The sequence below is a fragment of the Streptopelia decaocto genome, assembly GCF_964273445.1.
Source record: "Streptopelia decaocto genome assembly, chromosome: 3".
NCBI lineage: Eukaryota > Metazoa > Chordata > Aves > Columbiformes > Columbidae > Streptopelia > Streptopelia decaocto.
In genome coordinates this window covers 114,362,455-114,506,633 of record NC_138656.1, presented here as the reverse complement: position 1 = coordinate 114,506,633, position 144,179 = coordinate 114,362,455, and the positions used below count along the sequence as shown (strand labels likewise).

At 41.4% G+C, this 144,179-nt stretch overlaps 2 protein-coding genes across 3 annotated transcripts; both read left to right on the top strand.

The window, feature by feature from the left end:
* The first annotated feature begins 37,071 nt into the window (after positions 1–37,071).
* CD2AP (CD2 associated protein) lies at positions 37,072–123,301 on the top strand. 2 transcript variants are annotated; one of them, XM_082049799.1, is made up of 18 exons: positions 37,073–37,300; positions 60,036–60,196; positions 80,495–80,648; positions 84,470–84,570; positions 88,914–89,034; positions 91,486–91,670; positions 93,634–93,742; positions 97,843–97,934; positions 100,182–100,286; positions 103,032–103,068; positions 103,438–103,500; positions 108,305–108,464; positions 110,187–110,329; positions 117,520–117,635; positions 119,362–119,448; positions 120,076–120,260; positions 121,098–121,161; positions 122,298–123,301. In XM_082049799.1, exons 1-18 carry the CDS (start codon positions 37,297–37,299, stop codon positions 122,337–122,339), a joined length of 1,929 nt encoding a protein of 642 aa, XP_081905925.1. In that variant the 5' UTR covers positions 37,073–37,296; the 3' UTR covers positions 122,340–123,301. The 2 variants fall into 2 exon arrangements, 1 of the variants encoding a protein (XP_081905925.1); XR_014183794.1 differs by lacking the exon at positions 122,298–123,301 and having other exon boundaries at positions 37,072–37,300; positions 119,362–119,447; positions 120,074–120,260.
* ADGRF4 (adhesion G protein-coupled receptor F4) lies at positions 122,742–138,681 on the top strand (the record flags this gene model as incomplete). Its single annotated transcript, XM_082048979.1, has 9 exons — positions 122,742–122,753; positions 127,307–127,437; positions 128,892–129,016; positions 131,726–131,886; positions 132,467–132,757; positions 133,216–134,580; positions 135,461–135,502; positions 135,601–135,660; positions 137,693–138,681. 9 exons carry the CDS (start codon positions 122,742–122,744, stop codon positions 137,696–137,698), a joined length of 2,193 nt encoding a protein of 730 aa, XP_081905105.1. The 3' UTR covers positions 137,699–138,681.
* Positions 138,682–144,179: the final 5,498 nt, after the last annotated feature.

The following is a 144,179-nucleotide window of genomic DNA, read 5'->3' as shown; positions in this document are numbered from 1 at the left end:
AGGTGTTTAGATGAGGTTCTTAGGGACACAGTTTAATGCTAAAGTTAGGTTAGGTTAGGTTAGGTTAGGTTATGATTGAACTTGATGATCCTGACTGTCTCTTCCAACTGAAATGATTCTATGATTCTATGATCTCACACCACAGGAAACCTGATAACAACCTTGTCCAGAGCACTTTTCCATGGAGCTCCTCCTGTCCCTCCCAGGCAGCTCAGCTCTTGGCCAGCTGGGACACAGAGGCTCTCTCTGCAATTCCAGCGGATTTCTCAAAGGCTTGGATGGGAAAGGACCTTATAACCCTTCTCTTCCCAGCTCTCTTGCAAAAACCATCTTTGATCTCTTGTGTATTACCACTACAGCTCCCTTGCGACGTGGTTCTGTGAGAGGGAAGGAAGTGTCCTTTGGTCCCAGTGCCCAGGTGAAGGTATGGTTCTCATGCACACATGCTAAAAGTACACTGTGCCTCGTGCTCCCAGGGAAATGAGGACACTTCCCACTCTCTCCCTGAGGAGCACAGCTGAGCTGTTTGCAGTGAAAGTACTGCCAAGCCTCCCAGATGAACGACATGTCACTTCCCACGTCTCCGGAGTAGCAGCTCTGACATCAAGTTAACAAGCACTGCCAGCATGCCAGGAGCATTCACCCTTTTGGATGTTTTTCCAAGCCAAATCCTGGGTCTGAGCCTCTTTGAGCTGGTGACCCACCATTACTGTAGAGCAGTGAGGTAGAGCAAACTGTGTGAGACCCACGACAGTTATAGTAGAGACCAGGAGACATTTGGAGCAAGTTCTTGGACTCATGTTTCACATCTGGGCGCCTACAGCAGTGGAGTCTGCAGAGACTGATGCTGTGGGATCCAGATTGGCTTGAGCATGAGGTGCAGCAGGACAAAAAGGTTGTGCTGTAATCAGAATTTCTGCTCTAAAGCAGCTTTTCCAGTAACAGCACCAGGTGCAGCCTTACACAGCCGCAGCTTTCCCAGCCAGCACGCTCCTTATCAGAGGGCAGAGCAAGGAAGGGAAAGGGAATTTGATATTTTTTATATAATAAAAATAATAAAAACTATTTGATATTTTTCATATAATAGAGAGAGATCCAGAGGATGGACATTGGCCATGGGGCTTCAAAGACATGTGTTCAGTTTTCTTCTTTACGATAAACATCTTGTGTGACCCTTGGCAAATCATAAACTTACATTCTGTTGGAACATCTAGTTTGATTTCTTGTATGACACCGAATTATAACATGTAACCAGCTCCTCCTGTTGAGTTTGACAGCTTGTGTTTGACTAACACACAGATTTCCCATCTGTTCTTCAGCCTCAGTCCTTTTTGCTGCAACGTCGCACTGAGAGCTGGTACAGATGATCCCCTTAAATCCGTCAAATCCTTTTCTAGATACCCTGAGTCCCCATACTATAGGCACTGCTTGTGTCCCATGTTCCCCAGTATATCCCACTGTACTGAGCAATATTCATTCTCTGCTGTTGGAAGGGAAGAAGACCACATTCCAACTGCTCTGTCACTGCAGTTACTGGTCATCCCACCAATCTTTCTGCAATCCCCAGCTTTTACCAGTAACGATATTCATTTTGCTCTCAAACTAGTGGCAAAGTTGAATAGTGCTGGAATTAGCAGCTCTCCCTCTAGAGCCCTTCTGGGGACCTTCTGAAGTGGTGACCATCATCCATTCACCTGGGTGTCTGTCCACTGCTACAATACAGTGAGCATTTCTCTGGTGCCATGGGGAGGTCTCAACAAGAGCCTGGCTTCTATTTTACAAAAGAAGGGAAGGAAGCTGTGGGGAGCAAAGCCATAGAAGTATATGGAAGGTCTTGTGCTTTGGCTTAGTGTAAGACCTGGCTGTCCTCTACTCCAACTCTGCTTCTTGCACTTCTGGAAAACGTGCACAGTGTTTCCTAAAACTGTCATGGTGGCCCCTCCATGTCTCAGCAACCGGAGACATGACAGAGGTAAGAGGGGTGACAGTGCCAGAACAGACCACGAGGCCAAATTTCCTTGATATTTCACTGGGATTTGCAAAGTTATTTTCATGCTGCATTGGAAGGAAATCTCAAACAACATCAACAGAACCAAAATCCTGCAAAGCTTTGTTTTGAAAACACAGAAATTTTTGAGGATGAATGTGGCTTCCAAGATACCTGGCAGCATTTGGATTCCTGGTGATTTCAGGGCTGCTCAGGGGAGGGGGAGCTGCCAGGACAGACCATGGCAGATGCCTCCATTCCATACAGTAGGTACATGGAGAATTGTTAATGACCGCTGTGTTTTGTTGTTTTATTATAGAAAGCCTCCGAATTTGACATCAGGTTTTGAAGAAGGTCAATGATGAAGGTCATTGAGAAGGGAAGGAGGACTAGCAGGAAAGGAAATAACCAATTTCATACCCTTCAGGGGGACTTAGCCAGGCCCACCTCAAGTTATCCTGTAGCTGGCAGAGCACATAGGTGCGGACAAGGCTGGGAATGAGACTTAAAAGCATGAACAAACATTTCTTTCTTATGTGGCCTTTCTATTTCATTCCTGCACTCACGGGCAGCCGGCTTGCATGGCCATGCAGCCAGAAATCCACCCCCCACATTGCTCCCCTCGTTCCTGAGGGTCCCTCCAAGACGTGTCTTGTTTCAACCACCCAACACATGTGAGCACAGATGCCGAATCCAGCTCCATGCCACACACAGACACCCCAACTCCACCCCTCCACCCGTGGGCCCTCATTGGGCATGAGCTCAGGGTATCCTGATGCTAATTTGAGGCTGGGGGCTACCACCACCAATAAATACCACTGGGTAAATAGGGACAGGGGAAATATGGACAGGTGGTTTACTGCTAGAGAAGCAGTTTCATAGACTCATAGAATAGTCCGGGTTGAAACAGACCTTAACAGCTCATCTGGTCCAACCCCTGCCATGAGCAGGGACATCTTCACCCAGATCAGGTTGCTCAGAGCCCCGTCCAGCCTGGCCTGGGATGTCTCCAGGGATGGGGCATCCACCACCTCTCTGGGCAACCTGGGCCAGGGTCTCACCACCCGCATTGTAAAAAATTTCTTCCTCATGTCCAGCCTGAATCTCTCATATTTTTGTTTAAAACCATTGCTGCTTGTCCTATCGCAACAGGCCGTGCTAAAAAGTCTGTCCCCATCTTTCTTATAGGGCCCTTTCAAAGGCCTTTTTCTTCTGCATATCAGAACTTAAAATCACAGCCATGTGTAGCTACACCAGGACTGCTCAGAGATGAAGGAGCTGCCGTACTCCCTGCTGCCATGAACCAGCAGGCTGGTGTGAAGATGATGCTCAGGGAGGGACATGTTTTAAGGGAAGTGGAAGCTCAGCTGAGCTTTTGATTACAGAGGATTTCAGCCCTTGAGCGATAACACAGTCAGGGTCCTGAGACAAATCACCATGTTTTTAGATACAGGCTGTTATCCTTTTGGGCTGCTTTGAAACACCTCTTGGGGGCTAATAAAGGTCATAATTCTAAAATGCTGGAATCCATTGCACAGCAGAGTAAAGCAGGCAGTAATACATTAAAGCCTAGTCATCAAACACACCTTCCATTCAAAGATGCCTGAGAAGCTTTGTCTTTTACAAGTCAGCCCAGCCTAGGATACTTCTGAGATGCCTTTGTATGCCACCCTCAGGCCTCAATACTGAGAACAAGACTCTTTGTTGTTGCCAAGAGCCGTGAAAGCATCCTTAGGCAATAAATCCTCCCAGGATTTTAGTCTCATCTCAGGCTAGCCCTTTACATGGCATCAAGCATCTTCTTATGCAACCGCCACCCTGTGCCATCCTGCCCAAGCTGGATGAGTAATGATAAAACCCAGTAAGGAGGCCAGTTCACGCTTGCTTTTATTTTAGATTAACAAAACTAAGCCTGGGGAGAAGGACTCCAGCACAGGTTTTGTCCAGTTTGGAGCCTGCAAAGGCAAGGGCAGAGCAGCAGCTTGCAGCTCCGCTCAGGGAGAAGGAGACAGGGACCAGAGAAAGAGGAAAGGAGTGACTGGAGGACATGTGGGGGAACCGCTGAGATGGACAGGATAGAAGAACTGCTGTTCTTCTCTAAGGCTTCTGTCCATGCAAGCACCGCCCCAGCCCGATGCTGTCCCGGTTTGAAATACAGGGTTGCTGAGCCCTGCCTTATTCCTCCCAAGTAGCAAGCAATAGGACAAGAGGAAATGGCCTCAAGTTGTGCCGCGGAAGTTTTAGATTGGATATTAGGAAAACTTTCTTCACAGAAAGGGTTGTCAGGCATTGGAACAGGCTGCCCAGGGAAGTGGTGGAGTCACCATCTCTGGAGGTGTTTAAAAGGTGCATAGACAAGGTTCTTAGGGACATGGTTTAGTACCAGAATTAGGTTAGGGTTGGACTTTATGACCTTGAGAGTCTCTTCCAACCAAAATGATTCTATGATTGATTCCTCTTACACAGCCATATCGAATTGTGCAAGGATGTCTCCTTCCCTGTGCTTATGGATGAAGAAGTGAGGCATGTAAAGGTGGAGGACTGCAGGATGCTGACAGCCCCAGGCAGCTCCTGCAGCAGCAGGTTGCATGTGGCTTGGGCAGCCCTTTCATAGCTACAGGGCTCCTCAAGAAGTTAAAGATGTTGGGGCCTTTTGAAAATTGTGTGGTAAAACCTAGAGATCTGAGCAGCCATGAAGTTCCCTGGTGGTTGCTGATATAGGTGACTTGCTGAAATGACGGACTGCAGTGAGGGATTGGACATCCCGGGATGTCTCCTGCAATCTGCTCTTTTGTGACACACAAGCTGTGCCCAATCCAGTGGTGGTGCCTGATGCTGCTCTTGTGCCACCCCACTGTGACCATGTCTCCTGCAAAAGCAGAGCAGGTGGGACAGAAGGGAAGGCACCTGGTGCTTTTCCTGCTCTAGGTTACAGCTTCACATTTCCATCAACCTGGTCCGTGAAGGTGGGTTGGCACTAAGACGCCTGTACTGCAGTCCAGCCAAGCCAAGGTTTCAGGCCACACATGAGGAACGAATTTTCTGCAATGGGGCGGTGACACACTGGCCCAGGTTGCCCAGAGAGGTGCTGGATGCCCCATCCCTGGAGACATCCCAGGGCTCTGAGCAACCTGATCTGGGTGAAGATGTCCCTGCTCATGGCAGGAGCTGGGCTGAATGAGCTTTGAAGGTCCCTTCCAACCCAAACTATTATATGATTCTAAAAGGTGTGGATGTGGGTTCTGCATGGCCAGATCTGTTTCAGAAGCTGTAGCCTCCAGTGAGGACACAGGACTGAGATAAAAAGCAGGGCAAAGACTCTGTAGATTGATGCAGCTATTTTTTTAAATGTGTGTGAGCTGAAGCTCTTTCCATTTCCTTTCCAAATTATGCTATGCCATGCCTGTGAGATCCCCCCTTTGAGAAGGTGACCCTGACAAATGCTGGGCTGTGTTGGGCAGGTGGGAACAAGCAGATCGTGGTTCATTGTGTGTGTTGGGCAGGCTGTGCCAACTCCCCTGAAGGAATGGCTTTCAGCCGGGAAAGCACTGTCTGTCCAAATGAGCACACTCTTGCCTTGATTCACCTGGAATTTGTCAAGGGAGCCAAAACTCAGCTTTGCTGCAAGAGAACATTTTGATTTCCATTTCAAAACATGACTTTCATTTTTTCTCTTATAAAACTCTTGACTTTTCTCTGACCTTGAGATTGCCTGGTGTGATAAGGCCACATCCATATTATTAAGTTTTTACCCTTTCAAGAAGTGTGTGCACCCAATTTGTGGCTGGGGATGGTCCCCGTGTTGGTTTAAGTCCTGAAACCACCTCAGGAGTTGCTTGGGCAGAGCTGGGGCCAAACATGTGCCTGGACTGTCCCACCAAGATGAGCCTGCAGACAGCTGAGCACCGGTGTCCAGACACTGCACTCGTACAGAGGTGGACTTTGTGTCCCTCTTTGGTACCAGGCACAAGCAAAATATTGATGACAGTCATGTAGTTTAAGGTGAGGTCCCAGCTGTGAAAATGCCCCTCAGAGATAGAAGAACATGTGCCCCTTGGGGAGGGAAGGGCTCTGAAGGAGCTCGGTGTGGGACATGTGGTCCTTTCAGCCCAGATCTGATGACATGACCATGTTCCCCATTCAGAGGTAACCTCCTTTGGGTCAGTTCTACATGTTTCAAGCCCCTGAGAAAAAAAACAAACCCTCAGTGCCTCTTCAGTACATGACAGTGTAAAGTGGTGCCATCAACTGCCTGAGCAGGTTCAGAGACCTTTTTTAATCATACCCTGTGTGGTAAGGGAGGGGACACAAAACACTATTACAGATACAATACAAGAATTTTAGAGAACAAGCCCATCTTTTTAGATATCAGGTAAAGCTGCAGCCCTTTTTGCCCAGCCTGGATGTTACTGCCTATGTAATGATCTGTTTACATGATTTAAACTCCCCAGGCTCCTCAGGCTTGCCACCCATGACAAATCTTCTTGGTATCTCCATAGCAATCTGCTGCAAAGGGCTCTAGCTGGAAAGGATGCACTTTTCCCCTGGCTGTTTCAAGCGTGTGCTGTTCAAATTTCCATAAGAGTGCATTTTAAATTGGCTTGCATCCCCAACCTGAACATATTACCTATAAAATGCAATTTGCGACTGTGCACAGTCACAGGAGAGAAATGCCAGTAAAATCGAGTTGCCACATAGGAAAAAGTCAAGCAGATTGGACCTCTAGAGGCTTCCAGCACCAGGAGTGGAAAAGAGATGATAAAACACTCTGTTCTGAGTTGTATTTCCTGCAGTATATTAGATGGCAGCTGCTGACTTAACCTGTTCAGTGCCTGACAGTACAGCACAGCCAACAGCTGCATCTCCACAGCAGGCAGAGATGTGACGCCACATGTGTCGATGAATGTGAGGTGGTTTGGATGCTGCAGACAGGAGGGCAGGGCTGCAACTCTGGGGCTGCAGGAGATGCTGTCCTAATGTCCTCACCCAGATAATGTCATTGGCGTGCAGCTACAGACATGAGAGCACAGCTGAAATGGGGTGTGATCAGGCAACTGTGTGCTCATTGTGAGCTAGATCATAGAATTATGGAAAGGTTTGGGTTGGAAGGGACCCTCAAAGCTCATCCAGTGCAACCCCTGCCATGAGCAGGGACATCTTCACCCAGATCAGGTGGCTCAGAGCCCCGTCCAGCCTGGCCTGGGATGTATCCATGGATGGGGCATCTACCACCTCTCTTGGCCACCTGGGCCAGGGTTTCACTACCCTCACTGTAAAAAACTTCTTCATATCTGGCCAGAATCTCCCTTTCTTTACTGTAAAACCATTTCCCTTTGTCCTATTTTAACAGACCCTGGTAAAAGTCTGTCCCCATCTTTCTTATCGACCCCTTTTAAGTATGGAAAAGCCACAATAAGTTCTCCCTGGAGCCTTCTCTTCTCCAGGCTGAACACCCCAGCTCTCTCAGCCTGTCCTCCCAGCAGAGCTGTTCCAGCCTCGGGTAATTTCTGTGGCTCCTCTGGCCCCTCTCCAACAGGTCCATGTGTGTCCTGTGCTGAGGGCTCCAGAGCTGGACACAGAACTGCAGGTGGGGTCTCCAGAGAGGACAGGATGGGCTGGATGTCCATCAGAAAAGAACAAAGATGTCAGAAAGAACTAGAGTTAGACAAAACCCGGTGTTTTGCCCCCAGGTTTTGGGGCACCTCAAATTTCCCCAGGCAGAAAGGAAGAACTGCAGAAGAGCACACAGCCAGGCTCTCATCCATCTTCAGCCCCAGCTGTCTCCACAGCACAATGGTTAACCGGGCAACACTAAGGCTTGCAGAGCCATCTACTGACAGAGGGATGCAGGACATGGAATTATTTATTTTCTGCTAATGTGTATTTTTTTTTTCAACATTGTCCATGCAGTTGAGAGGTTTCTGGAAGTACACCTCGTGGGCACTATAGCCAGTCTGATATGTGCTTTTCCCAATAAGAAATGTCCTTTGTCCCTGCCCCTTTGTCTTAGGATTTGGACTAGGTGACCTTTTAAGGTCCCTTCCAACCCAGCTATTCTATGATTCTAAGAAATGTTGAACTGTTGCTTCATCATCAGATATGGATCATAGAATCATAGAACCATAGAATGTCAGGGAATGGAAGGGACCTCAAAAGCTCATCCAGTCCAATCCCCCCACCGGAGCAGGAACACCCAGATGAGGTTACACAGGAAGGTGTCCAGGCGGGTTTGAATGTCTCCAGAGTAGGAGACTCCACAACCCCCCTGGGCAGCCTGTTCCAGTGTCTGTCACCCTCACTGAGAAGAAGTTTCTTCTCAAGTTTAAGTGGAACCTCTTATGTTCCAGCTTAAACCCATTACCCCTTGTCCTACCATTGTTTGTCTCTGGTGCGTGACAAAGAAGGGAGAACGAAAGTTATTGTGACGTATCCTTGGAAATTAGGAGACAGACTTTTCCCTGCCCAGAAAGGAGCTCTACTTGAAAGTCACGATAATGTAAAATAATACATAATGTGGACGCAAGTCTGTAAATTGTTCAAGGACACAACAGGCTGGGAGAGTTGGGGTTGTTCAGCCTGGAGAAGAGAAGGCTCCAAGGAGACCTTATTGCGGCCTTTCAGTACTTAAAAGGGTCCGATAAGAAAGACGGGGACAAGGGGTGATGGTTTTAAACTAAAAGAGGAGAGATTCAGATAAGACCTGAGGAAGAAGTTTTTTACACTGAGGGTAATGAAACACTGTCCCAGGTTTCCCAGAGAGGTGGTGGATGCCCCATCCCTGGAGACATCCCAGGCCAAGCTGGATGGGGCTCTGAGCAACCTGATCTGGTGAAGATGTCCCTGCTCATGGCAGGAGTTGGACTGGATGAGCTTTGAAGGTCCCTCCCAACCCAAGCTATTCTATGATTCTATGATTCTAAGCATCAGAAGTGAGAGGGACGAGGTGAACAGAGATGTGCTGAGGCCACAGGGCTGTGAACCCTGAGTTACCAGGAAGGCAGGGGTGCCTCTGCTCCAATGCATGCAGATGCCCCTTCTCAGGGCAGTTTTTTATCTGTTTTAAATGTATATAAGCCCCAGTGCTTTTGTTTTACATCAGAGTTCGTAGGGATAGCGGGCTGGACCTCTGCTGCTCTGTCTGCTCTCTGATTGCTGTAGAAACAAACCTCTTCTGCCTGACCCGAGTCTAAAAAGACAGACTGTTTATTCCATGACAATACCAACTTATTTTGTTTGTGTGTGGACAGCAGGCTTTAGAATGGGTATGATTCCCATTTTCAAAGTGCTCCAGAGAATTTGGGGTAAAAACGTACCCTTTCTTTAAAGCTATAAAGCGATGCTCTGATTCTTAGGTTTGCAGAGTTTCACAGAAAGCTGACCTTAGAGCAGTCTAGAAATATAAATTTCTACCACACTAAAATGCATGAACTAATGGTGAACTTTAGTGTTATAAATACAACTCCTTTGATTTTTCACAGATCTTATTCCAGGCAGCTTCTCCATCTAAAATTCTTTCTGAATGAGTGCCATGTCCAAGAAACCAAGGACAAATATGGGGGATTTTTTGCCAATTGCTCCCTTCCTCAGGGGAGTCATAGAACCACAGAATCAACTAGGTTGGAAAAGACCTCAGAGATCATCAAGTCCAACACTTGGTCCACCTCCAGTCCATTTACTAGATCATGGCACTAAGTGCCATGTCCAATCTCAGTTCAAAAACCTCCAGGGACGGTGAGTCCAGCACCTCCCTGGGCAGCCATTCCAATGCCTGACCACTCTCTCTGCAAAGAATTTCTTTCTAATATCCAGCCTCAATTTCCCCTGGCAGAGTTGAAGCCCATGCCCCCTTGTCCTATTGCTGACTGCCTGGGAGAAGAGACCAATCCCCACCTGGCTAGAACTGCCCTTCAGGTAGTTCTAGAGAGTGCTGAGCTCACCTCTAAGCCTCTTCTTCTCCAGACTAAACAACCCCAGCTCCCTCAGCCTCTCCCCATAGGTCTTGTGTTCAAGTCCCTTCACCAGTCTTGTTGCTCTTCTCTGGACCCACTCCAGCACTTCAATGTCTTTCCTGAACTGAGGGGCCCAGAACTGAACACAATACTCCAGGTGTGGCCTCACCAATGCAGAGCACAGGGGAAGGATCACTGCCCTTGTCCTGCTGACCACACTATTTTTGATACAGGACAGGATACCATTGGCCTTCTTGGCCACCTGGGCACACTGTTGGCTCATGTTGAGCTTCCTGTCAATTAGTCCCCCCAGGTCCCCTTCTGCCTGACTGCTCTCCAGCCACTCTGTGCCCAGCCTGCAGCGCTTGTGCCCAGCCTGTAGTCCTTGTGACATCTTAAGTTCAAACTGGTTCTCAATGTGTTTTTTGAAATAATGTTACACCATCTTGGATGGTGACCAGACTGAGCTTTGTGGGCCAACCCTCCTACTCGGTGTGATGGATGTGCAAAAATGGGTAAGCGTCTTGGTAATAAGGGTTGTGATCACATGGAAAGAAATTTTGGCATAAGGGTAACTCAATGCATCCAGTTTTGCTTAGAGAGTTTTCCCAATATTTACACAGAGGAAAGGATGCACAGAGAGAAACATGTCTCTCTAGAGAGCCATGCTGGCAAGTGAATTATTCATGCATTTCCTTAATACAGGATCTTTCATATATGAGAGTAACTTCAATATTCCTACTAGAAATTTCCCATGGAAAAAAACATCAGGTTCTGTAAAAATGCTATGGTTAATTCAGGGTTGTGCACATCAGCATTAGCTATTTTGCGTTAGACAGTAGCTAAAAAGGCTTCATTTCATGAGTGATGTTCTTTGTGTACTTTAGTCTTTGGTACCACTTTATTAAATCATTCTGAAAAGGAAAAATATTTTGATCATTAAAATGTAAAATAAACAAACAAACACACCCCAGCCTTACTGTTTCTCATGCTTTTTTGAGATTCAGTCTTCCAATTTTCTTGACTGACTTATACCAGAACATATATATTAGAAAGAATACTTCAAAATGACATGAACTTGTAAAATTGAATTTCTAGAAGTCCCCGTGTACGTGCAAGCATTTACACCAAAAATGTGTATGATGCAAACTTCTCCATTAGCTGTCAGCACCACTGGCATATGTAGATGGTGTGAATGCCAGAAGTTTATTTTTCATATCATTTAATCACTAAACCAGAGATTTGACTAGTCTGTTATCCCTTGTGGTAGGACTATTGAATATATGGCTGTAGAACAATCTAGGCAGACTTCTTCCAAAATATGACACAGACATTTTGTTAAAAATTTCATATGAATAATGAAACTCATGAAATTTCACTTTGGCATTTAGTGGGGAAAAAACAAGGCCAAGGTTTGACGGAATGTATTTTTTTTTAAATTACTTTCTTTCCTTTTGCAATTATGCAATAAACTCGTGATTTCAACCATGCTGTTGAAATTAATCACAATACACACCTGCCAGCATCTCCTGCCAAAACACGGGGGGCTCAAGTAAGCATGGCTTAAAACTGATTTAATCTGAACACTAACTAGTTTTTTCCCTGTGCACACACAGGGTCAATTCATCCTTTATTAGTTCTGCCCTCTGCAGCACATCGTTTTTTCATTAATTGTATAATTCTCCATGAATTTTGCTCCAATACAGAGAGCGGCTTTCCAGGAATGTAGACTCTAGTATGGCTGTTCACCCCTCTAAATGTTAACTTTCTGTATCTGCTACAATTAGATAAGCTTTGTTCTTCTCTAGCATTCTTCCCATATAGGCTATTCCTTTTGTTTGTTGACAAGTCACTTTACTGTGAAAGAAACATGTTCATTTATGGACTTTGCCTGAAGTAATGAAGAACGTTTAAGAATACTGACATAATTATTTCAGAGTAAGCTTGTATCCAAGCAAACCCCAAGATTTGCTGAAATGTATACCCTGTGCTTCATGAATATATTATACAGACATGGGGCATTAGGAAAAGAAAGCACATCTACCTTGTATAATTTAGGAAATGCCTACTTTACAGAAATGGTGACTGAGTAGTTAAGAATTTAAAGACTATCCAGGTTAGAGGTGTTTCCAAGGGACTCAGCATTAGTCAGCTGAAGCTCAACAACCCTGTGAACTCAACTGTTGCACATCCTGTATGAGAACCATGCAGGAATACAGCTGAGAATCATAGAATTATTTTGGTTGGAAGAGACCCTCAAGATCATCAAGTCCAACCATAACCTAACTCTGGCACTAAACCATGTCCCTAAGAACCTCATCTCTGCATCTTTTAAGCCCTTCCAGGGATGGTGACTCCACCACTTCCCTGGGCAGCCTGCTCCAATGCCTGACAACCCTTTCTGTGAAGAAATTTTTCCTAATATCCAAACTAAACCTCCCCTGGTGCAACGTGGGGCCATTTCCTCTCATCCTGTCACTTGTTACTTGGTAGAAGACACCAAGCCCCTCCATGCTACAACCTCCTTTCAGGCAGTTGTAGACAGTGATAAGGTCTCCCCTCAGCCTCCTTTTCTCCAGGATAAACACCCCCAGTTCCCTCAACTGCTCCTCATCAGATGTATGTTCCAGACCCTTCACCAGCTTTGTTGCCCTTCTCTGAACTCTCCCCAGTTCCTACCAGCTTCTAGCAGAAAGGAAGAACAGTTCCATATAACACCCTTGGTCTCTGTGTGCTTAAATACCTGGACATGTAAGACCAATTGCTAGTGTGACTGAACAGTCCTTTTCCCTCCATGAATACAACTGTTAACACCATCAACTAACCATAAGACAGAAAAATAGCCACATCACTGAGCATCCCACCTCTCAATTCTGAGACCGGACTGCACCTGGCTGGAGACACTGGCTTTATCATCCTGATCCCCACTGAGCAGCTGTAGTTAGAAAATAAAGCTCAGCTACTCTCACGTGCCATGCTGGGCAAAGATGAGCTAGAGAACAAAGCAGGGAATGAAGCTCAAGATTTTCTTGCTCCTTCTGCACCAGTTCTCTGTCCCAGGAGGTTTTCAGTGTCAGCCAAGGATGGCTTGGTCAGGATGAGGTAGCAGCTATTCTTCTATGTGGTGAATGTGAGGATGGGCTGTGTGGTGGCAATGGATGGGGACTCATGAGGTAAATAAGCTTGATTAATAGCACTCGAGGCTTGGAAAGTGCTAAAATGTGAACGTTCTGGGTTGTATCTTGATTCCAAAAGGCACGGGGATTTTATTTGCATCAAATTATGGAAATCTGGTAGTTAAAGAGTGGACACCTCGAAAATGTTTCATGCCGGAGCTGCCAAGCAGGTGGGAAATGATTCCTGGGTAGCTGTGAATCCTGTGATGAGGGAGGAGGAACCACTTGTCTTGGCTCAGCCCACGCGGAGGTGCTACAGACTTGGGATCAGACCAGCTCACCCAGAGCCCGTATATTCATATGCACAGACCCAGCACCACAACTTATTTCTAGTTGTTTTTCACAGAAGTTTTTTTCCTCTTTATTTTTTTAAAATGAAACATTAGAACACTTACACTTTATCTTTTCCCATATTCATCTTGTAATGATGCATCCAAAAAGAAAAGGAAGTATCAGCTGGTGCTCTTTAGCTCAAACAATAAACTTTTTGTAAAACTTCACAAGCAGTTCGTATCTGATTAAAGTTGGGCAAAACATCATTTTCCCTAACTTCAGACCTGCCTTTCTATTATGCTTCTCATAAAGGAAAATGTTTGTTGTGAACAATAAAAGGAAAGCCCCACTTTCCTGTGAATAGCTGTAACATCAACCCTCAGCCTTTAATATAATGGGTTCCTATTCTCTCCCTGGACTAAAGGGCAGCCTAAAGTGAAACATTCCCAAGAAGAGATGGGGAAAAAAATACCCTAGAAACAATAAAAAAATTCCCAAACAGCCAAACACTCAGCCTCTGTCTTGTGCCAAAGCTCTCTGCTTTGCTTTCTACCTGACTGTCTGCCAAGAAACGGTAAGATTATCCAAAATCAAGACACAGGATCTTTTCCCCTGGGCCAGAGCTTTCACAGGGAAAGAAGAGACCAAGCAGATGGAAAAAAGGAATAACCTCTTTTGTAAAAAAGCAAAGGAGACAGATGTGTAATATAGATGAGAAAATGTCAAAGAGATGGATGAGACGTTGAGTGAAAGGGAAGGTGCAGCCATTTTTACCATCATGTAACGATTAATTAAATCATGTTCTCAATGGGGGCGCTGACAGCGACTCCCTCTGCGGTTCTTCAACTCACTGTATCACTTTGTCTCAGTTTATTGTCTGTGAGACAGGAAGAAAGAAATATACCTGCTTTGCTGAACTGCGAGAAAGCAGTTAATGATTGAAGATTATTTTGAAGATGGGAAGTGTGCAGCACAAAAATTGGTCCTGAGTAAATACCAGGTGGCTCAGACTTTGCCCTTGGTTCACGTTAGGAGCCAAGCATCTCGGTTTTTTACACTTTTGCTCATTAGTAAAAACATTTTCGAGCAGGCTCACTTTGTGTTCTGAATCGTGCTTAGAGAAATGTTACAAAAACTGCTGTCAAAACTCTGAGTTCTATTTAAACAAAAACGTTTTAAACCATATGAATGCAAAATAACAGAGAAAAACAGTATTAAGGAAATAATTTAGAACCGTCAAAATGCTGTTTCCTGGTTAGTGTGGGAAACGGGTCAAAATGCAGAAAATATTTGGGTTTGGGTTTATTCAGCCTTAACCAGGACAGCTGTTTAGGTTTCAGGTTTTCAGATAGAGTAAAAATATGCTTTAAATGGTTAAAATCACAGAATCATAGAATGTCAGGGATTGGAAGGGACCTCGAAAGCTCATCCAGTCCAATCCCCCTACCGGAGCAGGAACACCCAGATGAGGTTACACAGGAAGGTGTCCAGGAGGGTTTTGAATGTCTCCAGAGTAGGAGACTCCACAACCTCCCTGGGCAGCCTGTTCCAGTGTCTGTCACCCTCACTGAGAAGAAGTTTCTTCTCAAATTTAAGTGGAACCTCTTGTGTTCCAGTTTGAACCCATTACCCCTTGTCCTACCATTGACTGTCACCAAGAAGAGCCTGGCTCCATCCTCCTGACACTCACCCTTTACATATCTGTAAACATTAATAAGGTCACCCCTCAGTCTCCTCCAAGCTAAAGAGCCCCAGCTCCCTCAGCCTTTCCTCATAAGGGAGATGCTCCACTCCGTTCAGCATCTTTGTTGACCTGCACTGGACTCTCTCCTGCAGTTCCCTGTCCTTCTGGAACTGAGGGGCCCAGAACTGGACACAATATTCCAGATGTGGTCTCACCAGGGCAGAGTACAGGGGCAGGAGAACCTCTCTGACCTACTGACCACCCCCCTTCTAATACACCCCAGGTACCATCGGCCTTCCTGGCCACAAGGGCACAGTGCTGGCTCATGGTCATCCTGCTGCCCACCAGGACCCCCAGGTCCCTTTCCCCTATGCTGCTCTCTAATAGGTCATTCCCCAACTTACACTGGAACCTGTCTCATATGTTTATTAATAATCCTGGAGCAAAGTACTATTTTCAACATTGGCGATTAACCTTGAGTCTGACATTTTCTTTCAACAACTAAGATGCCCCCACATCCCAGGAGATGCAATATTCCTTCTCCTTTTACTGCTCTTACTTGGCATCATCCTGCTGACTTTGTGCACTTTGAAAATAGTCAGTGATTTTACTGTGCGAGAGAGAAAAGCTCAAGTCTTATTTTACTTGAGGCTCAGGACAACATATTTACCTCCCTGGATGTAAGGAGGAGTTTCCTCAGGAGTTCAAAGGGAACAGGACTAGTTGCCCCCTAGAACAAGAATATAGAAGTGATATAATTGCAAAAATCTGTGGTATTTTGCTTAAATGGTATTTGCTTACTGTTATCTAACAGACAAAAGCTAAGCTGCTGCACTGTGTGACTGAAGTCCCGTATCAAATGGGTTTTGGCACAATGGAGATAGTGGTTGAATTCCTATGACTAGTATAATCATAGGGACAAAAATGAAGAGCAAAATGAGATAAAACCAGGAAACGGAATGAAGAATAGCATTAGGACATTCCCTAAAGATATGGCATATGAAAGGGTTAGTCCAGCACGTGATAGAGGGAGAAATAATAATGGGTGAGAGGTGTAATACCTTTTTTCCTTCAGCAGTCACTTAAGAAAAAGGAATTTTATTTAAAATGTTTCAGTAGCTGGTGTAAGCAGGATGAGATGTGATCATCCTTGAGAAGGTGGTGAGGACAGATGGGGTTCCAGGCCACCAGAGAAGACCAAATATGGTGAATATTTTTGAACAAGAAGAAAGGGAGGTAAGTAGGAATTGGCACTAATCACTCTGACTGCATTTCCTGAAAAAGTATCAAAATTAGTGCTTGTTAAGTGCAGAAAACATCCAATTAATAACAGCCAAGGCAGATTCGTAAAGAATCAATTTGTTCAACCAGTCTGTGTATGGCATGTAGGATGCTGAAATAATCTTTCACGTCTAGATGGCACTGCTCAGGCTGCAGATGGAATAAGTGTGCTTGGCATGGGAAAAACAGTTCAGTAAAGACGTAGACAATTAATCCATTTCTAGAAACAACAATTTTAGAAAAGAGAATGGATGGAGAAGATTGTAACAACCTTTATGTACACAAAAAGTCTTCTGAAAAGAGGAAAAGAACTGTTCTTCCCATGTATTGTGAAGGGACATAAAATAATCAGATTAAATTACAGAAATTACACTTGCACTAACGTTTTGAAGTCCCAAGTGACTGAACAGTTCCAGCTGGTATCCAGTATAATAAATTCTGCCCTTTTTCTCACTGCAAGCTAGTCAAAGACCTGTTCTACAATAACTGATATGTTTACACTAAATGCTCTCTTTTGTTGGAAGTCGATCTGGCAAAAATCATCATGTTATACCTCAAACAATGAGTCACTGAGCTTCCTCTTTAGGAGGACAAATGAGATCAGGGACACAATAAACTACAAATAAATCCTGCAGATCATGAGTTCTGATTGCTGGAATTCCTTGCAGACAATCATTTTAAAACTTCCTTCCTCTGTACAGAGGCTTCTTGTCCAGGTTGCAGTATAAATTGGGGAATGACCTATTAGAGAGCAGCATAGGGGAAAGGGACCTGGGGATCCTGGTGGACAGCAGGATGACCATGAGCCAGCACTGGGCCCTTGTGGTCAGGAAGGCCAATGGTACCTGGGGTGTATTAGAAGGAGGGTGGTTAGTAGGTCAGAGAGGTTCTCCTGCCCCTCTACTCTGCCCTGGTGAGACCACATCTGGAATATTGTGTCCGGTTCTGGGCCCCTCAGTTCCAGAAGGACAGGGAACTGCAGGAGAGAGTCCAGAGCAGGGCAACGAAGATGCTGAAGAGAGTGGAGCATCTCCCGTGTGAGGAAAGGCTGAGGGAGCTGGGGCTCTTTAGCTTGGAGGAGGCTGAGGGGTGACCTTATTAATGTTTACAAATATGTAAAGGGTGAGTGTCAGGAGGATGGAGCCAGGCTCTTCTTGGTGACAGTCAATGGTAGGACAAGGGGTAATGGGTTCAAACTGGAACACAAGAGGTTCCACTTAAATTTGAGAAGAAACTTCTTCTCAGTGAGGGTAACAGACACTGGAACAGGCTGCCCAGGGGGGTTGTGGAGTCTCCTACTCTGGAGACATTCAAAACCCACCTGGACACCTTCCTGTGTAACCTCATCTGGGTGTTCCTGCTCCAGCAGGGGGATTGGACTGGATGAGCTTTTGAGGTCCCTTCCAATCCCTGACATTCTGTGATTCTGTGATAATAAACAGTGGTACAGAACCAGAGTAACCATACTGTATTATTGCTCCTGGTGGAAGAATATCTTCCTACAAGTTCTCCATCATCTGTGGGAGAGATCTTTTCTTTGCACCTGTGCACAAGAAGGTAGATGGCAGAAATAAGCATAAAGTAGTAGTCTGGTAATTTAAAGAACTTGGCTTGCTTTCCACACTACATTCCTAAGGCAGATCTGGAAAGGCTGCTGGTGGTAACTGATGCTTTAGAAGCAGAACTCACAATGCTCAGATTGTCTGTGTGCGAAATCTAGGCAGTTTCCAGATCCACGCCAGGATGGTAACCCACATCAGCACTACCTGAAAGACTCTCTTCGCTCTTTACCAAATGGTGGCTTTATGGATTGACATAAAAAAACAGTAGGCAGTTCTCAATGACTCCCCAGTCTCAAATAAAAACCCTTCAGTCAGAAAAAGCCTTTTGTTTGCATGCCATGTATGTTTATGGGCATGTAACAGAGGTGGTGGAGGAGTCTCTCTTGAGATGATCTAGTTAATTACCCAGTTTTCCCAAAAATAAGACCTACCCCAAAAATAAGCCCTAGCATGATTTTTCAGCATTTTTGAGGATGCTGAAAATATAAACCCTACTCAAAAAATAAGCTGTAGTTACAGTTCATTAAAAAGCCAATTTAAATGACTGTCCAGGCAGCTATACATATGAAAAAAAGGCATCTTTTGGAGCAAAAATTAAGGCATACAAAAATCAGGCATTGTCTTTGGCTGCGTTTGGGTAACGCAACACCAGAGTGTATGTTATACAGCCGGAGAGAATCAACCCTGCCAAGGGTTGCCTAATTTCTAAAATCTAAGTAGCTCTTGGCCAAAAATTAGGTCCACAGAGGTTTAATCCAGACAAGTGTTTACTGTAAAACATATGTGTAATCCTGGGATTCACACGTACCAGATTCCCACTGAAGACACTAAAAGCTCAGAAGAAGGCTGCGTACTTCAGATGTCCTCAGCGCTGGTGAGGCTCTTCATTCTTTAAACATCATCATTTTAACTGAGGTCCTGGTAGTGAATTTGAGATTGTGCTTCTGAGCAGAAATGTGCCATTTTGATGCGGCATGTGTGCAGTGTAGATATGGGGCAATTTACTGCTGTGGCCTATTGCCATATCACAATATTATTATCCTCTGCGAGGGAAACAATGTAGATTTATGACATGTTTGAGTTCTTTGTTTTGGTTATTTTTTCCTGCCGGGTTATTTATAGTGCAAAATTGTTCCAAATGATGTCGAGAACAGGGGAAGCTGAAGTAAAACCACGATCGGAAATGCTGCTGTGTATGAGGGATGTGTCTGTAGTCAACAAGAGCCAGTGGTATGTTATATTGCATAAACCTTAAGAAATCTCTAGAAAGCAACGTGCTACCTCTGTTATCTTCAGACAGCCCCCAGTCCAACCCCCCGCACCGTGAAAAAGCAGCTCCGCTCTTTGTCAGTTTTAGCAGCTGCAGGATCAGATGCTTTGATGTGAAATAGCCACTCTCAAGAAAAAACATGTCTCTGTTTAAGGACATGAGCTTGTAGAAACAGTCCCTCTTCCACTGCTTTTGAAGAATACACAATATTCAAACCCTTAAATCACTTGCAGACTTGTGTCCTCTCTTCAAGACATTTTATATCTCCCTGGGTTATTTGCTTTTGGAGACCGAACAATAGTGTTTCTCAGAAATTAATTAACAAATTCACAACCTCTTGTGGGTGGCTTGGGAAACAGCAGCACGGATGAATGCTCTGCTGATATGGTTTTAATGTTGAGCTGTCAGAGGTACAGATACCTGACAGTTCTTGGAGCCTAATTATGGAGCACAACTTTTTCTGTTGCTGTCTGCCTGCTCCAAAGAGACAGCTGTTTCCTTCCCTTTAATGAAACAGTGCTGTAATAATAGCTTGCAAATATTTTATCTCTGGAAGCAATTATTAGTTTGTTTTAAAAGCTGAGCTAACACTGGGGACATGTTTATTCTCCAAGAAGACACCCTGTATTTCAGCTATCAAATTTCTCGTTACTATTTTAAACCAGTGTTGTGCAGTTGTGAATGCAAGTTGCTTCATCTTCTAGAGAAAACACCCTAATTTGTTAATGAATTAACAAAAGGGGAGTTAAGGGAGAGGTTTCAAGGAAAAACAAACACACAGTGTTGGGAAATCACCTCGATTCCAAATTGAATTAGAAGTGTGTAATGTTGCCAGAAATTCCCCAAGCCCTAATAAGCTGTGTAATGCTCACAGCCCCCCTGCTCCTCTCCCACCGGTCTCCATCCTGCCCTGCTCCTGCTCCCCACAGCCAGGAGCTTTTGTCTCCTGTGGGACAATGATGGCAGGACCAGGGCTGGGGCTGGGACACAGTGGCCTCCACTGGCACTTCCTAATCCTTGCCATAGTGCTGTAAATCTTAATCAAAACAGAGCTGTACAGACTAGGGCCGATCTCACTTAGTCTGCTTCTGTGAGTGGCCTCAGCAGGATTTTGTCCTCGTTGCCCCAGGCTCTTATGGCAGTGATTGCTCTTTTGGTGGAGGTCACCATTGTACATGGCTGCTGGCAGGAGTCTGAGTCACAGGCAGAGTCAAATTCAGGGGAAGTTGTTCTTTTCTGAATATGAGAGAGCTGAGAAACATGCAAGCTGGACAAGGTAAGTTACTTCCATTTTTTTTTCCAGGCTGCAGTTATTTTTCCTTCCTTTCCTGCAGCAACATGGAGTCAAATTCCTTCTCTAGCACTTATGAAACGTATGTATTGTGTCACACATCTTGTGTTCATGGCTATCTGCACAAGAAGTTATATCACACCTTTGAGAAGTGGCAGGATGCTGTCTTATATCCACAATGGGTGATATTGTTTGAATTTTGTGAAGCTGTATCTCCTTCCCCCTCAAAAATATTCTGCTATTACTTTACACGGTGACACTGTTAAATCTGTGCATCAGCCCGTGTGGGGTTTCTCTCTCTTTCACTAACCCTCTGCAGGTGATCCAGTCCCTGAGGGGGATGCAGGACCAGAGGAGGCTTCAGGCCAGCAGACATATTAGAGCCACCTCCACTCTGCCACCAACACTGTACATTCGGAGTCAGGCTGGATGTGGCTCTGAGCAACCTGATCTAGTTGAAGATGTCCCTGCTCATGGCAGGGGGTTGGACTGGATGAGCTTTGAAGGTCCCTTCCAACCCAAACTATTGTATGATTCTTTATCAACCCAGTACAGCTCTCTCCCTCCTTCTTTCCTTTGCTCCTTCCCCTGCTTGGACCCCCACTGGTCCCTTCTTGCGCCGTTGTCTGATTTGGCATTTTGGTAAAGAGAGGAAAAAGGACAGCAGGTGGGAAATGGGAGTGCAGCTCCCTTCCAGCCCCTGGGCCTGCCTGGAGCAGAAAGCCACCACAAAATATACAGCCCTGGTTCTGTTTTCTTCCTCTGCTCTTGGGATCCCACCGCACAATGAAAGTACAAAACCGCTTCGTTTCTCCAAAAAGCTGTGTAACAATATAAAGCCAGTTTTCGCACAATCAAAGTCAATGAGAGGTCTTCCCTCTAAATTCAAAGGCAGCAGGATCAAGTCTGTGTGAATAAAATGGGAGCTGCAACATCAAAGGCAGGCAAAGAAAGAGCCCAGCATGAGTTCATGGGATTGTTTGCTATGTAACATGCTCTCCACATTTTTTTATACCTTTTGCTTGGACCTCATTTTCCTTTGAACTCCAAACAACGTGAACATTTAGGCCAAAACCCATTCCCACTAAAATGAGTGGATGTTTTCTTACTAACTACAACACAGATTAGATCTATTCTTCAGTCGCATGTTTTCCTCTTGAACACTACAATCAACAATTTTGTGCTTGGTTGGATATAAAATCAACCCAGGCGGATTAGCTTTATTTTAGAATTTTGCGTATTCTAAACTACCTAATTTTGTTGGGAATACACCAAGGACTTCTCATCCATAAAGGTGAACATAGCCCAGATCTAGATGGGAAAACTGCACAGGTACTTTACTGTGAAAACATTGGGTGAGGTGGAAGCAGGTACCATTTTAATAGGTACTGAAGAGAGGTTACAGTGAGAGGCACTTCTGCCCTGGGACAGAGTGTCTGAGAGAGTTGGGGGTGTTCAGCCTGGAGAAGCGAAGTCTCCAGGGAGACCTTATTGCAGCCTTTCCATACTTAAAAGGGGCCTATAGAAAAGATGGGGACAGACTTTTTAGCAGGGCCTGTTATGATAGGACAAGGGGTGATGGTTTTAAACTAGAAGAAGGGAGATTCAGGCCAAACATGAAGAAGAAATTGTTGCCTCTGAGGGTGGTGAGACCCTGGCCCAGGTTGGCCAGAGAGGTGGTGGATGCCCCATCCCTGGAGACATCCCAGGCCAGGCTGGACGGGGCTCTGAGCAACATGATCTGGGTGAAGATGTCCCTGCTCATGGCAGGGGTGGGACTGGATGAGCTTTGAAGGTCCCTTCTAACCCAAACCTTTCTATGGTTCTATGTTTCTATGAAATCAACAGCACAACATGCTGGGAAATCTGATTAAACATCTTCACAAAAAATTTACTCAAGAAAACATTTTGAAGATCTGGAAAAAACAACAAAAGCATCCTTGGCAACATGAATCACTTATAGTCGCTATTCCAGTTACTTTCTGCCTGTTACTCTCTGCCTCAGTCCTCTCCTGTCAACAGTGTTTTCTTTGAGCACATGTATAGCATATGGTAACAGTCAGAACTCTTCTATCTTGTAAAATAAAAGTCTCAAAAGCAATGGGAACCTGGTGAATAGGTCCTCGTGACACTGGAAGGGAGACAGACGCATTATGTAATTTACAGGAAGTGCTTTTGGCAGCTTTGTGACTACGATTTCTATAAATATCTGTTGTAGAAAAACACAGGGACACAGAGGAAGCTTTGTCAGAATAACAACGATACACCCTGTCGTAGGGAAATAGTGTTACTAGACTTCTCAAAAACTACACTGAGGCTGTTGGTTTTATTTTGAAGGAGGAGCCTACAGCCCCCAGATCTTACTGGGCTAAATTCCTCTGCTTTTCCAAAATCTGTCTGTGGCTGGATCCCTTGTTTCGTTAAATCCTGTCAGTTCTCTACCTGGACTGAACTAGCACTGTTTTCTTGTACTTCTTGGAATAAAGTTTGGTCCTGGGCAGAATTGTGGCCCCATGTAATTTCCTACAATTTGGACATGAAGGTTTTTGGGGACAGGTGTTGCTTTCACAGTGCGTATTGCAACTGCAGCCTTTGTCCAACAGCCAAGTAAATCATAGAAGTTCTATCAGCCTTTCTGCAATACTTCTGGAAGGCCCTGGTTGGCAGACATGAGGCCTGGCTTTAATTATCTCTGAAGGTCTGTTGTGAAGGTTGGTTTGAGCCCCAGCCCAGACACCTGGGAAAATTTCCTTTCCCATCACAATAATGAATCACAGTGTTTAAAATGATAGTAGTTTATTAAAGGTGGGGAAGAAAAGATAAGCAGAATAGCTTGTAATGAGTCAAACAATAAACAAAGTAAAACAGTTTTAAGTCTTCATCTGTAACTTCATTGCAAGCAAACTGCAGGCTGGTTTCTGTCTCCAGTACTAACACCCCTCCGGCTGCCTGTGAGCCCCATCTCTCCTCCCAGGATAAAAATGCTGATGCCTGAAATCAGAACTGCTCTGCAGCAAACCTGAGCTGCTTCTCCCTTTGGATCCTCTAGAAAGCTGTCTGTCCCTTTTTGACCATTATTCTTCCTCTTCTTCAGTGACTTCTACCACAAGACCAAATTTCCCCAAAGGATCCTTTTAACTATCGTTGTTTTATTTTTTTTTAATCAGATACTTTCATACCCTAAAGCTACAATCTTTGTGAAAGATCAGACAGACCAGTCACTCCAGGCCCCTTTTGGCTTGGCTGATTAGCTCAGTTTTTTTTGTGTTACAGTGACTGTGAAATTTCCTCCAATTTCACATGCCTATTTTGTGTGTTTGTTTTGTTTTTCTTTGCTTGTTGTTTGTTGGTTAATCAGATATGCTGTAAATATGAAAAATGTACATAAAATGCAGCATCTTTCAGATGCCTATCTCAAACATGCCTGTTAATCCATTTCCCTAGATCCCTTCCCTGCTGCCAGACTCCAGCTGTCGGTTCCCTCCTTCCAGGTTCCATCCTTTCGGAGCCTTCTGGATGGGGTTACCCTTCTCCTTTAGACCTCAACCATCAGGCTTGAGACTCAGAGCCTTAGGTCAGGTCTATCTGCTACAAAGCCTGTAGCTGAGGTAAGTTTCCTCTTGAACACTTGTGCTTATTTCCTGGAAAAGACATTTATTTGCCTGGCCTGTGTTTGCTGTATTAGTTACAGCTCCTTATCAGCCTTCTCCTCCCTCTGACCTCAGGCTCTGGGCTTTTCATCTTGTCTCAGGTTTACCTCTGTGCCCGGAGCTCCTTTGCCTTCCCAGGCCACGGAGATCCTATTCTTCTGCTCTAGTGTTCCCCTTCTGCTGCCTTGTTCAAACTGGGCTCTGATGTCCTGACTATCTGAAATCAGCTATGGAAGTTAGTATATGAAAAGGAGGAGATTTATAAAACAACCAGCCATAAATAGAAGCAACTAAGATATATTTGTGACTGTTATAACCTCTTTGGGAAATGAGTGAGTTTTTAAGGCAACAGGTATATAGTTAGTGCTCCAAAAACAAGTACTATTTCAAGCCTACCTACAAAGAAGATTATCAGCATCCACTACAAACACACAAGATACACAGAACAAAGCTGTGGATTAAATACCATGTCCTTTGCAAATGGTTTTACATAATTTAATAAAATGGATACACAGTTTAAACAAAGATGGCATATGTGGAGGTGAGGAGGAGGAGAAAAAGTGTTATGGGCCAAAGAACAATAAACTCCATTTAAAAAAAAAAAAACAAAAAAAAACCAAAAAGCAAATGCACATGAAAGGAGACAAATTAGAGGAACAGGAGATGGGGGGCTGCATAGGACAGTGCTGCTGTGCTTACAAAAATAAGTAAATTAAAGGGAGAAGGATCTTCTGTTCTAAACCAAGAAGTTACCATATAAAAATAACATCATGGCTTTTGTTTTTTTCTGTCTAACTCCCTGGAAACACAGCCTGGGAGCACAGCAGAATGAGATTACCCCATCACATACATCATCTTTTCCAATGGAAGTTACAATGCTGTTATCACATAGAGCTATGGCACTTTTCCTACTACAGCCTTCTTCAAAGACCTTGTAGAGCAAAACTCCAGAGCTTCCTTCAGTTAGACACACCCTGCGTCTGTTTGCTGTCTCGTGTAAAGGTGAAATTCAACCCTGTGCATATTTTATGTGCCTTGTAATCATACCCACTCTTTCACCGCAGAAGAGGCATTCTGTTGTCCTCCTATGACACTTCTTTGATTGCAGCTGGAAGATGTGTCACTGGGACCTCCCTTTGTTTCCTCACTATGAACTAGATGCTAGTGACAGATGCTGGATTGGTGGCCCCACAGAAACAGATACTCCAGGCCCCCAGCTTGCACAAGTGGTGATAGTTCAACCATCTGGCTTCTGTATGGCACCTATCACTTTGCTGTGAGACCACACAGGTCAATCAGCAGCTGTGAAATAGCACTGTTCAAACAATTCTTCTGGGCCATGGTGGTAAATCACCTGGTTAATGCCATGTGAGCACAGCCAAAGCTGAGACAAGATTTCAGTTCTTTATTTCAGTCTCTTTCTTTTCTTTTATTTTTTTTTTTTTCTTTTAGGGAAGGAGAGTGAGTTGTATTTCTTACTACTGCAGGTTTGTGCCTCTACTTGCCCTTTTAGGGTTGCCCCTCTGACAGTCTGAGGATTGTCCTTCCTGAAAATGAGAGAAACAGGGTGAAAGTGGGACCATGATAACTCGCTGGAAACAGCAGAGCTACTTATCATAAAATCATAGAATAGTTTGGGTTGGAAGGGACCTTCAAAGCTCATCCAGTCCAACCCCTGCCATGAGCAGGGACATCTTCACCCAGATCAGGTTGCTCAGAGCCCCGTCCAGCCTGGCCTGGGATGTCTCCAGGGATGGGGCATCCACCACCCCTCTGGCCAACCTATTCATCTCCACTTGTTGTCACCTTCATACTGACTACTGTCACCAGTACTCAGGTTTGGTGATGCTAAGCTTGCTCTGGCATCTGTGTGCTGTACTGCAACCACTCCTGAATATTTGGATGTCAAAGGCAAAATGGTAGAAGTGAAGTCCATACCACACAAATACTGTATCAGCCTATAAATGTCCATAGGTGCCTATGCCCTCTGCTTCTCATGGAATGGTAAGAACATGATCCTTGTGCATAGAACTTCTCAAAAATAAACATATAGGTATATACATACAGCACATGCATGCATGCACACAAACATACATTATATATATATGTGTGTGTGTGTATACATGCACTTGGGAAATAATGTAATCCAGTCCTTTTTCCGGCTAGTAAAGCAAATCACATAATAATAATCCCTTACATAAAATGAGCAAGATTCATCCTGAGAACTGAGACTGAGAGAGCTGGGTCTGTTCAGCCTGGAGAAGAGAAGCTGAGAGGGGATCTCATCAATGTTTATAAATATCTCAAGGATGGGTGTCAAGAGGATGGACCAGACTCTGTTCACTGGTGCCCAACGACAGGATGAGGGGCAACGTGCACAGACTGAAGCAAAGGAAGTTCCATCTGAATATGAGGAGAAACTTCTTTCCTTTGAGGTGCCAGAGCTCTGGAACAGGCTGCCCAGAGAGGTTGTGGAGTCTCCTTCTCTGGAGACATTCAAACCTGCCTGGACACATTCCTGTGTGATCTGCTCTGGTGAACCTGCTTTAGCAGGTGGGTTGGACTGGATGATCTCCAGAGGTCCCTTCCAACCCCAGCCAGTCTGTGATTCTGTGATTCTGTGATGTCGCTTTTCTCCAAACTCTTGTGTGAATGTTGTTCCAGAGTATCATGGCTGTGCTCTGCAGTAATATTTCCTTTCAAATTTCTAGTCTAAGAACATCCACCACCATACTGTGTCCATTGATTCTGAGCAGTTCTGCCTGTAAACTTTAGTCAGTTCTTCTCCCTCAGATCTGCCCACGGACGTATTTACAGAGAGAGAATCCCTGCCTTCTTAATCGTTGCTTTGTGAGACTAAACCACCCCTTTTAGACTGCTCACAACAATGTAGTTCAAAATTTCTGTCCCTATTCCAAGCCGAATTTCCTCTTCTTGAATGTGGTCTTTGCATTCATTTTTCATTTGCAGGTCTTACTAGTTAAATGATGGCATCAATATTTCCCTATATAATGGAAACACCTCTCCTGATAAACTGAAGAACCATAGTTGTCATTTTTTGTGGCTTCAACGTGTTAGTGGGTACAGCAAGTTACTACTCTGATTTTTCTTTTCAACATTTAGCCTTTCATACAAGTAACTTCTCACCATTAGCTTAAATGCAGGACCAGTGCAGGACTTGCACTTTGAACTACCATCTTCCACACTGAAAGGCTTAAAGATAGAGGGAGCATTTAGTATTTTCTTACTTTCCACTTCAAGACTTCCCCTTTAAGCAGCCTTGTCTAGGTCTTGTTGCCCTTTTGGGTATATGAAGCAATATCCAGCAACACAAACTAAATCTAACTCTAGATTGTCCAAAATGCACTGTTGATTTTGTTTGCCAGGAAAACATTTTAATAGCAGAATGTAAAGGCAAAAATAATACAGAGATGCTGCAAGGGGAGTATGTATCCATCTACTGCAATGATGGTGTTCACTTTATCAAACTTCAGTCATCAAAGTCTAAGTTAGTTGTGTGGTTTCCCTCTACATCCACCAGAAAGACACTGGCACCTCTCCAGGGTTTGTATCACCCATGTCTTAGGCACTTATTTTGGGATCTGATGAACTGCTTCCTATCAGTGCCTGCTTCTTCCTTTCCACGGATTGTCAAATGAATCCGCACCAGCAGAGCAGCTGAAGTGTGCAGGTAAAAACAGGTGAAATTCTCTCTTCATTGTTCATCTTAAAATTCAAACAAATATTCCAGTCAGTGACTGAAATGGCTGGGTACCTGAATTACACCATGCTGCAGTAAAACTACAGGTGGACATTAGCACTTTTCTGAATATTATAACAAAGGTGGATTTCATACATGGGTGCTCCTGTGTCCCTTTTTACCATGAGCTCTAGAAAAGCTAAATGTTCCAGTATAACACAGGAGGCTCATCAGCAAGAATGGAAGATGCTGAGGCTTTGGCACTTTGATTTTTGACGCACTGAGAAGAAAATGGACCATGGAGCCGTCAGCTGGGGTGTCAGAGAACTGCTTAAAGGACTAAACTCCCTAAATCCGCTCATTACCAACATGTCGTGAGACAAATACACACACTGAAAGAAAAACATAGCATTTTTTATTTTTTTCTTTTTTTTTTTTTTCAGAAAGAAGTACTTTACAGAATGATTATTGCAAGAATTGCTGTAATTTTAAATTGGAAAAAGAATGAGCTTGGTAATTCTGATTTCCCACTAGAGAGCTCTGATTAATTGGTGTAGAAAATGGCTGAGATGGGAAATTACCTCTGACCAATCCTATTTTATCATCTGTCCTTATATCAAACCGATCCTGTTTTCTAGGAGCTCATTCTGAGAAGAATATGGTCATTTAACAGACTGGTGTGTTCAAAAAAACCCTATTGTTTTCACTCTTGTTTGTGACAAAAGGTCATGAAGAGACACTGGGAGTTCCTGAGTACAGCAGGAGCTCTGGAACAATTATGAACTGGAATTTCTATAAAGGAAGGAATTTGATGTGAAGGGCCAAGTCATAAGGATTAATTAGATTCAAGAAGGGATGCTGACTTTCAAGTAGTCTGGGCTAGAAGTAACACAGATGGAGAAGTGAAAAAGAATAGAAAACATTGTGTCTGCAAACTGGTCTCTCACTGGGTGTTTTTGGGAGGGTGCCAACTAAAGGATTCAACTTTTGGTAGGAAAAGTATGAATTATATATGCTCATATGTGTAGTTAATCAGCTCACATATCAGCTGCTCAATTAGTTAGATGTTGCTTCCTTAGAAAAACTCTCAGGTTTGTGAGTGTATTTTGTTATACACTTTCGGTGACACAAATACCGTTGCTGGATCACATTCCCCTTTTCTGTCACACATCCCCCTCTGCACTCATGGTGGGCAAATGCAAGTCCAAATAATGCAACAAACTATTCCATATAATCCATTTCTTTGTGTTGTTCTTCTCTGACTGCACACAAAAAGGCTACAATTCTTTGCACCTTATTCGGGAAAAGCAGAAATGATCTCAGTTCACTGTCGCACCTAAAATGGGAACCGAAAAACACATTTTACTTGTCCAGATATAAATCCAACCTTCTGTTTGTCTCTTTAACTCCATTGTCTCTGAAAGCAGAACACGAGCTGCTTTTACTCCTTCAGGTTGAGATGTTACAGTGGAAACACAGAGTCAAAATTTCCACTTGTAGCCAGGGAGCAAAACAGAAAACTCATCTTCTGCTGTTTTTGTGGGAATATGAATAATATCCAGCACTTCAGCTTCTTAGGAGGGAAAATATAAAGCAATCAGGTGCTTCTGAAGAGCTCAGTCTGTTGTTAGGCTGAGCTTGCCTCTGGAAAACCTGATGTGCTTTGTTGGCTGCAGGCATCAATGCCCCAAGGGAGGGGATATACAAGCCTGCAGGAATGTAGATAAATATCTGAGTTCTTGCTCTGCGTGTGACAACAACAACAAAATAATCAGTGAAAGTCTCCAAAGCTCTGCCAAGTGGCCCTTCTTCACAGTCACAAGTACCTTAGTAAGAAGGCAGCTAACTCTTCTAATTGAAAATAATAATAATTAGATCCAATCACAATTCTGATTTTTTTTAAACAAACAAAACTGTTCGAGTTTGGTTTGTCTGGGGGATGGGGAGGGAGAAATGTGTGTCCTGTGTTGATCTGGGCAATGTTTTCTCTGCAGTAATGCCTAATGGTTTCGTCAGTTGTAATTTACTTGACAACTTTCAGAACCAAAAAAGCAGGCAACCAACTTTTTTTTTTGTAGAATTTAAGTAGCTCGCTGGAAATAGTTATAACCCTTACAGAAGCATCTACTGATTATAGCAACACATCCTCCAGTTCAGTTAGCATAACTGAAGATGAAGGTGTCTAATTGTCAGGGGAATAGTATTTTATTATAGTATTTTCTAAACAGTGGGTATTTGGTCAACTCTGGTGACTCCACAGATGTACAGACCGCCCCTTGGGAATGCTATTTATAAACTGAGACGCAGCTGAACAGCACTCACAAAAAGGCTGCCACTTTCAAGCAAATTAATGACAATCTTCCATTGTTTGAGAATGAAGAGAGAAGAGGCATTGTGTTAAGCTTAAAGCACGAAGCGATAGACACGTATGTTTGCACTCCTCTGTCTTCATTTCTCTATCAAAGACTGTGGTATTGATGAAAATGCACTACTTTTGCATTGTCAGCTTAGAAAAATCAGTATAGGAAAATGCAAACACACAGGTAACACCACATCCCTTTCTCCAAAAGGCTCTGGAGAGTCCCCTGTAGCAGATCACTATACAGAATATTATGTCTTCATGGCCTGTAGCTTGCAGAGTGTGGCTTTGCTCTACTACCATTAAAAAAGCAAAAACACACACACAACAAAGCCACAAAAAATCCCCAAGACAATAAACCTCAAAATACTTCCCTCAGTGCTAGTTATACGTGTAGAGTTTCTGCGCTGGAACAGTCTTTTTGGTGATCAACTGGTCTGATTTGGAATTTTTAAAATTACAGTTGAATATCGTTTAACTGCAAGTCCAAACTGCTCTGATGAGTTAACAGTTCCTTGCTTTGAAAGTTTCCTGCTGGGTTTGGAAGCTGAACTCACTGAGCAAAGCCGTCAGATGAGCAGCGGAACTAGCACAAGAGCGGAGAGACAGAAACAGAAGCTGGGTGTCAGTGACACTTTCCAATGATGGCTGCAGTGACTCAGCTGCTGTTGGCACTGAGAGCACAAAGTTCAGGTATCAGTTATGGCCATTTGAACATAACAGCACTTCAAGTTGTCACCATTGTCTTACCAGTGGCATAGAAATGCATCCTAAGGTATCAGAAAGGTTTGGGTTGAAGGGACCTTCAAAGCTCATCCAGTGCCACCCCTGCCATGAGCAGGGACATCTTCACCCAGATCAGGTTGCTCAGAGCCCCGTCCAGCCTGGCCTGGGATGTCTCCAGGGATGGTTCATCCACCACCTCTCTGGGCAACCTGGGACAGGGTCTCACCACCCTCAGTGTAAAAAATTTCTTCCTCATGTTTGGCCTGAATCTCCTCTCCTTTAGTTTAAAACCATCACCCCTTGTCCTTTCATAACAGGCCCTCCTAAAAAGTCCGTCCCCATCTTTCTCACAGGCCCTTTTTAAGTCCTGAAAGGCCACAATAAGATCTCCCCAGAGCCTTCTCTTCCCTAGGCTGAACAACCTCAACTCTCTCAGCCTGTCCTCATAGGAGACATGTGCATGTATTACAATGTTAAATGTATTCATGATGGTGTAACAAATGTTTGAATAAAACTTGCTACTTTTTGAGCAAACTTTATATCTTCAGGTCACTGCAATTAGGACTACACTACTGTTACTGCTGGAGCAAGGGAAAAATTACGTTGCTAAAAATGTACATTTTATGTGAAGTTGTCTCTGCAGAGAAAAGGCTTTTTATCCCCACGGAGCACATGTGAGAACTGTTACAAAAACAAGCAGTTTTTCAGTTACTTTTATTTTGGTAAGACAAAAAAGGCCGAAAGCCACAGCTGTTGATTTATTCAGTTGCCGAAGGAAACCATTAGCCCATTGGACCCTGAAGATGAGATTTCTTTGTGCTAGATGTTAATATAAGGAAATCCCAGTCAGTGGCTGCCAAAGGGCCTTAATACAGATGCAAAATGCCAAATGTACCTAAAAGGGAGGGAGGAAGGTGGTTGCTTATTAGAGAAAAAGTAAATTTGCCAGTGAAAAGCAGTTTTCTTTTTGTTACAAGTACAGGGTGATGTACTCCAACCAAACTGTGGAGATAAAAACTCTTCTGTATTTAAATCAGAGTATCTTTGAAACTACGCGTATGGTTACACATATGGTTATACCGTTAATGACAACACGTCCACACAAAATGGACTTTATCACCATGATGCAGACAGAGCTTCTCCACAAACTGCCTGCTGTTTGCAGCTTCGTTTTAATTAGTTGTAATAGCCCAGAATAAATGAATTGTATCCTCTGAAGTGATGTCAAACAAAAAACATAATAGCTGCCATTAGGATAGCTACTCTTTCAGATTACTGTTATAATGGCCACATGGCAGAAACATGATTAATTGTTGCCTATAGTTAGCCTGAATTTTAGATATCATACAACCCCAATTATTTTATTTCAAGATTCAACTGTTACAAGTCCTTTATTTCATACCTGTGCAGTAGAAGTGACATTTCCAAGACTTAATTCAGCATTTAAAAAATATTTAGTACTGGACAAGCTACAAGGACATCTACAAGAATGTTTTAATCAACACTGGATCCTGTTTGAGGGAAATATTTTTATACAACAAAATGAGGCCACAAAACTGAAACTTATCCTGATTCCCTGTCTCAGGCTCAGCCAAGGAAAATGGACTAAAGCATAAGAGTTTTTACCATGAAGCAAAGAAATGAGACGAAAAAAAATGTACTTGCTAGTCAAGGCTAGAACTGGTTATGGAGAAGGGGATTGACTGAAGAAGTTGATAATAATGGAGGAAAGAGGTCAAGGGTGGTTAAATTGGGAACAAAAGACAGAGGAATTTGTTTCCGCTGACTGATGTTCCTCAATCTTTTCAACCAAGAACTCAGCCAATAAACACCAAACCATTTGTGTGATGTTGCCACAGCAACTTCCAGTTAAACATAAATAAAATAAAGACAAACTTTCATTGTCCATGTTATTTCATCCATTTTGGTTGCTTGCATGTTCGAGGTGTGAGAATGCAAGTGTAGATGGTTTACAAAGCCATTTTCCATTATTTTGCAGAGCAGCTCCTGAGTTCTCATAGATCATCACTGATCCACAGTCCACGGTTTGAAAAACATGGCACTAGCTCATGATTCTTTTGATAGCCTGAAAACTGGCCCCCCAAATTTCTTAATATCACAGTATTTCATTCTCCTTTAGCAATAATCTGCAAGAAAGGCTACAGCTAGTTGCTCCTTATCTGGATGGATGGAGTTGTGCAGTAGTTGCAAAGGGTCCAGCCTTTCGAAGGGCTGTTGAGATGCCACATACTAGAGTGTCTGTAAGGGGTAGGAAGAAAAGAAAGAAAAAAATGGTTTTGCTTCTTAAAATAATGCACCCCCTGAACAGTTAAAATAAATAATAGGATTAAATGTTAGTGTGAAAGCTTAATTTGTGCCCTCCTTGAAAATTTACACGTTTATTTACAAAACAACTGCTCTGTGCTGTGGGTTTGTTCCTTTGTTATTTTTTTAAGAGTCCGGACTCATTCTGTGGAATATGTAGATTCAGCCTCCACTGAGTATGCAGTGAAGGGAAAAATACTGTGCATGCTGAATGAATATTTTCCCACAGTTTGTGTTTTTTAATTGAAATATATCTGCTGCATCTTCAAACCAGCAGAGGGAGTTTTCTCATCTAAATAATCTTTTAACGTCTGAAACACAAACCTCTACCTTTTTTTTTCAGTAATGTTATGTTACCTCGTAGGAAGTGCTACTGAAAATAAAAGGTGAAATTTTACAATTAAGGCTGTTTAACTCCTTAGTGCTAGAGGCTGTATGGTTCCAGTCAATTTTTATGGGTATTATTGTGCAAGAAATTGCCATGAGAAATGCAAAAGTGTATTAAAAGCATGAAAAATTAAGTCAGCTGGAATGTTTAGGAGCATAATATTTGCTTAAAGGGGAATGTAGAATTATTGTAGTACATGTGCTACTCAAATGTGCGTGAAACCATAACTTGGTAACAGCTGACATAGGATTTTTGTTTGAAAAAAAAGACAGTTCCTTTCTCTTTTTTTTTTTTTTGCTCTAGGGAGAAGTTTTGCAAGTTCCACATTTAGGTTTCTTTTTTTGGAAGTAATGGAGTAATTTTAAGATTACCACAGTGGCAAAAAAGTTCAAGTGAAATGTTCACTGTCGTGCTACTAGGAAAAGAGTCTATGAATATGACCCATATGAATATAGGTTTTTTTGTGAGAGAAAAAAGAGCATCTCTACTGGTGACAAACAGTATCATTTTTATTTTATGTTATAAACCTACCTACCACGCTCTATACAATGATCTCTCTTGTAATATAAAATTATAGCAGTTACTCATGTTAACAGCGAGTATCCTCTTGATCTGTGGACATGTCACAACTTCCTCTCTCAAAAGCAAGTAACAAATTCAGATATTCCATTAAGCTCAACCCTAAAACATTTAAAAAGCTAATCTTTCATTTTTAAAAGTTCTGTTGAACAGATTACACCTCGGGAGAAAATAATCACAGCTATTTTGGGGAGTTGAAAACAGTCTGCAACAAATATGCACTTTTGTCAGAATATTTGTGCTCTACATTCTGCTTGAACTGAAAAAAAAGATTGAATAAAAAGCAAGATCCATTGCTCCCTGTATATCTGTCACTATAACAGCAAGGCTATATTTTCAAAGGACTGCATTAACACCAATTGTTGCATAATATCCAAGTGAAAATGGCTAATTAAATGTTTCCAGCTTTTATTACAGTAGGAAGTGAGGAAGCAACTCATTGTAGGTGGTTTAGAAGGTAATCATTGGTAAGAAAGCATTTATACCAGACATCGAGCATATAGAAAAGAAATGAAGTAGTCACATGGCTTAACGGTTGAGCCATAGTAGTTAATAGCCTAGCACAGATGTTTTTTCCTTATTTGTATTTTAATTGCCAATTCATACCAGAATGCTAAATACGTGTCCCTGTGCTGCCTTGAGTTACACATGAGTGGACTCTTGCAGTTTGCATCTTCACTATAGTGAAAAGCAAAGGTGGCTTCATGTGAGGATTAGTCACCCAGGTCTGAGCCAAATGTAGTAATGATACTTAAATAAATTGGAATGAGCTTTTGCCCCATTTCAGAATAGTTTCTTGAAAGAAGGCTACATGGAGCTCCTTGAACTCTCTGTAAAAGAGTATTTTAGCATTTAGTGTTTCCTCAGCTCTCGTACGTGCATACTTAACCTTGTGGCAGGGCTTAAAAAGGAAAAAAAATGCTACATCAGATCAAATTTATAATTCTTCTAATCCATCATCCTTTTTTTAGCACGTAGCTCTTCAGAGGAAGTGGAAAAAAACTACAGAGAAGACAGCTGAGGATAATTCATCCTCATGGAAGTTATTTTCTGAATTTTTGTTGGGAGTGGCTTCAAACTCTAAGGAGGATGTTTCTTTTCTGCCCCAAATCTCCTCTTGCTACTAACTATTGTAAATCTGGGGCAGGGAGAGGTTGTATTTTTATAAAAAAACAGATTATTGTCTTAAGCGGAGTATAATGCGACCATTTATCAGAGTTAAATGCTCTATCTACTTCAAAGAAATTCTCCCTATCACTTGCATGTTTCCACTTCTGCTGTCAGAAGTAACAGAAGCACAGTTTGCCTCAAAGTACAGCAAAGGAGATAAAATAATATACTACAATATGGTATGTGCTTGTTTACACCCTCAGGCTTCACATTTTGTCTTCAGTACTCATCTGACTTATTTTTCTGTTTATGTTCCATGACAAAGATGCTAAGCAAAAGCTGACTCCTGGAAATACTTGACATTCTTCTTAGGCTAATTTTGTCCTGAGCTTGGCTGAGATGCCTCATTTTAAACCACTCATAAAAGGATGTCTGCAGCAGGGAAGACAGAATATTTTCATTTCAGAGAGCCCTGCTGTGTTATATTCCTTGATTTTCATCAAAACCAGACCATGTTTACTCTTTACTTGTCCTTTTGGCCTCAGGGACGCTGTTTTTTCTGTAAATTGGTTTCATTCTAAGTAGTCGTTTTCACTTGTTCCTGAGTTTCCCACAAAAACCTAAACAGTGGCAGCCTGATATATCTTTGAAAACTCTCTAAGTAAAACAAAACAAACCAACAAAAAATATCTCTACCCTATAAACTCTCCAAAAGCAACGCACAAGCCCACAAACATGCACAGGACACTGAGGGGACAGGCCAGTTTTCCCTCCCTGGTCTCCCTAAACACACCCGTGTCACCTTCCTTGAGCCAGGAGGGAAAAAGCCCAGAATCCTGATTTTTGGGACAACACAGTCAGAACTGACCTCAAATCTCGACACTTGCTAAGAAGGGGCTTTCCCAAAATGATGCTGGGGTGGGAGTTTTGGGTAAGGGCTGCTAGGGAAAGAGGTGGGGAAGCCCCAGGGTGCTGGGGGCAGCCCCAAGGGTTCTGCTGTGGGGCTGGGAGGCTTCTCCTTCCCAGGCTGAGCGCAGGGTGCCCACCCGGTGTGGGAAGGGGAAGGTGGCACGGCCTGTGTGAGGAGTGGGGTTGGTCTGCTCAGGAGGGCCCGAGGAGAAACGACCAGGGGCTGGAGCACAAGTGTGATGAGGAACGGCTGAGGAACTGGGGCTGTTCAGCCTGGAGAACAGGAGGCTGAGGGGAGACCTTGTCACTGTCTACAACCACCTGAAAGGAGGTTGTAGCATGGAGAGGGTTGGTCTTTTGTCCCAAGTAACAAGCATTAGGATGAAAGGAAGCAGCCTCAAGTTACACCAAGCAAGGTTTACTTTGGGTATCAGGAAAAACTTATTCCTGGAAAGGGTTGTTGGGCATTGGAACAGGCTGCCCAGGGAGGTGGAGGTGTTTAAAAGGTGCATAGACGAGGTTATCAGGGACATGGTTTAGTGCCAGTGTGAGGTTACGGTTGGACTTGATGATCTTGAGGGTCTGTTCCAACCCGGATTGTTCTGTGATTCTATGACTGTTTGACTGCGAGGCGGACACGCCGAACACCCGCCTGGGGAAGAGCGAAACAGACCCGGTAACCGAAGCAGCCACGGGCCGCTGCTTGCCCCCGCTCCCGCACGGGCGCCCTGTGCGCGCCGGGACGCGGCCCCGCGGGGCGGGGAACACGCTGTGACGTCATCCCGCCTGGCAACGGCGCCGTGGCGTGGGGGCGGTGGCGCGCGGCTCTCGCGGGATTTGGCGACCCCCGGCGCGGGCGGGGCGGGGCGGGGGCGGTGCCGCCGGTGCCGGAGCCTGAGGCGCGGCGGCGGGTGAGCGACGGGACGGGTCCGCGGTTCCTTCCCCCCCGGGCCGCCGGCGGCTCGGAGCAGCCTCTTTCACGCCCTCGGGGTGGCACAGATGGAGCCACCGTGCCCGGCTTGAGCGCGTCGGCGGGATCCGGAGCCGCTCCGCCGAGCCCGGGCGGGCGGGCACAGCATGGGTGAGCGCGGCGGGGGGCGGTGGGACCGGCTCCTCGTCCCCTGCGCCGCCCTTTGTCTGAGGGGGAGGGCGCGGCCATGGGGTCCCGGGAAGCGTCGCCGCTTCAGGGTAGACCCTGGTTTCCCCGGGGAAGGAGCGTTGCTGGTCCCCGGTGCCTTTGCACAAGGCGGGGGCCGAAGGAGCCGCCCGGTCTGGGCGGGAACCGGCAGGTGCTGCAGGTGTTGGGGTCAGCGCTGTTCCTCGGCGGGGCTGGGAGAGGCCGGGGCCGTTCCGTCCTGCCCGGCCTGGCCCGGGGGGCAGCGGCGGGGCCCGGGGCGGAGGAGGCGGGGGCAGCGGCGGGGATACATGGCTGTCGGTGGGGTGAGCGCGGTTTGCAGCCGTCTGGTGAGCACTGATCTTGGAGGGAACCTGGCTGCAGTAGCTTAGTGAAGAGCAAAAGTTATCCTGATATAATCCAGCCCTTCTGACTTTTCCTCTGCTTCAGTTTGAGCTGTGCCTTCACCCGTTGCTCCACCGAGGTGTTGACTTAAAAAAAAGCATACAACCACTCAAATATTCCTATTTTCATAATGTGCCAGTTCAGGTTTACTCTAAAAACAATCAGTTGTGCTGGGTCTAATTTTTAATGTAAGAGCGTCTGCATAGGGAAGTGTGAAAGTGTGACTTAAACCCCACTCTTCGGAGCTTTTCTTCCTTATTCAGAGTTCCCCCACTGGGGTCCAAATGGTCCATTGACCGTTTTGTCCATCTCGGTTATCTCCACTCATATCGCACTCTGCTCCTCTGTCCCGTGTAAGATCAGCTGCTTCATGTGCTTCTGGAGGGAGGGGTGCGGGGGGCAGTGGCTTTCGAGCGTGTGTATCCTTCCAGTGCTGTGTTCAGGTGTGATTTAAGCTTTTTAAGTGGAAGCATACCTAGGTTTTGCATAGCTTTGCTTCCTCCCCCCTTGTGTATAAAAAGAAGGGGAGAAGTGATCAAATGTGCACTTGGTGAAGTGATAAATGTTCTTCCTGACTTGTGTTCCTTCTTTAATCTTAAGGAAAGTTGTCTTACATGGTCAAAGCATGCTTAAAGTCTGAAAATATAAAGTGAAATTGGTGTTCTGGGTTCTGATACAAACCAAACTCTAAAGAACTGACTTTTCGAGGTTTCTTCTGGTTATTCAGAATAGGTAAGAATTACTGTTTCTTTTGGGGCTGCATCACCGTACTAGCAAGTGACAAGGTTATTACAGTGGCCTGTGATGGTAGTTCCTGGAGCGTCAAAGTTTAGTATGCAAATTAAAAACAGTTTAAACTCAGACTGTGTAATGCTGAAATGTGAAATACTTGAGGATTTAGATATGGTAAGTCAGAGTTATTAAAATTGTTAGTACGCAGTTAGGAATACTGCACAAGACTTTTAATAAAGGACTGAGTCCAGTTTATGACTAATAATTACTGTATGACATTGTTTTATGTATGTTTTTCCTTACCTTTCCTTTTCTTAAGTGTGTCTTCTTTCTCTGGCTCTTCTGATTACAGTGGTGAGCATATTATTGTTTCTTCAGAGGCGACTGAATTGAGTGGGTGCATACACTCAGTGTCAAATATTGTTATTGCATGGGTTGCTATAACCATAACAGTTTGTGTGCGTGGGCAATTATAGAACTGCTTCTGCCAGAATGCTGACAGACCTCTACTAATGATTGCAGAATGATTCCAGAGCCTTTTAAATAGATTTTCTGTGAAGGTGTGGTCCTTTATTCAGATTTTCAAGTGTTACTCTCTTGTGATCGAAAGTGGGAAGGAATGTACAGTAAAACATCTCTAAAAATAAGAGTGGGAAAAAACCTAACTGTAGTTTGTGCTGCACTCACTATATTTAGTGATAGCCTCATGTTTACCTTGAGAAGTCATTATTTGATTGTTTTATTAATGACATCATGGTAGAGCTGGGTCTTGATAAGAGATTGTTTGTCTTGTATGTCAGCTTATGAAGGAGGTTTTATGTGTAAGAGGTGGCTTGAGGGGGCCATTGAGGCATCTGCTTGACAAATTATGTCAAGTATTTCGGAGATTTATAGAGAAGTAAGAACAGTACAGTGCAACTCTGGAGGAACCAAAAAAGGAGGTCAGAAATACTCAATGCCTTGGAACAGGTTATTTTACGCTCTTGTAATAGCTGGAAATTAATGTTGCGAAAGGATGTGTCATTCACGTGCTTGAAAGCTGGAGGGGAGGATGTTGTCAGAGGTGACAAACACTAGACTGTATAAAGTAACATCCTTAAGCTCTGTCATTATAATTCTTTGACTTCTCTATTAGATTAATCATGGGGATTCCATATATGGCTCTACAAATAGATAGATAAAAATGTGTGCAAAGGTTCTGGGGAAAAAACTTTGAGTCCGTTATCTTGTTGCTGCATTGGGTTGAGGGAAAGGTGGAGTTCCATGCGTCCATACATTGGAACATCTGTCCACTTTACTTCTATGGCTCAATAACAGATAATTTTCCTAATTATAGTCAAGAAGTCATTTGATTATACAAGTTGCACATAAACAAGAAGGTTTAGCTCTATTTGCAGTGTTCAATTAATTTTTTAATGGGATCGCAGCTAAGAATGAAATAATCCAGCAACAGCTGATAAATTGCACAGTGGTATGCTGAAATCTGCTGGGCTTCTGTCAGTGTCTTTGTAGCATTTCCCCCACACTTTTTATTTCCAAAAATGTGTGCAAGCTTTGATTTGTGGGTCCTATGAGTTAGTAGCTTTGAATTTGCTGCATATCATCTTTACAAAATTTTTAAATTTTGAAATACTCTAAGAAGCTAGACATCTTCATTGCTAACAGAATGAGTACAAATATACACAAATATATTTGTTCTATAGAACTTTTTAGTAAGTTCATCAAACATTAAACTTGTGTGAAGCCTTTTGCTTTTTCCAGCTTTGTCTTGGCAACAGAAAAAAAGCCCTAGAAGGTTTTCATAAGCAAACTGAGTACTTTTAGCATTGTCACAGGGACAGTGACAGATGGTTTCAGTAGTCACCAGTAGTATTACAACAACCAACTAAAACATCACTTCAGGATTTGTTCTCAAATTTTAAAAACAACCAACCAACTAGAAAACAACAAAGGAGTAGGCTAGATCAAGAGTCCTTCAGCTAGTATTTTTATCAAGAAATGTGTAAGATGCAATTAACTTTATTCACAGTAAACTAGTGGAGAATAAGATGACTTAATCAGAAGTACAAGTTACTGCAGCCTGTCTGGACCAGGGTGCTCCACGAGCCTCATGGTGGCAGCCCCACTGTGCTTGTGCTGGCAATGTTGAGCAAAGTGCTTTCTTATTATAATTTTATTTTTTCTAGACAAAGCTGTAAGGGAAGATGATGGCAAGTTGACCTCTGGAAAAGAGGTGCCTAAGATACTGGGAAAGCAAATTACAGTAACTGGGAAGAGCTGATGGATACTGGGTTTGGGTCAAGGTAGGGGAGAAATCCCACAAAAAGGTGCTAAAGATTCTGTCAGCTCAGCTCTTGACTTTTTGTTTTTCCAAGAATTTTCCAAGAATGTGAGAGCTGCTGCATTGAGAGTCCTGTCTGTGGGGCGAACAGGGAGGAGAAGGATATGGAAAGCAGCCTTGTTATGGCAAGTTCTTTATTTTTTTTTTTTTTTTATAAAAACATACAATCTGGCAATTAGTAGTTTATGGACTTGCTCAAAGATGTTTGCAGTTTCATAGATAGTGAAGTACAGGGGGTCAAAGAGGAACATGGCTCTTGCCCTCCCAAACTGCCTGTGGCAGTGAGAGTCCCTGTTTAGCACAAATAGCGGTATGTCAGGGACTTATGTCCTTTCAGTGTGAGGGTTTTGTTTCCTAAAGCTGCTCCTTCTTCCACCTGACTGCTTTGTATTTTTGAGAAATGGTGGATGGTTGGTGGCTTCAGATTGAGAAGTCTCTCTACATCTACTTTCCTCGTGTGCCGGCTGTTCCAGGCACTGGTCATCTTCACTGGCTCGCTATTTAATTTTGAGAGCACTTTACTTTTATTGTGGAGAGCAGTTCAGGACTGTGTATCTGTTATTCAAGACTTAACGTCACGCAGGAGTTTAATTATATTTGCTGTCTTGGTTTATTTTGTTTCCATAATAGTTCTTAGAGTTTTTCTTTCAGCTAGGTAGGATCTTCTCTTTGAAGCCTCTTCACCTTCCCTGGCCTCCCTCACTCTGCCCCTGTTGGGATTTTTTGTCCCTTAGTGTTTTTTGCTGCATAAACACAGGAAATATGTGGTTGGGAATGCTGTGCTGTCTGGGGCCACACGAGGCGGCTGCCCTATCCTGCCCTGGCTGTCATCGCTCTGCTCTTCCCATCTATTTTGCTTACTCGGAAATGCTGTCACGTGTGACTGCTGTTCTGGTATGCCCCTAACCTGACTTCATAAAAATGATTTGTTACGAGAGAGAAGCAATGGAAGCGCCTAAAGTGACTTGAGTGATTTTGAACAAAAGTGGGTGAGTCCACCAAGTGAAATTAGTCGTTAGTGGATCTGATGTGTAGTGAATTCTCACAACTGGTTCTACCTGTGCTTATAACCTGAGCACTTAGAACACATCTCTGGTTCACTGCAGGGGTTTAGCACTTTTATTTTGTTCCTTATAAAGGTTTTTTTTGTTGTTGTTGTTTGTTTGCTTTTTAAACTGGCTTACTTTATTTTTAGTAATGCAACTAAATTATGTTCAGCTTTTTCTTCCCTGACACTCTTCCTTTCTATGAACATTTCTTTTTCTACTCTGAGTTGTGGATTTGTTAATGATCTAAAAGGTGCCCTGCTCCCTGTGAGGGTGATGCCTGTGCCTTTGCTGTCCCTTCTCTTCTTGGATGTACAGTGATGAGAAATAGTTTTACTGAACTTTGTCACTGCGATGGTGTGAGCACAACCCCTCTTGTGCATTGCCCTCCGCTGTCCTGTCGCGCTGGTTGTCAGCACAGCTCAAGTACTAAAACTGCCTGTTTAGTTGCCTCTTTTCTGGAGCGATCCCTTGCTATGTTAAATAAAAATGTACTGAAGAATTAATTTTGAGAGGAGCCTTGCTTTGAGCAGGGGGTTTGCACGGGCAGCCTCCGTAGGCTTCTCTCACCCTAAATTGTTCAGTGTTTCTTAGCATAACCTTAATTGATTTGAATAATGTTGTGACGCCAGCACAGGTATTTACTTTCTGTGACTAATATCAACAAGTATTTTTGGGTGGGATTGTGTCTTATCACTCTAGCCGTATGCAGAATTGACTTTCTTTGTATGAAATTGATATGAAATGTTGCTTTTTCAGAAGTCTTGAATGAAGAAAATGAAGCATTGCAGATATTTCAAAGAGTTTGTTTGTATTTTCTGAAAGATTTAAGACCTACCACTGGTAGAGTCCTAAGTCATACTGAGGGAGAAGTCACTGTATGTGTCCGCCTGCCAAATGAGTTAAATCTTTCCACTTTGGGGGTGATGTACACTGCAGAGAATATAATATGAGGTCATTTAGAATATTAAGTTAACTTCTCTTAAAGGAATACGTATTGCCTGTAACGTGCTTATGCTATTATGTAGGATTGCTTTCAGTAGAATAAATTAGAATCTAATATTTTGAATTATTAAAAAAACGAACCATTTTTGCTTAACTTCAGCAGTTTGGACAGTGCTGACTTGTGATGTTACAGGAGAGGGTTGCTGAACTCTGGAGAATGAAGTGGGGATCTGTCTGCTCTTGTGCTATAGTGCCAGAGATCTTTGTGATTGTAAACCTTGACTTTAAATTCAACATTCTTGCTTAACAAACTAAAAATTCATTTTATCACCTTTATTGCTTTAGCCAGATAAAGTATTATTTTAAATGATTTTAAATGGCTTAAGCTCATGCTGTTGTCTTAACTGCACCTAAGTTGCCATGGACATGAGACTTTTTGACAGTGGAGGATATGTAAATGATTTTGGAGTTAAGCAATTAAGAAGTACTAGATTTTTGTGGATTGGAGTTATTAATGCTTTTTATTTTAGTTTTAAATTAAGAAGGCAGTTTTATCCAAGTTCCTGGAAACTTGCCTGACTTACCATTTAAAGAAGACTCTTAAGTCATCAATTTCTACCTCTTGGATAAAATTATGAAGTGGTCAGTCTTAGTCAAATGTTTTTGACTGTGCTTGTGTCTTGATCTTTTTAAGCTGGCGCGGAAATAAAGTCTCACTGTTCACTTACCTCTGGCTAGCGAGAACTGTCCTCCTCCCTTGCTTTTATGAGCTGAATCTTCCAAAACTTCCCTGTCTTCCTGGATAAACTTTCAACCAGGCTGGATCTCCAGAAACCGAGACTAAGTTTATGGTCGCAAAAGAGTGAATGGAAGCAAGAGAAGGGTGAGGATGCTGCTTACAGCAGCATTGGCTGAAGCACGTTTACAGCAGCTGTTAAAGTTGTGCCTGATAGAAATTATTGTCTCCCAATTTTAGCTCTTTAGTTCAATTATGGATTTATTTGGAACAGAATCACAGAATGGCTGGGGTTGGAAGGGACCTCTGGAGATGTGTTTACTGTAATTCTGCTTAGGTTTGTGGTCTGTGTGGTTGTTTTTTCTTTTTTTGTTTGTTTGTTGGGGTTCTGGGCTTTTGTTTTTGTTTTTCTGAGCTATGTTGTTTCTTCAGGTTTCAGGAAAGATACAAGAGCAGAACAATAAGCAAACTTATCGAGATGGTTCAAGTCATTTCCACTCAATGCATCTCTGAGACTAAGGGGAGAAAAGTGTTCATCTTTTCTGACTGAAGAAATGAAACTGCCATTTTCATGAAGTTTTCACTCTCTAGTAAGGGAGAATCACATCACTTAAATCTGAAATTGTAGTTTAAATTATGAAAGGATTTGTTTTAAGGCTGCTTAGCATGTAATCTCTCTTGTCCTGAAGTGAGCCTGTGGGTGCAGTTTCCCGCTGTGCTTCAGCAGAGATAACTTCAGGCTGCTGCCAAAAAGGGCCAGAGCTTTGCGATGCCTCTTGTGGTTGTGGCAAGTGGTTGTGAGTCTACAGTGTGAGCTGATAAACTGGCTCGTGTGGAAAAAACTCTTGTGCAGGGTTTGCCATCATGTCAGTAGGTTGAATGGCCTTACTCGGCACGGTCGTGACTGCAAAAAAGTGGTGGGGCTGTATTTCGGGAGCCAAGGAAGGGAGAGTGTTTCTCCTTTTCTGTCTTAGCCTGCAGTTACTTTGTGCTAGATCCAAGCTGAAATTTCATGAGCTTCTTCTGAGTGTCTATATTAATTGCTCTCCCTAAGTGTTCATAATCCAGCAAACTGATTTCACAGCTTTTTCTGTTCCTTATCTTTAAAATGCCTTTTTTTGTAAACTCCTTGTCATTCTCCCCCATCCATTTTAAGCCAGCCAAGCGCCCTTTTTAAACTGTGCCTCTAATGTGCATCCTTTTTTTCCATTTGTTTCATAACACCTTTAAAGAGAATATAGTTTCTAAACAGCTAGAACTTGTTATTGAGGGGCTTTTTGTATTTCTGTAGATTTTGGGTTTTGGTTGTCCTCATTAATGTATATGTTTTGAGAAGGAGACTGAGCACCATATTTAAAAATATACCTCTGTCCTTCTGTATCCCGATTTTCCACAGTTAGACTCGACTTTAATGTTCCCATCACTTAAATGCTTTTATGGAGATAGGCTTATTTAGTATTGTCATAAATCAATAAATGCAAGGTTAACTAGAATAAGCCTGCCTAAAACTTAAGGTAAATTGTACTGCTGTTTGCGCTCATTTTAACATCTGAATGTTTCTGTTGGGTAAGTTATTAACTACTAGAACAAATTGCCAAGGGAAGTGCTTGATCCAGCATTTCTTGATATGATCAGTTCCTTGGATGATGCCCGTATCAGTGCGTTTTTTAATCTTCCCTTTTGGCAGATTTTGTGATCATGTGTCGATGGGATGTTCTAGTCCAAGACACTGGCCAGAGTTAAATCCAGCTGGAAGGGAACCAGCGGGCTGATTTGGCAGCAGATGAACCCGGCACACCCTGGAGCAATGAAACTGGGAGCCCAGTACAAGGGAACAGGCAGCGGAACGGGAATGAGCAGAGAGGGGGATGCAGGGTCGCTCCTTCATCCTCAGGTTGTTGGAACAGGTGTTGGAAACTGTATTCTCTGTAGACAACTAAAGCAACTGCCTGGGAGTGTCGGGAGTTTCAGATGGCTGTCTGAAGAGCGGCCCATGGGCTGTTTGTATGAAACCTCAGTGTCCCAAACAACACTTCTTTTTGTGTTTGTCTGAGTGAGTGCTGTAGCCAGGTAAAGTGAGATGCTGTTCTGAAACGGGGGCAGTGGAAGTGCTGAGGGGAGTGAGTCTTTTGTAGACATGTTAATCCCATAGTATCACAGCTATGGTAGATCAGGAGCCAGCAGATCTTTCAGAAAAGCGCAAACAGCAGAATAAAATCTTTTTATTAAGCATCAACTACTATAAACTGCTCTGTTTTGCGCTTGAAAATCAAATACGGTACTTTGTTTGCCTGCCTTAGACTATGCGTGGTACCAAAAATATACCTTGTCTTTCAGTGCAGGGATGGAGAATTTGTGAATTGGAAGACGGTAGTTAATGTGAACATATTAATGTAGTTTGTTTGTGAGAAGCCCAATTATAACAGAATCTGTGTTTACTGCATCCCGGTATCTGTGTAACGATATGGTGCAGGAAAGCAGGGAAATTGGAAACCGTCTCGGATGAAACCCTTTGCAGTGTGAGGAGGGCTGGAAGGTGTTGCTTGTAGCTGTGTGTGCTACAGGGCTGTATGTGAATTCACACTGTGGTTGTTCTCAAGCAAAAGCACAATTGAGAACGCATGAAATTGCTTTCTCCGGTTTTTATGTGTTCCTCTTCTTAGTAGGTACTTATGTTGTGGGGAGAGGGTTTGCACTTTCAATCTTATTGCTGCATCCTTACTGAGAGAGAATCATTAAATATATATATGGATTGTAATGTAGATGGCTTCTAATGTGTAGGTAGTAGAAGAAAACCCGCCCTGGTAGATAACCAGTGCCAGGAAGCCTCTGGCATGATGAAATAGCAGATGAAATAAAGCTGTTTGTGAAACACAAGATGTGCTGTCAGTGGAGTTAGACACAGCCTACCAGCTCCATGCAGCAATTCTGATTTCCCATCAAGACAGAATTGCTGGACCTTGCTGTACGCTGCTGTATCGTGCTTTTGTGGTTCTGAGCACTGATTGGAGTGGTAAATCCTGACCTGTGTTTTTAAAAAGGCTGAGGTTATGTTGCTGATTTTATTTTTTCTCCTTTTGATTTACTTTTTTTTTCCTGTGTGTGGTTGAGTCACCGGGGTTGTGCCTGGTAGTTGTGAAATATGTGAGGACAGTCAAAAGGATTTCCTTTGATTGTGGAACCCAAACTACTAATTCAAGCTAATATGTTGAGAATGGCGGAGGTGAGGATTAGCTTTCTATGAACGTTTGTTTGGGTGCTTTATCTTCTGACCACAGCTACCAGTATCCCTTGCCCCAGACAGCTTTTCATAACCTCCTGTAATGCCTCTGCACCCTCCCTGAATTCTTAAAATACCGATTGTTGTGTGTTACTATCAATTAGCTGTGCAAGACACAGCACATGCTGTAGCTGCTTCCAAGCTGCATATTTGGTGATCAGCCAACCATCAGGTTAAAAGAGCAGGAGTGCTGGGGGAATCCTTGTTTCTCAGGGAGGACTGTGATTTAGGTGCTTCAGTGCTGACTCTGCAACAACAAAAAGCTCTTATTTTTGAGACGCTAATCTTCTGGCATGTTCCAACCAAATGAGAGTACAGGGAAAGAATTATTGGGGGTGAAGCAGGAGGACGGATCATTGAGTCCAACTCCTGTCCCTGCACAGGACAACCCCACAGTTCACACCATGTGTCTGAGGATGTTGTCCAGTCTCTTCTTGAACACACTCAGGTTTGGGGCTGTGACACCTCCCTGGGGAGCCTGTTCCAGTGTCCAGCACCCTCTGGGTGAAGAACCTTTTCCTAATGTCCAACCTAAACCTACCTGCCACATCTTCCTGCCATTCCCTCTAGTTCTGTCATTGGTTTCTAAAGAGAGCTCAGCCCTGCCCCTCCTCCTCCCCTTTTGAGGAAGCTGTGGCCGCCATGAGCTCTCACCTTGGTCTCCTTTTCTCCAGGCTGGACAAACCAAGTGATTTCAGCCGCCCCTCATATGGCTTCCTCTCCAAACATGCAAGCCTGATTTCTTACAATGCTCAAGATTATGTCGAGGTCCCTAAAAAAAACCCACAGTGAATGAAGGAGGGATGGTTGGTGCGCTGCAGTGGTACTGGGGGAGTGAGCCAGCAGGAACCTCCCGTGTTTTGGAAAGACAAATGCATAATCCAGCATCTAGGAGGGAAGAACCTCGCAGTCTGCCAGGTGGCATGAGCAGGATAGGAGCTCGCAGGTCATAGGGAGTGGTTGTTCCCCACTACCTGGCACTCACGAGGCTGTCTCTAAAATACCACATTTAGTTTTGCTCCTCAAATGCAAGGGGGATGCTGACAAACTGGAGAGTAGAGTGTGTTTAAGAGGCTGGTGCATATAGTGTGAAAGAAGTTGGTCTAGCCTGGAGAGGAGAAAGCTGTACCCTTCTTGGAGGCACAGTGAAAAAATGTAAATTGATGGCTGCAAGTTCGGACAAGAGTAATTCCTACTGAATATAATGGCGAAAATTGCTATGGGAATTGAGTACAGCAAAAGTGCCCAGCGTGGCTATTTCATCTCCATCCTTTAAAGACTTTCAAAACTTAGCTGGACGGTGCCGTGAGTGACCTGGTCTGACTTTGCGGTTAGATTTGCTCTGACCAGTTTGTGGTACGTGACCTCCAGATGTCCTGTCAAACTGTGTTTTTCTGTGATGGGAGGTATTGCAAGCCATGCAGGTTTAAATAATGATCTTAATAAGATATGCTTAAATCTTTCTAAATTGAAGTTACAAATGGGTGCTGAAAGGACTTGATCTCCTAACTTTCAGAACATAATTGAGGTAATGAAAGCAATTTTATCTCCTCTAAAACTATCGGGTTGAGATTGTAGGGTGCCCTTGAGCATTTGTGGTTTTGACTGGCTTTTCTAAAAATCTGTTGCAGAAGAATTTCTGTGCTTTTCTATCAACAGTTCAGTTTTTTTGTATTGACTAAAATGTCCACACTAAAATCTAAATTAACTTTATTGATGCCATAATTAGTATGGAGCATCCAGACAGCATGAAGTCAAATAGGAACATATTTTGTGGTTTTTGCAATATCCCAATCTGGGACCATTCAGCCTATTGCATCATGCCTGTTTTTAAAGATGAAGGGAACACTTTGTACATGCTTCGAATGATGCTTTTAAATTTGCATAAATTCATTTCAAAGGCAGATTCTTGCCACGTTTGCAGAAATACAAATTGTCATTCTGAATTAGATATGTGCCAAATTATAGGGCATCCATCACAGCATTATTGCTTTTTTTTAGAGCGTGAAGGGAGTTGTCTTTTGGTTTAAACCCAAAAGGCTTTCTGAGACATTATTGTTTTTGTAACTCGTGAATTCATAACCTGGAGCTATGATCACACTGTCATTTTTGGCGAGAACAGTCCTGAAAATAATCTGCAGGAGGAGCTGAAGCTTTTGTAGTAACGTGGGGTCCTTATATTGATGGAAGGAAACTTTTATGTAATTGAAATACAGTTGTGTGGTTTTTGTTATTTCTTTTTTTGGGCGGTGTTGGGGGGTGGGGATTGGAGAGCAGGGTGACTTTGTAAAAAGAATTGTAGCAAGCATAAGCAACAGAATCTTCAGCTTCAAGTGTATTTTTGTGAAATAATTTTCTAGTGGAGGTTCTAAGGGAAAAACCTGTAAATACAATGCTGACCCTGTGGTACTTTTACTGCTTATTTGCTGCTTTGGATTTGAACTAAATCTAAGTGAGGTGTGGTATTTTTGTTCTTCGGAGCTTTTTGACGTGGCTTCATTTTAGCAGCTTTTGTAATTTGGTGTTTTCTGACTCACCTTGAATGCTTTGCCGAATAGGTATTATAAAATTAACTTAAGGAAGAGGTGTAAATCTATGTATAGAACAGGGTTTGAGTAATGACTTAAACTGTGGTGTGCTTTTTTAGAGTACCATCCTTTGTGTCCTCTAAGATCCCTGGTTTGGTTTTCTCTGCATATTAAATTAGTAGCAGTTTTTCTCCTTTGCTTGTGAAGGCATTTTCTATCTTTCCTCTCATTTCCAGGCTGGTTTCTTGCAGTGACCTGTGCTCGGACTGAAGGAAATAGTAAGTAGAACAAACCATCACTTTCTGCTTAGTGTAACTTCCCAGGTGAAACATTTGGACCTTTCTGTCCTTAGAAGGTAGCATCAAATACCTGTAGGTGGTACAGATTTTACTCTAATACTTCCCATTTCATGCCTTCTGCTGTGAAGGGAGAAGTCTGACAATTCCAGCTCATAGAAACAAGGGTGTAAATGAAATCCACAATTCTAATGTTTATTAAGTTTACGACTGAGTTTAAGACAAGTATTTCTGATAATATTGGAGAAGACGTGATCAGTTGCTTCTCTTAGAGTCAGCTTCATGTACCTGTGGTGAACAATGAATCACTGAAATGCTTTTTCCCAGCTGGCTGGAAATGATGACTTATCTACAGGATGCAGTTTTAGAATTGTGGGAATGGTTTGCTTTAAGGAAGTGAGAATTGACAAACTTTTAGGTTTTTAAGGATGTTCTATTATACACAGTGGTAAGCATTTGGAAACTATGGGAGCCTGGAGTAGGAAAATGAGGCATGTGTGGTTTGCATTTTTGATGCTTCAGGGCAGTTTGCTGGGCAGGATTTCTGCTCTGTTGTTTAATTTCCTTCACAAAGTATCTTGCTAATTGTACCAGAGTGAGCTCGAGAAGCTGCTGTTTGAGATGGTTACAGTTAGAATGCAATGAGTTTCTCATTACTTGAAATAGTTTTATTGACAGTTTTGAATTGTTTGTTTTCCTGGTTATTTCAGCCATTCTTACTGAGCTGTAAAATTAGACATAATCTTTTATTAAAATTGTGTGGCAAGTCATTTCTTGGACAACACACATTGACTTGCCTAATCTAAAAATGCCGAGCAGATCCAGGGCGGCTTCCAGATGGACCAGTTCTCTGCTGACCGTACCAGGGCTCCTGGCTTTTGACTGTCTCATGGGTAGGCTGCTATTTTTGGTTTTATTTTCCTTTTTTAGGAAAGCTGTTGCTGTAGAAGGTTTGTTGCTCTAAGCAGAAATTGTTTGTGCTGGAACAGAGTGATGCAGCATAGAGCGAATTATAAAAGGAGTAAGGAAAAATAGCAGACACTGCAGGGTGTACTCAATTCTCATAGTAATTTCCCCCATTATATTCAATTTATATTATATGCTCAAAATATATAAAATATATGCTCATTATATATATATATGCTTAAAAGGAAACATACGCAGAATGGCTTGAAAATCTATCAGTTCCATTGGCTTTATATTGTTTTATTATGAACTAATGAAAGAATCCTGATGGCTCAGGGCACTTGGCTTAAAACAAGACTTTAAGTCAGGATTTGAACATACAAGGTCAGCATTATCTTAAACCATGGAATGTCTCCTCTGCTCCATCCCTTCCTTGTGGCAGCAGCTGTTTGCTTGGATGGTGTACTGCGGATCAAAGCTTCGGCAGCAGCCTGGCTGCTTTGGTGGAGAGCTGGCTATTAGGGCTGGAGCTGGCACGACTGGTGTGGCTCACCTGGGAGTAGGCACAGGTGGAAATGGCTCTGCCATGTGTCACTGGTATTTCCGAGGCTGTGTGGGAGGTGCCCGGCCTCCTTTTGAGATCCTGTGAAGGTGGAACATCTTCCTCATGATGCTCGACCCTGTCAGGAGTGCTTGTGATGCAAATGTTTTGCAGGTTCTCCACGTGGAGCAGGAATGTCGTGGCTCCACATGGCTCAGCTTGGTTAAATGTTTTTTGTTGTGTATAATGTGACTTAAACCTATTGCCTTATTGAAGGCTGTGGTGAACTGTACTGTGAAATCATAGAATCATCTTGCTTGGAAGAGACCCTCAAGATCATCCAGTCCAACTGTAACCTAACTCTGGCACTAAACCATGTCCCTAAAAACCTAATTTATGCGCCTTTTAAACCCCTTCAGGGATGGTGACTCCACCACTTCTCTAGGCAGCCTGTTCCAATGCTTCACAACCCTTTCCATGAAGAATCTTTTCCTAAAATCCAATCTGAAGCTCCCTTGGTGTGATCTGAGACTGTTTCCTCTTGTCCTGTCACTTGTTACTAGGAAGAAGAGACCAACCCCCTCCATGCTACAACCTCCTTTCAGGTAGCTGTAGACAGTGAGAAGGTCTCCCCTCAGACTCCTTTTCTGCAGGCTGAACAGCCCCAGTTCTCTCAACTGCTCCCTGTCACACTTGTGTTCCAGACCCTTCAACAGCTCTGTTGTCTTTCTCTGAACTCGCTCCAGCACCTCAAGGTCTTTCCTGTAGTAAGGGGCCCAAAACTGAACACAGTATTCAAGGTGGGGCCTCACCAGTGCCAAGTACAGTGGAAATACATGTAGGCTACATGGTCTCTGATAGTTAAATATACTCTTTCCTTGTTTAATTTCTTAATAGCTTAGAACCGCATCCCTACCATCAGAGCTGACAGGAATCTGGTGGCCTTGCATCATTAATGCATTACATTGAGATGTGGTTTCATGTCAGATTTTGGCTACCGGCAAAGCAGGATGTGGTGAAGGGCAAGACGAGTGGATCCGTAGAGGGAATCTGCTGGTGTTAGGCACCTGGCATTCATATTGCATGTTTTGGACATTTTTATATCATCCTAGCACTAGTCTCGTTCCATGGACTTAATGCCTATTAAAGATGAGCATGCATTAAGAGTGCTCCTGGGCTGCGTATCTCTGATTTCCTTTCAGTGAAAAGATATTCAGATTACTTGCTGTGAGACTGCTCTGCATTGTGAACTGAAGCACGATAAATTAGGATGGTTTGGAGCTTCTCTGAGTATCATAGAATCATAGAATGTCCTGAGTTGGAAGGTTCATCAAGTCCAACTCCTGAAAAGAACCATACTCCTGATCTGGACACAGTCACAATGATGTAGATGTTGATCTAAGTTGGATTTGATGTTGACCCTGCTCCTCTGACCCTGCTGTGAGCAGAAAGTTGGCACTAAATAGTCTTCTCTCAGGCTGTTTTCTCTTCTTGTGATTCACCAGTGGTATAAATAAGTCCTAATTTAAGTGCAAAGCAGAAGGAATGTACCCAGAAGAGAGGACAGGATCACAGCATCCCTGGGTTAAATATCGTGGAAGTAAAACTCTGCAGTTTTCCAGCTTCCCATTAGTGCTGTAGCTGTCTTGGGCACCAGGAGATGGAAAGAAGGAAATACTTAATGTTTCCATCTGTTCAAGATTCAGCCCCTGGGCTGCTTCTCATGCTGATGGCTATTGGGGTGTGACACGAAGTACCTTTTCGTACGAGAGCAGTGGTCAGAGTGGATTTCCCAATAGTGGGAAATGTGAGGTTCTTCGCTACCAAACCCACATCTCTGCTCCAGAAGAATCCTTTGATCTTTGGGGAACTGGTTATTATGGTCATTGTGGGTCATTGTGTCGACAGGAGTGTGAATCACAGGAGCAGATGCAGGGTGCAGAAGAAGGAGCCTGACTGCAGAGCAACGGAGGGTCTTGGCCAGGAGGTATTTTTATTTGTTTTCCAAACCCTGGTGCTCACCTTGTGCATTTCTCTTGCCAGGAGGTCTTTGTAGGACAAAAAACAGTTTTGGAAGCAGGGGCTAGAATTTTAAGGGCAATGAGGAGTCCACCAGGTCTCTTTATTTGAACATACAGGTTGTCATCAGTGACTCAAGTCAGGGTAGCAGAAAATTACGTGGTGTTGAAGTGGAAAAAAACATTCTTGTAACCACTACACATGTTTAAGACCTATGGAGGTATTCTCATTGTTCAGCATTTAAACATCTGAATTACTTTTTCAGTGTTAAGATCTGTTTTCAGTGGCCAAACATATACTATGGTATTACAATTAAAACAGCTGGAACCCTTACATCTCACAAACCATAGGATTTTTTCTGGGTGAAAGAAATTGGAATGAGCTTTCTCCTTCAGTCCAACACCTGATTTTGAGATAGTTGTGAAAGTGTGATAGTTAAAAGGAGATTGTCTTCTGTCTCTAGTGTGAGCTTGCTGTCTGCTATAAAACTAAATACTTTTGTAACTCTGTGTATGTGTTCATACATAATGACAAAAACATTAGCTTGGTTTTATCAGAGACTAAACATTTTTTTGCAATAGATGTACAAGTGGAAATAATGGTACTAATAAAGTTTGTTTTGGTCATCTAGCAACTGTCTGTAATGATAAATTGGAAAAGCAAAATCAGTTTCTTGCATAACTAAAGTTCTGCTGGCAAGATGCTTTTGGAGGTCACACAACTTTCACATTCCAATAAACAACTTTTAATCTGAGCTGACCTAAAACCTGCTTTATGAAGCAGGGCATGCAACTCAAGCTCCTCTTGCTGCTTAATGTTGGACTCTGTCCCTCCAGGTCTACTGCAAGTTTCAGCAAGGCTTCTTGAACAGCTTGAGAGTGATATCCAAGGATTTAAGTTATTCCTTGAATGATGTTTTTCATTTTATAAGTGATTAAATGTGTTTTTTTTGTGGGATTTGTTTAATATCTTGTTTGTGTCTTTTTTCTGGCTACTATAGAAAGGTCACTGAATTCTGACAGTATTGTAATAACCTAAACAAAGTACCAAGAATATGAAATTGTGCTCTTCGCTGGACGAGTGTCTGACACTTGGTTATTTCTGTTGAAGACCCAGACATGCTAGAATTACGCTATATTTTCCCCTTTTTTCTTTTGTTATGTATATTTTGTAGGGCTCCCAGAGAGCCTTAGTTACCTATAACAGCCAACTTCAGAAGGAGTTTGGTTAGTTGAAAATGTCACAGAATCACAGAATTGCTGTGGTTGGAAGGGACCTCTGGAGATCATCCAGTCCAACCCGCCTGCTAAAGCAGGTTCACCAGAGCAGATCACACAGGAATGTGCCCAGGTGGGTTTGAATGTCTCCAGAGAAGGAGGCTCCACAACCTCTCTGGGCAGCCTGTTCCAGGGCTCTGGCACCTCAAAGGAAAGAAGTTTCTCCTCATACTCAGATGGAACTTCCTTTGCTTCAGTCTGTGCCCGTTGCCCCTCATCCTGTCATTGGGCATCACTGAACAGAGTCTGGTCCATCCTCTTGTCACCCACCCTTGAGACATGTATAAACATTGAGATCCCTTCTCAGCTTCTCTTCTTCAGGCTGAATAGACCCAGCTCTCTCAGTCTCTCCTCATAAGAAAGATGCTCCAGATCCCTCATAATCTTCATAGCCCATCCTTTGTTTAAAACCAGTTAAGAATGGATGTTTTGTGGCCATGCTTACCGGGAGGCTTGTCTTCTGCATCAACACTTGGCTGTGGTTGGCAAAACAGTCGGTTTTGTGGGTTCTGGAGAAATGGTGAGTCTACCTGTGCCAGCGGTGACCGAATGCCTTGTGCTGGCATTGTTGCTGTGTTTTCTGACAGTGTGAGCTATTTTGTCAAAGAGGCCCTTCTGAGATAGTACACTTTTTGTCCTTGCCATGGGGAACAACATAGTCTGTGGTTGTTGATGTGGCTGACTGGTTTTGACGTGTTTGGTCTGCTTTACTGTTTCATTAGTCAGGCTGTCATCTTAACTTGAAACAAAGAGCTGAATAGACCCCTCCCATAAAACTTACTGTAACCCCCTTTCTACTGAACACAGACAGTATTTTTTTACTTAGTGCTGCTGATTTAATCAGTCCCCCGCCCCTGAAAATGGGTTGAACCCCTCAAAAAGCAATATCTGGGAAGTTCTGCTGTTATGCTGGAAAGCTGTCATGGCTGGATGACAGAAAGCTGCCACCTAAAGTGTATCTCTGGCTGGAATCAGTCACAGAACCATTGAGGCTGGAAGGCACCTCTGGAGATCATCTCGTCTGGCTCTCCTGCTCAGGCCAGGGTCAGCTGTAACCATGTCCAGTTGGTTTTTGAGTATCTTCATGGAGACTACACAGCCCCTCAGGACAAACAGCTCCAGTGTTTGATCACCTTCAAAGTGGTTGTGTGTGTGTGTGTGTGTATGTATGTGTTTAAGTGGAATTTGTTTTGTTTCCATTTCTGCCCTCTGCCTCCCCTTTTTTCACTGGAAATGCCCAGTCTTTTCCACACCCAATAAGATCTCCCTGAGACTCCTCTTCTGGCTGAACAGTCCCAGCTCTCTCAGCCTTTCCTCGTGTGAAGATACTCCAGGCCCTTAGTCATCTTCATGGCCCTTTTTTGGGCTTGCTCCAGTATGTCCACATCTGTCTTGTATTGGGGAGCCCAGAATGGACCAGCACTCCAGATGGGTCTCACCAAAGCTGAGCAGAGCAGGAGGATCACCTCCCTCCACGTGCTGGCAATACGTTTCCTAACGTAGCCCAGGATGCTGATGGCTGCCTTTGCTTCAAGGGTGTGTAGCTGGTTCATGTCAACTTGGTGTCCAAGCTCCTCTCCAGCCAAGCAGTTCACAGCCTGCACTGGTACATGGGGTTGTTCCTCCCCAGGGGCTGAACGTGACATTTCCCTTTGAACTTCATGAGCTTCCTGTTGTCCCGTTTCCTCAGCCTGTTGAGGTCCTTCTGAGCAGCAGCTCTCCCGTCTGATCTGTCAGCCACTCCTCACCGTTTTGTATCATCCGCAGACTTGCCAGGTGTGTATTCAGTCCCGTCATCCAAGTCATTAATGAAGATATTGAATTACTCAGTGTTGACTCCTGTGGCATGCCACTGGTGACTCTTTTCCAGCTGGTCTATGTGTCATCGATCACAGTGCTTTAATGTTTTGGACAGTTTTTAGTCCATTTCACTGTACACTCATCTGGCCTATACTCCACCAGTTTGTGTATGAGGATGTTATGGGAGACACTGTCCACTGCTTTCCTATCATCCAGTGAACTCCTCATTTTATTGTAGAAGCCCGTCAGGTTGGTCAAGTGTGATTTTTCTCTTCATACATCTTTGCTGATTCCCATTGTCACCACCTTGGCACAGGCTCAACTACCTCCCATGTTTCATAGAACAAGATCTTCCAGCCCCACGACTGCTACCAGGGCTCTGAACGTATTCCTGTGTTTCTAAATCTGTTCTATCGGTTCTTACAGTCTGTTATTATTTATTTTCTATAATACCATAATCAACCTGACTGTGATTTGACTTTTTTGTTTTGTTTTGTTTCCTTCCCTCATTCCTTGGTTGGAAGCATGTGCCAGGTGATGTCTTATGTTTATATCTGAATTCTTGCCAAAACATGATTGCATGAGATGCATGATTGCATGAGATCTAGGATAAAGACATCCTCTTTGCACACAGTATGGGAGGTGATTTGTGATGGTTCACGCTGCTTATGGAAACTCAGGAAAGCGTTGTCTCCCTCTCAGATGAGCTCTTGTCTTACTGGATGTACAAGAAAAGCATGGTTACCTTCCCAGGGTTCATGCTCAAGCTTGAGAAGACTATTTTTCATCCAAAACTTGATTGTTATGGACTTTTAGTCTCCAGATAATTGATTTGGGTTGGGTTTGAAACTGAGAAAGCTGTGTAAAAAGCAGAGGGGAGGTAAGCTAGGTGTTTCATATAGTCATTTTGGCTGGAAAAGACTTTTAAGATGGAGTCCAACCATTAACCTCTCGCTGTCAACTACTATTTCTGGTAGTTTGTGTTGCTGGAGTGTTCTGCTGCACTTTCTGTCACTTGAGACTTTCTGTTTTTTGAAAGTTTTGGCCAGTTTCTGTTACTGCAGTCCAACTTATTGCTGACTGATTGTAGTATCATGTCTGTTCTTGTGTAAGTCTTTTAGGTGAGAGTTTGAAGCCTTCAGAAGTATAATTCAGAAACATTCAGAACTACTTCAAGCATTCAGAAGTATAATCTGTGGGCTGACATGATTCCTAATTATTGTTACTATAAGGAATTGTGATTCCTTAAAAACATCTTCTGTCACCACTGAACACTGTTTTTGCTTGGGTAGATATTATACTTGAGGACCTTTCAGGGGTTTATTTAGTCTGGAGTGTTTTGGCAGTAGACTTGGTTTTTGCCTATCACACCGCAGTCCTAATTACCTAGAGATTTGTCTAGTGCTACTTGCTAATGTTGAAAAGCAAAACTGAGGACCAAATAGTAGAGAGATGTTTAGGATGATGTTTCTGTGTTAAAATGTGTGGGATGAAACCATCTTGACATTCCCCATGACCCCTCTCACTTTTCAGGTGAGAGTTTAGATCTGTTTTGTATATGTATCCATGAGAATGAGGGTGGTATTGAGTGTCCTGACAAATACAAGAGGAAATTCAGCACCTAAATCTCAAAAATAAAAAGCTGATATTCATTTGCTGCTATTTATTTTTGGGACACAGACTCATGGATGATGGCTGGGAAGGTCTCAAGATCTTCCTTCGGTTGTTGGCCTGACCGTGTTTTACAGCCTGGAAAGGTGACCAAAGTCAACATGTGCATTTCAAGCACAAATATAGAAATGTTCCCCCAAGGAAATAAAGAGGCTTTCTAAATAATTAGTTCATGTTGACACAGCGTGGCTGTGAGTACCTACTACTTCTGTGGAAAAAGGACCAGGTGGTTGGCAGTTGGAGTTGTACCCTGCGATGCTGTTAGAATGTTTACCATGACCGACGTGTTGTGATGCATTTTCCACTGCCTTGTAGTGTATATGGTGAAATATAATACCTGCTGCTGTGCTTAAATCCAGATTTTATCGTGAGAGAAATCTGCAACATGGATATTTAGTACATTTTTTTTATGCATTTGTAGGTTTCCAAAGCGGTTGGGTTGAGTTGGTTGGAAGATGACACTTCTATTTCCAGACTGTAGGTGATGAATGGCAGTTGTCTTTATGATCTGTGGCTGCCAGAATTTCCTACCTGTTGGGCAATATTTCATGTCAGCCACTCAAAATAAATTCAGTGCAGGAGCAAGACAGAACTGCTATGCTTGCTGCAGGCAGTAATGGGGAAATTTGATGCTTTGAAGCAAGCTTAGAGAATATATTTGGCAAAAATAAAAGTATACAATAAAAAAAGTGTATCGAAGTGTTCCAGGGTGTGTGTCATGAGCACATAACTCTGGTGATGACTTCTGTTTATAATGAAGAAATCAAATTTTCTTATTTAAAGGAAAAAAAAAGCGCAAAACTAAGTCTTCATGTTTATATTTGACTGGCTCCTTTGTTAATGGGTGTATTTAGAAAATAGTTTGCCAGACAGATCATTCTAGCTTCTCTTGTATTTGTGGCACAATCATGTTGTTCTGTGTTTTATTAATAATAAGGGTTTTCTGACTTCATCTATAGGCAGCAGAGGGATACAGGCTGTATTGCAACATGCATTCAGTGGCACTTTTGATCAAAACTGTCCACAGATCAAAACTATACATTGAACTTCCAGCTTCATTAAATCAATACCAGGAAGAAATACTTTCTCCTGTTTGCTTCCTTAATTTGTAAATTAACAGTTGGATGTTATTACGCACTGATAGAATAAGGAGTAACCTGGGGAAAAACGTTTACAACCATTCAGAATTTCTGTCAGTTAACCCTGTTGTGCTCTTGTCTTTGTGCACGTCGGTTGTGATCTGCAGAGGAGAGGGAGGTTTTGGTGAGAACAGTGTTAAATTTGGTGGTGCCTGGGTGTCCTGACTAGATTTGACTGAGTGGGAAAGTTGTTTGATGGCTGCAGATTTGTGGAAATCTCTGGTATAAACAATTCATTGATGAACAAATGAGTTTTTATTGCTAAACAAACCTTAAGCTGGCTGTAAGCAGCTCTCATGGTTCTTGTGCAACAGATGGACAAGTATATAAATACATTGCTACGCTCCTCTGAGTAAATTTAATTATATCAAAATTAAAGCTCGCTTGCTTATTCTTCTTCATACAAAACCAGATGAATCTGAAGGAGGGTGCCTTTTACATGTCTGTGCAAATTAAGTTGTCTTATATTGTCAATTGTACACCTTCTGGCCATATTACGTTTCTTGGATCAAACCTGCTAAAATACTGTGTATGCAGCAAGCAGGTTTTTTTGCAGATGTAGTAGCAGATGCAAGTATGAGAATTAACAAAGTGTTGTGTGTACCTACAGTATGTGCACAATTTGAACCTTTTTTCCTCCTTGGTCCCAAAATGAGTAACAAACGCTTCTCCTCTTGGCAGTGATTCATAATTAGTAGTTCTTAGGCTGGGACTTGGCAGGGCAGTGGAAAAAACAAACAATAAAAAAACCAAACCTAAACCAAAAAACAATAAACCGACACTGCCAGCAATCCCTTCCACCACATGTGCACAGAAACCTACTCACCACCACCAAAATATGATTTAGCATCATATTCCTAAATTTACTTTATTCTAATAGGTGACTGTCCATTTTTTGCCCCCTCTCCAAAATGATTGGGAACACTAGAGTTCACAAATGACAGTTATTGTGAGGGAAACACTTGTCATTAGACCTGCCTTTTTGTACATGCGTGGCCCTGAAGTTACATTCACGGTGTGTGTTGATTTTTATTTTGTAGTGGACTATATTGTGGAATATGACTATGACGCAGTGCACGATGATGAGTTGACAATCAGAGTTGGGGAAATCATCAGGAATGTGAAAAGACTGGAAGAAGAAGGATGGTTAGAAGGGGAGCTGAATGGCAAAAGGGGCATGTTCCCCGACAACTTTGTGAAGGTGAGTTTTCTGCATTGACTTGGTTTTGCTATGATCATACAGCAGGCTAGTTATTATTGAAATGGTTAGAATACACATCAGTTGTATTTGGAATAACATATTTTTTAAGCTGGAAGACCTTTTAGATTATTGCATTTTCTTATTATGCTTTTGAAGGCCTTTTTTTGAATAAGTTCTGCTGTCTCTTCTTATTTACTTCAGGATTTCTTTTGCTCTGTACCCTTGTGCTGTGTGTTGTGTCTCCTTCCTACTCCTACAGTGCACTCACAGTTGTCTGTAGCCATGGTGACCTGCTTTAGTGAGGTGAACTGATGAAAAAAACAAAACCACAAAAAAACCCCCAAACCTACCCCTACAGAAGGCATCAGGTCTTGAGAGACATGGGAAGAGGAGTCACAGCTCAGTCAACTCAGCTGTAATGAAAACCTGCATCCTTGGGCTGTGGTTGTGTGGGCGCTTCAGCCTGGATGAAGCTCCTTTGTTTGAAGGAGCAATTCTACCCTACCCCGGACTCCTGGCTGCTGCCACTGACTCTTCCATGGCCATGCAAAGGGACAGGGCAGGGAATCATAGCAATAGAATGGTTTGGGTTGGAAGGGACCTACAAAGCTCATCCAGTCCAACCCCTGCCATGAGCAGGGACATCTTCACCCAGATCAGGTTGCTCAGAGCCCCATCCAGCCTGAGGATGTCTCCAGGGATGGGCAACCACCTCTCTGGGCAACCTGGGCCAGTGTTTCACCACCCTCAGCGTCAGAACTTTCTTCCTCATGTCTAACCTGAATCTCCCGTCTTTTAGTTTAAAACCATTACCCCTTGTCCAGCTAAAAGGTAACTGTGAAATCACGTTGGCTTTCAGCTTGTTTGCTTTCCTGACTGGGCTCCCCATTTGTCACCAGCGAATAACTGAGATGGGAAGGGTGTGAGGCAAGTTCTCCCCTGGCTGCAGCACTGTCGTGTCTTTGGATTAGTCATCATCTCCCTAGACTTGATTCTCCTTTCTGGGGTCTTTGTCTCACTCAGTACTGTGCAACTGACTTGTGGTAGTTGTCTTCTGCCGTAAGCTAGTGCTTCTGATGCCTTTTATTTAACCTTGTGTATTTATTCTGTGTTTGTGTCCTATTTTAATTGAGGTTCTTGTTTGCACCTTAGATATTTTTCTTGTTTTCTCTGTGAAGTTTCTAAATGTAATGGTGAGTATGCGCCTATTTATTAGTTACTTACAATGAAGTCTGACAAGTAGCTAGGTGTGCTATTCCACGTGTACCTCCCGAAATTCAGAGCCTGCTGAGCTGCAGGTATTTTGTCATGTGAACTGTGCGGGTGGTACGGAGATATTATGCTTTGCCTCTTTATAATTTCTGACCTTTTTAGTAATTTCCAAGCATTCATTACTGTAACTTCTGTATAATCAAAGTGACTTTAGATATTCCTGTCTCTTTTGAAGTTAATTCTTTGCAAAGAATGTCTTTTACTGAGATGCTTCTATATCAATACATGTAAGAAGAAATTTGTCCAGTGGTATAAGCACTTCTTTATACTTGCTTATGTTCAATTTGCCAATTTTTCTGTTTATCTTAATTAAAAAACCAAACTTAGTCATTTTTTATTTACTGCAGAGGGATTTAGGAGTCTACCTTTTAAAATTCATGTGAATAATACAGTTGTTTTCAGAGAGGTTCTTTTACTAAGGAAAAGTTTGTGTGAATGCCTTTTACTTAGGTCTAATATTTTTAAGTTGTTTGTAGTTCAGTTCAAAAACTATTTTAGGGTTTGAGTCCTGTATAAGTAGTAACTTAAGGTGAAATTAAGTGATGTTTTAATGATTACTGTGTTGATGATGCACTTAATTGGCACTTAAGTGGCATATAGGAAGAAAACATCCGTCACAGCTCTTCTCTGGTTCTTGTGTCAAGACCATCTTTCTGCTGAATGGCAAAGGGGCGGGATTGGGTGTAGCTTGTTTCCATGTTAAATACTCGATTTGTTGGGTGTTTTCTTGCCCTTCTGCAGCTGTGGCTTTTCTAAACTTGATTTTAAATTATTTTCATCCTGAAAAATCTTTTTGCATCTCAAATCCAGGTGTTCTTAGCTGTACAGCTATTCAGTATGTGCATGGCATGGGTGTATATCCTGAGTTACAGTGGACCTTAAGTTTTCCAGAAGGTGTAGGGATCTGGAGAAGGGAAAAGCGAGCTGTTTAGAAGAAAGTTATCTCTTTGGTTTCATGACATATCTTGCCTTCTTGATGCTGGAGTTGAACACAGTTATGAGGCTGATCTTGGGAACTTTTATGATGGTATGTATAGGCTGGAAGACTCGTTCACTGATGAGGAAGTATTAATTGTTAGGGAAGTGAAAATCATGGTTTTCTTCATGGCCAATGTGATGGTAGTTTCTTCTTAGAAGTTAATGTACGGGTACTGATAGTTTGAGAGACTATTTCTGGGAAAGCTGTTGCAGAAATGTGGGGTTTTTCTGCCTCTGTCCCCTCATCCCTTCCAGCTGTTCTCTTTTTCCCCCTGCAGTAGGTTGTTGTAGTGCAGGGTCTATGAAATTCTGCTGTAACTACCTGAAAGGAGGTTGTAGCATGGAGTGTGTTGGTCTCTTCTCCCATGTAGCAAGTGATAGGATGAGAGGAAATGGCCTCAAGTTGTGCCAGGGGAGGTTCAGATTGAATATTAAGAAAAATTTATTCATGAAAAAGGTTGAAAAGCAGTGGAACAGGCTGCCCAGGGAAGTGGCGGAGTCACCATCCCTGGAGGTGTTTAAAGGACGTATAGATGAGGTTCTTAGGGACGTGGTTTAGTGCCATAGTTAGGTTATGGTTGGACTCAATGATCTTAAGGGTCTCTTCCAACAGAAGTGATTCTGCAGTTCTGTGACTGGAGTGCTGCAAATACCAACCTCAACAGCTGAGCTCAAATGCTCCAGCTTGGCCTGGCGCAATGCGGACACCCGCGAGGTGTGGGTAAACTGCAGGAGGGAGGTGGAAACAAGCTGAAGCAGGGCTGTACTTTGGCCTCGTGAACAAGGAAAGTCCCTTGAGAAATGGATTTACTGATTTGCTACCTCACCCGGTAGCTCGGTGAGGTGGTGGTGGCCTGTGTGTCCTCTGGGCTTCCTATAGGAAGGCTGCCCAGAGAGGCTGTGGAGTCTCCTTCTCTGGAGAGACTCAAACCCACCTGAATGCATTCCTGTGTGATCTGCTCTGGTGAACCTGCTTCAGCAGGTGGGTTGGACTGGATGATCTCCAGAGGTCCCTTTCAACCCCAGCCAGTCTGTGATTCTGTGTCTTACTGTTCTGAGCAGGAGACTCCTTATGGCTCCTGCAAGGGGCTGTAGGGTTGAGAGTAGAGAAGTGTAGCAAGTTCATTGGGAGGGGTAATGACAAGAAGGATGCTGAAGAGGGCAGATACTGCCAAGTTCTTTTGACCCACATGAAAGGAGGCTGAAGGTCTGAAGGATGCAGTGAGGAGGAAACAGATGGAAGGGCATTGTACTAGGGGAAACTCAGGTGCCTGGGATGGCCCTTTCAGGTCAGGTCAGTAGAAATGTGATGAGAGTCAATTCATATGGGCAGGACCAAGGGTTGCTCTGGTTTACACATTTGGGTGTGAGATTCTGGGACTGTACTTGAATATTTATTCCTTCCTGAAAGGATCTTCTTATTCTCTTGTTGCAAGTGTAATTTCGTGTATTATGTGGGGATCTGGCCTGAACTCATTATATGGAGAAAATCTGTTTGGTGGCTTGTTAAGAATTGAACTGAGGCAAGGGTATAATCTGTCCGTGCAGAATTTGCATGGTAAATTATAATCTGTGCTGATCTGAAAAGGATTAGCATTTGAAGCTGAAAATGCGTGTGTTATTTACTAGATTTGCTTAGCCTCTTCATGTATAAAACATTTAAAAACATAGTGATATATGACAAATTAAACTGGTTGAAGATGGGCATGTTTTCTTTTCCAAGTGTTAGATATTTATTGAGAAGATAAATGAGTTCTTTAGAAGAAGCCCTTTGTTTTCATAAGACAACTGCAGGAAAACTGGGGGGGAGGTGCTAGTTCCAGCTAATTTGGTTTTTGCCCATTTTGTTAGTTTGTCTCTCCTTTATCCCCTCCCATGGCAGGAAAAGAGCGTGTTGCTTTGGTGGCACCTGCAAGCTCTCCTTGGTTGCCAGGCTGCTGTTTTTTGCCCGTTTGAAGGACAACCAGAACGTGGACGGGAGGATTATGGCTGCATGCTGCCTGGACGTGTTGGGTGCCCCAGATTCGGACTGTTTTTTTGCTGCTAAAGCACATCAATCCCCTTCTGTTCCCTCCTTCTGGGCTCTGCTAATACATAGGATTTACTGATTTTTTTTTTACACCGCTCCTCATACTTTGACTTTTACATGCTTTGACAAATGCATCTTTTCTGTTTGAAGTGCGACCAAGTGCTATCAACTTCATTTCGAGTTGTTAAAGTTGTGCAGGAAATAGCTTTGTGATTAAGTGTCCCTATTTTTTTTCCTCCTCAAGTCTTCGAAATATTGTGAAATAGTGTTATATAGTGGTAGTGGGTTTATGTTTTGTGTAGTAGTAGTGATTGGGTCTTTGCTGTCAGAAGTTCACCAAATGAATCTGACATTGTGTTTTCAAATGGGTTAATCTGTTGTATGGACAAGTAGGTGAGCTAAGCACTATATGGCTTTGAAATACTCCTATGCAGAAGGGATTGTATGGAAGCTTCCTGTGATTACTGATGGGATGCTGATGCTTGGTATTTTATAGTATCTTTTGGTGACTTTTTGGTTGTTTTTTTCTTTAGCCTCTGCCCCAACCTTTTGGCCATTCGTGGTGACATCCTGAAGAAGGATCGTGCTTGGTACTGCCTTGTTCCTTGTGCCAGCTGGGACTGGGCATTTACCGTGGACCCGTCGCTTGTCAGGTTGACCAGCAGTCTGAGATGGTCTGTGCCAAAACGTGTAGTTCTTGGTGCTTTCACCTGCTTTGGTTTGAATTAAAAGAAAGAGAACAGGTAGACTCAGTTAAGGGGATCCCCGCAAAGCCTCCAAAAGATCCTCACATACTCGTGTGGCAGTGTCACTGCGTTGGACGGAGAGTGGGAGGTGTTGTAGAGGTTGGGAGGGAAGTCAGTGGATGGGATGTCCAAAGGAATCTTGAAACCAGAGCTCAGAGGTGGTGGAGAAGCTTGCGGTCACTGTGTCGTTGAAAACAAGTAAGTAAAGTACAAGCAATTACACTGCCCACTTGCGAAGCTAACTTCACTTAATTCACTTTTCAGTGACAGGTCTTTTTAAAGACTTTTTGCATGTATTGTTTTGTTGGATTTTGCAGTTAATAGATTTCCAGTTTTATTAGCAAAACCTGTTTTGAAATGCCCATTCGAACTGGGTGCAGATATGCATTTGAATTAGAGTTCTTGTTCCTGACATTGTTATTGCAATTTTTTTCCCTCTTCCTGTATGGGCAATTTAAAATAAACAACTTAATAAATTCCTGAAAGGAATTAGCCATGGAAACCCAGCAGACTTTTATTGTTTTCTTTCAGAGTGGCTTTTCCTTTCTAAAATTCATCACGGTGCAAAACGTGCGCATGGTCGTTCATCTCCAGCGTGGGTCAGAGCAGTGCGGTAATGCTGGTAGATTGAATGTGTGAGGATTTGGGGGATGTTAAGGCATGTGAGATGTGGAAAGCTGTTTCATTTTGGGTTGGGTTTTTGTTTGTATTTTGTTGTTTGTTTATTTTGAGTAGCTTTATTGTCTCTCCAGCCAACAAATAGTCGATAAGCTGGAAGTGATGATTTGGCGTTTGCCCTTCTGCTCATTTTTGAAGTTTTTTGTCCATACCTAGCTGAGAAGGTTTTTAAGAACCTAAGTTCCTTGTTTTATTTCGTTTATTGTCATCTTAGTTATATAACCAGCTCTATTGAGTAATACGTCTTTTCACACTAGTAAAACCAGTTTGATCGTAAGCGCAAGGCAGTAACTCGCAGGAGGGAGGAGCAGTGAATAGATTAATCAGTACCTTTCATCGGTTAAGATAGAAAAAGTTTGCCGGTAGGCACCGGGGACATTCTGGTGAGCAAGCTGGACACTTCTACCAGTGCATTTGGGATTGTCACCGCCTCGGCCACCGCTCGGCAGAGGTCAGGTCTGCGATAGAGTTGAGCCAGAGAAAAGGTTTTGCCTGCGCAGGTGTGTGCAGCCACCCCCACTTTGTGCCAAGCCTGGATCTTTCTCAGGTTAACACATGAACTTTGCTCGCTGTGACATTTTTTTCTTCCTCCCCCTAAATAAAAAAAAAAGCAAAACTACAACACTGGGTGTGTTCGAGCAAATATGTCCTTGGAAGCGGTAAGCTTGCTTTATTTTCCATATGTTCCTAATATCAAATATGTTGTAAGCAGACTTTGTGTTTTGGGGTCACGAACGTGAACAGCAGCACAAGTTTTAAAGTTGTGATCGTAATACAATTTTTCAATTGTATTTAATATATAGTGTGAATTCTTTGCCTTAGCGTTGTTTTTGTAATAAAACTACTTGGTTTTGGTTTAACTTATCTGTCCTTCTGTAGCATACAGAGAAGCCTAAGAACTGCGGATAACTGTGGTGCAGTATAAAGAATTTATTTTAAAAAGGGTGATTTCTTTTTTTTCTTTAGGATTACTTTTGTGTTCAACTTCCTGGTCTATGTGTTTTTCCATGCAAAACCGAACCCACGTCCCTTTCCTTCCTTTAAAATCCCCCTAGACCAAAAAGTTAAGAGTATTAGCACAGCTGACCTACCTTCCTAAGGTTGTGTCTCTGCTGCCTGGTTGCCGTGTTCTCGCTGGTGCTGTGAACCGATGAAAAACCCCTTCAGGTGCAGCGTCTTCTGTAATTCCTCGTCAAAAATAGAAATTGGCCTCGGCCAGACCTTTAAACAGGAATCGTGGAGTCGGGAGGTATCACGGGCTTCTCTCTTCTGGGTCGTTCCTTAACCCAGACACAGTTAGGTAGTATAATATTAATTTAAAAAACACAACAGATTAATAACTGTAAGCTTTAAAATGATGTATATACGATAAGCCATGTGCATTTAGTTTGAAGTAATAAGGGTGTCTTTATGGAATGGAATAAAACGCATACCTATTTCCACAATTGCGGGGTTTGTTCCTCTCCTGGGTTTTACACCAGACACCTGTTCTGTCCAAATTCTTTGTCCAAGCCTTAATGGGATGCAAAATTAGATACCCGGTAATTTATCAGTCCCATCAGTCAAATGATTTTGGGGTTTATACAGCTGCTGATAGGATGGTGCTGTCTGTTGTTCCTGCTGATTTTCTTCTTCTTCTGGCTTTTGGAGAAAATGGTGCCACTGGAGCATGTGTTATCAGGGGTGCCACGTGGGCTTGCCTGAGCTGCCCCCGTCAATCCCATCCATCAGCAGGTCTGGGATTTGCGAGAGTGGGGATCATTACTCTTGTGCTTGTGGGGTGAGAGGCGGATCTCTACTGACCAGCCATTTTGGCCTGAATAAACAAGGAAACAGGTTTATTTCAACCGGAATGTCAGGATAAATGGTTTGGGTGAGCCATTGGGGAAACCATTGTTTCATAAAATAAGATTTAAACCAACCACATGAGAAAAAACAAAAACAAACAAACAAAAAAACCCCAAACAGCAGGAAACATTGGCAGATATAGACAGTGGCCCTGATATATATGCATATAATCATATGTAAGAGGTTTTGCTGGGATTCAGAGCTCATAATGCATTATTCATATTCTTGTGATTTTATTTTATTTTATTTCATGTTTTTCTCTCTGTTGAATCACTAGATCGACTGTTTGTGTTTATATCAGTTGGGCCCTGACCCTGTGAGTTCCCCCTGTAAACTGTGTCTGACAAGAAAGGGGAAAAAGTGAAGTCTTGAGGTTGGTTTGAGTTTGCGGATGGTCCGAGACTTTGCACCACAGAGTTGCTGTTGCGGACACAGGTTGTCTTTTTGTTTGATCACTGTGTCTGCACTCAGATTTTATTGCCATATTGGTGTTGGTTGGGGCTGTGTGAATAATTTCATATTCCAAGGCAGTACAGGTATGTTTGTAAAGATATGAGAAATTTATGTAGCTATACAAATTATTTTTCTTGATGGACTGTTAGATCTGAAAGGTCACAGATGCTTTCCTCAAAAGTTTTAAGTACCAAAGATTTGGTGAAATGATGTGGCCCTTCCCTGTTCTGGATGAGCACATGTGGTTTAAAATGTTTAAAAAAAAAAATCACATGTCAAAAAGTTTTCAGTTTGCATTTGAAAATTGTTGTGTCAGTGTAAGAGCAAAAATCTGTAGCATCGTGAAGTCTTCCGTGGTTGAATGTGAACATAGAAGGAAGAAAACACTTGTGCTTCTTTTACTATTGAGTATTTAAAATCTCTTTATTCTGTATTTTGAAATACTGTGTTGTCAAGACCATAGGAGAAATGGAAAGAGCTGAATTTTGCTGCAGTGGTGGTACCAGTATAGGAGGAAACTTGAGGTACTGTTCTAAAGAATGTGAAGAAGGGCAGGATGAAATATGATTGACTCATGTGAGTCCTGCTTAATATGCTAATAATTCTCTCTGATTTGAGTTATCCAAGATTCTTGATTATACACATGCTTCTTACTTTTTTAAGTGTTTTATCGGCTTGTGATATTATTCTGTCTGGTAGTGCTGCTCAGTTTGAGTGTAATGGTTTGTTGCACAAGTGAGTCTGGAAGGAGCCACAGGTATATATACAAGTAGTTATTCCTTTAACCACGTGAAACAGTCTGCTCTTTTGCCCTTTGTTATTTAGTTTTACACTTGATTTGTGTGCAATTTTATAACTTCCTCTACTATTCTCTAGCTGGAAGCAAGCGGGGCGCTTTGCATCAGGTGGCATTTGCTATTGTTACCATTGTTAAGTCAACTCCATAAAGCATCACCAGCATCTTGGTCAGCAATAATTGGCTGGACACATGCAGAAAATTTACTTTTAAGTTTGGACCTAAACCATATACAAAAGTCTAAAATACGGCCATAAATACACACTCTGGAATTAACATATATAATACCAAAAAGATCAGTTTTCCAGGCAATGTAATATGTCATGTTTGTTATATCCTGGGAGGCTCTGGGTGTGCATTGCGGCCCTGTATTTTTAGTACTTTACAGTATGTCTAATAAATCAACGTGTGTACACCCAACACAGTTAATATTAAATCTCTTCTCTGCCTTTTCTTTCAAATGAGGTTGAATGAAGTAATCGACTTGTGAACCTTTAAACTTGTGTGAGGTGAGCTCATCAGGCCTGTCGTCTTGTAATGTTTATACCACTTGTGCATATTTTTTTTGGATGGTTATCATTTTGGAAGGGGGAAGTGAGCTTTTCTCTACTGCAGTATTTTCAGTACTAAATTTATTTTTGTATGTTTTCCGTCCTTAAACACTAAGCTCTATCTAATATTATGAGCTGATCTCAAAATTAGATGTTGTAAATGTTTTCCAGGCTTAACAAGCTTTTTGAATACTTTTCACTTCTTAAAAGTATTATTTTTGTGTGTGTATGTGAGTTCGTTAACTTTGAACTTAGTGTAATAAGCTTTCGAACAGTTAGAAACTGATGATGATAGCAGCTACCCTGTCACCTGTCTGTTTTCGGTTGAAAATGTTAATGTGTGAATCTTCGATAAAATTTAACCTTTGAACCTCTTTTAATCTCCGTGGCAATTTCGAGATGTATATTTTTAGCCCTTATTTGTCAAATGTCTCAAGCATTTTGTGTCTTAGGCAAGAGTTGTGATGGGATGTAGATATGGAAATGTTTTAACCTTTGTGCAGAGGTGGCTGTGAGTGAAGTGCTGGATGTTTTATAGGGAATGGAGAGAGGTGGGTGCTCTGGAAAAGGGAGACAGGGAAGAAGAAATTCAAATACATCAGTGGGTGCAGGAAGCCAGGATGATGGATGGTGTAGAGGTTAATGGCTCACACATTTCTCTGGACCAGCAGTCCCGGAATCACAGAGTGGTTGGGGTTGGAAGGGACCTCTGGAGATCATCCAGTCCAACCCACCTGCTAAAGCAGGTTCACCAGAGCAGATCACACAGGAATGTGTCCAGGTGGGTTTGAATGTCTCCTGAGAAGGAGACTCCACAACCTCTCTGGGCAGCCTGTAACAGGGCTCTGGCACCTCAAAGGAAAGAAGTTTCTCCTCATGTTTAAATTGAACCTTTTGTGCTTCGGTCTGTGCCCATTACCCCTCATCTGTCATTGGGCACCAGTGAACAGAGTCTGGTCTGTCCTCTTGACACCCACCTTGAAGTATTTGTAAACATTGAGATCCCATCTCAGCTTCTCTTCTCCAGGCTGAACAGACCCAGCTCTCTCAGTGTCTCCTCATCAGAAAGATGCTCCAGAGCCCTCATCATCTCCATAGCCCACTGCTGGACTCCCTCCAGTAATTCCTTGTCCTTCTTAAACTGGGGAGCCCAGAACTGGACACACAACTGCAGATGCGGCCTCACCAGATCAGAGTAGAGGGGGAGGAACAACCTCCCTCAACCTGCTGGTCACACTTTTCCTAATGCACCCCAGGTACCATTGGCCTTCTTGGCCACAAGGGCACATTGCTGGCTCATGGTCAACCTGTTGTGAACCAGAAGTCCTAGGTCTTTCTCTGCAGAGCTGCTTTCCAGCAGGTCCATCCCCAACCTGTACTGGTGCCTGGGGTTGTTCCTCCCCAGGTACAGGATCCTGCACTTGCCCTTGTTGAACTTCATCAGGTTCTTCTCTGCCCAGCCCTCTAGCTTGTCCAGGTCTTGCTGGATGGCAGCACATCCTTTTGGGCTTCTTAGAGGCACTTAACTGGGAGAAGGGGAGTAAATGTGTCGTGTGCCTTCCCCTGTGTGGGAAGTTTGATATAACACCACGTGCTGTGGTAGCCGGGTCTGTGTCTCACCCTCTGCCATGTGTGATTCTTTGTTTCATTGATCTACAGGACAGTTTTGTTGCTGGTGGTTGTCAGGACATTAACTGTTAGTCTATAAAACAATTACAAGAAATATAATTAAATTTCCATAGGTGTAAGCAAGTAGAATGGAAGAGAAATGCGATTAACATTTTAAGATGTTTTTATCTGGCTGTGGATATGGCGGCACCCTAAAATATGATTTAGGTATTATTTTTAGAAGTATTTTAAGAGTGACATTTTCTCTTAATGTAATAATTGGAAAACATTGATGTAAACATCTGTGCTTCCTTTAGTTACTCCTGTTAATTTGGGATTCTCTGCTCCACTGTTGGTCGGTCTGGTGATCTGACTGCTGTGCTTTTCTGCATCTGGGCTTTGGTCCTTGTTGAATGCAGATGGAGAGTCCTTTTAACTTTGGCAAAAGCTTCTTAGGATTATAAGATATTACACAATTTTAGGTCTTTTGTATCTTGCATATATTAGCAAGACTTCAGATTAGAATCTGTTCTGACACTGTTGGCAAAAGCTTTATAGTTATGCAGTTCTCAACAATAAACATTAATTGTTTGTATGTATGTAAAAATATATATACATGTGAAATAATAATATATATATAATCTGTATCAAGATCTGAAATTTCCAAGCCTGCTTCTACATTCCTTATATAGAGAGGAATTTTCCTTATTTAGGAAAGTCCAGTTGTTTGCCTGTTGTTTACCATCAAATATTAAATTTATTCAGTGGCTCAAGTTTTGGTCTGTAAGTCTGAAGTGACTCAGTAATTCTTTTATGCTTCCAAGAGATCCTACTTATTCCATGTGTTATGTGTTGTGAGAAAGAAGTGATACCTTGTTTGATTGATGCCTTTCTTCCTAACAGAGGGGCAGTGTGATTATCTGATCTGTATTTAGCATAGAATATAACAGATATAAAAATATTGGTGACTGGTTAAACTTCATGCTGAATGATGTGACGTGGGCGTGATTTAATAGAAGGAAACATAGGGGTTCTATCTGCAAACTGGAGACGTATGAGCCTGGCTTGAGTCACTTCTGTAAGTAATTATATCTTATTCTTGGGTGAAAACATTGGAAATTGTGATTTGAATCCTCAGCAGGCAAAGATATTAATAATTCAACTTTCTGAAAATATTTTTTCTATCATTTATGAAGCTGCTATGCACAGAGAGGCCACAGATGTCTTCTAGCATTGCTTGATGGTGGAGATATTTATCTACCGGGACTTTGCATCCTTGCACACTGTAATGTTTGAAGCATGCGAAAACTCCGGCTGTAAATGGATAGCTCTGTGTAAAACTCTTATAAGAAGCTTTTAGGGGAATTTCCAAAGCCATGTTTGGAAGGTAATGGCATTTGAGCGAGTGTTGTGCTGTGTTGAGGAACTACAGCAAGAGCTGCTCCCACAGCAGCGTGTCTGTAGCTCCTGTGAAAGCTGCTGAGGATTCGTGTCAGCTGGAAACTTACTTCTAACCTTAGTCTTGAACAGAAATGCCTTTGACTGGGATATACGAAGTCAGAATAGGAAACAATTTCGGTTTTGGAAGAAGCAAAGATGAGGAGAGTGATGCTGCCATACTGTTGGTTCAGCCCGATCGTGAGTCAGCACCTGAAAAATAAATCCAGTGATTTACTGTTTAACAGTCCCTACTTCACCCATAAATTAGGCCAAAAAAACAACCCAAAAAATCAACCCATGGCACATCTTAAAGTGCCCAGGAGGTAATTTGTCTTGCAAAACGAAGGTTATCAAGTTTGTCCATTCTTCAGATAGGAACTACTTCATCTTCAAAGTGATTTGTTTCTGTTTTCAAGAATAACATCAAATCCTCTGGGGAGTTGTGGGTGGCTTGTGACGTCTCCCAGCCAAGCTCTTCTGGTGTGAGGTGGAACCTGCTCCGACCTGAATGCTCCAGGGAAAGAGCTCGGAAGCTTCTCAGCTGTTTTGGCTCATAAATTGACTTGATCTGTCCCTTTATTTCATGGCAAGTGTGGCAAAGGAGTGAGGCAGATTAGGAGTAGGAAATTTTAATCTATCTTTCTTTGCCTTTACTAAATATTTCACCTCTGTGGGTGCCTGCATTGAGGATAAGAAAATATGTTTTCTATTCAAGAAGGAGACACTGGGAAAATGAAAGAATGTGGGATATCTTACATTTAAGAGACTGGAGATGTTAAAGCTGCCGTGCCTGCCTGTCTGCTGCTGTAACTAGGACTGTACATACAAGAGATGATGGTTGCTTAAATAATTAGCTATGTGAAATGTTTGTGTTCCAGGAACCACGATATTTCATTCAACTTAAAACAGATTGTGGCTTGCAATATCTCCTCTGTATGCAGCTGTACAGGTTTTTGGATATCTTTATATAATCACACATATATGTATGTGTTATTTTTCAGTGATGGGGTTTTGCAGGCTGTGAGAAGAGGCAAACTTTTATAATGTGTTACCTGTAGATTTATCATAGAACAGTTTGGGTTGGAAGGGACCTTCAAAGCTCATCCAGTCCAACCCCTGCTATGAGCAGGGACGTCTTCATGTTGCTCAGAGCCCAGTCCAGCCTGGCCTGGGATGTCTCCAGGGATGGGGCATCCACCACCTCTCTGGGCAACCTGGGACAGGGTCTCACCACCCTCACTGTAAAAAATTTCTTCCTCATGTCTGGCCTGAATATCCTCTCTTTTAGTTTAAAACTATCACCCCTTGTCCTATTGTAACTGGCCCTGCTAAGAAGTCTGTCCTCATCTTTTCTTATGGGCCCCTTTTAAGTACTGAAATGCTGCAATAAGTTTACCCCGGAGCCTTCTCTTCTGCAGCTGAACACCCCAGCTCTCTCAGCCTGTCCTCCCAGCAGAGCTGTTCCAGCCTCGGATCATTTCTGTGGCTCCTCTGGCCCCTCCAACAGGTCCATGTCTGTCCTGTGCTGAGGGCTCCAGAGCTGGACACAGAACTGCAGGTGGGGTCTCACCAGAGCGGAGGGGCAGGATCACCTCCCTCCACCTGCTGCACATGTTGCTTGTGATGTAGCCCAAGATACAATTGTCCTTCTGGGCTGCAAGTGCACTTTGCTGGCTCATGTCCAATCTTTCGTCCCCCAACACCGCCACGTCCTTCTTGAGACGGGCTGCTCTCAATCCCTTCATCCCCAGCCTGGATTGATACCGGGGTTGCCCTGACCCAGGTGGAGGACCTTACATAAGCTTCCAATTCCTCCTTCTGCCCTAAAGTAAGTGATGAGTTCAATTCTGACTTCCTTATTTTCTGCCCAGTAAAATATGAATTATGTACTGAATGTGCCAGTCTATGGGTTCCTTATTGCTGTTCTAATGGAGAAGAGATGAGCAAAGGGTAAGAAAAGAGATGAGCAAAGGGTAAGAAAAGAGATGAGATAATTATATGTGGAGGCATACAAGCTGATGTTTCGCAGTTTACAGTGGAAATAATGTAAAAAGTCTAAAGATTATTTTTCTTGGTATTAACATAATGACATATATAGAAAGATATGGGCAGTTGAAGTCTTAATATTTATGCTTGGCGAATCTAGCTAAGGATTTAGGTTTGCTGGGTAATGAACTTCTCTGTGCCCCATAATTCAGGAATAGACTTCATATTTATAACAATCAATTCCTCATGCCTTTTTGGATGGTCTGACCTCCTTTTTCTGTCTCCAGTGCCCCACTGATTTTAATGCCCTTTGCTTCTGGTGAGGGAAGCGGGGAGGATCCTGCTGACCCCCCAGGAGCGATGCTTGGGCAAGTGGCTAATGGTAGGAGGGCCTCTTCCTTCCTTGCTTAAAGTAGGTCAGGACCACTTGCTAATTTCTTTATTTTAATGGGCTTCATAAGGCTATAGGTGAACTTAGATATGTTAGATTTTTGTCTCTGTGTAAAGAAGAATAATTTTCATTTCACGCATTTCTGTAGCTAAACGATTTCAAGATTTTTATATCTAAACATATCCATTTCACTGAGGAACTGTTAAACAGGTGCAATCAAAAAAAAAAAAGCCCCGTAGGATCATCCTAGTCTATTTTTGCTCCTGAGCTAGATTTGTACGCATTTTTGTGTATCAACATGTAGTGACTTGGGCAAATTTTTTGTTATGAAATATGTGTGTAGTGGGGATTATGAAAACTTCAAACCTTTATAACTAGTGCTGCAGTTTGCAACAGAAGGAGAGGGTGGTTACTTCCCTATTGAGGATGCTTTAAGCCAAGAGACAGTCTGTATTGACCTTCTACTGCCAAGTCATAAATGCATAAAATCTGTGTTGCTAATGGAAACACTGACAAGCCTTGAGCTGCTGCGGACTGGCACAATAAAAATATTCAAATCTCCAGCTGCAGTTAATGTCAGATTTTCATGTCACTTTTTCTGGTGGGCAGCTGGTGGTGGCCTCATCTCAAAACAAGCTGAAAGGCCCTGGAGGCTTTTTGTTGCAGTTGTCGCAGCACAGGCTCTCTCTGTTAGTTTGGGCATAGAAAAAGCCCAAAAAAGAAAAATGGCCTACTTGTTGTGAAGCCAACGAATAGGAGTCTTGGGCGTGTTAGGTTGGCTGTAGTGGTACCTGGGAGATGAGACCTGTGGGCAGAGTCATTTTGCAACCACTGAAATTCAGGCCAGCTGTTGTGGCAGAGATGCAGGAATTAAAGACTCTTATTAGCATTATTAATAGGGCATGTATTAAAATTTGTATTGATTAGCATCAATTTTCAGAGATCCAAACCGATACATGTCTCATTTAGGAGTGACTGCCTTTGTAAAACCTTAGTGTGTCTTAAGGTCAGAGAGTCATCGTGATGATGCTCAGGATGAAGTCGCTGTCAGTGGTGATGGGTACAAATGTCAGAGTATCCTCACATGTGCTTTTAAAAATTACTCTTAGAGCAGTTTCCTGCTGACAGGACTGATGGGAAATGCAGGTTTGTGGTGTAGTGGACCATACGTGGGTGTGGAGACCAGGGATTCCTGCCTTTACTTCAGCTTTGTTTGGTTTTTATGTGTTTTTCTTAATGCCCCGAGGAAGGATAATTAATGCTGCAGCTCCTCTTTAACAAGAAGAAAAAAAAAGTGCTTACTTTACAAGGATGCTCTGAAGGGTAATAGGTTAAACCTAGTTTTGACAAAGAAGTACAGAAGAAGGGCTTAGTAAGCAGTGCATGAATAAGCCAGCAACTGCTTTTTCTGTGTTTATCACTAGCTGATGTAGCAGTAGAATCTTGTGTGGTTATCTTCCTTCCCCATGTTGCAAAGCAGCTTCACGTGCTGGCTATGGGCACGGTGTGCGTTCTGAGACATGAACTAAAATGTCGCTGTTGACTGAGTCAAACGCAGCAGATATCAGTCCATTACCCACGTCTGTTCATTCTAAATCTGATCCATGTGCAGCTCCCTACTCCTGTTTTTATCCTGTAGTCACCTTGATCTTTTCCTTGCATCCTCTCTCCTTTGGTATGGCTTAGATTAGGACAGTTATTCCTAACTACAAACTGAAGTATTCAGCTTTCACATTTTAGCCTTATTAGGAAGAAACGGTGTTAACAATCTCTCCCAATGTCCGATCATTCTGGTTTCTGCTGATGAAGTTCTTCATCAATAAATCTTCAGCCTCTGAATCTGACTGGAAGATTTTCTTCATGTAATGATCACATAATTATTTCAGTTTTTAATTTCTAATCCCACTATGCTTACTGTTAAAATTTGCCGTTGCTTGTCTCCTGTTAGACTTTTGAGTATTTCCTACCTGCCACCACTTCAGTTGCTGACTCAAGCCTGGCGATGCTCAAGCATTCATCCTTTCCTTTTTTGGGTCTTTGGTCTTTTGTTGTGGTCCCTCCTTTGTCTCAAATCATTTCCTGTTGTTTGTAACCTATCAATTACTTTACCTTTGATTAATAGTATAATGTGTGTTTACTTCAAATTATTGGTCAAGGTGATGCTTACCCTAGAACCTGTTTTATCATTTGGAAGTGATTTGTGTGTGGGTGTGTGGTTTTCTTTTTGTGTGTGTGATTTGGTGTGGTGGGGTGGGTTGTGGGTTTTTTTTGGTTTTGTTTTGTTTTTTAGTTTATTAGAAATATGTCATGGTTTTGACCAGTCTGCCTTTGTGTGTCTTCCTTAGTTTGCTTTTGCACCTCTGCTTTTCACAAAATCATTGCAGCAGCCTCTTCTGAAGTCTTGTGTGAAGTACAAAGCTGACTCCTCACCAGACAGCATTATAATTGATAAACCAGTTAACTTGGGAAGCATTAGTTCCTGGTGCTGGAAGCTTTTGGAGGCTGTATAAAATACCAGGGAAAGATTCACACTAGGCAAGTTTTCAAGTGCTTTTCTTTTGAGCAGAATGGCTGTGTCAGTAAGGGAGCTAGAAAGGTGTTTTGGAGGTTGCAACCTTTTCACCGGTAGCCAAATTTAATTCCTTATGCTTTGTCACACTTGCAAATAACTGCCCAAAAAACAACTATAAGATTGAGAATAGCAAAGTGTTTGAAATGTGAAATGTCTACTCAAACAGGGAGTAGACATGATGCTGTGTTATTCTAGAGCTCTGGTTGGTTGGTTGTTTTTTTAATTTGGAAGATGGGATCTCAACAGAGCTCAGCTATCCAGGGCAGAATTCTCTGCATGTGAAGGAAGGTAACAGCAGAATCTACTTGCTTGTTTTATGGGAAGCTTCTTCATGTAATGTAGATGAGGGGGAGGAAAAATTGTGCTGTCTGTAGGCTTGCTTATTCTACTTGATCTGTTCTTTTGGGAAACTGGGAGATGCTTTGGACTGTTTGACTTGAGGTTTTTGTGGTAGGTTTGAAAGCAGCAGTAGCTTTGCAGACCTGCTAAGCTTTCCAACTGGGCAGGTGGAGTAAATAACCTTTGTTTTAACATTCCAGAAAGCACCAGATAGGTCCTGGTGAATAAGTTTCTCATATTCTTGGTATTTTATTAATGCATGGGTTTTGTTGTCTTAAAACTCATGTTTAAGACCTCGCATGACATTAGTAAGTGTACATATATATATACATATGTATGCATTATCAATATTGTTTTCAAAGATTATTAAATATTCTATTGCAGCTACAGCTGCAATGACTAATGGAGTTGTTAACCAGGGGCTACTGATGGTGGATGCAATAATTGTTCTGAAGTGGATCATAAAAAGCTGTAAAGTACTTAAAGGTAGTTGTAATGCTGAGGTGATGGGAAAGCTGTTGGGCTTTGAGGGTCTTGCTGAGCACACAGACGGGTGAGAACCAGTGGATGTAACACACTTGGGTTTTCAGAAAACCTTTGAAGCTTTCCATCCAAGTTATTGAAGGAATGAAGTTGCTGTGAGACTGGAGGAAAAAAATATTTTATGGATAGAAAGCTGCTAAAGAATAAGAAACAAAGGACTTAATTGGTGACTTGTCAGGAGAGAGGAGAGTCAGCGGTGGGATCTCCCAGGAGCTGCTGGTAGTACCAGCTTTGTTCAGCATCTCCAGAGAGGGAATTAAACTTTTCAGTATTCCAGTGCCACGCTGATGGCAAGGAGCTGAGCAGGCAGAAAAACTGGCAGAGGAGCTTGGAGGGTACGTAAGTGTCAAGTAATGCATAGAAGAAAAGGTAATCCATACCATGCCTACATGGAACTGCCAGTTGCGAGCTGAGCATCAGCTCCTGAATATCTGGTTTTGTCGCTTTCAGTTTTCGTAAAGCCTCATCTCTGGGTGCTGTGACAGATCAAAACATTGGCAGGATACTTTCTCCCAAGTAGCAAGTGATAGGACAAGAGGAAATGGCCTCAAGTTGCACCAGGGAAGGTTCAGATTGGATATTAGGAAAAAAATTCTTCATGTAAGGAGTTGTCAGGCATTGGAACAGGCTGCCCAGGGAAGTGGTGGAGTCACCATCCCTGGAGGGCTTTAAAAGGCACATAGCTGAGGTTCTTCGGACGTGGTTTAGTGCCAGAGTTAGGTTATGTTTGGACTGGATGACCTTGAGGGTGTCTTTCAACTGAAATGATTCTATGATTTTATGTGTCATGAGATCTGTTGGGACCAGGGTGGGGATGAATGGTTAGGGGGTTAAGGGTATGGAGCAGCTGCCTGGTGAGATGGGGGCTGACAAGGGACTTTTCAGTTGAGAGCATAAAGCCAAGGGGGAAAATAATTAAGGTTTGCGCAGCTGTGGAGGTAGAGATAAACTCAATGCTGTGGTGGGGAGCATGCACTGGGATTAGTAGGGTGTTGTCTTAAAGCAGATGAGAGAGGGGAACTTCTGTATGTGAATATCTGGTGTGTGTCCCCAAGGAAGTTGTGGAAGGAGGCAGGACCATGGATGCAAAAGGAATTAGACAGCTTCCTCCGCAGACGTGAGAGGGAGAAGGGATGTGTCTCCCTAATGAAACCCTTATGGGTGCCCTGGGAGTGTGGGAGGATCTGGGTTGCAGGCTGGATCTCTAAAGAGCACCTGGGATTGCGCCTGCTGGGAACTGTGTTCTGCTGTAGATGGGCCATTGATCTGACTTAATGGGTTTCTTCTTGTGCGAAGTGATGGTTTCCTTCTTTCAGAGTATTTATTCTCCCCTGGAGCCTCATTTAAGGAGCTGATGCAGTAGAGGAACTGCTGAGTACACAGCCTTTTCCTTCAAGAACTGATGCTGTCTTGTTTATAGGCTTCTTAGTCTTGTTTGGCCTGTTCAATTCCAGTGTTAGCACCTTAATTTAGAAAGACAGGAAGGTAGGAGACAGTTATCAGAAAAATGATGACTCTGTTACTTCCACCTTCCACCGTTTACCTCACTTCCTCCCACTTCATTTCTTGTATCTCACTTTATTTTCCACTTGTCTTTCAGCACCATGATTAAATCTTATCTGTAAACAACCCTTGAGCTTTCCAAGGCAGAGGTGATAACCTAATGCAGTTTTATATACTAAAATATTTTATCTAGTGCCCTACCCTATGGGTCTGTTATCAAAGTAATACTCAATTACTATGAATTAAGAGCTGTGATTTACAAGTTGTAATGTGGGGTTTCTGGGCTCAAAGCTGCTTTTCTTAAGGTTGGACTAGATGGCTAAAGTACTGCCCCAGTTCCTGAATTTTATCAGCACATCATCTTGCCTGTTTACTAGCATGATTGTACGGAAGGGTCAAGTTTATTAAAGCCTTTAGTATGTTGTGGTGCAGGATGCTGTAATTTTTGAGTATTGCATCATTACACACCAAATGGTGAGTAACTGAAATCTGTTAGTGCCTGTCTAAAAACACTGACCTCTTGGGTAATTTAAATAGTCTCTGTCTTTTCAATCTCTTGTTTCAGGAGGTTAAGAAGGATATAGAGCCCAAGGACGATGCCGTACCACTCAGGAAGGAGAAATCTGGAAATGTAGCGAGTCTTGTGCAGCGCATGAGCACCTATGGGCTTCCAGCAGGAGGATTTCAACCTCATCCCCCATCCAAAAGCTTCAAGAAGAGTATGTAGTCTTTCCAATTTAATCAATTGCGTAAGATGCTGACGTGCACTTTTTTTAGTAAACATGAATTATTTAATGTCTGACTTAGTTTTAAGGTTGTATGGAAAACTAGAGGCATAGGAGAAAAAGCTTCGATTCTAAGCCAAATTCTGCTCCTGGATGCATGGGCAGGAAGCTTATATATATTTTTAATGGCAGCAATAGGGATGAATTTTCCTGAGAACAGGATTTAGACCCATTCCAGAGAGCTGTTCTGTAACTTCACATGAGCTCTACTTTTATTGTCATGTACCTGAATGAGAACTGCAGGCCTGTTCATATCAACCAAAGATCTTCCTGTGGTCATTGCTTGTAAACATGTAAGATTTGCTTCAAATTCAGGGCTTTGTGATGAAGAAGGATGTTCTAGTTCAGGTTCCTCTTATTCGGTAGGCTTGCTTCTAGTGTGAAATAAGGTGGAATTGAATTGGTGGCATCTAAGAAAAAATAGTTGTCTTCCTTTGATTGTATCTGCAGCCCCCAGGATAGTCAGGAGGGCAGACTTGGTGCCTTCATATCTGTGGTTTCTGTTTTAATGCCAGTATTTAAATTAAGAAGACTAAAACTTATTGCAGAAAGCTTAGTGTTCCCTGCATCCGTAAATGGCTTGTGATTTGTATTTGGACACCTCAGTCTTACAAGAGGCATTGCTGTAAATTACTCTGGCTTCTATTCTCTTATAAGACCTTGCAGTCATTTATCGTTCAAGCTTGCTTTTTTAAAAGAGGGCATTTAGAACTTACTGTTTCTGGGATGTTTATGCTTTGATTTTTTTGCCTGTAAAAGGAGAAAAGCCACTGATTTTCTTTTAAAGCCCTGAAATGGGGCCACCAGATCTAGAAATTTGCTGAAAACTTCTTCCAGGCAACTAAGGATGTTAACTTTAAAATCACTTTTTAGTGAATTTGATCTGTGTATGGATCTTGGCAACAGCACATATGTGTCAGCTAGATATTTGCATCTACAGGCTTTTGAAAATCTAGTCTGAAAGATTATGGCTGTTCTTAAACTAGTGCAATCAGGCTCTGTAAGGGAATCAACGTGATTCTTACGGGTCCTTCCAGCTCAAAGTTTTCTATGATTCTGTGATTCTGTGAACATGATCTGATGAAAGTTTGAGTGTCAGCTACTCATTCTGGTCTCTCCAATCCCAGAATGATCCATACTCAGTATGTCTTGTCTTCACGCTGGTGCCTGTGACCAGGATAGTAGGTGTAACTTGGTCTCAACTCTTCAGTGCTCTGGCTTGTCTTATTCTCCTACCCTGTTTCCCCAAAAATAAAACCTACCCCAAAAATAACTCCTAACATGATTTTTCACGATTTTTGAGGATGCTCAAAATATAAGCCCTACTCCAAAAATAAGCCCTAGTTACAGTTCATAAAAAAGTCAATTTAAACAGTGCCCAGGCATACAAAAGTAAGCATCTTTTGGAGCAAAAATTGTATAAGAGCCTGTCTTATTTTCAGGGAAACAGGGTAGAAGCAAATGGTGTTCAAGCACCTTCCTTTAAGCACACACAACTGTTTACTTGGTGCAACGGCAATCTCTGCGTTTCCATTTTACTCGCTGTTCCCTTTTTCCTGGAAGGCTGTTTACACAGCGCCTGCAGATCCTGTTTGTTCTGCGCCTGGGCAATCGCTCAGTCCCTTCAAAAGCTTTCCAGTGCTTAATCATCTTTCCGTTTCTGGTTCCTAACCTGGTAAAATGAGGTTAACAACGTTAAAAACAAAGTTCAGCTGCTATAATAGCAAGTTTCCGATGTGCAGTGAGGTAGGTTGTCTCTGCGAAGTTCCTTGTGCTGTTCTCTTGCTGAATTCAGGTGTTTTATATCAGGTGGATTGTGAGCTGCAGGCAGTATTCCTATCAGTTAGACAGCTGCCTTTATTCAGGAAAAGGAAAATACAGGAGGTGTGCTAAATTATGGCAACAAAGGGCTAAATTTGGGTTACCCTGTACAAAACAAAACCTGAAACCAGGCAATTTGTTTTGGAAAGGGACGGAATTACCTGGGGGCTGCCAGCCCAGTGGTTCTGCTGCACCTCGTGAAGCTGGAGCGTTGTTTTCTGAGCAGGTTGGTTGGCTTCCTGCATTAATCCAGGGATTTCCAAAACTGGAAGGGCAGTACTTCCTAAACTGGGTACTAATGGAAGCAGAGCTTAAGTGAGAGACAATTCTGGATGTGAAATGCATCTGTGGGTTTGTTTTGTCTCCCTCTTCCCCATTTAGATAGAATTACAATATAAGAAGGGATGCTGAGATCAGATTTATACTAAATGGCCATGACTTTTTAATTCGTCTTTTTCTTTTCCTATCAGTTAATCTCCTACAAAGGAGGAGCCCTGAAAGCACTGTAGGAGGTAGTAAAGGCCAGTGAACCATTTATTGTAATTACTGTTAACGTAACAATCCCTCTTGGCTGATGTTTGAGTTTCAGTGGAGTTAAAAGATGAGAGTATCGAGCGGGCAATTACATATTATTAGAAATAACCCACTGAGCTTCATGTTTTCGCTTTATTTGTTTCCTGCCCCTTTTAAGCTGTTTAGAGCAGAGACAGGATACCAGCATGTAGAAAATTCTTAATTTGTTGAGTACTCTCTCAGAAATTTTACATGCTGAATATTACTCGGCTACTGGTGTGTTTTGTACAGAGGACACCGGGTGTGTTTATCTTCTAAACATCCATCTTTGGACTTTCAATGCTGTTCTAGTTAAAACAGGGATCAATCTTGGAGGCAGCATCTGTGCTTGAAATGTTTTTTACTCAGCTAATCCTAACTGCTGAAGCTTGACTATGGAAGGAGTGCAAAGTAAAAGAGAGAACATGGAAATTATACAGCTCCTACAAGCTTAAGCTTTACAAGTTCAAGCTTTTAATTCATATTTTCACCTAAACGCATGTTTGGTGTGGCCTTTTCTGGAAGAGAAAAAGCCTAAACTTTCCAGGTGCAGCAGCACTCCAGGTTATGTGCAGAGTAATTGGGCAATTGTTAAGTTCACACTGCTGTGGCTCGAGGGCTTGTTGGAAGCCACGTCAATGCTCTTCCCTCTCAGGATGTCATTTTGTCATTTTAATGCCTGCAAAGGTTTCATGATACGTGGCACTACATCTAACGACTGCACTTTATTTTAACTTTGCCATTGTCAGACACTGCTAACTGAAATTTCGGTTTCATTTCTTGACTCCACACTGAGAAAAGGGAGGGTTTTTTTTGCATTCACAGATAAAAATTAGTTTGGATTTTGAAATACGATCCAAGCTAATGTCCACATTACCTCAGACCTGTAGTTAGCAAGGTCTTTGTTAGAGGACAGAAAGGCTACTTGCACTTCAGTGTCGTGCAGAACAAAACATTTGTTATTCCTTTCAGCGTTCCTTAAGGAGGCTTAAACTTGCACATTTTCTTCCAAGCAAGTGTTAACACCACAACTGGCAGCAGGTGTCATTCTTGCAGATTTTGGTCAGCAAATAGCTTGAAAATTATTGTGCTGGGGATTTATCTGACTTGCTTGTGTCAACATGTTTTTTATGGCGTGTTGGTAATTGGCAGTGTAGTGTGTGTTTGCTTGCAATCAGCAGTCTGTGAAGCTCAATGGTTTTCAAGCTCTAAGATACAGAGCCAGCCTAAAGTGACACAAGCAAACTGGAAAACCAGCAGCAAACGCTGCGTAGCTCTTGGGGCTGATTTATGGGTGTTCTGGACACGTTTTATCCTGGGGAGACGAGTGGAGTAGTTTTTCTTTGCAAGCCTTCTTACTTTTGCCATTTCCCTTGAATCAGGGTCCAAGAAGCGGCAGTGCAAAGTGCTCTTTGAATACGTCCCGCAGAACGAGGATGAGCTGGAACTCAAGCTGGGGGATGTGATCGACATCACTGAAGAGGTGAGCTATTCTACAGAGCTGATCGTCTCTTTGCGTGGCCAAAAGTAACCTGGTTTTTTAGCTGATTATTTGAATTACAAGGATGTTGGAAAAACAGCGTAGGAAGTGTTTTTGAAGCTAAAGCTGATGGTTTAGGAGTTCTTTCTCTCAGGATCTAATCCTAAATGAGTGAATGCTGGGTGCTTAGGGGAAGTGTATGATCACTGCACCAATAAATTGTGATCTTTTAAACAGATTCCGTCTTCAAAAGACTTTTACAGTTCTTTGACCCTGTCTATGTGATCCTTGTTTCTAGGATGCTTATGCTAAAACTGACCAGTTGCCTTTAAGTTGAGAGTTGGTTTAGGTAAAAAGTGTTATTTGACCTGATTTTCCTGTTTCATACTTTCTTGTGAACTTACTGAAGCTTTGAACTAATAGTAACACTATTCAACACAGAATCCTGTACCCATAGTACAATATACATCAACCCACTTGCACAAAAATCCAGAGCATACAAAAGCACTCAACAACACATTATTATTTATATTGATTTCTTTTTCCACCGGATAAGAAATACAGTTTAAAATATGTCTTGACATTTATACTTTGGTGGCAAAGGCCAATACATATTTGAGTGTGGGCTTGGGGGCAGGGGTGGATTTTCTTATCTTTTCCTACCTACATGCTTCCTTGGTATCTGTTCCATTCAATAGCAACTTGTGTTGTGGGAGGGTTGAGTATGTGGGAAGAACATCTCTTGTAAGAGTGAAATCTGTCAGAAAAAGTGCAGAAAAGACCAGAGCGATCATGGAAAGAACCTTTTCAGAACTAGTTGTAAGTCTGCACGGCATGGTCTGGCCTCCACTGGTGCCATCTCTTCCTACCACCTCCATGATGGCTGGAGGAAGGAGAAAATTGAGCCTTTCTTGCCATCTATGTGTCTGGTGATGCTTTTAAAGTTGCTTTGTGAGGATGTGTTTTCACATGCGTGACCTCTTTTGAAGAGAGTACTCACTCTCTGGGATCCCAACAATTGCCAGGAAGGACTTTTCCATTCTCCTAGCAAGGAAGAAGTTACACTTTTAGATGCATTTGCACCTATGACTTGTAGAATTAGTTCTCCTTCAATAAACAGAGCAAGTGACTTGTCAAACCTGCTTGCTAAATTCACAGTTTCGTAAATACCATTGTGTGGGGGTGTTTTTAAGGGATAACCTCGTAGTTTAATTTGTGGATAGTGCCTGTACACAGCAGTCGTGACTTCAAATGGTCCAAGGTAACATGCTTGTGCAGTAAACTGTTGTGAAGAACTGTCATTTCGGGTCACACGTGTCAACATCTGGAATTACTTTGAGAGAGGTGTTCAGTGTGATGTATCGGAGATGGCCAAGTAGCCAAACAAAACAAAAAGGTCAAAGCATTTGCTCATCTGGTTCCTTAAGGAAACGTGGATTTTATTTTATTCCTTTAATTTTTCTTGGTCGGTCCCCATGTTTTTTTCCTAATGATTTGACAATGCATATTTGTAGTACCCAGCCTTCGCTGCTTCTGACAAAAACTGTCAATCACATTTTTAGGCAAATGCTGCTAGGTAGAAAAATATTGCAGTGAGCTACTAGCACAGAGCTGTTTGTGCACTGGTTTTGTGATGGTCTAGACTAGACCTGACAGATGTAGGCTGAGTCTATTTCACAAAGATGATGGACCAGAAATGTGAGCAATGGTAGAAAATACCATCCATTGTTTGTGCAATATGCTAGAGTAAGTTGTCTTAGGAAACTTGTTTTCACTACTGTGAGACCGTCTTAACTTTCATTTATATGTAAAAGGTGCTATTTATACATATTTAGATCACTCATAACTGCTACTTCAAGGAAAGATCATTTGATCACCCTTTTCCTGGGGAAAATAAGGTAAAATCAGCTGCACAAGGGGATCAGTTCTACCAGTTGCAGTTGTTTTCATAAATTGAGTAGTTACAGCTGACACTACTGATTGTAAAATCAAAGGTGGAGGCAGATGTGTTCAGAAATTAAATGTCTAATATTGAAGAGATCAGGCTACAAGGATCAGAAATAGGTTCTAGGGAGGAAAACTCTTGTAGTTTATGCTGGTTGAATCTGCAGGGTTTTTTGTTTACAGAACTTGTGGGTTTTGCGTGCAAAACACATGTACAAAGTGCATGTGATAACTGTCATTGCTGTAAAACTTCTTTATATCTTCCCCCCCATCAGATGCAGCACTAAATAGATTTATTTTTGTAGTATTATATTTGTAGTATTTGCATACTGTGTTATCAAGGATAATCGAAATTCATATGAACTCTATTCATGGAGTTTTTGTTCAAAAAATAATCATCAGATTGGCAAAGCTTCTTGTTTCAGCCTTTTTTTCTGCCCTTTGTTTAGAAGTCTGAGTATTCATCATTTTATAGAAATAAGTTGATGGAATTGCCACTCAGAAATGCTGATGTGTGTACCAGAGCTGTAACTCCCTCTTGTGGAAATCGTATCATGTGGAAAGATTTAAATGGAAAATGAGAGTTGTGAAATCATCATCTCTGTTGCTAGCGCTCAAAGATGCAGAGATGCTGTCCATCAAAGCATTTAGAACTTTTTTAACCTGTTTTTTAGTGCCAATTAAAGATAGCTTTTCTGGTAATATAGTTTGTATATAGTCAGGTTTTTTAAAGACAGCATGGTGAGGAGGCTAAAGCAAGTACACTCAATACATTTTTGGTTCACTGACTGTGAACTGGCATCGCTTTGCCTTGCAAGTCTGTAAAGTACTTTGCTGACCTTATTTCTTGGCAGAAGAATAAATGGATGCTCAAGTCTTTTTCTGTATCATACTCATTAAAAGTCCCTTTCTCATGGCTCTTGGGTGACTCAAGGCATTGAATTTTAGTTTTCTGTAATATATTGTGTGAAGCTTGAGGTGCCAGAGACTGGGCAGTGCTTGTCAGTAATCTGTACTTAAAATTTATTTCAGAGGACCAGGCTTTGAATTTGAACCATCCGCAGCAAAGCTACATTTGAGCACCAGGATGTCTTCAAAAAGAACAGCGCTCTTTTCAGTGCCAGCCTGTCTCCATAGCTGCCAGGTTTTGTGTGTGTTCCGCTTGCCTGGGGCTGGGCTGGCCTTTCAAAACTGTGCCTGTGTGTCAGGCGTAGTGACCTATAAAACAGGGCTAAATAAAGATAATGTAAACAACTGCTTTCCCCCCCCGCCTCCGCTTGTCTTGCTCATCTAAAAGCAGCTTAACAACCCTGAAAAGGAACAATTCAAATGAAGTATTTTGAAAATTATTCTGAATTATAATTTTAAATAGTGCTTATTAGGCAAATACATTTGATTTATTTAAGGCATTTTGAAAACTGCTCCTATTTAGAAGCACAGTTCTTAGTCTTCTGGCATGGTTTTACACCATCACCTACACATGCCCCAGTTTTGCTTGTTCTGCTTTGGCCTGTAGGATATTCCTGATATACGTTCCATTAAATTTTGGAGTATTGCAATATAAATACCCCACCAGGTATCCAGGCACATAACTGAGTATTTAAGCAGTATTAGAGCTATTATGTTCCCTAATTCCTGAACAGGTTTATTTCCAGTACAAAAATCAGTTATTTTATGAAAGCAAACTCAACAAAATTTGGCATCCAACAGACTGTTGTCCTTAGGGCTGCTGTGTGCCACCACAAAATCCTCATGCGTCTTGGCTGCCTTTGTCATCTGGCCATCTCGGGTGGGAAAGTATCTGTGTCTTCTGACACACTAGAGCTGGGGTTTGTTTTCCATTTCTCTGTGATATCCTTAAGGACTTTTCTCTGTTCTACCCAACATCATCTGTAGAAATCGTATCTTTGAAGCTTAGGTCTTCTGATCAAAATTAGTTGAAGCTGTTCAATGGATATGATGCCAGTGGGAATGGGACTGGTGGAAACTAGAGAAGACAGATGGACAGCAAGACTACATACACATTTCCTTAGAAAGCCAGGCTAAAATTTACATCTTTATTTCATAAACAGTTTAATATTTTCTTCTTCCTTTAGATGTGTAATGCCTGTTATTCTCTTATCTGGAGTAAGTTGATTAACATTTTGCTGGTCTTCTGAATTAATTGACATAGGGCTGGTCTCATGTTTCAAGATCATTGTTCTAGTGGTAGAAGTGACAGTACATAATTTTCTTACTCTTTTTGTCTGCTGTTTCTACATCTGGGTAGGTCTCTTGAAAGAGAAATCGTGGTCATATGAACTTTCCCAAAGTTGTTCGTACAGTTTTATAAAAGAATTATAGATGCTATGATAGGTATTTCCTTTTGCTTTATCGTTAATGTGCAAAATATTTCTATCCAGGTAGAAGAAGGCTGGTGGAGTGGAACACTAAATGGGAAGTCAGGGTTGTTTCCTTCAAACTTTGTGAAAGAATTGGAACTGACGGAGGATGGGGAAACACAGGACACTCTGGATGACACAGGTGCTCTTCTGTTTGTTGTAAACCCTTAGCAAAGTAATTTTAAATCTTGGGCAAAATTTAGAGTATTATGGTTGTAGTACTACAGAAGTTGTGAAGAATTTTGTCTTCGGAAGAATGCTAAGTATTTAACTGTATTCCAGAAAATACTGATGCTAAGTATGAAGATACCTATCTTGCTACCAATACACGGCCAATAAATTTACAGTGAAGGTCTTGATCTTGAAGTCATATAGTCTGAATTTTATCACTAGGTATGTTATGCTCAGAGTTGAGCTGTTTTTAGTATTGGATATAAAATTATTCTTCCATTTAATACCTTATTTTTTCAGTCTTATTCTCATAGACACGAGTTCTCCAACATGGAGAACTTAAATGTTTAACCGTGTCAATTGAGAATTAAAACTTGAATTAAAACAGCATAGTGATCCTCAACTTAAATACTGCTGGAATGCAAGTGTGCTTTGGGAACAGCATCTTAAAGCAAGTTAATTGATGCTTAAAGATGGCTGTGTAATATTCAAGGGAAAAAGTGATTTAAAAAAAAAATTATCTTTTTTCCTTGTACTAATGTGCACCTTCATTTATAGTATGTTCTGTATTAATTATTTCTAACAAGGGTTTGCCCAGACATAGGAAAAAAAGTCTGACCTGGAGATATATATATATATATTTAGTAAATTGTGGAAATAAATGCACTATTATACGACAAGAGTTGTTTGGTTTAAGCAGTCCCAAATAGCTCAGTCTCCTTGGAGGTCAAGTTCACTGAGTTTAGTGGTGTCTGGTGGGCTGAATTGACACATGGGTATGTGTTGGTCTTAATTCCTGAATATTGAGACCAGTGGGACTGAGCAGTAATTTGAAGTGATTGTATTTTCTGTCAGTAACTAACAAGTTATGATTTTCAGCCCCCAAGGGGTTGTATTTAAAGCTCAGTTCTTTCACAGTCGGTTTCTCAAGGATCTGCCAGTTCTCTCCTCACTCCTGGGTAACAGTAAATGCCTCATTCACTTGAGCTATGGTCTTCTAAATGTGAAACCTGGACTTTTCTCATCAACAAAACGTGTAGCTTCTATATCTCTATATACCTACATGTATCTATATGTATCTAGAGGGCTATAACTAAATGAAGAGTTAACTCGGTTGAGAAAAGGTGAGAAACTGAAGTCAAGGGGCTGCATAACTTAACAGTATTATCAAAACCCCTTAAATTTATGGTCGAGGGAAGAGGATTTAATCTTTATTGCAATTCTCAGGAGTGCATACTGTGGAAAGAACTTAAAAGCTAAAAGATGTGGAGGCTATTTTGAGTTTGGTTTATAAAAGTTGCGTGTTTTCAAATTACTGTCTCCTAGAATTCTGCACATGGAAATATTTTGCCCCTGAATACTATCTCATAGGTTTTAACAGATGTAACAATAACTTAAAAATTCTCCTAACACCTAAATTAAGTTCTTCTGAACTTAATTTTAAGGGGGAAAATAAATGTTTTCCCTTAAACCTGAAAGATTAAAAGAATCTTAAGTACTTCTCTTATTTACCGGTGATTAATCTTAAACAACTATAGCTCATTTGTATGCTTATCTTATTTAAAATAGGTTCTAAGTCAGGTTAAAAAGCTATTTAAATGAATTTGCAAGACACTCTTTTCAGCTGTTCTTTATAGGACAAGGGGTAATGGCTTTAAAGTGTGAGAGTAGATTTAATTTAGATATAAGGAAGAAATTGGTCAGGTGAGGTGGTGAGACACCGAACAGGCTGCCCAGAGAAGCTGTGGAACCCCATTCATGGAAGTGTTCAAGGCCAGGCTGGACAGGGCTTTGAGCAACCTGGTCTAGTGGAAGGTGTCCCTGCCCATGGCAGGGGTTGGAACTAGATGATCTTTAAGGTCCCTTCCAACCCAAACCGTTCTATGAGTCTTGATAGTATATTTTGAGCAATAGGAAAAATTCACTTTGGTGCCTCGTGAGGCATCACTCTATTACTGAAACCATTTTTTCCTGTTGAAACATGATAGAACTCATTATTGTCCTTTATTGATTATCGCTTTCAGCAGCTGTAGCTGTGCAATGACAGGCTTTTAAATGTTGGCCTAAAACCACATTTGCAGAAAATGTATAAGCAATGTTTCATAAAACTGATGGAAAACACAACATTGTTGACAGACTGTAGAGCCTGAATGACAATTGAAATAGCAAGAAATGTTAGTGATGTAATTACTTAATTGCCAGAGTGTCCAATGCAATCTTGGTGTCATTTCATACGGTGTTATGCTAAATATACAACTAGAACAGATATGAGGTATTACAGCTACAGTAACATTCCTAGAAAAGCTCTTTAGCAAGAGCAGTGCACAAAGCAATGTTGCTTCCACTTGTTTTCTCAGAAGACCAAATAAATAGTTTCAGGTATTAACCTTTTTTTATTATTATTTTTTTAATTTACTTTCAGAGTCTGTTTTCAGTGGTCCTACCTCACCTGTGACCTCTCCAGGAAACGGGGGTGAACCTGCACCTGGACCAGCACAGCCAAAGAAAATCCGAGGGATTGGCTTTGGAGATATCTTTAAAGAAGGCTCAGTGAAACTTAAGACAAGATCATCCAGTACTGAATCAGAAGATAAAAAGCCAGATAAGGTTTGTAGCGGTTCCTATTGTTATTTTTGGGTTTCCTGTAAAAATAATTTAAAAGATGTGGAATCTGAAGGTTTTGTCCAGGCTTTGTCCCTCAAAGTAGGAGTCTGCGAGTTCACTGCATCTTCGTGTGAATGCTGTTAGAATGGAGTTTCAGAACCTACCTTTCAGTTTGCTTTCTTGTCATGAGATTAATCATTCAAGAGCGTGTTTCCCTACTTTCCACCTTGTAACTTGGGGATATAAAGAGACTATCTAAAATAAGTTCAATAAATATGAAGTCTGCTCAGTGTTGAATTGTGTTATTTGACTGTGTATAAACACTAAAATATGTTGTCACTCTGTTTTGTTGGCTTGTCTGGCAAGTTCTCTAGGCTGTTTCTCAACAAGAGGGGAGATGAAGTTAGAAAATGTTCTTGCATAGCTTAAAGACAATGAAATAAACAGCTGAGTTTAGTGCTTAATATTCCATTTACCTTGTTGCCAAACTCATGCTGAAGGTGGACAGAACAGCACGGAGAGCCCTAGGGAGATAATTCTCATGAAGGTCTTGCAAAAATGGATTCTTTGGATTTGTGCTCGGTTGGCTTTGGAGTTAGATGTAGGCATGCTGGAAGGGCATTCTCAGTCTTTAAGCCAATGAAGGAAAAAGCTGTCTCTGCTGGAGCAGAGAGGGCTTTTTTTTTCCTTGGGGAATTCAGAGACTGTTCAGCATAGAAAGGCTGAGCACTGATGTATTATATATGAAATGCTCAGGGGTTTAGGTGCTCCTGCAGGAGATGGTGAGAGAGGTTTCAGCTGGTCCCATCATCCAGCCTGTGCTCAGGCTATTTATACCCCGTCTGCCTAAACTTCCTCTCGCGCTTCTAATTGCATCTCATTTTGGAAGGGGGAAATGTAGAGAACTATTTCCACGTTGGACTTGCTTAATCTCATAGGTGGGTTATTTTAGTGCTTCCTTCATACAGCATTCTGGAGCGAGTTAAATTGCATATGTACTCCAAGAACATCCCGAGCGACCGTGACTTCCTCTATGGTATGTCAGAGGTACCAAAGCCCAGCCCACAGGCATCATCTGGTTTTAGGGAGAATAAATCTAGTTTCTTTGACAGTAGGAAGTCTGCAAAGTTTAACTGTAAATGAAAATGAACAGAGTAACTAAAGGCAATGGGATTTTTCGCATCAGTAACGCAATTAGGGCTGTTCAGGTAAGTACTGGCTGTAAGATCATATTCTATATTTGTAGCTCATAGGACTGTGAAGAAGTGTATGGAACTGAAGCTGTTTAAGTATTCCTGGCAGCTCAGTAAGTATCCTGGAGAGAAAAAAAATAAATTTTATATATATATATGAATAATTATTTTGGTTAGCTGTTAATCCTGAAACTTGTTACCAGTTGCAATGCCTCTGTGATTTTTTGGTTCAGGAGAATACTCTTGTGTTCTGGTTCTGTTCTCTGTGAATTGCTCAGAGTGAATGGAAGCTGCAATGAGCTTCCATGTGCTCTTATATTTGTCTGAGTAGTTAAGAACTGATTGTCTCTTCAGCTGAGGTGATGTATGGCTACTGTATATTACCGACTTATTCCAGTGCAAGGCGTGCATGGTCAGCAAGTTACTTTCTGCAGAGCTGTTACATGGAGGCAATTTTCAGGATAATGGAGCAGTAATGCTTGGAACTGCTCAGATACAATAGTGAAAGTATATCTGGAAATGTCCTGAGACTGATTTAGAGTTTGAAAGCTGTGCTGTGTCTTTAATCGATAGACAAAATTCTAATTGCAGTGGCCATAATGAAGTAACTACTGTAAGTACTTAATGGCAAGGATCATTGAGTCTCTTGGAGATGTCATTTGCATCATCTCAGCTAATGAAAACCTGAGGACATTCTGTAGCCTAATAAAAAATAAAACTTGTAATGAGGTTTGTTTTGTTTTTTTTAAGGAAATTCTCTTTTGTTCATACAGCCATCACCTAACCATCCCCCTGGAACAAAGCTAATTCATCTTCCCGCTACAACAAAAACTGAAAACTCATCAGAAGCAGTAAAATCAGAAACTGAAAGTAAACCGAAAGGTAAGGCTGATGGAAATACACACCTATTCCTTGGTAGTCCTCTGCAGACAAGTATTTAGTTGTCAATTTTTTTGTGTTAAGATCTTAAACTTTTCTTCACACTGGGTTTTTGTGTAATGTTCTGTACCTTTGAGGAGTTGTGCAAATGCAAAAGAGTCTGAAGGAGTTTTTGCTTGCATTTCTGTGGAAAGTGAATCAAAATCAACATCTATAGGGTTGTCTCCCAGAACAAAATATGGCTAAGGTATGAAGTTTTATTGCAGCAGCCCCTTCCTATTGATACACTATTGATGACATGCTCAAACTGACTTATTTCTGCCCAGTTTTTTGTGTTCAGCTGGGATGCTGGAAATCCATGGCTAGGGAACAGTCCCGACCCAGTTGCTGTGCCCAGGATATAGAAGTGACTGTTAAAGCTCAGGATTTACTGTGGAGTTCCCAGTGTGCTGTCGTAACTGTATGTTAAATTTCTTGCATCAGAAAGTTGGTGTTTGTGTTTTGTTGAAGTCCATTCACTAGATAATCCAGTTCCATTGTGGTTCTGTTTATAAGAACTTCTTTTTTATTTTTCTTTTTTTTATTATCTCTGAGAATTTATGACTTCATTTAACTACCAAGTTGCACAGTTTTCTCTAGAGAGATATTTTTAAGCCAACCCAAAATAATCTTGTGGGAGTGCCAACCCCATATAAAAATGAACTTCAATTTTGTCATATGTAGACAGCTCATTTTGCCTGGTTCCAGAGCGGACGTTTATCCGACTTCTGTATTGTAGTTTCAAGTATATTTTTGTTTTGTACGGAAATATGTTATTTTGGTGTCAGTGGGTTGTTTTACACGGAATGAATAATTTGCAGAAATAAGAAAACTGCAACAAACAATCGACTTCTTGCCTGTGTTTAGGAGTTGTGTAATTTGGCACAATGGGATACTTAAAATTGCAGATTTGTTAGAGCCCTAGTTTATCTGTATCTATAGATGTATATAGGGCATCCTATATAGATCCATACACTTCTAGCCATATTTTGACTCTATGGAGCTGGATAGCTATAAATAACTTTTAAAACCATGTTTATGAACAACTGATTAGTGTCAAGAAGTGTTTGATGTAATGGCATAGAAATTGGACTAATCCAGTAGTCATGCTGAGTCTCTGCTCCCCAGTGAAACAAATACATCAGAGAGGAACTTAAATAAGGTAGTTACAGATGCTATAGGAGCACAACAGTAGATAATACCTACAGACACCATTTAAAAATATCTTGCAGCCTTTGGAAGAAAACTTAGTTTTCTTCCTTAGTGTTTTAATTTTGATATAGACCATGTTACAGTTCACGTATATCATCCTCAGTTTTGAGAGAGCGAGTTTAAAATAAACTGTGTTCAATATGATAGCAGAACCTCAAGAGGTTCTCCTTTCCCTCTACTCTGCCCTGGTGAGACCACATATGGAATATTGTGTCCCGTTCTGGGCCCCTCAGTTCCAGAAGGACAGGGAACTGCTGGAGAGAGTCCAGCGCAGGGCAACAAAGATGGTGAAGGAAGTGGAGCATCTTCCTTATGAGGAAAGGCTGAGGGAGCTGGGTCTTTTTAGCTTGGAGAACACTGAGGGGTGACCTTATTAATGTTTATAAATATGTAAAGGGTGAGTGTCATGAGCATGGAGCCAGGCTCTTCCTGGTGACAACCAATGATAGGACAAGGGGTAATGGGTTCAAACTGGAACACAAGAGGTTCCACTTAAACTTGAGAAGAAACTTCTTCTCAGTGAGGGTGACAGACACTGGAACAGGCTGCCCAGGGGGGTTGTGGAGTCTCCTACTCTGGAGACATTCAAACCCGCCTGGACACTTTCCTGTGTAACCTCATCTGGGTGTTCCTGCTCTGGCAGGGGGATTGGACTGGATGAGCTTTTGAGGTCCCTTCCAAACCCTGACATTCTGTGATTCTGTGAAATAAACAGAGATCTCTAAAATGTTTAGACTAGTGTGGCTTATTTTGCTGTGGCTCTGCTATTTCTGGAAAGCTTGTTTTGGCCTCAGGTGCAAGTATGTAAAAATATTTTGTTTAAAGAATAAAATAATCACAGTTTGACCTCTCTTTCCCCCCACTATGTTAGACTACAACATCTGTGATTTCTGCTACTGTATTGCGAGTCTCAAGTCTTTGGAAAAGATTCAATTTTAAACTGCCTTTTATTAAAAATATTTACTGAAGTTCAGATTTACTGTTTTGTAAATACTGTCTTAAATTTAAGTGCTCGAAAATAAGATGCTGATGTGGAAAATTGTACATGTTCTTAACATTTGTGGCTGGATTTCTGGGGTGGTGCTGAGTGCTGGGGCTGCACATCTGGGAAGCTCAGTGGTCTGGAAGGCTCCTCATCTCCAGCCTCCTGGGGGAGGGTGAAACATTCCATTTCTGGCCCAGTTTTCTGTCTGTTACGGGACTTGGTGTATGTGAGGAGGGGAAAGGAAGGATTGTGCAGTTCATCTGTACTGGCCAAATCCCCAGGTAGTAAGGAAATGCATGTATTTTTACACAGGAGGTATAGAAATATAATACACTTGTGTTACACTTATTCATAAAAATCCTGAAATTTGATAGTTATTTTTAGTTAGTGCACCTGTTGATATTTTTTGTTCCCGCTCTCCTTTCCCCCCCCCTCCCTTTTTTTTTTTCCCCCTCTTCCCTTGATTTTTGTTGTTGTTGGTTGTTTTCATGCATCTCCCTGACATGGTTCTTATGTTCTGTGAAGAGTTATTGAAGCATAACAGTCAGTCTATAGTTGAACATTTTTGATCACTAGATAAGGCAGTAAAATAACCCGTGTTCTTGTACTTATGATTACTCATGTGGTTACATATCTACATATATATCTATACAGATATCTCTCTATGTATCTCTTAAACTTGGCTTACTTTTGTATTGTAACATAGTCATTGTCGCTGACCAAGGTAGGTTTTTATTTAAGAATACAATTGGTGCAGTTTTTAACTAAAGATTTCTGTATTAATTAAAAAAAAAATAACAGCAACAAAGAGATTCAACTGCAACTCATTTATGAGTTATGATTTGATGTTGTGCTGCTCTCACTGGGGCTGATCCAGCTGCTCACTTGTGCATGTTGTCAGTGCCAAATACCCAGTAGGTTGTGGCAGCAAATTAGAGTCTTTTTTGTTTGCTTCCTCCTCATTCTGTCAGATGCAGAAATACAGCCTTTTTATCTGCTAATTAATTTAAATTGTGCTGGGGTTAAAAAAAAAAAGGTGCAAAAATTGTTTTGCAGTTAAGATTCTGTATTGCTGTATTTTGGCATTTCTGATGTTGTTTTTATTCTAGTGTGGGAAAGGAAGGAAAACAAATCCTCCTGCTTTTTCACCTGAAATCTTTAGCGCAATTTTAAATGGATTAGTTATTGAACTGTACCAAATGGAAAGAAAGAAATTCTTCTTTCTTCTTTTGGAAGGAGAGGCTGTGACTGTCTGAGTTGATCACTCAGATGGGCTCTGCTTTCATGTGTTTGGCCAAGGAATTCCTTTGCTTGGGTTACTTGATTTCACTGCAAAATTTCAGCACATGTGCTACTTTGGTATTTGAAGTTTCTGTAATTATATGTGTTAATGAAGTATGTCCCTTGAAACAGTTGCATGTATTTGATTAGGATTGCATATTTGAAATTTAGGTCAATTTTCAGAAAATATGTAAACTCTCAATAAAAATTTGAAACTATTTTTGTCTGAAGTAGCTCAACATTGAATATATAATGCTATGGGGAGAGATAGGCTGCTATGATTTTAATTGAGTAGGCTTCTCCCTTCTCCTTCTGAAGTCACAGTACCTGAATTAAGTTGCTGTTGTGGAAAAAATGTTTTAGAGCTTAAACTATTGACTTCACAAAGATTCATTGCTATCGCTCTGTAAATATATAATCTTATTTTTCTTGTGGTATGAATGACTCAGTGAACATTTGTAAAGCAGTCTCACATGGCTGGTCTAGAAGGAAAGTAGGGTTATAGTGACAATTTCTGAGCTCTCCTTTCATGTATGTTACTGCCCATAGTATGCAAGTGTGTGGTAATTGTGCTGCTTTGTTTCAGCAAAGGAATATTGCAGGACAATATTTTCCTACGAAGGCTCGAATGATGAACTCAGCTTTAAAGAAGGTGAAATCATTCAAATAATCAGTAAGGTAAGATGTTCACTCTGCTTTAACCATGTAATCAGCTTCTGTGGGTTTTGTACAGGTAGGTGATATGCAAAATGTGAAAGCAGGAGACTCTGTTGGAGTAGATATTCCCGTAGACTGATTTTTTTCATGTGAGGGTCAACTCTTTGCCCTTTACTTGTTGGAGATACAGAGGTCCTTAAACATCATTCCAGAGTGGGGAATTATCTTAGATTCCTGAAAGGCCATCAGATCAGTATGTACCCAGTGCCAAATGTCTTTGCAGTGAGGAAACTGGAAAAGCTTTGCAAATATCCCTTTTTCCTTCAGAGAAAGGGATATTTGGTGATATATCAGGCTGACCTATGGGTGATGGTTGGCAAATATTATTCTGTCAAAAGGTGAGAAATTAAGACCTGTGCTTTACTGATTTTGATGTAGGTATTGTGGCAAAAAAAATGGGAAAATGTTCCAGTAGGAGAATGAAGTCCAGGTGTTAGAGACACTTTGTGTTTCAGGATAACCACACAGAACTTAATGATACTGTCTGGCTATTCAGAGAAACATGATTATTTAATTGAATGTTCCTATTTGTGTTGAATATTGAAAACACTTTTTTGGAAGGTCATCTTGTTGCAGAAAGGGTTTTAAACAAGAAATGAACCTACCCATATTTAAGCTCCCTGCAGTACTCCACAGCCTGTGTTCGTTTATATGCTGCTATATTAAAGAATGGCTTCCCTAAAAAAAATTGAAGGTTTCTTTATTTGTTTTCGGCTTTCACATAGTTGCAGAAGAAAAGCAACACTTTTCTTTAGGAGGATTGTAAGTTTGTGGACAAGATGGCTTTTTTCTTGACAAGAAAAATGATATTATCAGTATTATTGATTGTGATCATGGTGGAAAAGAGCAGTTATGGAAGGTGCTTTTTAAAGTGCCACAGCCCTTGTCATAGAGGATTCTCTTCACTGAATCTCTTGCCTTTTTGTAAACCAGTTTACCCAAGCCATATGCAGGTCCAAACTGGAGCAAAGAAGAGTTATCCAGAGCAGAGCTTCCCTTCCATAAAACCATCATTTGAAGTCTGAGTCTATTGATGTAACTGTCAGGTGATGACTCAGGCCGTGGTTTTGATCTCGCCAAGTCACAGAATCACAGCATGTTAGGGATTGGAAAGTGTTAAGATATTTTTCTTTTAGCACAGGCACTTTGTGTAAATCGTGTCCATTGGCCATTTATTTTCTGTTTGTTCTCCATGTGATCATTTTCCATGGAGTTGTCTCTGACTTTCTGTCTAAAGAAAATTTAGCAATAGATGTCTTATTCCATTCTTCAGTGCAAACTGTTCAGAAATTGGACTCTATGGTACTTAATTGAAAGGGTTGACAGAGGGAGAAATGAAAGAAAACTTTAGCAAACTTTTACTTTCAGTGCTAATCACCTTTTCAGGTCTTTTTTCCTTCTTGTTCCTCCTTTAGTTCAATATGAGGTGGGATTTTTTTAAAGTTATTTTATATTTTATTTCCCCCCCTGCTCCTTTACCTGTTCAGTGTCTCAGCTGAACCGAGTGCTGAGTTTTGTTGTGTACAGAACTTTGGGATGAACTGTTTGTGCTGCAGACAGTGACACATATTGACATTGGACTTGTGTGGGGGAGTGACATGTACAGTATTTGGGACCTAAGGCCCAGGGGAAAACTGTATTTATGTTGCTAAAATACTCTAAAAACTTCATACTTTCTGTTACAGACAAACTGAGCCCTTGATCCAGTAAGATCCTGTTAATGGATTTCTGTGCCACTGAAATAATTCTCTATAATTCTTTTTTTCCTTATGTCTTAATGCGGTTATTGTTTCCTCAGTAGGGTGTATCCTCTTGCTGCCTCACCCTTTGCAGACCAGTGGACCTGATCAATCACATCAGAATCACTTTTATTAAGTAGAATTGTGTGTTTAGAATGTTGGATATTGTGCACTGGGTTATAGCTGGTTTTATGTACTTTCCTTCCCCTTGCAGACCTTATCTTTATACCCTTATCTTACATATGATGTAATATGATTTCGTATCCTGCTTTTTAGAAAACAAAGTGACCAAACCTGTAGCTGTTTTCCCTTGCTAAGGTGGCTAAAGTGTTCCTCTTATAAATGTGGTGTTTCAAACAAACAATTATTTTATATTATGGGTAAGAGCAAAAATCTTATTAATGTAACTGTATCTGTTCTGGGGAAGAAGAAGTCAATATTGATTGAAATGTCCTGTTATTTGTTTTAGGACACTGGAGAGCCAGGCTGGTGGAAAGGAGAACTCAATGGTAAAGAAGGAGTCTTCCCAGATAATTTTGCTGTTCAAATACAAGAGTCTGATAAAGACTTCCCTGTAAGTTCTTAAGCGTATTATGCAGTATCACAAGAAAGTATTGACGGAAGTGCAATGAATAAGAGACTCCACAGCATGTTATGCTGCTTAAAATATTAATACAATCGTGGCATTTTATTACTTTATCTAGAATTAGCACTAACAAAGCAGAATGATTTAAAGGTTAATGTTTGTGTTAAACTACTTAAAAATTAAACTGAGACATGCTTTTCTAGATTAACTGTAATTAATGAGGGTGAGTAGGTCATATAGAATCACAGAATGTCAGGGATTGGAAGGGACTTCAAAAGATCACCCAGTCCAATCCCCCTGCCGGAGCAGGAACACCCAGATGAGGTTACACAGGAAGGTGTCCAGGCAGGTTTGAATGTCTCCAGAGTAGGAGACTCCACAACCTCCCTGGGCAGCCTGTTCCAGTGTCTGTCACCCTCACTGAGAAGTTTCTTCTCAAATTTAAGTGGAACCTCTTGTGTTCCAGTTTGTACCCGTTACCCCTTGTCCTATCATTGGTTGTCACCAGGAAGAGCCTGGCTCCATCCTCATGACACTCACCCTTTACATATCTGTAAACATTAATGAGGTCACCCCTCAGTCTTCTCTTCTCTAAGCTAAAGAGACTCAGCTTCCTCAGCCTTTCCTCAAAAGGGAGATGCTCCACTCCACACATATAGAAAAGGATATACTTCTGATAACATGGGTTGTGTGTAACTCAATACTAAATTAGACACTTACTGCTTTGAAAGGGATAAGCAATCAGTCTCTTCAATCTGTAGTTTTTTAAGTAACAATAATTGCAAGATGTTGAATGACCCTATGGGAGCACCTGGGATTTTTCCATGTTAAGACTTGCCAGTGGGTTGCAGTGTGTGGAGGATAATCTTTGCGGGGGATCTAGAAATATATATATATTTTTTTCCACCATCTCATGTGTGAACCTACAGAATCCACGTTTTCATGTGGCACTCCCTGGGCTTGTAATTTTTATTCTTTTTTTTTTTTTTTTTTTGTGGAGGTTAGTGTGATATTTTGGTTCTGGCAAGTTTGTGTAGCAAAGATGGTTGTGTTAATTCACAAACGTATGTCATCCAAAGATGGGATGAATTCATCTCCAGATCAGAACATGTAAATGTAGACACCTGTGTCTCAGCATCTCAGAGTTTCCTAGTGATTTAGTGCCATTTAGTCTGGACATGGGGATTGCTAGATATGAGCTGACAGAGATTGTTATTCATTTAGCATTTAACCACAGTTGCTTTACATACCCAGCAAGTTTAATTACTCCAAGTCATTGTTTTCTTTTCATTTCTATTCTCAGCTTTGCAAGAATGGTGTAGACGCTGTAACAAATGTCTTAGTTGGTTTGAGGGGTGGGTGGGTAGTACCACTGTTTCACAATACAGAATTGCTCCCTTGAGAGGGAAAAGACAATATTCTTTTACCATAAACAGTGTTTCCTATAGTCAGACCTTGCTTTGATCTTTTATTCTGCTTTGTGTAGTATGTCTCAGTACAGGGATTCACCTTGTACTGAGCAGCTTTGGAGTTCAGGGCATTGGGTGGCGGATAATTATAATCAGCTATTTGATATCAACTTAACAAAAACACAAATCAGTGTCATGTAACTGTAAGCGATGCTGAACTCTCAGTGTTACGCTTTTGACGCAGGCAGAGTGCTGCACAGCTGGATAATGTATTTTTCAGAAACAAAAGAAGATACTGTCTTGTTACTTAAGTTCTGTAGCTTCTTCCTTCTCTGAACCTAGACAAAGACATTTATTATGGGTTTTCATGCTTGCTTAATAACGTTTCATTTGCCAGAACAAAATCTTCCTGCATTAAGAACTTACGGAATAGCAATAGGGGCACAGAAGTGAAATCCACCCATAGCAACTGTTTCCAAAATACCCACTACAACGAATTTGTGGAGGGGCTGTACAACTTCAACAGCACTTGCATAAAGAATAGGGTTTTTTGTAGGCTTTTGTGATCAGTGTTTTTCCTGCAAAGATGCTTCTTCTAGAGTATTTTAATGAATCAGATTCTGAGGATGAAGTGGCTCGAGGTGTCTGTCCTGAGAGCTGCCAGTACTGCTTCAACAGGATGGAGATTCAAATTCAATTTTATTAGTTATTAGGAAAGTGATAAGTGACCGCATTTTAAAATAGAATTATTTTCAGTCTACAAATTGTGACACCATAACACTTTGTGCATTTTTTAATGGCTTAGAGCAGTTCGTGCACCTTTCCCCACTTAAATATACAGTAATAAAGAAGCTCAGAATAGTGTTTTTCATGCAACCGCACTGTTTGCTGCAAACACTGATAACTCTTCTTTTTGTCTGACAATATTGTAATTTAAAAGTCAATCAAAAAAGTTCTGCTGATATTTAGCTTACAATTAAAATAGGTGCAACTGGAACAATTATTTGGACTAGAAAAGATAAAGTTCTTCATTTTTAGCTCTTTGTACCTCTGCTTATGCACGTTGCTGCAGCACTGATCTGAGATTTGAAGAAACCTGCATTTTGTTCCTGGTTTTGCACTTGGTTGTCTGGGAGATATCAGAGGAATCACTGGAATTCTCTGTGTTCCTTGTATGTGAGTTGATTACCTCCTTTGTGAAATGCTTTGACGTCTGCTAGTAAACAGGCTAGACATTGGAAAATATATAAAACAAAACACAAATAAGTCTGTCTTCAATAGAGAATATCTGTTTATTTATTAGACTTTATTTTTTATTTCACAGAAGCCAAAGAAACCTCCACCTCCTGTTAAAGCTCCAGGTATGTACTATATGTATGGTGGTACTTGTATGAGGAAATATTGAATTTCAGAAGCAGTGCATGACTTCAAAAGAAAATTCAGAAGTAGCTTGTATTTCCTAGCAATGCAGCTACTCGTAGTCACCATTTGAGGTTACATTTATGCTTTATTTATTTTGCTGCTGCTATATATTTCCCCAAATTATGCTGGAGCCCACTTTGGGAATGTTATAATCCAGGCCTACAATTTACTGGACTCAAGTGTTTAAAAATGGTATTGTGCCCCTTGCAAAGGAGAAAGTATAAACACAAATTGGTGTATATCATATTTTTAGACTAAGATAATTAAAGCTCTTTGAGAAATGTCTATGGTTTGTGTTTGCTTTTCAGCTCCAAAGCCTGAATTGCCAACTGGAGAGAAGAAATTCCTTTCTTTGAGGCCTGAAGAAAAAGGTGAGACCAGTTTTCTTCACAGTGAATTTCACACTATGCTTTTGTAAATGAGTTATTGTTTTGAGCTTGGCTGTTGTGTGCAGTAGATGTGTGTTTGACAAACATCATTACAGATTCTCTTGATACTATCTACTCTAATTCTTGTGTCTGTGGTGTTATGGAAATGTGTTTGGAGTGATTAGGACAACAACTACACTTTTACAAAATGTGTATTTCTTGTTTATTACATTAAATTCTGAAACATTTATCTCACTGCATAATAACATAGTTGCTTCTTAATTCATTTAACCATAGTTCTGTGATAGTAACGGCAGTTTTGAATAGTAAGTTGTTAGAAATGAAAACATTTGTTGCTGCTGCTTAATGTTTTGGCCAAAATCAGTCTCTGATGGAAACAAAAAGAAAAGAAAGAAATACACAGACCAGTTACAACAGTCCTTATACAGATGTTAACTGTCACGATGCTCAGAAATTGAGATTTCTTGTCCTGTTAACTCTTGCTATATGCAATGTTTTCTGGTTCCACAGAATTTGCAGATATTTACCACTTTTTTTCCTCAAATTTAAAGGACACCTGTTTTCTCTGAAGTAAAGCTACTATTATCACCCAAAGACATTTCTGAAACACTTGTTTTCCGTATTTGAAAGACTTGCGAAGTCGAACTGTTTCACTGTTTTGACTGTGTTGAAAGTCAGAAGCTTAAACAAACATGCTGGTTGGGTCTTCAAGAAGAAATTCTGGTATTACTGACAAAAGCATATTACAAAACCAAGCTCTATTCTGTGAATACTGAACTGTGGCTGACCATGGCTAAGCAACGTTCCAACAAGTGAGCCTGATCAATGGGTTCCTTGTCTTCCCTGGGTGGTTTTTATAATCCATATATTAAATAGAGCATGTTTTCAGGTGTTTCATATGAAGAATATGCGTTAAAATCAGCTGTGTCACCTCTACATGCAAGCAAACAAGTTAGTTTTTATCTGTTGGAACAGTATCTTCAGCTGTATGATTTTTAGAAGTTTTGATCACTTGGCTCTTTAGAAGTTTAATTAAACTGAAGTAAGTTTAACTTTAGACTGGTTCTGTTGGTACTATGGTGTTAACCTTTGTGTAGTTGAGTTAACTATTTGTGGAGAAATATAGGAAGAAGAATATTAAGCGACAGTATCCAAAATGCTTAGGAACATGAAAGCTTCTGAAAAATTAAGTGAGGTAAAGAACTGTCCTTTCCTGTGATACAGGAAATGATGGAGGAAAATTTTCTTGTATCCAGTTGAAGGTCGAGTCTTAAAAGTGAATTACTCAGATAGCAGTAGTGTGTTACTAGAAGAAATGCCCATTTATCAGTGCAGTTTTACTTGTGGAAAAATAACCATGTTGATATAGTGATTAAATCCGTGAAGTATGAAATCGTGCTGTAATTAGTTAAAATACATAATCGAGCAGCTCTAATCACACAACATCAAACCATTTAAGTATTTTATGCCTTTTAGGAGAAATAATAAGTGTGACTTTCATTGCAATCAAAGCTTCAAAGCAGTACTCCTATAAGTATTTCTGTATTTGTAGTGAAGGACACTTAGTGGTATCATGTAGGAATTTTTGTCCTGTGTAGATGTATTTAGATTAGTATTTGTATTTCCGTTACTTAACTGCTCATTTTTAGCCAACCCTGATCTTTTTCATTGCGGAGCAAAAGCTGAAAAAGCAGCTTGCCATTTTGTCCAAGACAATTGTCCAGTTTCTGTGCTCATGGTGAATCTTGACTTTTGGTATTAAGTTTTTCTACTTAGTTGTGTTTGGGTTTTATATTCAGATTTTGAGTGGGAGTAATTGAAGGGACGACTGACACATGATGATTCAGGAATGCGACTTGACGACAGCATTTTCTCTGCCCTGTTTAGGAACTCACTTATTCTTGAAAACAAAAGGCTTAATTTTCTACTTGTGCTCAGCGTAGATAAAATAAAACGAGCTGATCTTCAGTAATACCGACTGCTGTTGGCCATGTAAAACTTAAATCTTGCATATATATCAGTGGGCAGAAGCGACTTAGCCCTGTTGACGGGCTGTTTTTACACAGGACAGTCAGCACCACCGTGTGGCAAAAACCTTCCTCTACTTTCAGTATTTTATTTTTTTAACTCAATACTAAGAGAGACGGGAAGGAGATACAAACCACTTAAAGTTGGATTTTTTTTGGTGTTCATGTTTCCTCCTAAGGTTCAGACATCCCAAAGCAGGAAGACAGTTCTGCCCTGGATAATGCTTTTTTTTGCTGAAGAATCTCTATGATCTGCTTAGTTCCAAGTATTCCTGTGGGGAAAAAAATTGGTGTTTTCCCATTTTAGGGCTGGAGAGCTGACACTCAACAGCTACAGGACTTGTCCAAAGGGAGTCAGTCGTAGAATTGTAGAATAGTTTGGGCTGGAAGGGACCTTCAAAGCTCATCCAGTCCAACCCCTGCCATGAGCAGGGACATCTTCACCCAGCTCAGGTTGCTCAGAGCCCCGTCCAGCCTGGCCTGGGATGTCTGCAGGGATGGGGCATCCACCACCTCTCTGGACAACCTGGGACAGGCTCTCACCACCCACACTGTAAAAAAATTCCTTCCTCATGTCCAGCCTGAATCTCTCTTCCTTTAGTTTAAAACCGTCGCCCCTTGTCCTGTCACAACAGGCCCTGCTAAAAAGTCTGTCCCCATCTTTCTTCTCAGCCCCTTTTAAGTACAAAAAGGCTGCAATAAGGTCTCCCTGGAGCCTTCTCTTCTCCAAGCTGAATAACCCTAACTCTTAATGGCTAGTTGTAGACCTGGCAATTAAAGCACTTGGCTGAGATGGAGCTGAACCAAGTTTTGAACCCTACCCCCAAACCGATAGCATCTGTAAACATTTTATGTTAGGCCAATGCTTGGTTAAAAGCAAAGTTGTAGGAGGAGAGAATGGGGGTGGAACAAAAAGTGAAGATCATTCTCTCCATCCCAGTTTATTGATTTACTGACTTAACTGTAGAAGACTGTAACTCCTTGTGGTGGAATGCAACCCCCCTCTTTCCCCTTCCCCCCCTTCAGTTTGGAAGGAGTGGGCGCATCTCCCTCTTTCTCTGGTACTTGAGGCTAACAGCTTCTTTTGTTTGGCCCCAGAGCACCCTGGCCAGGGCCATTAGGAGAAGGGAGTGCCGAGGTGCCACTGAGCCGCTGGGTGCCTGCGGCCAGTGTGGGGGATGTTTTGGAGGCTTCAGGGGCACCCACTCCAGTGTGGGGGTGCAGAGAAGCTTCTAGAATGCCTACAGGTCAGATCTGATCAGCCTATAAAAATGGGACTCTCGTCGGCGACTCCGCCCATTGTGCGGGTCCCTCGGAGCACGAGCTTGGCCACTGCCGCCGGGAGCCACGGGCCCCCCCCGCTCCCCGGGATGGAGACTCCACTTGCCTCGCCGCCACGTGTGTAAGTAAAACTTCTCGCGGATTGCGAGCATATTTATACTTTCCGTGCACATTTGCACATGTATTTCCCGTGCACATTTGCACAGGTACTTTAAATTGATCCTCGCACAGTCGCGAGTGGCCGCCGAGAGCCCCTCGCACAACCGCGAGTGTATTTTCCTCCCGTGCTTCCACATAAGCACGTGTAGGATTCCATGCACACTGGCACGTGTAAGTAAATTATTTCCTCGCACAATTGCGAGTGTATTACCCTCGCGGAATCGCGAGTGCACACTTCCCGTACTCACTACGAGTACGTGCATCTCTTTTAAAAAATAATCCTGCACCGTGTTTGGCAAGTGTGTGCTTCCCCGGGACCCAAGGCTGGCTCCGGCATTGTTTTGGTGCAGCCACGTGCATGCACACTGTGGACCGCCTGTTGTATTAGTTGCTGCCCCTTCAAATTATTTCCTCAACTGATATCTGAACCTGTATTTCAGTCACTTGTGGAGTGCTAAAACCCTGTTTCTCACTGGTTTAATAAAAGTTGTTGTGGACTCTGTTGTCCCTTAAATTAACCTCGGGGTGCCTCCGTGTAATATTTCGTGACACTCCTACTGTAACCTAACAATGATCTTTAAATCCTCAGTGCTTTATGCATGCCTGACTGAGCTGTATCATAGTTGTACAAGGAAAAGTAGATGTGCTCTGGATATCCCACAGATTAGGGAACATAGGTTGAAGACTATTCAACTAGCATTTGTGAAGCAATTTGACTTTTTCAGTATCTTTTCAGCTTCTCTGGACAATATTCAATTAGGTCGTGCAGTCATACAACAATAAATATAACTTTTCTTTGTTTGATTACCCACACTTCGTTTCTATCTTGAGTTTGTAGGAAGATAGACTCTATCTAAAATAAATTCAGTTATTCAGCTAAATATTCATTTTTCCCCTAGATAATTATGGTGTTTTGTGTGTATGGAAGAAGTATAGTTATGACAAAATAAAAAAACAACCCTGCTTCCTTAAGAGGAAATAAGGGGATTTCATAGAAAAGGGAAAGCAATAGCAGCAGCACAAAGAGATTCTTGGTTCTTTTATACACAGGGCAAGAATGTAAATCCATGATTTCTTACTACTCTTTCTTGTCAGTAGAAAGACATTTTGCTTACTCCAACATAATGTTTTTTTTAAGTTTGGTAAGTAGTTTGTGTGTTTTGATAAGTTATCACTTATGCACTTGCATATCTATTTTTCTCTTTTATTTGATCTTCAAAGGAAGTATTTCTGACAGCAGTTGCTTTCTAATGGATTAGCACTGTAAGAACTCTACACAACATGAGTTTGTAAAATGTTACTGTGAATTATTTTGTCAGATGAAAAAGGAGCTTTGGATCAGAAGCCTTTGAAGCCACAGGCTCCTCAAGTACCACCCAAGAAGCCTATTCCTCCAAGCAAGACGAACAGCTTACTGAGAGCAGGGATTCTGCACCCTAAACGTCCAGAGAAACCTGTTTTGCCGTCATCTACATCCAAGTTAGTATAACTTAACTCATATACACCAAGTATATTTTATTTGTTGTTCTGTTTTCCTTCATGGATGAGGTAGGAGGAAACGTGTGTTTTAAGGGCGAAAAGGATGCAAGGATCAATTTTGTCCTACACCTACCAGTGTCGTGGTTCTCCAAATATTCAACAATATGAATTTATAATTTTCAAATTCTTTAAGAGGTTGAATCCATCTTGGAGTAAGTATTACAACATAACTAACCATGCAGCAGATGAAGGTACAAGTCTGTGGGCTGATTTGCTTTAAGCCTGCTCCATAGTGAAAAAGTCATAGCTACAGTAGCTATGGTGTAAAATATATATCTATACATATATAGATCTATATATATGCAGGGTGCCATATCCATATTCATATATTGAGAATTATTGTACTTGAGAATTATTATTGTATTGGAAAAAAACGCCTAAGATTTGAGGTGCATCAGCATTCAGGGTTCCAAGACTTTCTATGGAGTAAGACAGATGGAAAGGAAGAGCTGCGCACAGTTAGTACCTGTGCCAAAGGTTCTTATTGTAGGTCACGTGCTCTTCTGGGGGTGAAAACACTTATTACAGAACCACGTCCAGTCTCTATAATCTGTCTTGAGTATTCTCAGTTGAGTAACTGGACAAATAGGGAAGGTAATAACAAATAATTGCTCATTTTTTCTTTTAGATTCACTTTTTTTTCTTTTCACATGAGTTTGAATCAGTTATTTATAGTGTTTCACTAAGACGAATTTGCGTTGATACAATGCCCCACATGCAGTTTCCCTTTTGTCCTCCATCAAAATATTGGCTAGATCCTTACCCAAAACTGTAAATAAACTACTGATGGATAACTGTCCCTTTGGGATGTTTATTTGATTTGAAAGAACCATGAGAACGTAAGGTCGTGATGGACTTGACCTGGTACAAATACAGGAGCAGAATTTCCCCTTCCTCAGTTTAGAAAATAATTATGGATATAAAGGGTTACACATGTGCAGTAAATAGAGGTCTGTAGTAAACTGTGGTCCTTTAATAACTGAAAACTTTAGATCTTAGGGGTATTGAAGTACGTTTAAATGTCTGAAAGTTTAACATTGCTCTAGAAAGATAAGGCTGCTCTCTCTTCCTCTACTGCAATAAAACTTTCAAATAAAGGATTTGGGAGATGAGTTAATGACAGGGACACAATGAAGCTGGCAGCTGGTCCATTTATATACTTTATTTTTATGCTGTGACATAAATGATGGCAAGAATTGTAAATGACAGTGTCATCCGTTCTATTTTTGTTGGTTTGGTTGGGAGGTTATTTTTTTTGTCCCTGGATGATGTGACCAGACATGCAAAGAATGCGTGGCAGAATAAAGACCATATATACAATATACTTCTGTACCCAGAAAGAAATAGCTTGTTCTTGGCAGCTTTTTTTCTATATAAGATGATTTTGATGCCAGGAAGCCTATTTCTGAATATTTCAAGAGATATTACTCAGGTGCTACTCAGCTCTCATGTTCTCTGTTGCACTGAAATGTAATATTTTAGATTTAAGTGCCAAAATGTGCCTTGAAGTAGAAGTTTTGGATAATTTTTCCAAGGGGATTGTACACGTTTGACATCTCTGCAAAAGCTGGAACAGAATTGGCTTTTCCTAGGACTGGAATTGCTCTCCGAAATACTTGATTTTAAGTATGTCTTGTCATCTTTTTTTTTTTCTTAATACAGATCTAACGGGGAGGTTGTTTCTCTTCGACCGAAATCTGAATTTGAGCCAGTAGCAAAACCAAAGTTAGACTCTGAACCGTTACCACTTAGACCAAAATCAGTAGAGGTAGATTCGCTTGTGGTAAAGAGCCCTAAAGAATCAGGTAAGAAAAGAATAAAACATCTTTTTAGGTCTTTCTGTTTGGATTGCGGTGTTTTACAGGGTTAAAATAAGCTTTTTAAGTGATTTACTCAAAATGCCACAGTGCAATTATTCTGGTACAGGAGGAAAATCTCCATTTCTGTAGAACTGCTGTAGGTAACTGGAGATGAGAGTCAGCATGCGATGCAGCGGATGTCAGGAGGCTGTTTGGAGGCAGCTGATGAGCTCCGTGTTGTAACAGATAATGGGAAGGGAGGAATGTAGGTAACGGTTTGTTCTTCTAACTCAAAAGCACATTTTTTTGCTGTGACTTTTATCTCGCTTTTTTTTTTAATTGTTTTTTTTTTTACTGACCAGTTCTGTTTGTTCTGCTCTTGCATTTCAGATAACTTTTGCTTTTCTAGCTAACTTGTGTATTTTTAGTAGTGCTTTTACCTTAAATTTGGGCCAGCATGGTATATCACTTGTTTTTCATGCTCATGGCTTTGCGCACTGTGCCTTGAGCCAACCCTGGCACCTCTAAATCTCAAGTTGTCCAGTAAAAACCTTGATATTGGTTAAAGCAACCACACTGATCAGGCTCTCCGAGCTATTATATAGGTAACTTTTGTCCTTTACTGACAGCGCAACTGATTCCTGTCCTCAACTCGCCTTTATTTTTATTGTAGGACTGAACACTGCAGAAAAAACTGTAGTGAATTGTACCTGCAGTGTTTGGCTCGCATAGCTCAAATGCAACCTTTCACCTCAGAAAAGGTTTTAGTAATAATACATTTTAAAATAGTATAACTTATTTTTTTTTTTAGGCTAACTAGGATATTTAGGTTGTAGACTAGTTGGTCCTAAAGTGTAATAAGTTCACCTGGGAGATAAAAATAATGCATTAAAAACTAAAGCAGTTTATGGATAGAAAAGAGTACTCCTGACTTTTCTGTTAAGCATTTTAAAAATGCTTCTAAGCTAAAATGCTCTGTATGAGGACAGATTGGTTCATGTATGAGAAAGCTGGACTTCAGCGGGTATTAAAATACCCTGGAAATATTATGAATACTTTCAGTGTTACCCTAAAGTATTTATAAGCTATTTTTATGTTAATTCCCCAGTAAAATCTATACATGTGCTGTGATATGCCTTGTTTTAAAGGTTTTGAATTGGCAGTTTAACTCTTTTCTCTATTTAAAGTTGAGTTTGAATGAGAGTACGGGAGAAACACTTTCAGGCCAAAGTAAGCTGAGAGTTGGAAGAGCAATGCACAACCTAGTGTTAAAAACGTGAACCTTGTCCTACTACTCACGTGTTAATCTCTAGGATTATGCTAGATGTGTTACAGTGTAGCATAATGTCATTTATCCCCAATTGCAATTTCATTGCAATTGTCTTGGCATCTTTGATAACCAGAATGGCGACATACCCTGTTTCCCCAAAAATAAGATGGGGTCTTATATGAATTTTTGCTTCAAAACTTTTTACTTTTTTTACATATATAGCTGCCTGGACACTATTTAAATTGCTTTTTTATTAAATGAACCATAACTAGGGCTTATTTTTGGAATAGGACTTATATTTTGAGCATCCTCAAAAATCCTGAAAAATCATGCTAGGCCTTATTTTTGGGGTAGGTTGTATTTTTGGGGAAACAGGGTAGCTGTGATAGTAGATATTCATATATATACATATATATACAAAACCTAATTTTATAGAGATTTTTTTTGGGAAACAAAAATATATTCTGATTTGCTAGCATGAGATTTTACAGGCTCATGGAGAAACCGGGGATTTTAATCCCTAGATGGGGCAGGGACAGGGGTGCATAACAAAGAAGAGGGGAGGTGTGTTCAGTGGTCCTGGTTTGGTGCAGAGCAAGTGGTGGAGGCTCCATCAGTCCATATGGGGATGCAGCTCTTGAGGGAAAGCTTCAAAAATCCTCTGTTATGTGAAATTACCCTTATTTAAAATGAACCACGTAAGTCGCAAATAGTTTTGCTACTCTTGTGAAAAAGGACTAATCCAAACTCCTGCCATTAAAATTAATGAATCTCATGTTTACGTCTGTGTATAAATTGTGCTGCTAAAGACATACTACTCTGTGCAGCAGCTAAGACTATATAAAACCACAAAGATTTTAGGTCCATATATGAAGTTTAAGAGTGTTTAATCTTATGAGAACTAGAATAGATACTAAAACATGGGGGAAAATGTATGGCTGGGGTTGACAACTGCATTGCCGGAGTGTCTTTTCTTTTTCCTTCTTTCCCCTTCCCACCCTTCCCCCTTTAGATTGAGAACCTGAAGTGAATGAATTTTTAGAAAACCAATATCTTTAAGTACAGGTCTTATGTTATTTTGCAACTTAGTTTGGCCATGATGTGCGCTGTAGGTTGAGCCACCGATTTATCCCAAGGAGAAGCTGTAAATATTCTGTATCAATAAGTAAAAACAACCCACCCTATAACAAAATTACACCCCCAGCCATCAGATAAGGAGAAATACTCAAAAACATTCAGAAACATTGATCATGTGGAAGTACCTCCTCTTGAAGATTTATTTGAAAAATTACGTAAATGTTTCTCTGTTCAATTAGAATGAAAGTGTTGTAAAAGACTAAAGCTGTAATTCTAGCATGCTGAACATGTAAAGCGATTCTGTTTCTTCTACAAATGTTTCTTTTTCCTGCTTTGTAAAATAATTTTTTTGTTCAGAATCTTTTTCTAGACATTCCTCTCCTTGACTTTTCTTTCCAGATTTTGTTTCCTATCCTGTTTGCCATGTTTCCCTTCTTACGTGTCAGGAAATTACCCTACCCTTCTCCATTTTGGTAAGATAACAATCTATAAGGAAATCCAAATGCTTTATGCCATACACATAGACTCTTCTTAACGTCATAAACGTAATTTTCAGTTGCAGTTATTGATACTAAAACTTTTGGGTTTCAATTTAAAATGCTTTTTTTGTTTGTTTGAATGCCTGTTTTCCTTAACTGTTAAACAAGGAGTTATTTTAAGTATACTTTTAAATTAGGGACTTGTAGAGGTTAAAAACTAAAAGGAAAAACTTCGCAGTCCAGGTATTGATTAGCCCAACCTGGTGTTTATAGTGAAATATGTTCAATATCTGTAGGACTTCTGGTGTATTTAGGTCAAATGGCCTTATCTTGCTGTAGCACAAATTAGCCAGGGGTTGCATAGTTGCTTGTTTAGTACTATGAGTCTTGTAAAACGGTATTTGTGAAAGTCACTTATTAGGCACGTGCGTAATTGCAGCAAATACCTAACTATTGCTCAACTGCAAATTTAAATATTCTAAAGCTTATATCTGTCCCGTAAATTTTGGGGGTGTGATCTCAGGAAGATGAGTAACAGGAAAAAGTACTGCCATCTGCTCTTACTCTGCAGATTAATGTGAACTCTTGTCTTCTAAAATATTGGATACATTTCACTTCTGTTATGGATTTCTAAGCCCCAGCCGCATGAGATGTCGCAACCATAATTTCTTTAGACACCCTTTCAGCTTTGCTTCTTTTTGTGAAGGCTTTTTAAGACAAACTGCTGTGAATACACTTGAAGCATTCACAGATTGTAACAAAAGGTCTCACCTAATTGTGTCTATTAAAGCTCCTAATGGTTCTGCGATGTATGGATCCATGTTAAGCTTGCAGAAGAGACATTTTTAATAGTCTGTCCTAAGAAACTGTTTAAGCTTAGCCCATCTTCCTAGAGTAAAAGGTGCTCTCTCTCTGCCTTAAAATATTTTTTTACTTAACTTATCCCCAGATGTATAGTGTTGCTCTTTTGGCACTGTGATGGAATTTCCTTTAACTCGTAAACTGTCTGTAAAAAAGTTAATTGATAAATTACTTTATTGATTGAAATGGGTGTAAATTGTGAACTTTCAGTGGGTTTCATCAGTACCTCTATTGGTTTCAGTGGGGCCAAACTTTCTCCTAAAGTAACCAAGAATGCTGTTTGAAAAGAAAAACAAACAAACCCCCAAACCCACAACAAACCGAAACCACCACCACCAAAACCACAAGCCCTAATTCCCACCAGCCTGTGTTTCAATTTTTTTCCCTGTACCAAAGCAACAAAGTGGAACGGTAAAAAGGAGACTGCAAGTATGGTCAGAATTCCCTCTGACTGTAATGTGCTTGTAATATTTTAATGCTCAGCAATTCTCTCAGTTGGAGCAGTTTTCTTTAGAAGCTCTTACAAAGAGGAAAAAAATCCCAGGCTTTAGTGTTATCCCGCCATCTATATTAAAATCACATCCAGTTCAAGACTGTAGCAGTCTTCATCTTCAAGCTTTGTCAAATACTGTGTTGTTTGGTTGGTTGTTTTGTTTTTGTTTTGTTTTGGTTTTTTTTTAGAAGTACACTTTTTCTTAATATGTGTTGAATATTCTTAGTATGCCTTATTGTCGTGGTTTAGCCCCAGCCAGAAACTAGGAACACAGCAACCGCTCACTCACCATCTCCACTCCCCTAGTGGGATGGGGGAGAGAGTCAAAAAGGGAGAAACTCATGGGCTGGGATAACAGTTTATTAAGACAGCAAAAAGGGAAAAATAATAATATCCTATTATTACTACTAACTAGATAGATAGATATAATTGATGTACAAGGCAATTGCTCCTGAAGTCCAGTCCCGTGCAGCTGATCCCAGAGGAGCGGAGACTTGGACCGCAGTTCGTGCTCAAACACACTAATGCCGAACAGCCTGTCCTGGCAAAGAGAGCACCCTGGTCCTGAGTGGCCGATCCCAGCAAGAGAGCAAAAAATCACAAAACACTAAAAAGGCCAGAACAGCAAAAGGCCAAAAACTAACAAAGTACTGAACCAACCAACTGGAAACGCCGGCGTGAGATTTATACAGAGCATGACACTAACGGTAGGGAATATTTCATTGACCAACCTGGGTGCCAATCTAGGTGCTGTCCCACTATTCCCCTTCGCAGCTGCTCCCTGCAGCTGGACAGTGGAAAAGGGCCTCGGTCTCCTTGGCAACAGCCAAAACATTCGTGGGTTCTCACTTTCTTTTCATACCAACTCCAAAACACAGCTTAGCAACTGGAAAGAGCACAGGAAGTTGTTATCGCATTGTTCATGTACTAAATCCAAACCACAAGACCGTGCTAGCTATTAATAAGAAAAGATTCTAACTACTATGAAGAAAACTAACTTGATCCTAGAAGAACCAGCACACTGATGTTTGCTTTATTCATGGAAACAAGAGCTGGCATTACATTCTTAATAGGAACTCTATTTACAATTTTTATTTAAATTTAGTGCCAAGTGAGTTTTTCATTTCTGCAGAATGACAAAAGAAGGATCATTTAAAGGCAAAAATTCTGAGATGGGGGGAAAAAAAGTATATATATTTTTTTCCTGCCTTCTTGTTACTTTTTCGATTATGCCTAACTAATGTAAATCCCGATTTACATTTTGGCATGGGTTAGTGCTCTGGGATTACTGACCATTGAGTGAAGAACATGAAGATACACCCCTTGGTCACTCTTGCTTGACTTCTAGTAAGTTAAATATTTTATTGACACAGACTACAACAGGAATACCTTCATAGTTAGTTATCTCTCATCCTCTTTTCCATCAGCTGCTTGCCATTCATCACTGTTCTGTTTCTTCCTACTTTGTTTTTCTTCCCCGCTTTTTTACATTGCAAATATGATCACATGTTTACAAAACACTGCCTTTACATTCTCTTTAATAGCATTAAAAAGCAGCAAACCTGATTGGTAACAGATGGTGTTAGAAGAGCTTGCATTTCAACAAGCCAACAGGTGAAGCAGGTGAAGAAGTAGGCAAGTTCAGGAATGTCCAAAGGATGTTAATATTTTAAGGACTTCAGGGGTAGTTTTGCAGAGTAGAAGACATAAAAATCACTTAAACGGTGCAAAAATTAATTCCTGTAGGTATAGATTAGTTTTGACTAGGCTTGAGTAGAACTTGTAGTTATCAGATTAAGTCATCCAAACACAAGGTGTCATGAGTGGTCTCAAGTGTCATGAATGGTCTTAGCTCAGTATCCTTAGGGTGTTTTGTTTTGTTTTATTTTATTGTTAACTGACTTCTTGCTGTAGCTTCAAAATTAATGAAAAAATAAGGAAAGTGTCATAGCTTCTGATTGATAAATCATAATGTTATGTAAAAATCAGAGATTGCAAAGAAAAACCCAATGCCATCCTCCTCCTTCTTCTCCCCACCCCCTGCAAAAGAAACAAACAAAACCACAACAAAATAAGTCCCCCCTAAACAACAATAAAACCCAAACCTTGAATGTTGCTTTTGATGCCCACAGCAAATGTTGTGTGGTATTTTAGTTAAACATTTTGAGTCTCTAAAATGAGTCGAATGAATTTGTGTTGTATAATTGTACATAGTATCCAAAATCTTATGTCAGTGCTTAAATCAAAAACCGTACCTCATTGCACATCTGTTCACAGGTAAGTATTATTGTTATTTTTGTGGAGAAATTGTTAAGAAGTCCAGTTATGAACATGATGAACTGCTTATATTATTAGTTTAGATATGTTCTGTTCTTTCTATTACTTTTGGTTGTTTTTTTTCTAAATTTGCCTCATCCTGTAGGGTGTAAAGAATTTCTACTGATCTAAGAGAGTTTACCTACAGCTGTGAGCATGAAGAGACTGATCAGCAGAGATATCTGTATGATTTAGTAAAGTATGAGAAAAGCATTTTGCAATGTTTTTACGGACTTTATGAAGTCATATATTTTCTTTAGGCAAATAACTACATATCAAAAAAATACCCTACACAGAAATATTTGCAGTTAATGTCTTGTTAACTAACTTTAGTGATCCTGTGGACATTACCACGCTGCTTTTATTTTTCTCTTGGTCACCAAACTTGGATTTTCATGCTTTTCCTGCAAGTTTAGTGACAAGAAAATGTGCTCTCCTAAATATTTGGATATGACACCTCTCAAAAAACTGTCAGAAATATACTTTTCTCCAGAGACAGATCCATATTTTGCAGCACATTTTCGGTTGAGAACTTGAATATAAATGCTAGTTGAATCACCTCTACTTTAAGGAGTAAAATGTGGTTTCCCAGATATACCAAGGTCATGTAGTTGTTTCATATGATGTAAAGAAGTGATAAAAAAGAACGCGGCAAAACCTACTGGTCTTGATGGTGGTCTGTGTTTTCATCTTCTTCTAGATCTCTTAAGCTTTGATGACCTAATAGCTACCTCAGATAATCTATCGCACCCTACTGCAAGCCGACCCAAGATGCCTGGTAGGAGGCTGCCTTCACGTTTCAATAGCAGTAGTCCTGTGAGTACATTGGGTGTGTTTTCCTTGTAGTGAATTGAGCACTAACTTCCCAGGAAACAGGGTTGAACTGGGAAAGTCTAATTAACTATTTACATGAGAGGGAAATGCAAAATGCCGCAGAGGTTCAGTTCCTATAGACCTTGTCTGGAGGAATATCTGTTCCCAGGAGGGAAGTGTACATAAGAGAGACAATGTGACTCCATTGTGGCTGAAAGATTATTTCTGTACTCTGGGGTATTACTGCAGTAAGTATTCACGTCTTCTAGCATCACTGATGGTGAAATAGGTGTTGTCATAGAATCATAGAATAGTTTGGGTTGAAACAGACCTTCAAAGCTCATCCAGTCCAACCCCTGCCATGAGCAGGGACATCTTCACCCAGCTCAGGTTGCTCAGAGCCCCGTCCAGCCTGGCCTGGGATGTCTCCAGGGATGGTTCATCCACCACCTCTCTGGGCAACCTGGGCCAGTGTTTCACCACCCTCACTGTAAAAAATTTCTTCCTCATGTCTGGCCTGAATTTCCTATTAAGTACTGAAAGCCCACAATAAGGTCTCCCCAGAGCCTTTTCTTCTCCAGGCTGAACAACCCCAATTCTCTCGGCCTGTCCTCCCAGCAGAGCTGTTCCAGCCTCGGATCATTTCTGTGGCTCCTCTGGCCCCTCTCCAACAGGTCCATGTGTGTCCTGTGCTGAGGGCTCCAGAGCTGGACACTGAATTGCAGGTGGGGTCTCACCAGAGCGGAGCAGAGGGGCAGAATCACCTCCTTCCACCTGCTGGACACGCTGCTTGTGATGCAGCCCAGGATACAATTGCCCTTCTGGGCTTCAAGTGCACATTGTCAGCTCATGTCCAGTCTTTCATCCCTCAGCACCCACCAAGTCCTTCTCGGAAGTGCTGCTCTCAATCCCTTCATTCCCCCAGGCTGGATTGATACCAGGGGTTTCCCTGACCCAGCAACTTGGCCTTGTTGAACCTCCTGAGGTTCACATGGGCCCACTTGTCGAGCTTGCCCAGGTCTCTCTGGATCACATTCTGTCCCTCAGGTGTGTCAGCTGCACCGCTCAGCTTGGTATCATCCACAAACTTGCTGAGGGTGCACTTGATCCCACTGTCTATGGGACACAGACATATGTGCACACACACACAACTCAGAAAGTGTCTTTAGTGCCTTACGAGCCTAACAATATACAGTCTGTGGCCACAACAAATTTGTAATTTAATGTTGCTGTAAAGCAGGACTTATCTCCTGTGCTAAGACGTGAGATTCTCAGGCCAGGAGAACCAGGTGGTGCAGAGGCCTTGAAATCTATTTCTGTCATTGGATGGTGTATAGTTCAGTCATACCTGTTACCATCTGCAGTTGCCGCCTGTTAATACTGCTGTTCTACGGAAGCACCTACGGGCTCCCAGACGCATCAAGAACTTGTTAAGTACTGCAGAGATGCTTGAAAATCCTTCCCAAGCTTCCTATGTTTGGTTTAGATTCAGATTATTTAAATTCAGATTAATTCAGAGTATTGTGGGGAAGGAAAGTTCTGACTGGCAGGAAAAGAAAACCATGGTGGTCTAGCAATTCAAGTTTGAGTTGCTTGTGCTTTTTTCTTTTTTTTTTTCCTTTTTTGTCTATCGCATCTTTAGAAAAATGACAGTTCTTTTTTATTTATTTTTAATTTTTTTTTTTTTTAATTCTGAAAACTTTTTCATGTTTTATGAATGGTTTACCAGGCAAGTCAAAATGTGAGTCCGGAAAAAAATTTGAAGGTGCAGAAAGAAGAAGAAAGTGCCAAACCAAAGCAAGTTGAAACAAAAAAGGTATGATACCAAGGAGCTGGAGAAGTACCAACAGCTGGGTGTTCTGTTTGTCGTGGTCATTTGTTCCTCTTGCTCATGTTTCCTCTTTAGATTGATGCAACCGCCTAAATACAAATTATTGTATTTAAATGCAAATGAGCCATGTCATTTGGTGTAGAGTTCATATTAGAAATTTTAGTATAAAGTTCACCCGTTCTGATGAGAACTGTTGTGTCAGGTAGCGTGAAACTGTGGTGTCATTTGACAAATAAGCTTCATGTCTGCTCAGCCTTTAGTCTTCCTGACAGACAGAACAACTGAGCAGATGAGAAAGATGCACAAGATATTGTTTGTGATGAACCAATGGGCTCCAATAAATCACTTCTTTTTTTTTTTAACTGTAGAGAACTGCACCGTGAGCACTTTTTTTAGTGACTGCAGGAACCTCAGCAAAATGCTTAATAAAGAGCTGTATAAAATAACTATCTTGTATACTACAATACTCCCTTTGAACTGTACATTGTTTTTTACCTTTTGGGTAGAAAATGAAGGAAATCTGTGTACATGTAGCACCCATACCAGCACAACATGTATGCTGTGAGTGGTCAGATTTTAATTTCTTAGCTTTCTACTGCTGTATTTTTTCAGCCATCTGCATTCAGTCCACCAATTCCATCTTCATCTCAGAGACCAAGTTCTGTTATCCTCAACTCTTTTCCTGGAGACAACCAGCTTAAAGGAGAAACGGATGATGAAAAAATTTCTGTGGAAGAGCTCAGGACTCAGATTAATGATTTGATGAGTTTAGTAGATGCACTGAAGAAAGAACACGGGTAAATATTTTCTGTCTCAAACTTCAAAGGGATAAATAGACATCTTCCAAATGTATTTAATGCTAAACTTCTTAAAAAACAAACAAACTGTATTAGTATACTAATATTTATCAGAACTTGTTTCTTTAGAAGTTGATCCAACTAGATGTCTTAAATATGTACAAATTTGATGTCTGATTATTTTTTGAATTTGTACCTTTAGTAAAGACTGATCTGTGGGAAATTTATCTTTTCTATTTATTTAGTTTTACAGCGCAAACATTCATTTTGGTACTATTTAAATGATGACTACTGCCAGCCAAAATGGCTTTTAGAGCGCCCTCTTGAGAGGTTATAAAGGATCAAGATCAGTTGGTCTCCCAAGCAAACTAATGAATTATGAGTTCTGGAGATTAATGAACTAGTTCTTCAGCAACTTGACGATAATTCTTAGCACTTTCTTGCCTGAAAAAAAACCAAACGTGTCTTAGGAACTTTCTGTTATAAAGAGTTTCTCTTCTATATATAGAAATTGCAGGGTTATTTTGGTTAAAATTCAACTCTCCAAGTAAATTAAGAGAACAGATTTTTAATTAGCCTACTTAAAATTGTGATTATAAGTTAGAGGTAGTTTCACAGTAATAAGCAAGAAGTGTTGAGAGTTGGTAGAAGCTTGTGCTCCCCCAGATTTGAGTACCTGTTCACCACTTGGCATGTACTTACGTGTAAGTTTTACTTATAAGATGTAGCATCAGACAGTTATTATGTGAATTCCTCTTGTAAAATTCAGAGTAGGTCTGTGCTTCTGGTTCTTGGTAATGTGATTTTTTGTATTTCCCTTATCTTAACTACTACTAGGAGAGAACTGGAAAAACTAAAGAAGGATTTGGAAGAAGAGAAGCTGTTGCGAAGTAATCTGGAGGTAATATTAGCAATTAATGGAGAGAGAGGTTTAGAAGTATGTATTCTGAATTTGTTGCCACAGAAAAGTCTTAACAAACCCTCTCAACCTCTGATTTATCGCTGCGTTACTGTGTGGTTGCGTGAATCCCTCACGAGGCAGTTGGATGTTTGTAGAAGATTCACGGTTCATCCTAGTTCAGATTTCTTTATCTGGAAAATTCTTTTTAACAATATGTTTGGGTGTTGGGATGTGAGTTCAGTTTAGCCTTACTAGATTCTGTTCTTTCCTAGAGATGTGTCCAACTGGACACGTTCCAAGAGAGACAAGATTAATACTTTGCTTTTGTAAGACTTGAAGAACAAATTTACTTTACTTTTTCCTTGTGTTTTCTTTTGATTACATAAACTTGCCTAAAATTTTGATACTGTTTAAATATTGAGTGGATAATTTACAGAGAGAACAGAATGCATCTGAAAAATTTCCTTATGAACGGATGCCACTCCTCTCAATTCCTTAATGAAGGAGGCTGCCTGCATTACAATATGGTTCCATTCAGTAGTTAATAGGATGAGATCATTGTAGACTGGTACAAAAGGGCGTTTTATTTGTGAAACAGTATTTCTTATTGACTACAAAGCTACTTTTGAAACTTGAGAAGAACTTCTCAAGTCCTTTTATTTAATGGATCTCTAAAGCAATCAGTGAAACTGCCTGAAATATGCACTGGGGATGAAGAGGAGGTAACTTCCGTGTATCCTGTAAGTCCATTTCAAGAAATACCAATTAATTATGACACAATATTTTGCGTGAAGGCTGCTTTAGGAAATTAGGCTGGTGTGAAGGTGCAGCATTACGTGGGGACATGTCAAGTGATTCCACAACCCGACTTGAACTGCTTTATTCAGAGTGGTTTATCCGATTTGATGTACCAGAACTATAGGCACATTTTTAATGATTTTAAATTCTTGTTTGTTTAACAACATAATAGTTTAAAATCAGATGTAAATGCTGGGCTGTGAAATGCTTCTGTGTTAATGATTTTATTTACTAAAGTGTCTTTGAAATATTAAGGTTATAATTTTGTTGAAAGCTCTGACGACTTCGGATATTTGCTGCTTTAGTACTGACTCTCTTTTCAAAATGTCCATTTTCAGCTTGAAATAGAAAAATTGAAGAAAACGGTGATGTCTGCATGAGACAACTATGGACTTAATGTTTTTAACTCACCAGGAATTCAAAGCTGAACACAAGGAGAACTGACTCTTATTTCGTAATAACGGATGCTGGTATTCTACAGTCTTAAAGAAAAAAATATAATAAAGAAAAGGAATATAGTCTTTTATTCAGAGAGATAAAACAAAAAAGAATAATGGTGTAATTTTTTTGCCAATATAAAAGAGGCCTTATTTCTTACTGTGCTGGAATTGCAGACCTTATTTTTTGGTTTGCTTGAAAATACTACTGAATCTGTATAGAAAGATGAGGGAATTCTTAATAGATTTTTATGGAAAACCTGTAGCTTAATTTTTAAAGAGATCTATACTATAAATAGGGTGATCTATCTTTACAACTAATCTGTAAAATAGTCTATTGGGGGGATGGAATTACCGGTATTGTAATTGTAGTCACTACTTTTCCTCTACACGCAAAAGGGAATATATGATATTTGTCTAATTTTGGCCGTCTCACCCAGGGTTATGCTGTTGTGCCTGTCTGCAGTGAGAATGTTAATAATAAGCTGTTTATAAGTTGAGTCATGAGATAGGAATTTGTTAATGCAATGAAGCAAGTGAAACTCCTGTGCATTGTAGTAAGAAGGAATGACCTAGTCTGAGTAGCAGAACGTTTTGTCACTTGCACTATTGGATTAAAAAGGGATTTAGGACTGAATCATGAAGCGATGATGAAATTAACTTTTAAAACTACAAAATGCAAGAAATACGGAAACAAGGCTAGAATCCAGTCTTAATCTGTTGTGCCTAAAATATTAGAGCATACAGCATGAAGAAATAAACCTTAAATCACACTGTCTGTGCTTCTGTGTATCTAAACTGAAGTCATCGGTATTTCGGGTGGTTAAAAATGCTCTTGATCTGTTTTTACAGTAGTCAGGTTTTGTTTATAATATGTCTCCAAATAAATACCTTTGGAACTTTGATACTCTCAAAAGGTCTCAATATTTATCTGTTTATGCCATAAACTTTCTCAGTATATTGTGTACCTCTAAATTTAATAACACCTGTGTGATTGGAACAATTGCTTTGACAGCATCGTGCTGTGGTCCCAAGACGGCGTCACATTTTATGGAAAACAGTCGAAATCTTGTGGTTTGCCATTATCTTTAACCCCTAAGCTCAACACATTGCACCAAAATGATATACCAATAATGTGCAAAGTAATGGGAGACAATGGTATTTATCACTATATTCATTTGATTAAAGAACTAAACAACACAACTTCAGAAAGCCAGTCAAATGTGTTACTTCTGTTAGTAACCGCCTTATCTCCTTTTGGTCTACTAGAATTGAAATTGCAAATACATATCACATAGTTCGTCAGCTTCACCAGTCAGAGAAGTAACTAAGTTTCCATTCATGGGAATAGTCATATATATAGAAATCACTTAGTGTGTCACTCAAGCAAGTGACATGGCAGTGTTACTTCTTGAGAATATACTACTTTTTTCACAGTTGATGCATCATAAAATACAAACATCAGAAAGTCAATTGGAGGATGTTCGCAGTTACCGACTTAAATTGTTCATAAAACTTGATTGATACACTACGCAGGTATTAGGTAATATTTGCTAGTCACATTGCTAATAAGATGATTCAAGATAGATTCTTTTGACTTTGAATTGACTAGATGAATGAAGACTTGAGCCAGATCTTTATCCTGAGGAATAACCTGCGGCAGTAACAGTTCTCAACAGACACTAAACTCTTGTACCTCTAGGTCAGATGACAAAAAGCGCGAATTGAGCCTAATGGAATAGCCAGTTTTGTTACACAGGCTCATCACTGTGATTAGAGCATGAAACAATTCTCAGAATGGATCTACAGAAATTGTGTCCGTGCGTCAGGTTGTAGCAGACAGACAGCGCGAGACAATCAGTTAAAGCCACAAATAAAAAGTGTTCGTTATTTAATGTCCTTTGTTTCGCTATAGCAATAAATTATCCAAGTGCAATGACTTGATTTTATAAAACCCTCCTTTAAAAGTTGCTGCTATGAGTGTTTTAGCCATAAGGGAGTTGCCCTGATGTCTGTCTTGTCTTCAGTGAGTATTATGGGCTGGAGCGGCGGGAGGAGGGTGATGGTTTTGAAGACATTCCACAGTTCAAGTTCCTAAAAGCAGTGTGCTACACTGACTTGTTTACCGGTGCTGTAAAATGACGCATGCTATCCAAAATCTGCAAATAAAATAAGTTTAAAAACCCATTGAAACGTCATCTTGGTTCTGTTCAGGAACATTTTGTATGCCATTAAATTATTTGCAGCAAGAGTCCGGGGGGGCAGGGTGGGAGGAAAGTGCATTACTATTTACATAACCCCCCTTGAGGCTTTCAGATTTTAATTTACTCACTGGGATGCTCTGGTTCCCGACTGTCAGGATAACTTAAGATCCAAACAGTTGGAAAACTTAATGTTTTCCTCTGCAAGTGCGGCAGGGAGTCTTAACTTCTCAGTATCTCTCTTGGTCCATATTCAACTGGCCTTGCTGTGCATCTTCAGAGCCATTTTTCAGATCCCCGTTGCCATTGTGGATAAATGCGTGTTTGAATCACTTTTAAAATATATGGTGAAGAACTAATGACTGAGAGTATGACATGTTTAAAAGGGGTGTGGATGAGGGAAAAATCAAACAAAGGACAGAAAAACAGAAGCACATTTTTAAACAGCAGCATTTTTATTCAGTCTTCATAACATCCTCTATATAGCTTTTCTTGGCATACAAGCTACAGTTTTTCAAATAAAATAATAACAAAAAAGTCTACTTTTCTTTTTAATTTAAACAATCACCATGAAGACAACATTTTTCATTAATGTTGCTTCAGGGGAATTAAGTTTCTGATGGAAAGATGTAATATATTGCAAGGTTTGACTTTGAATTGTGTAGCAAAGTACTCAATAAACTTTTAAATGAATACTTTGTATGCATCAAAGTAATAAATCAGAAGGGTTAACTCTTCCCAAAGGAAATGATAGTAACAGGTTCTTAGAGCTGCCTTACTTCTGGCTACTGTTGAAGTTGTCTGAGATGTTCCTAATTACTGAGTGTTTGCTTTCTCAGAGCAGTGTCAAAGCTGCTGCTCATCTCTCTTGGGTAACCGGATTGAGAAAGAGCTAAAAAGACAAACCACTCCCTTCTGGGTGCCCAGGCACATCCCTCCCAGCGTGAAGAATGCAAACAGCTTCCACCAATTTGTAAAGCGTGAGAATGATGCTCCTGCATTCAGCGTATTCTCCTTGCTTGATGGAAGTCATGGTTTGAGTATCTCCCTAGGCCCCAGGAGGTGAGATCACACCTCTTCCCTCCGGGAGAAGCATGTGCTTGTGTCTGAGTGTTGGAGCCTTTGTGTCCTTCAGAACACCATTGCTTAGGTTAGAATCACAGACTCATTTTGGTTGGAAGAGACCCTTACGATCATCGAGTCCACCCATAACCTAACTCTGGCACTAAACCATGTCCTAAGAACCTCATCTCAGTGTCTTAAACACCTCAGGGATGGTGACTCCACCACTTCCCGGGCAGCCTGTTCTACTGCTTCACAACCCTTTTTGTGAAGAAATGTTTCCTAATATCCAATCTGAACCTTCCCTGGTGCAACTTGAGGCCATTTCCTCTCATCCTATCACTTGCTACTTGGGAGAAGAGACCAAGCCCCTCCATGCTACAACCTCCTTTCAGGCAGTTGCAGACAGTGATGAGGTCTCCCCTTGGCCTCCTTTTCTCCAGGCTGAACAGCCCCAGTTCCTTCAGCTGCTCCCCATCACACTTGTGCTCCAGACCCCTCACCAGCTTCATTTCCCTTCTCTGAACTCACTCCAGAACCTCAAGGTCTTTCTTGTCATGGAGGGTCCCAAAACTGAACACAGGATTCAAGGTGCCTCAGCAGTGCCCAGTACAAGGGGATGGTCGCTGCCCTGCTCCTGCTGGCCATGCTATTTCTGATGCACACCAGGATGCTGTTGACATTTTGACCACCTGGGTACATCACTAGCTCATGTTCAGGTTGAGAAGGTGTTTGAGAATCACGGGGTGTTTGGTCTTGCTATCACAGCAGAGGTTTGGGTTGTGTGTGCGTGTGTAGCAGCACAGCTCCTGGTGCCTTGGGGAAAAAAGTTTTTGTGTCTATACCGTGACATGATCTGGTCTTTGCCCCTTTTCTTCTGACTTAGAGTTGCCAAGGTGCCACCTTTTAATTCATCTCTACTCGATACCGTATCAAGAGAAAGTCATTTAACCTGAGGTAGGTTGTGTTGGCTGAGTGTGATTGTGCTTGGCTTAATTCCTACTTGATACCAATGTGAGATGCAAGGTGGGCTGTATCAAAACAGACCAGTAGATCATACCCACCTTGTGGCTGGGGACTGACTGAAGTTGTGGTAGCAAACAAAAAGACGTTACTTCAGGAAACCCTGTAAGCTGATAGCAAACGCACTGCAGGACTATGGGAAAAGAATAGTGGCAAGTTCTTCCAAAGCAGCTCTGAGTAGAAAGAGTGTTAGGAATTGCTCTTCTGTTATGAATAACTACTCATTGCAAATTATTGGCTGTTGGAAATGTGGCTATTGGAGGTGATATTGGGAGAGCCAACATTGAGCATGGCACAAGGCTCAGCAGATGGGTGCAGCCCATAAAGAAAATATTATTACTTGCACATTGAGCTTTTGAGCTGTGCAGATACTGTCAGTAGTGTCATCTTTGATTTATGAAGGGTAATGCATTAACTTGGCCAGATTTTGGTAGTTTTTATCTTTTTCTTTTGTTTCCCCTTTGGTCTTTAGAAGATCTGTTAAGAACAGAGCAGAAGATGCCTCATCCACCAGGGGCAAGGGAACAAACCACGCAGGCGTGATTCATCCCTGTGGACTCCTGGCAAAGGCGGCAACCCAGCAGTTTTGTGGGTGTGTTCGTAACCTGTTTTGTCATTTTGCAGTGCAACACCTTCACCGTCATCTGCAGGTTCCCCAGCATTAATCCAGTTGGACAAGAAAAGAAACATCCTGATGACCAAGGTTATTTCTTCATGGAAAAACTGAATGCATCGGAGCGCGCAAGCAACACCGGGTGAGACCGTGAGACTGGAGCACGCTGGCAGCAAAGGGATGGTTGGACACTCGCCTGTGGTATCTTGAGCATCTCTGCCTGTGTTAATTTTGCTCACAGCACATCCCAGACTTCTGAAAACAGTAAGTACTAGCACACAACATTTTTTCCAGAACTGCTTGAAAATTATCAGTGATCTGTGAACTTGGTTCTTTTGCAAACTCAAATGCACTTAACTGTATTTATTTGGCACGTATTTCCTCAGTTTTATATTCTCCTTACATCTGTGGTAATAATTAGTTACCTTACTTATCCCCTGATCTTTTTGCTCATAGTTTTGTAATTGGTCTCTAATCACAGTGTTGTCACTTTTAAGGAAATATGAGATTTTCTTAGAGCTAAAGTTACTGTAAAGATCACTTTCAGAACTTGCTTTACTTAAATTTGCATTTTCCAAGTGTGATCCCTTTAAAAAATACAACTAATACCATTCTATATAATTAAGAGTTTTAACTTTTATCCTTGGATGACTATGTTAAAGACTTAAGTCTCCTACTGTACACTTTTCAGCTTGCTAGACAGCAATGGCAAGTGCATTCTGGTGGTTTATAGGGTTTTAAGCTAGCCATGTGGCCGCTCAAGCCCTAAACATAATAGATAAGGTTCTGCCACAGTTTACTTTTTTAAGAGGTTCTTTTCTCTCTCTTAACCACCATCTAGCCACTCACTTCTCACTCTTTCCCTCTTGTTGAGGGCTTTTCCCCTTGAGGTGCTGAGACCAGATGAAATGAGCTGGAGGAGGAGGGTCAGCAGCTGGTGACAATCTCCTGCATTGGGTGGGAGATACCTGAGGGTACAGAATTCTCCTCTTTCTAGTAAAGTCCATTCCAGGTGAGAGGTTTTTGACGACTCAGCTGCTTGTTTACGTGTGCCCTGATGGAGCAGAAACATCTGGAAAAGAGGAGTAACGTGTTTACAATTTCTTAAAAAATGACTCAAAGTCAAAAGACTCCTGCCATTGCCTTTCCAAAGTGAATGAATCCCAGCAAGGATGGGTGCATGGAGGGGCAAGGTGTTCTTCATCCAGGGGATGATTTTCAAAAAGTGCTCAGTTTCTAATTGTGTTGTCTTGGATTAACAGCTCAGTTGCTCTTTTTTTCAACCTTTCTCCAAAAAAAGTGCATTGCCTGTGTTCACACCAGTATCACTGTCTGATACTCTGCATCCACACTGTGTGTTCCTATTAATGGCAATAGACAGTTTATGATTAGATACATATTGTCTCTATCTAAAGTACCATAACTAGATGCCTTGGTGGGACAAGAATACCTGTATATGCTTCCACATGGCCTTATGTCAGTATATCCATGTTTTTTCCCTAAAGTGACAGTGACTTGCTGCCGTATTTCTTGTTTTGTTCAGTTTCTATTGCTGCACTGTCGCTACCTTGACAAGTTCTTGTGGTGGTGAGACAGGGTGGTTTCCATGATGAGTCAAGCAAAGCAAGTGAGCGAGATCTGTGCTCAGCTGGCAACTTGGGCCGGTATCTCGATGAGCCTTAGATACCTGGAGCTGTCCCAGATTCCCACCTCCCTTGAAGGTAACAGCCCTGGGTGGAGTCACATCAGTGATTAAATACAAAATGAATATGAATTCATTAATGATGAAACATGATGAGTTCAATGATTCCCAGCTGTGAAGTGGAATTAGGGCTATGAGCCTACAATAAACATTTAATGACTGCAGAAATCAGAAAAGAATTCAATACAATCCTTTGTCTCAAACCTGTAGGTGTTTCCCAGCTGCCTTCTGCTCTTCAGCAATATTGATCCAGGTCTTCTGTTCACTTCTTTTTATCTATTTTAGTTCCTTAGAAGAGTTAATGATAACTATCTTTAAACCCAGAAAACGCTTTTACTAATATCAGTTGAGTTCCAGAGGCTGGCACAAGGTTCTTCTTTAGACCTAATTTAAAATTTCAGTGCATCAGTTTAGGTCTTCGTGATCTTTTCATAACTAAGTAATAAACCTGTAGATCTCCAAATACAGTGAGGTGAACAAATGCCACAGATGAAAGGAGGAGCCAGTTGTGTGTTTGGCCCTTTGATGCCATCAGATGGTGAGAACTTGGGGTGTCCCGGGTAGGAAAACACCTCTCTGCTCCATCAGTGCAGGACCCTTTCTGTTTCAGCATCCTCTGTCCTGATCAGTACGTATCAGGGAGAAATCTGAGTGTTTTTTATCAAAGTATGGTGATTCGACAAGCCTTCTGTGTGCAGCTTATGAAAACCACCCATCGTCCTGCCTTGTCGCCTTGCATCCATTTTATGGATATTATTATTTTTAGTACATGGGTTAATCTCCTTATACATCCAGTGGTGGAAGATCAATGTCTCAATTCTTTTGAATCCACAGCAGCTGTTGCTTTTGCCTTAGACATCTAGTAATCTTGGCATCTAATAATCAGATTTGAGGTAACGGATTATTTTCTCCTCATACCCTTTACTGCATTATATTCCTACAGCAAGTATACCTGTAACAAGTTGCATGCCAGGATATTAAGCCTTTATCAAGGACCATGGGAAACTTCATGGAGGCAGCAGAGGCCCAAATCCTCCTGCAAAGCAAATAACACTTCAGTCTGGTCCTTTTTTCTCAGATTTGGATATCTGAGCCCCAGGGGCCCAAGTTTCCTACCTCACATGGCAGATCTCATCAGGAACTGCCCAAGGAGAGCGAATATCAGCACTGAACCCAGTGGAGATGAGGCTGCCTTAGATCACTCCAAAAGGAACCCACAGGCTGAACTGCTTTCATAAACTCTCCACCTTGGAGTTTACAATAAATTATTAATGCAGTAACAGTGTTAAACAGATGTTTTTAATTATTATTTTTAAGAAAATGTTCACAAATAATTCTCATTAATAAAGTTGATAAATGATAAATGTCTGAAAATCATCTTGCAAACCCAGTAAGGACAGTCTTTGGGATAGGTTTAGCTGCTCTCTTACTAGGATCTGGACTAAGTTCACAGGTGAAAACAGGTGTGTCTAAACTTCATTAACATCTAGTTCTTCCAGGAGGAAAGCAGCAAACGTGAAGTGATGAAGGTGAGGGTAGCCCACTGCCTCGTCCTTTGGGCTCTGCACTTCTTCCCAGTCGTGCCACACACAGCTCTCAGGGTAAGTTTCACTAGACCACGTTGCTTGAAGTCCCATTCAACCTGGCCTTGAACACTTCCAGGGATGGGACATCCACAGCTTCTCTGGGCAACCTCTTCCAGTGCCCCACCACCCTCATGGTAGAACATTTCTTCATTATGTCCAATCTAAACCTACCCTTTTTCAGTTTGGAAACCATTGCACCTTGTCCTGTCACTACAGGAGAGAATACTTTGAAGTATTCAAGAAGTTGGATATGCCAAGCAACCTCCAGCACAACTCTTGGAGTGTTAGACATCTCCTGTTCGGCCTGTTCTCTCCAGCAGTAACTGATTTCCAAGGCATTGTGTAGCCAAGCTTTGCTTCCAGACTGAAAGTTGTGGCTGGCTGTAGATGATAGAACATTAACCAAGCATTGAAAACCAGGTCTGACCAGCCGTTCTAGTTGCATCTGGCTGTAGAACATGCAGTCCCAGCAAGTGGTCCTACCTGCAGAAGGCTGGTATGCCTGCCTGGGGGTTGCTTCCCAGTTGGGAAGGAACAAAGTGGCTAATTCTGTACAGTGTAATTCTGTGCAGCTACAGCTCTGTCTTATGGCAAAAGTCATGTAGATCATATAGTCTCACCAACAAGTCACGTATTCTCATCAATATGAGAAATACTGGAGAGCTTAAGCCTAGTACAGGCCTTTTGACTGAGGAATAACTGCTGGAGGCACGTGTGATCCTGTCATTTCAGTCAAAGGATACAACCAAAGGCTTGATATAGAGACACAAACGGTAAGTAGAGTTCTCAATTGATCTGTACAAGCAAGGGGCCATCAGCTCTGCATTCTGGACCTTGAGAAGACTTCTGGACCTCAAAGGGACTATTTTGTCCTTGAAATCACTTTTTTATTTTGTGCCAAGGAGTCATCTTTTACTTGTTTATATTAACATTCAATCTACATTCCACTCTTCTTTATTTTTCAGGTTCTCAGTAAGGAATCAAAGAGTGGTAATCAGCAAGGTACAGCGAATATCTATGTGTCTTTTTAACTGAATGAAATGTTATCAGTTATCAATACTTTACTCCCCTGATACTCACCTCATGGACCACAGTATGCTGTCTTACATCTTGTAATAGTATCTGCTTGACTTGTTTTCCAGATGAGTGTATAAATCTAATTCCCTGCAAAGATAACGGAGCTATTTGTATTCAGCCCTGTTCTCCCTCCTTCCATGGGGAGACAAGTTTTGTCTGTGAAGACAGAAAGTGGAAAATGTTCACAGATGCCTGTGCAAGCCTGGATGTTCAGTCCCTTTTTCAGGTGAGGTAATTGTTATGCATCTACTTTGATCTACACTTGTAATTTCTTGCAAAGACAACCCATTCCTCCATACCTTTTAAATCCTGAGCAAAGGGAAGAAGGTGGGATCCTAAAATACAGATTAATTTGGTAAGAGGCTTTGACTTCATCTTAAATCAAGTAACGGGAAATGAATTTGGGAAATTCCTGTATGGAAACATAATTTAGAAATGAAGTTGCCTTGTTCACTTCGTTAGTGTCCTTCACGTGGATCTAAACAAAGACAAAGATACATTATTATGAACCTGAGAAAGGAGCAACACAAATACCTGTAACAATCAGATGATTCATGGTAAATTCTCCCCCAGCTACAAAATAAAGAACCTTATTCAAGTCATTTCAAGAATAAAGCACTGTGTGTAGCTGTGGCCTCTTCATTCATGCGTGTTTTACAAGCAAGATGTTCTTCTCAGGTGAGCTTGGTCGTTGACTTCAGACCATCTGGCACAGTCATTGCACATCCCAGCACTGTACCTCTTGCCTGGTTGCAACTGTAGCTTCATTTTAATTAATTTTCTCAAATTTATTTTCCTTTCTCCAGAGGATTTTTGAACATAAACTGGTTTCAAGCTCTGAAGGACATGTTAGTGTTGCTGGAGGACACCTTCCTTTTTCTGGGGGAGGAAAGCCAGTGCTTGGGAAGCCTGGCGATGGAGCAAAATATTTTGGTGCTGATGACCATAAGAACAGTAACTGCCAAGCTGATTTTTCATGCATCATCCCAGATATCCTGTCTTCACCAGCCATTCCAGGAAACATTGCAGATATAGTGGAATTGCTGAAGAAGATTTCCCAGCTGTTATCAGAGAATGTCAATAGGGGAAAAATGCAGGTATGTACTTTCATGGGTTTCAAGAGGTGTTTCTGAGCTTACCAGAGCATCCGTACCGTGTTTTGTCCTTATAGCCACTATCCAATGAAGTGGTGACTGCAAGTCACATGGAGATCACCTGGAAGGAGTGGCCAGAGAGGGCCAGGTTTTGTAAGAGACATTGTTTGACCTACTCATATATGGTGAAAATAGTCCTGATTTTTGGCTTTTATTTGCTTCTCCAAGCGCCTTTTGAGCTATGATATGAAGAGGGCAGGACAATTCTGGTAGTAACCATGCCAATGAGGTATTCGGGTTTGACCAGCATGGATCGTGAGAACCTGTTTGTTGTCAAAGAATACTCCCTTCATAAAATTCACTTTTAAATTAAATGAGCCTTTCTGGAGGCTCTGCCTGTAGAATAATAGTTGATTTCTTTTAACATAAAAAATAACGTATTTTTTTCTTGTTTGTTTCAGAGTTACAGCAGGATAGCAAACCATATTCTGAACAGCTCCGTTGTTTCCAACTGGGCTTTTGTAAGGGACAGAAATGCTGGTTCAATATTACTGGATTCAGTGAATGCATTTGCTGGGAAACTTCTTCTAAGGAATGGATCAGAAAGTATACAGGAACACTTCATCTCTACCAAAGGCTACAGCATCCATAAAAATACCTCAGGGAAGAGCTTTGATTTTTCTATGGAGTTCAATAGCACAGCCAATATCACTGGGCACCTGGTCATTCCAGAAGAAGAGCTTTTGAAGTTACCCAAGACTTCCAAAGCCATCAGCATTGCATTTCCAACGCTTGGAGCCATTATAGAAACCAGCCGGTTGGACCCCGGTCTTGTGAATGGAATGGTGTTATCGGTGTCTCTGCCGGAAGAGCTCCGGCATATTTTACTCACCTTCGAAAAGGTGAACAAAGTGGAGAACGTCGAGGCTCAGTGTGTTGGCTGGCACTCTACCGAAAGGAGATGGGATACCAGGGCGTGCACAATGAAGTTGGACAACACCAGCAGTGTCGTTTGCGTCTGCAAGCATCACCAGCGGACCTACAAATCCTTCTCCATTTTGATGTCCCCCACCGTGCTGCGAAACGCGGTGCTGGATTATATTACACGCATAGGGTTGGGTCTTTCCATCTTCAGCTTGGCTCTCTGCCTCACCATCGAGGCTGTCGTCTGGCAGCATGTCACGAAAACCGAAATAACCTACATGCGCCATTTTTGTTTGGTCAACATTGCTACATCGCTTCTTATTGCTGATGTTTTGTTCATCTTGGCAGCTATTGTGCACAATACAGCCCTAAACTACCCGTTATGTGTAGCAGCCACTTTTTTCCTGCACTTTTTCTATCTTGCCTTGTTTTTCTGGATGTTTACCCTGGGCCTTTTGATTCTCTATGGATTATTATTAGTTTTTTTTAAGATAACAAGACCTGTATTCATAGCTACAGCATTCTCTATTGGATATGGATGTCCCTTGGTCATATCTATCCTCACTGTTGCTATTACTGAACCAAAAAACGGGTATTTAAGGAGCGGAGCCTGCTGGCTCAATTGGTATGAGACAAAAGCCCTTTTGGCCTTTATTGTACCTGCTCTGAGCATCATTGTTGTGAATGTAGTGGTGGTGGGGGTGGTTGTAGCGAAGACTGGGAGATCCTCTGTTGGAGAAGGCTGCAAGTCACAAGATTTGAGCAACATGATCCGAATTAGCAAAAACGTTGCCCTTCTGACACCTCTTCTCGGTCTCACCTGGGGGTTTGGATTAGCAACTATTGTCGACAGTCGCTCTCTGCCATTCCACATTACGTTTGCGCTACTGAACGCCTTCCAGGTAAAAACAGAGAGACTGGGAATAGCATGTGCTCGAACTTCGAGCCCTGGCAAAGGCAGCAGATCAAAGAGGGGCGGGCAGCATGTGTTGTGCATGACGAACAGGATATAAGGTTTCCTTTCAGCTCAACTATTTCACATGGTACATGCACTAGGCATCCTGCATTGACATTGCAGATGGGTACTGGAACAAACTGGTCAGTGTGGAGTGTGGCTTTTTAGCAGGGTCTGTTAGATAGGACAAGGGGTGATGGTTTTAAACTAAAGGGGGGGAGATTCAGACCAGACATGAGGAAGAAATTGTTTAAAATAAGGTTGGTGAAACACTGGCCCAGGTTGGCCAGAGAGGTGGTGGATGCCCCATCCCTGGAGACATCCCAGGCCAGGCTGGACGGGGCTCTGAGCAACCTGATCTGGTTGAAGATGTCCCTGCTCATGGCAGGGCTTGGACTGGATCAGCTTTGAAGGTGCCTCCCAACCCAAACTATTCTATGATTGAATTATACACAGAAAATTCTCGCTTAACTCATCAGCATAAACATCCAATGTTGCCTGACATCCCGTTGTATACCCAGGCTGCCTAAGCTCTTCTTGGCTAATACAGTTACTGAGTGGGCTGAGAAAGTCCTGGTATGTAACCCATCAGTCCAGTTAGTAATGAGGATTAGCATCTGTTATAGACCCATTCCTGACATGCCCAGGGAGCCCATGTGACCTGGGTGGATAGACTCATTTTGCACATTGTTGTTTTCTGAGTTATAGGTGTTGAGATCTATTACAATGACAAAAACATTATTTTATCTGTCCTTAAGGAAATAGCACCTAGATTTAAGAAACATGTGGTTATTCTGGTTTTGTTAACTATTTTTGCAATTTTTTAGGGATTCTTCATCCTGTTGTTTGGGACACTTCTTGACAGAAAGGTACTGGGATCACTTCAGCACTTATTCTGGATTATATGAACATCTTCTACACTTGGAGAAGCTATTCCCCTTATTTTTTATTTTTCTTTTATCTACAGACGAGAGAAGCCTTACGAGAGAACTGCCTTTCATCAAAGCAAAAGTGTAGTCTAGCAAAGGTGAGGATTCTTTTTTTCCCCTTTAATGGCTTAATTTAAAATTTATACCAACTTACACATCTTCTTATTTGTACATGGAGAGAGTGGAACTATGCACTAAAACATACCTAGTTTAATATTTTTCTAAGGCAAGTGCTTGCTGAAGGGAATACAGGTATCTCAAAGTACGTTGAGGTTATCAAGCTTCTAAATATTAGAAGTCGCAATCCATAGATTTTTATGAACTCTACATAACCTACTGCTGCAGTTACAAAAAGAAAAATGGTATTTTAATCTACTCTCTTCACCTGTAGGTGAGAATGCCCATGACTTTTTTTTTCCCATCTGCATAATAGATCTACTTAAAGGTTACTGCCTAAGTAAGGAACAGAATTAGGAGTCAAAAATCCCTGTTTGTCACCCTCACAAAAAACATGGATCTGTATGACAGCAGGGCTGCTCTAGGATATCAGAGGATTGTTCTAATTCCAGCTGAATGTCAGCTCACGATGGAAATCACTCAGACCCCAGTCAGTATGTTTGGTGATAATATTGTGTACTCACAGGATCTTGAGTGTTTTTGAATATCAGGGCAAATCATTAAAAGGAAATGTTTAAACCTTAAGGAAACAACTGTGTTTGAGTTGCTTCCTAGGAAAATGCTGACAGAATTGATGTGTTGACATTGAGTTAGTGTTTCCTATCTCTGCTGGAAAAACTTCATCTGCTATTAGATTTCTTTTGGTACCAAGGCTTTAATGGTTTCACAATGTATTTATGGAAGGGAGTTCCCTTTATCTGTCTCACAGGAGTCACCTGCAGCGCTCCTGCTATCCACCAAAAGAAACCGTCGGTTCAGTTTGGACTTTGGAAAAATAAAGCTATTTCCTTGCTTTTCTACAGTCTATTTATTAATCAGTTCTGTCTCAAGTATTGAAAGCTGCATAGTGTCTTTTAGTGATAGTGTGTCCAAATGCGCTTGGTTTATGAGGATAACATAAAGGGGTTATGGAAACTATACCTCCTTTCTGCTGTTAGCATTGCCTGGTGCGCTTTGGGTCACTTGATTCAAGAGAGACCATGGGTTTGTGCAGCTTCTGATTCCTCAGCATCTTTCCTCTCCAATTTGGTCTTCAGTTGCATCCAGCACTGCTGTTATGTGCTAAGTTTAAATGCACTGCAGAAGGTCCTCTCTTAAAACCAAACAAATTCCCCCCCACAACAAAACAACCCAAAACAAAACATAAAAATAAATAATTAGCAACAAGACCAGCCTCAAAACTTGTGCTGAAATTAACTGTTTCCTACATAATAGAGGAAAAAGAGAAGGGAAGTATTTGAGATTGTTCCATATTTAATAAATGGGGATTATAGTTCCCACTTTTACAGATCTGAGATCCAAATAGCGTAAAGGTACAAAAGATCAGGCTATAGGTCAGGATTGAAAGTTTTAAAGTTAAAATGTTCTCAAGTCACAACCAACATAATATTCTGGAGACAACAGGTGGAAATATCACTAATGCCACAAGTCAGCAACATTTACTAAGAGTATTAAGTGATCTCATTGGGCACGACTTGATGTGGAAACCATGGCTGCCTGTGCCTAAGGACTTTGGTCAATGTTCTCACCTGGGTGGAAGAAACCGCATGTAGAAGTTTACCATTGCATAACAGAGAGGGGGAAAATATTAGTCATCCACTTTTGTAAACTTGGGTGTACACATGGAACTCAACTCGTGAGAGCTGGAAAAGTTTGTCACACCTGAAACAATTGTTAAAAAAAAAAAAATCTTATTTCAGAAAGCTTCATAATGGGACTTTGTATATGGGGGTTTAATGGTGAGTACATAAAACATCTAGAAGGGTTTTGCAGACTCTTGCTTCAGGTCTCCTAGTTTCTCCAGACACATAAGAGCCCTTCTTCTGGCTCAGATTTTAAGTTGACTGGTAGTGTTTCTTGCAGAAGAACACTGAGTCACCTCCTGTTTGAAATAGAACCTCCACCTACATGGATGATATATGTAATCTGACCTACTGATTTATTTTCTCCTAGTCCTAGCAGTGGACAGTGTCTTCAGTGGATCTGACCAGTGAGAGGAAAAGGAGCACTTCTTGCGCAGAAATCCTGGTTTGAGACAAGCTGAAGTGGGTGAGCAGCTCAGAGCATGGACAGCAATGTCTTAGAACATTACCATGGGAAGTGTCGTGAAAACCAGAAGAGAAAAGGCCCTGAACCTGCTGTCGGGATCAGGAAACCGTCAGTGTTACTGCAGCTCTTGGAGGAAACATGCTGATACCTGAAAGTTGTTTCTTACCTTGTGAAAACTACTGTGAGGACAGTTTGTCCTTGTTTGCCATTTCAGCACTTCAGCTTCTTCTTTTCTTTTTTTTTTTTTTTTCTTTTTTTTTCCTCATGTCAGTGCAATAATGAACAGTACAACATGTGAGGCTGTTCTAAAATTTTTTCATTTTTAATGCGATATACAAATGTTGAGCATTATCTAGCTGGTTTGGATTATCTTTGTTCAAAAGCAATTCTATCAGGTGGCACTGTATTAAAAATTTTCATCTGTCCTCCCAGACAGATGGACAATGTAACTCTCTTTCTGCATTTCATCTCCACCTCAATACTTGTTCACTCCACCTCAGTACTTGTCTGTCAGAAGAATTGTACAAAGCCCTTGTTTGGTCTGTCTGGACAGAATTTTCATTCTTTTTCCAGTTCTGCAAGATGATGACAGAGATAAACAAGAAGAAGCACTCTGCAAATAATTAGCTTCCCTCTTTAGATATGGGAAGGCAAGCTTTGCATATGCTTCGGAGTTGAATCAGAAGGATGGAGATCTGTGTCCCACGCAACATGCTAACCTAGGAAACAGTTCATCCGTGTAGTTCATCATGTAGTTCAGTAGTTCATCTGGGTTCATTAGAAAAACAGTCCTTGGTCTGAGAAACCCTTTCTAATGAAAGCTTTGATAAAAATGTTATTGTCTCTTGTCAGGACAAATTGATAGTTTCAAATGGAAATAAAGTTGAAATGTTATCACTGTTTCTAATAAATGGTCATTATCTCCCTCTACCAAAAGGAGTAGATAAATGTCCTTTAAAATTAGCTGGAATTACTGTAGTCAGAAATCACTCATCGCCCTGTGGCTTCACATACATTTCTTCACCGTGTGGGTGGTGAGGCATTGGAACAGGCTGCCCAGAAGAGTTGTGGATGCCCCATCATTGGAGATGTTCAACGCCAGGTTGGACGGGGTTGGAAATAGATGGTCTTTAAGGTCCCTTCCAACATAAACCATTTTAGGATTCTACCATTCTATGAAAATATAGAAGGTTTTATTAAAATAATACTGTTTAATATCATCGACACCTCTTTATTGAAGGTGGATAAAAACGCCCTGGCAGATGAACTGCAGGATATGGGGCATGTGATACGTGCCATGGAAAAACCCACAACCAGATGTCTCAGGGGGAGAAGCTGGGGCTCTGGAGGGTACAGCTCTGCCCTGGGCCATCAGACCGTTCTTGTCCCCAGGACTCTGCTGTTTCCTTATGTTTTCCTCTCCTTGTTACAAGAGACTTTCCCCGCTTCTTTCATACAATGCATTTGCACATTGGAGAGCTTTGATCAAATAAAGATAAAATTGGGCTTGTGTTCTGCTGTAACATAAATTTAAAAAGACCATTACCCCAAAGTCTGCTTCTTAGTGTCAAGCAGCATCTTCTGTGCTTTAGCTTCTTTCTCTCCTTGAAGTGCTTAGAGGGTTTTTTCTTTCTCTCCCTCCCTCCCTTTCTGCCCTTTAATATAAGTTACATGTATCTTGGAATTGTCTCTGTTAAACCTATTTAGCATCATTAGCATCTCCTCCAAGTCCCTGCATGGACTTTTTTAATGTGGAATCAGAGCTACTTGCCTCTCATGCATGACAGTTTTATTTCATTGTGGTGGTATTGTACACCTGATTTTTGAATCAGCTACTGTATTTTAAAGAATAGTTCAAAGGCTGACACAAGATGTGTAGACTCGGGTAAAGGTCCTGGTCACTCTTCAGCATGTATCCTGTACAGGTACCACTGTCACCTCTGAAGGAAGGAGACCACATTGTGCAGTTTGCAGCACAGAGAAAGTAACTGCTTTGCACCTGAATTAGCTGCAATGTCTTTAAAGAGACGTCTGTTTCCCACCACCCCTTGGGCCCACATTTAATTTGGCTGGTATTTTTTGTTTGTTTCATTTACTGTTAACAGTGAAATTTTGTTAATGAAATATACAATGCAATGCTACAAACTTGGGGAAGAGTGGCTGGAAAGCTGCCTGGCAGAAAAGGACCTGGGTGTGTTGATCAGCAGCAGCTGAACATGAGCCAGTGTGTGCTCAGGTGGCCAAAAAAGGCCACCAGCATCCTGGCTTGTGTGTGGAATAGTGTGGCCAGCAGGATCAGGGCAGTGATCATTCCACTGTACTGGGCACTGGTCAGGCCTCACCTCAAATACTGTGTTCATTTTTGGAACCCTCACTACAGGAAAGACCTTGAGGTACTGGAGCAAGTTCAGAGAAGGGCAACGAAGCTGGTGAGGGGTCTGGAGCACAAGTCTGATGGGGAGCGGCTGAGGGACCTGTGGCTGTTCAACCTGGAGAAAAGGAGGCTGAGGGGAGACCTTATCACTGTCTACAACTACCTGAAAGGAGGTTGTAGCATGGAGGTGATTGTTCTCTTCTCCAAAGTACCAAGTGATAGGACAAGAAGAAATGGGCTCAAGTTACATGAGGGAGGTTTAGATCGGATATCAGGAAAAAATTATTCACAGAAAGGGTTGTGAAGCATTGGAACAGGCCACCCAGGGAAGTGGTGGAGTCACCATCTCTGGAGGGGTTTAAAAGGCATTTAGATGTGCTGCTTAGGGACATGGTTTAGAGGTGGACTTTGCAGTGTTAGGTTAATGATTGGACTTGTTGATCTTAAAGGTCTTTTCCAACCTAAATTATTCTATGATTCAATGAAATGTTGGGATTTTTTTGATAACACCTGAAAATTTAAGAAAACTTGCCTCAGCCTGTCACTTAATCTTTCTCTCATATGTGCACACATGTGCATGTGAAAACACGGTCCATTACAAGTGTGGATTTACAGACAGTCTCAGATGAGGCTTCCCACATTATATGTACCTTCTCCAAAATCCCAGGAATTTCAGCAGGAGTCTTGTCCAGGCAGTAACACTGCAGAAGGAATCTGTTTCACCTGCAGTTTGCTGAGAAAAGTTATCTAGGTGATTTATGAAAGGGTATTTGAAGTACTATGCTTATTTTCAGAAGCTGACATACAGAGAAGTGTTTTACCCCATGTTTTATGGTCATGTAGCTATCTAAAAATAACTGAGGGTTTACAGAGATCCAGTTAATGGTACAGAATGAGCACAGAAAGTTTTATTTTTAATACCCAAAAATTGAAATGACCAAGAGCATTTAATTAATAAATGTTTTTGAGGGGTGAAAATTGTAGCTGTCCTCTATGGGTTGTGAACTGGTATTTCTTTAAATGCTGTGGGCCGATGGCCGAGTTCTAATTGTAGCTGGGGCAGGGAGAAGTGGAAAATCACTAGGGCTGGAATTCTGCCAGTTTCCCAAATTATTGGTGTAGCAACAGCTAATTAATGTCAGTGTTGATTTGGTTAGATAGGCACCTTGATATGCAGGAACTTGTTTTGGAGCTGTTCTACCCTGCCTGTCAAGTGCTCAGAATTGAAAACCTCAAGTGTTCTTCACAAAGGGCCAAAATTAATGGGACAACCCCTTTTTTTGTCCCCGTAGACTTAAAGCATTGGTTGCATGGCCAATCATAGAGAGATGTCAGAGTGAGGCGCAGAAATGACTTTACAACCCCTGAGATTGTAAGGAATGTATGTATTTACGACGCCGGACACACACAGGGAATAGCTTCACCCAAGATGTGTGTGTGTTTTACAGTAGTTGTGAGCTTGGTTAAATACAGTAAACTGTTACATATTCATGAAAGTTTTTAGGAATGCCTACACATATTCACAACCTGTCCCCGAGAAGGCAGTTCTTATTACAATAAGTTTGGGGAGACCATTTCCATAGTCTCCACCTCCGCCTCCTCCTGGTTGCAGCTGCGCAGTGATCATGAACCCGGGTCCTCTTCTCTGTACACGCTCACCTTTAGTCCGGTGTGATGAGTTGGTTTGACTCAGACTGCTGAGTTGGTTAAAACTGGTGTATCTCCTGTCCTGTGCCCAAGTTTCTGTTATCTAGTTCACCCAAGGATGCACCCAAGGATTATTATCTTTGCAAGGTGTCAGTGAAGTCCTATTTCTCATACAATAAGTTACACAAAACTAAGCAAGGCTAGACAATAGTGATGTAGGTTAAAGGGTTAGCTCTCTAAGTGTCTTTAAGTGTTAGTTAGTTAATTATTATTTTTATTTAAGTGTTAATTAGTTAATTGTTAGTTAATTAATTGTTAATTCCCTGTATCAAGAGCTCCTTGGCCAGGCAGGAAAACAGAATTTTCTTGTGTCAAGGTTGACACCTTAAAAAAGTTCTTGGACAGAACATTAATTTACCTCACATACCTCAAGTTTTATGTTGCCTTTCCAGAGCCAGGCAATTTTCCCCCTCTTTTTCTATCTAACGCAGGCATCTCTTTCACAGCTGGTGAATCAAGAGAGAGGAGGGTGCCAAACAAGCAAAGTCTTGGCAGGCTATTAACAAGGCTGCTGGGGTTGCCACGTAAAATGTGCTTGTGGTAGGTGCTCAGCACTGCTAGCTCCAGGCACGCTTCCAGCCTCCTGCCCACAGCTCCAAGAACCTGTGGTCCTTGGCCTGTGGTCCTTCACAAAGACATCGCATGGCTCCGTGTCTGGGTCGCTGGTTTGCCTTGCTGAGAAGTGTTGTGATACCCTGAGGTCAGTCTGCTTGGTGCTAGGTGTGAACAGCACACAGTGTTAGGCAAGCAGGGTTTGTATGGTAATGTCCTTCCCAACATTAAATCTCATTTCAGGGTATTCAGGGGGAAGCACAGTTTTGGACACCCAGCACTTTTTCACTTCTGGCGCTGCAGTGAAGATGCACCTAAAGTATTTTGTGGGTGATTTCCCAGGAGAGAGCCCCTTGGGAGCACTGCTTCCTTCCCTGGCTCCAGTTTCAATGGTTTTGTTTAGGCTAATAGCACTGTATGAGTGTATTTTTAGCACATTTGTGAATGTGATCAGGTAAAAATTATAAACCCAACAGTATCTCCCTTCCCCGTACCCAAGTCAGATGTCCCATTTGTGTCCTGTATACAGGGTGATGCTAATGACTTAGTTTATGATTTCTAACATGTTCTGCACTATAAACTAGATTTATTTTTTTAGTTTTCATTCTGCAAAGGGGCACATAATAAATATAAAATGCTACTGGAGTTATATATAGTTTTAACTTTTTTGTTATCTTTTGATGTAATCAAATATCTCCCTAGTTTTGCTCTGCATGCTGTAGTTAGTGCTGTTTTTCTTGAATGGCTTCCATCCTGGCATAACAGACAAAACTTTCTAATGGTGTAACATTTATAAATTTGTTTACATGTAATCTACATTTCAGGACAAATTTGGTTGGACACCGGGTTTCTTCAGGCCCCTCAGGTTCCCATTGTATCTCAAACCCAGCCTGACTTTAGTGGCACCTTGGGGCTAGTTCAAGCTCTGGGAGAAGGTGCGTGCCTCTTCTGATTTTACAAAAATCGTTCATCTGTCACTAATTACTGCAACCATGTGCTAAGGTCATTCTTTTTCACAACTGCAAAAAGTCATCTTAGATCAATTTATTTACTTAACTGCAGCCAGTAAAGGGAATTGCACTTTTATTTCCTCAGCAGTGCTAAACTTGAAAAGCCCAGTGCTCTCTTGCTTGCTTGAACATCAGTGTTTAATTATACCCCTTCGACCCACATGAAGGATGTGCATGTACACTTTGGGTACTTTTGTTTCAGGTTGATACCAGTAATATATCATCTGTTTGGGCTGTTTGAACATTAAGTGTTGAACAACAGATTGATTAGAAAGATCATTCTCACCCTTGGGGAGTGCAAGTCAAGTATTATAAGTTACTTCTTATTCATGATGCAGTGCCTGTGGTCAGGGAACAGGAACACTATTGCAATTACTGGGCTATTGGAAGATTGAGCTATGTTTAGCTTGAATTTGTCTGACTTTAAATACCCTTCTTTAAGCACTAAGTTAGTAGTAAAGCAAGTGTTTTGAGAAGCAGTGAGTTTTCCTTCCTCTGGTGTTGCTAAACCAGGCTTTCTGTAAATACTAGTAATTGGGATCTCTATAAGAGTGTGAAAGCAGTTTTCCAGTCTGTGGAATGGTCCTTTCAGCCCTTAACACTCAATAACTATCCCAGGCCTTTCTTTCCATTGCAGTATTTTTAAATGTGGATTTCTAGTGTTGTAGGTGACCATCCTGAGGCAGAGCTCTCTGCTTCGACTGGCTCTGATGGCAATTGTAAGGAAAATGAAGGGGACATAATTGCA

Excerpts from the sequence above, each read along its gene's own strand:
- CD2AP (XM_082049799.1), top strand. Across the intron at positions 84,571-88,913 it reads TGATCGACATCACTGAAGAG|GTAGAAGAAGGCTGGTGGAG; the intron begins GTGAGCTATTCT and ends ATTTCTATCCAG. Across the intron at positions 117,636-119,361 it reads GTTTCAATAGCAGTAGTCCT|GCAAGTCAAAATGTGAGTCC; the intron begins GTGAGTACATTG and ends ATGGTTTACCAG.